Source organism: Melanostigma gelatinosum (genome assembly GCF_949748355.1).
Source record: "Melanostigma gelatinosum genome assembly, chromosome: 14".
NCBI classification, from domain to species: Eukaryota; Metazoa; Chordata; class Actinopteri; order Perciformes; family Zoarcidae; genus Melanostigma; species Melanostigma gelatinosum.
In genome coordinates, this window is record NC_136647.1 from 20,558,829 (window position 1) to 20,677,784 (window position 118,956).

Genomic DNA, 118,956 nt, shown 5'->3' on the forward strand with positions numbered 1-118,956 from the left:
CGTAACTCTTGAGGTTTGCAGAAACAGTGTGGTATGACTGATAGAAAGACTGTTAGAGACTAAATTCATCCTTCTCAGATACTTTAAAAACAACACCAGACACAAATAGCACACACTTGTCGTCATGGTGTGATCAAGGAGATATTTTAGCGCCCTTAAGAACTCTGCAAATATTTCATAGTTTAAAAGAAGTCGAACTCTTTGAAATGAAATAAGCTCCACATCTGTTGGTGCCTACCGGCCGCCATGGTCCATATGCTCATACTGTGAGAAGGCTATGAAGCTAAAGGCTAAAGCAGGAGAAACAAAACAAATCACAAAAAGTTGCAGCTGGTTACTGATCTCAGCTTATATCGCATTTGTCTTCATTTCTCAATATTGCGCCGCATCTTTCGACTGCGCCGAGACAATCACTCAAACGCGACTGCCGCTCGTGTCCTGGTGGGCGGAGGTAAGATGTATGGTGCGTGGCACTGAATACCAGAGCACAATCAAGCGGATGAGAGTCTGTGTGGCGCTGGGAATCCCGACGGCATTGACTCACTTTGAGTTCCGCGCGTAAAGAGAAAAACAGATGGCCACGCTGTCCAACTAGTTTCTCTTCCACCGGCTCTCGTGATGGCACACGGGGACAAACAGGAGGAAGATGTCGGGTTTCTCATGCCAGTTTTACTTTTTGCTTTGTTCCCGCTTGAGTCGCACGCATCGAAACTGCTTTGGCATTTGAAGTTCATTGGATTAATAATTCAGGTGGAGCACGGTGAGATGGAGAGATGGTCTTTGCTGGATGAATTAATGAAATACAATGTTCTCTAAATTAAATCACACAACACGTATCTGCTCTTGCATTGATAATAAAATGAATGTGGAAAAACACCGGATGTTAAGTGAATAATTGGAAAATGTAAAGATCTGAATTGTGAAACTGCAGCAAACCTTCTCACACACACTGTCGTGTCTCTGCATTTGGAAGCTGAGTGTATCTTGTAACGTTGCAGAGCAGCAGCGGCCTGTCAGGGAGCATCCGGGAGCAGCACCAGAGTGAGCTGCCCCTACAGCAGAAACATGGATTATAGATCAGCATATCTCGTCCCAGCTCCCCTCAGAGCAGAGGCCGACCTGCAATAGGTTCACTGTGACTGGGTTTAGTGAGAGGATGACTTCCTGTGATGTTCTCTCTGTGGGGAACAAAAGAAGTGTCTTCGAATCTAAATGTTTAACTTACTGCAAATGAGCACTTTGTGGAAATGAACAATATATAATAGAATGAAAGTTATTACAGTATTCTACTGTTGACACAGGGTTTGTTTTGTGTTTTCTTTGCAGAGACAAGCATCTGGAGCAATGACTGGAAACAGCAAACCATCTGCTGGCCAAGGTATTGTATAACCATCATCAAGTATGCAGAAATACAGAATATTACGCATGTTTCATTTTTACCAATTTATTGTCAGGTGCATAAGCAGCTTCTCGATTACATATAGTGAGAGAACAAAGCTTTGGCTAGTTTTGCCCTTTTGTTATGAAGGAAAATATGATTTTGATTATCATGCAATAAAATACAAAACCCCACAAACTCAAATGAAAACTCAAATTCTACAGTTCATCTGATTGTTATTTGATTTGAATTACAAAGTATATTGAGGAAATGGATAAGAATGTATGGATAGAATAGATGGAATATAATATATACAGTGTATGTATATATATATATATTTCATACAAGTAGAATTATATCTAGGAATATGAATCTTACAGAAGTTGCATGCATTAGTTGCTATAGAGACAGTATTCAAAGGTAAGGGACAATCCTTGAATCACTTGATTTTTTTATAATCATAAATCGTCTTCCATCAGTCCTCGATGATGGTAGAACTCATCTGTTCGCAGATGACACAATTATGAAAACATTAAAATCTCCAACCCAGTCGCCACAAATGTTCATCGGCATTGTAAGTGTATGCAAACCACAGGACACGTTGAATGTCAACAACCTCTATCTTCTGCTGCAACCATGTGCAAAGCATATTCTACGGCTAACTTCGAACCAAACTACAGCAGTTAATCGCTCCAAACCACTTGATGGAAACGCACCGAATTCACTATTTATTTTGTGTTCATTTCAGAAACACTTGACAATTAAACCGAAACTCGACTACTGCAATGACGTGTCACTCTTGAAGAGGTGATGCATCGTGAACGGCTTATTTTGTGAACAATATATTTCTTCAGTTAGTTCAAATAATATCACACATATTTTTTCTAAAATGTCTCAATATTCCAAAATGTGCTGTATTTCTTAGTGTGACCAGAGATAATTTGCCAGATAAATAGATTTGAATATCTCTGTTGTGTTTCTTTATATAAGAAGCAACAAACCGCAGGTTATGATAAAGGAAGGCTTTCCTCTACCACTCACAGGACAGAGAAACACTCGGCCACGGCCACAGTATCATTGGCATAACAATGTAATTCCAACCCTGTGAGTTATAAAGAATAAAATACTTGAATCTTTGAATTTCATAAATGGTGTTAAGTGCAGAACTGTCATGCTGGCAAAGTTGGAGTCCTGTTTCTATAATGAGATGAATCTGAATCAGCCGGACATTTCCTGTCTGGCTTGAGTTACCGGTAGTTAACTTAGCTTTATAAAAAACAACTAATATTATGATGAATATATATTTACCAGGTTGTGTCCTGTTACTTGGTCTCCTAGTTTCAGCCATGCTAGAGGATACTGTATATCCTTTAAGTGCTTTCTGCAGCCTGCACATCCACACAATTAGGTTTCAGGCCAGCATATGATACAATACACGAAGGAATCACTGAATGTAATCTCCTTCACTCCTTGAAGTGAACCTTCTCCGAACACAATGGATGCGGCAGGTTAATAGCAGCCCATTGCCTGCTAAATGGCTCCGTGGCCCCATTCGGCACATAAAGCAGCCCTGTGTACCCGGAGACGTGTCTCCTCTCTCCTCTCTCTCGGGCCGCTGATAACACTGTTAGGACCCCGTGTAGAAATGGATTTCTGTCCCAACTTCTGGGATGATGAAGTGTCTTGCAGCTCAGGCTCAGTCCGCAGGGAAACATCTCAACAGTGATCAGGAGGGATTCAGGCAGATTAATTGAATTTCATAGCGGCATGAACTGCATTCATTTGACATTTGCCCATTTCCACACTTTCTCACTCTTCATATTGCTCTTTGGTTTAGGAAGGTTACTGAACTCTAATTCACTCCAGTAAATGAACAGTGTTGTAAAGCTTTGTATACGTTTCTTCCATCATTTATATCATATTTATTCAACACATTATCACGATATTAAACATCGGAGACCTAAATGATGAAAGAGAGATGGAAAGAAATGAAGAGATGATGATCCATTGTGAAGCCGTTGAACACATACATATACATACACCCTCAGTTACTTGTGTTTACCGGCAAATTCACAGAATATAATATTTTATCGCTTTGAATTTGAATTTATTCAGAGAAAGAGAACAGGACGAACAGAAACGTTTCCCCCAAACATCTTCATCATGAATTTGAGAATATTTTCTTCACATCGGTTTCACAAGTTTTTCAATGGAAAGTTGCTTTTTTCTTAATGTCAACTGGAATGCTGTGATGACCTGTTGGGATTGACTGAACGGCCATCATGTGTGTATAAAAACCAATAACTTTTTCATCCTTTTCCTTTGGACACAATTGCTTAGTTTGAGGGAATAAATCTGTTATTTTTCCGTTGTTTGTTAATATATCGTAGTCGAACCCGTGGTTGACTTCTTATTGCTTGACTTCACCGTTTAGCTGCTCAGTGCTCTTTAGACTGGGTCATCAATCACAGTCCATACAATCTCAGGAGGCTTTAAGTCCCACAGGAACCAATTTGACGGTGACCTTTCACAAACCTCTTATGGAAATACTTCCATCATTCATTGGGGAGATATGATTCATTCATGCAGCAGCAGCACGACACATCACTGACACTGTGATGTGCCCTCTGTGGTGTAAAGGTCATCGACGCTGAGGAGCAGGTGTCATTCTAGAGAAGGAATGTGTGTGTGTGTGTGTGTGTGTGTGTGTGTGTGACAGAGAGAGTTTGTGTGGCTTCTGCAATCATGAAATATGAATTTGTTTTCATTGCCACATGTGTCATCCAAGGGCCTCAAGGTCAACAAAAGGTTCCATCCAAACGTAAGTAGACCATTACGTCACACAGGAGGTCAGCACAGTCATGCACGGAGCGCTGTGCTGCATGACAACTGAGTTGCTGGAATAAATACCTCACTGGGTCACATCGCATAAACCAAAACCTCTTCACTTGTTTCAATCTGCTTCTGTGTTTGCACTGACTTGGCTTCAGTCTTCACTGTACACGTATTATTTGGGCACTTAAGGATGTGGTGTTTCTTTTGCTGTATATGATAATGTTTTTTTGTCATATTGAACCTTTAAATCTGCAGTTATTTCTCCTCTCCTTTCAACGAGGCTTGTCTCGCCATCTTCACACAGGATGGTGTTGTACAGTATCAATATGTACAAGTTTGACTACAAGTCTGCTGCTATTTATAAATGGATGATGAGTCTGTCTCCTGTCATAAAAGACCAATGTGTTCTCTCTCAGACTGTGGAGAGCAGGTAACCTTCTTCCTTGATATGTGGGCTTCTGGACTGTCCCTTTATTGAATGTCAGACATCTGTAATGACATTTACATCTGATATGATGAGGTCACCCAACGAATGAACAGAACAAATGCCCATAAAACCTGTTTTCTCTGCATGTTTTATGTGTGTTCCCTCTCTTTGAATCAACAATAATATAAGCTTTTTAAGGAAGAAATAAAGAACAGACTAATTCTCAGCGCAAGGTACCCACTTGGGACACAGTCCCGGATGGTTCCCATAGAAAATTGCAGGGAAGCTGCTCCGTGCTGCTCTTTAGCGGAGGCGGGGATGCGCATTTGCCAAACCAAGCAGTTTCTCTTCATCCGTGAAGTCTTGTAAATGCAAAAACATTTTTTTAAATATGGAAGTATATTGACGACAAAACATTTGAGAGAGCGCAGACCAAATTCTGTACTTCTGTACTGCTTTGAGCTAAATGCTAATGTCAGAATGCTAATATGCTGATGTTTCGCCGGAAATTGAATGACAATGTATCATGTTCACCTTCTCAATGTGTTAGCATGCTAATATTTGCCGGTTAGCACAAAACACAAAGTACAGTACTGGGAAATATTTGACCATCAGCCATAGAGTAGTAGTGCCTGATAGGCAATGTGAGGGACATCTGCAGTCTGCTGAGAATGTTGTCATCATAAATAACATGAAAGAAGTTTGAGTTGGAAGATATGCAAGTTGGGTTAATTGGAGACTCTACATTGCCAATGGGAATCCCCCCCCGCTCCTTTCTCCACAGATGAGAAGAACAAGAACAACCTCCCCCAGGACTTCGACATCGACATGGACAACCCGGAGACAGAGAAGGCCGCCGTGGCCATCCAGTCGCAGTTCAGGAGATTCCAGAAAAAGAAGCAGGATGTGAAGTCGTAGAGCGGAGTGCCGTCCGCTGAGTCGTCACTCGATGTGGGCCTGGTCTTGCATGTCATTCAAACTGCACCGTCATGAACTGAAAAGGAAGGGTGGGGGTGGGGTCCCTGAAGGTGGAGGGTCGGGTGGTGGGGTAGTCTGGGGCTAAATAGTAACTTTGTGAAAGTCTGTGTAATTACAAAGTTATAATGACTATGATATACAAAAATGGTACATTATCAAATTCTGGGTGTGTGTATTTAAATCTTTGGTATAATTTAGCTGTTTTGGTTTTTTACTTCAATGACACAGTGGAGCTTAAAGTTGAATCGTTTTTCTTATGTCACAATCAGTCTAATATACCCATGTGAACAACAAGGTAAAATAAGTCTTCTCATAAATGATCAAACACTGATTAAATCAGGGGGGAATATAAAGCCACATGCATTGCTGCGATTGACACTTTAACTTGGGTCACGATTCCATCGACTCTCAGCAAAGAGTCTGAATCAAAAGATGTTTCAGCTCCACTGGAGGTCTGTTAATGGCATGTCCCTCCGGCTGGGTAAAATGATCCCATACAGTGCTTTCACATGAAGCTTTTAAAATCAAATCAAGGTCTAATTTCTATTGGGACGTGGGAGGTCTCCCCTCCATCACTTCTTTTCATCTGATGACATGAACCTCTGAGCTGTGTGTCTTTGTTGAGACGCTAGATGTTGTGCTTGTGAATTGATTCCACTTGTGTTTGGTTTCCATTGTTCTTGTTCCAACGTGATTTAAACCACGTCATTGTTCAATTGCCTCACACATGTGAAACTGTACACACACACACACACGTATGCATGCAACCCTGCACAGATACACACACACACAGACAACACACACATGCAGAGAAAGAAATAAAGATATTGTAACGGAGTGCAAGTTGATTTACTTTCAACCAAATTGTTCCAGTTAGTGGATGTGACTTGTTGCCGGGGGAATGGTGGTCTAGACCTGCTCTATATGAAAAGTAAAAATATATCAAATAAATAAATAAAATTGCTATTGTCCATTATACTGGAATATATCAACAACTACTTTCAAAAGAGAACTGTTCAGCGGTGTTGGGATTCCATTACAGAAATATATCCCAGCAGCCTGAATGAGTCCCAGTGTCCGAGTCACCTCATCCTGATAGTGCAGGTTGGAGATAGAAGAAGGTGACAAACACTGCAGCAAGCTTTGTCATAAAGGTTGGCTGGAGCCCCTGACATATGAAACATTAACCTCTATTAAACATGGCATCCAACATAAGAAAGGGAGCGTGAAAGTAATGATCATAGGGAAACGTTTTAAAATCTACTGCTGCATTTAACTTGACTTACACCCAGAACAGCTGTTAACGAGCTGAAAATAATCTCAAATACTGCAGCAGAATACACTGTTAGTGTTCGGCACTTTACTGAATCTATTCAATGAGAGCAGTCACACATTTTTATTTTTAAAATATATAAACTTCTGAAGACAGACAGACTTTCCTGAAAATGCCAACGTTAAAGAAAATGAGTGACAAAAGTACATTAAGAATCCAGCATCAGAGGCTGGAGAGACAGTATCTGTACCAGGAAGAGGCTGTGTGGGTAAAAGCTTTGCAATAGACACGGTGCAATTGGACGATCTGCAACAAAAGAGCAAAAAGGGGGTGCTAATTGAAAACCTTGATGTAATTAAGGAAACGGATAATTAAGACTTAACCCGTGATGCAGAGCAGACTATGAATGAGTTAGAAATAAACGGAACTAGAAACACAGCAACGAAGAAGATTCACATATAGAACAGAGAATGGGTTTAGAAAATGAAGATCTATGTTTGCTGTTGTCCGAGGAAGTAATGAAATAGAGAAATCCTTTAATAAGCCAATGACTCTGCTCATTCAAATGAATGAGATGGGCATAGGTGGAGGTTAAAGCTATGTGATTTGCTGTTCTAAAGGTAGAACAATGATAATAGAATAGAAGATTTAAACTAAAAGAGATGAGGTTGATGAGCAAAAGCTCCATTCATGAGGGCAACCGATGGAAAAAGTACTACTTGGGAATTTGGCTTGACAAAAAGTTGTACATATAAAGTACATGCTGAACTAAAACCAGAAACAAAATGTTTAAAAAGTAATCGAAGTAGCAGCTAAATCTCTCTCAAAAGATTCGGACAGAGTTGAAAGTGTTTAGACCAGCATTGTGGCAGTGAGATCACCTCTAAGTCGCGCTGTGTTGGTAGATTTGGGAGAAATCCCACCAGAGCTCAGAAGGGACAAACTAGCATTGGCTTTCTGGATTGCTCTTAAAGGATGTGGGCATGAAAACAGCACTAAAATCAGAAGAACATGATGTTACTCACGTTCTCCTCAGGATAGGGTTGATGTTATTATCATGGAGCTGAAGACAGATTGGGTGGAAAGTGAAATAGGACACTGTGCAAACCAGTATATAAGGAATTGTTTTTATAATTACTTATAGCTATTTACTGACTGCTCAAAAGACCACAATGATGGCGCAGGGACAGAGTTACAGATACACTATCGGTCTGTATGGTGAGACGATGGCAGCGATTGTTGAAGAAGTGAGACCATAGGATGGTGCTTTGTATTGAATCTGCAGCAGTTCTTCTAAGTTTACGGACTATGAAGCTGATGAGGTAAGATGTACTGTTAGACACATGTCAGTGTTTGATTAGAGCTCAGAGATGATTGCATTTGGTGAAGGGGAAGGTAAAGCACGGATCAAATAGAAAATAACTTTGGCTAAAAATGTATGATGAGGACACTAAAGGCAGAACATACCATGAAGTTAGAACACAGAGTATTAAAGGAAGAAGAGGTAGAGAGGAGGTGGTTCTATCAGGTTAAGGTTTGATCACACGGGTTTGAATAAGACACGATTTCTATGGAGAAAAGCAAATACACATGTACGTGCACATTGTCATAGTTAAAAATACTGAACACATATTCATGCACCGTGTCAAATGTATTGATGAAAGGGTAAGTTTACATCAAAGGGTGAGAGAGGCCAGACTGAATGGGATTTGTAAGGTACAAGGAACACATGGAGATACGGTGTGGGGAAAAAAGAGAGGGGTAAAGGCTTTCTTCATTAATTAACACAGAATTAATAGAATATAGATTTAGTTTTTAATTTTTTTTATATCATGTTACTTTTACAAGAAAACTAGATCCCGTTCTACATACACGGCAGGTGGCAGTATGCAGCTAAACATTGGTAGAAGAAGAAGAGGAGGAGGAAGAGGAAATGGCGCACAGATTGAATGGAGTGAGCAGTGAATGCTGTGTTATTTCATGGTGCGTGTCCTCTGAGATCAGCACCGTGTCCGCAATGCTCCGTGTTTTGTAAACGCCATCATCCGCCCGTGTCCGCGTGCAACACAACCTGCACAAATGCGCACGTGCCCAGTGAGCAACACAGCCTCTGATTGTGGACAGACTCGAGCGAATGCATCACGCATCATAACAACAACTCCTTTCAAAGCAGGTAAGTGCTCTGCTCCAAAAAAGAAGGGAACACTTCACTCACACATCTGCATGAACGAAATATTCAAGTTGAAAATCTCTATTGATATATAGGGATATCTTCCCTTTCTTCAAGAAAACATAACATGACCAATTTGTATAAAACTGCTACATGAGCAAAGTTAAACATATAAATAAATCAAATATGAGCATATATAAGAATATAAATATACATATGCTATTAAATATTAATATATATATAATAATAGCGTACGTATGCAATTAATCCTCTGTTCTAAGAAATACTGTATTTATAGTAATATGTGAGTCTTCGTTGCTGTGTTTCTAACTCATTCATAACATTCTTAATTTGTTATTGTGGTGCCATATTGACCCAGTTCTTGATAATTATGCTCAAAGTTTGGTTTGTCTTCTTGTGAATGTGGAAGTTTCCTAAAAATATAATTAACTGTACATAGAACATAACATCTTTGTCCTTTCTTTCCTTCTACAGAGATAAAACAATATTAAAAAGAAGTCATAAAAGATGGCATACAGTATATCGAAAAGGTAAAGAAAGTCATAGTACAGCAGGTTAAAAATAATGCTAAAAAAGTCACAGTACAGTTTGTCGAAAAAAAGTATCAAAAAAAGTCATAGTACTTCAGAAAATGATGATGAAATGCGTAGTATAGTATTTCCAGAAAAGTCAAAGTACAGCACAGCAAATAGTAAAAAAAAACACTCACAGTATAGCAAGTCGAAAAAAGTAATTCATGGTCAAGAATAAGTTACTGTCATTATGCACAACGGAATTCAGTTGTAGCCCAAACAATTCTCTGGACAGATAATATGGCCGACATCTTCACATTAAAAATTCAACATGAGGAAAACATTGTCCATGAAGAAGCATCATGACGGAAACAGAGTCCACCTCCTCTCGTCCCACAGGAGTCCTCAGCTCTGTCCTGCTGTCCGCCCGTCAAGTGCCGCTTGATCCGGGATGAGTGATGGAGGCAGGTCTCTGTGAAGACGTGGGCTCAGCAGTCACCGACCTCCCGCTCATTTCATCCATCTTTGTAAAGTATGTCAGAAAAAGTTGTAGTTTAGTAGGTTAAAAATAATGCTAAAAAAGTCATAGTATAGTAGGTTAACAAAAGGTCAGAACAGATGACACAGTATAGTATCTCGAAATAAATCATAATAAAGTGACACAAAACTCTTTGGATAGTGTGTTGAAAATTCATAGAAAAAGCAAAGTATATTCTGTAATAGACATGAACATTCAGACCTTCATGTTCATGAACATGAAGATTCAGAAACAAGTAAGGCAAGGCCTTGCCTTACCATGAAAACAGCTTGCTTCAGACTCGTTCATGAAAGCTGGGCGCACCACTAGAGTCTGCAAGCAGCCAGCAGAGGGCGCTGTTACACACAACCCACTTGTCTCCATGGGGAACTAATGATACGTTGTAAATGATATTTAAACAAGGAAATAATATGAAAATGATAAGGATTAGCAATAACTTAAATAATATAGTAATACTAGCAACCAATGGCCAGTGATGGCAAGTGGAATCATTAACTCTGTTACACTTACATATTACATAATTACCCTGGTTCCATTCTACACAACGTACTATCAATACAATTGGTTAACAGGCCAGATAAATAAATTATTATAAAATAATAATAAAATTCTGAAACAATTATTAAAGTATGGAGAGAATATTTTCCTTCAGTAGTGTTTCCTTACTCAATGACCTTTTCCGCATGGATCTTGTCTTTGAGTCAGCTGAGCTGCTTCTGATAAGCCTCCTAGTTGTTCTCTCGCTGCTCCTCCAGCGTTTTCTGGAAGACAGAGACACAAAAGAAAGACATTACAGTCACACAATCATTTAAATATAAGAATCGTATTATTTGACCATTGCAGTTTCCAGTTGCGTACACACAGTAGTGTTTTTCCAGTTCACCTCTCCTCACCTCGATACCCTGGTCTCCATGCATCCCATTGCTCCTCTTCCAACACCTTGTATCTTTTCTCTGACAACCAAAAAAGAAGACAAGTAAGCTACCTCAATGGTGCATTCTGAAGCTCTGGTCATGAGACAATCACATTGTGAGGAAGTGTAAACCACACTGAATGAGGTCTGAATGTTCATGTCTATTACAGAACATATCCTTCATTTACAAGAAGTTTATAACGAAGCTAAAGAGGCTTGAATTTAAAATATGTTGTCAGCTTTTCAATATTCAAACACAGCAATCACAACACAGCTGGTAATTATATATTTTTTAAATCCTACCTCAGAGCTTCAGCACAGAGAAGATGTTGTCTCAGTTGGTCTGCATAACCTTCCTCTTCTTCCCAGATGTCATCCATTGAGGCTGCATATCTATAAGTGTATGACAAATAAAATCACCTGTCATAACCAGCAACATGGCAGACAGTTAAAGTAAAAACCATAACAGCACAATAGTACTATTTCATAGAATTTATAGTTATAGCATTGACACTGGAAAGTGTATTGCAGACTGATATTCTAGATCCTGTTCTACACGCTGTGGTCCAGTAGGTGGCGATATGCACATAACGTTTGGCATTGCAATCGGTCAAAAAACTTGAGGAAGAAGACGAGTACGTTAGTTTACATTATCACAGTTTAGGAAACAAGTGATGACCATTAGCACCACACACATTAGCTATTTAACAATAGCGATAAAAAAAAAAACCGCCATGTTTATTCTCACAACAATCTTTTATTGTCGTCGGGCCTCATTCGGTAGAGGTTGACTGCTGGGTCGTTTGTTTAGAATATATCATTGTCCTTCTGTCAATAATCCAATAAGCTAATTGACAAGGAGAACATTTACTCCAACAAATGAAACACAAACGTCTGCTGTCAACTGCAAACTGTTCAGGAAAGTAACAGTCATCGTTGCAATGAGGACTGTTTATTACATCCATGTGAAATGCTTCACATTTTCACTTATCATTTACTCAGCGCTGCCAGCTTCATATTTCTCAGGCTGATCAGCGGGAAGGATTTATTTCACCCGACCCTCATTTCTGACAGCAGTTAGCAACCGCAATGTAAATCTGTTGCCATGCTTAATTTGTTGTGGACTTAAGCAGTGGATGGCAGACATGATGCTGAGTAATGCATCCCCCCTGTCTTCTAATTTAAGACCATGTGATGCTCAGGCAGAAGCTTCAGGGTTGCAGGTTGGAAATCCATCAATTAATAAACCAGTTTAAGAAGGAAATTCTTTATAATGCTCAAAATGATATGACTGCACTCTTTGGTAAGATTTAGAGTCATTTCCATAAGATATTGGTGTCATTTGTGTGACATTTAAATGAGACACTGATGGGTTTGAATGCTCAGCACAGTTTATAATAACTTAATCCTGGGATTGCCTACATTTCTTAGAATGCCTCTTGACAGCTCTACATCATAAATGTTGGTGACCAACTGCTTGAAGGGGTCATGGCTTTAACAAGTCTAGCTGCATTACATTCTTGTCCTCTGAGGCTTAGTTGGAGGGGAAACTGATTTCTCAGGTTGTCCACACTTACTTGCCATTCCTTCATTTCCCTCACCTGCTTCTTCTGGGTTAAGAAGGCTGGAGCTTATCCCAACATGCACAAGAAATGCAAACTGCATCATCATTTAAAAAAAAAAGTGTTTACTTTGAATTTGTCCACTTTAGACTGCCCGTGTCCTTTAAAGATGTCAGGCTGCTGTAACATCACAAAGTGATGTTTTCAGATTGCACACATCACACAGGCTTATGTTGGCTGCAAAGATTTGGGATGAAAATGGATGGAAGGAGATGGATTAGTGAGCACCGTAACTCTTTACAACACCGCTACAGAATCCCAGAGGATGATGTGACTGACCAACATTATTAAGATCTCATTGCTGACTACGTTTGGGACGTCTCACTGCTGTTGTGATGAAACTACGGGCGAGGATTCAGGATCTCTCGATGAGATCTCGAACCAAACAGCCAGAGAGCAGCGCCGGCTTCTCCTCCACACCAACATCAGTCACTCATGTCAAACCCATGGAGGACACTTTGGGGAACAGCCATTTTATTAATCAAATTTGAACTTTTGTGTTAGTTTCTCTTTATTCCAGTGCCACCATGGTGAACACTCATGTTAAAAATAAAAAGTGACATCTTTTTTTTTTTTTTTTCTCGTTAAAATGTATCATCATAATGAAGACAGTTAATCATAGAAACTAATCATATAAACTGACATAATGACCTCACAGCATTTTGGATCAAACTCTTCTCCCTTCAGGCTAACTCAAAGAAACAGAAAGAACAGAAATGGGCCAGGGTAGACAGGAACAAAAAAAAAAACAGCTTCTTACGTATATCCACATTTTTTTTTTTTTTAGATATTTCCCATAGACATTATAGGTTTGGTTTGAAGGGGGGATTCTGCTGGATTGTCTCACGATTTTTTTTTCCCTGTAGAGGAGCATCACTGCAATGCAGCGACAGTAAATCTACTGAGGAGAGTGAGAGCCCTGAAGACTCTACCTAGTGCACTGAGAGTAAGGGGATCTATCTGGACACACTTGAGTCAGGCTGTTGTGAAGTGCAAACCGTTAGTTCTCTAAACCCTCCCTATTCTAGCTAACATCATTTACCACCCTGGCAAACAAGCAGTGGCAAACTACACCTGAATACATAGCTGGAGTGTGACCGGCCCTGTAAGTATACTCACAACATAGTTATTTTTCATCATTACAGTACAGTATAGAGCAATAGTTTTCATATACTTTTCATATCTTTTTTCATATTGCACCATCAGAGAATGGGACACAGAGAAAGATCAACAGAGACTCCATTTCCTAATTAAAACGAGATATGTGCAAACATGACTAAGGACTTTATTAACCAAATCAATTCTTCCCTGTAATATCCACAAATAAAAGTGATTTCTCTTTTTATATATATATTTATAGTAATAAGAATAATAAATCTTCACATTGGATCATTTCATAGTGTGACAAAATGCTCGACTGGGCTGTCCAGCCTCGATCGTAATCCTCATAGTCTTTTAATTGGTCAGTCCCCATGCATCCATAGGAAATAGATATTTATTTTCTTCAAAAAAAGTAACAATTTGAGAGCAGCTGAAAAGTTTGGACTGGTGTCAATTGCTTTCATTCCAAGATTTCTCCCGAGTTTCATTCAATGTTTCAGAAGGATATTCCATAGGAAAAAACTCCAGAAAAGAAAGGATGTCCGGGTTCTGATGAAAACATTGTAGTAATGGTGATAATAGATAATTTGGTAATCAATAATTAATGATCATTAATAGCTGACAACTAACAATTAATAATCACTGATTAATTATAAAGAATTAACAATAATCAAGGATAAATAACGCTCCCTCGTTACTCAATTATTTTGGCAAAACTCTGGCTAGAGTCGTTTCCGATGAGTGAATTTTTTCTCAAGTGAAACAAAAAATAAGAAATACAAAGAAGAGATAAAAGAAAGCTCTAAAATAAATAAAAGGAGATTAGTAAACGTGACCCCGCCCTTGGAGAGAGGGGGAGGGGGGGCGTATATACAGAAGTGCGTGGTGAAAGTCAGTTTACTGCACTTGAGTGTTAAGTCCAGTGTTAGAGTGAGTTCTAGTCCTAGTTCCGAGGTGCCCCTGCTGTTATACCAGCGTGTAGGACTTTGCGTAGGGGTTGCTGGTCGGTTTGAGATGTCCTCGCGAGTCCAGCAGGGACTCCTGGGAGGTGCTGAGCTTGGCGGCCTGGGCCAGCTCCGAGCCCTCTCTGTGGGGCAGTGTGGCTGCGGAGCCAGGCTGCCACTGGGCCACTTGGTCCCTGTTGGCCTGAGGGGCCTCTGTGGGCGTCGGCGGCGCCATGCGCGAGGGCCGCTTCAGCGAGCGACTCTTCTGGGGCTCCAGGCAGGCCTGACCCATGGCCGCTCTCTCCCCGCTAGCTGTCCCCCTGGATGACCCAGAGCAGGTCATGCCTCGGTTTAACAGGAAGTCCATGCGCAGGTAGGGAGGAAGGTGAACCAACTCGCCACCTGCAGGACAACACACACAGATCAGATCTAGGTATAAGAGAAAACATTCCTGTATGATATTTAGTAACTTCAATCTTAAATGTAAGAATCCAAATAGCATCAAAAAGCTGTTCAAAAATATCAAGTAGCTGTAGCAAGCTAACATTCCACTTGGAGCTGACTCCATGCGTTTGTTTTGGAAGACTTTGTTCATAATTTGGTCCTCAGAAGAGTCCATCTTTTTACTCACCTTCATCGGTGATGGAAATACAGCTTTGTCATCATCGTATTAAGCAATAAATCAAGTGTTTATTCAGTATGACCACACACACATTAAAGCTGTCCTCTTGTGTCCTTGCTCTGAGACCGACCTCATCTAATCTAATTGTAAGATCTTACCCTCAACCTTCATCCCCTGTCACTGTTGCCTTACTATTACAATATTACTATTATATGACTATGGGCAGGATACAAATTTAAATCTCAAAAGATTGTCTGGGTGCAGCGTCTCATTAGCATCTCTGTTTAGGTGTTAAAACCTCAATCAATCAATGTTGGTAAAAGAAACTAGAAAATGCATTTCCTGCTGAAAATGCGTTGGAATGCTGAAAGCTGAAATTAATTGTGAAAAAATTGCTGAAAATTAAGAAATGGGAGACTATCTGTCTGAAGAATGTTGAAGCCCGAAAGCATTTAAACTGCACTGCTGAAAAACCTTCTCATTGAAATGTCTAACTATGGTGTCTGTAGCTGAAAGTATGAGGAAGAAGAAGGCTTTGAAAGTTGAAGAAGTATAACAGGATTTGAAGATTTTCTCCATAGAGATCCCATTCAAAAGAAAATTGCAAAAAGCTTAATTCAAAAAGTTTAAAGATTACAAATATGAAAAGTCAAAGCACCCCTCTCCTGAAAGAGCTGAACATTTTGATATTTGAACAATTTCTGTACCTTAAAAAGAAGTAGTGATATTTGTAGTAATAGTAGTAGAAGTTGTAGTTGAAGTATAAGTATTATTAGTAGTAGAAGTATTAGTAGCATTAGAATAAGTAGTAGTAGTAGCAGTAGTGATATTTGTAATAGTAGTAGTAGAAGTCGTAGTTGTAGTAGAAGTATCATTAGTAGTGGAAGTATTAGTATTTAGAAGAAATAGTAGCCGCGTATCAGTAGTAGTAGTAATAGCAGAGGAGACATAATCATGTTGTTTGACACACATAAACAGAGGTTATTAAATGACATTGAAAATAAAAAGCTTAATAATTCAAAAAGTTTAAAGGTTAGAAATATGAAAAGTCATAGCACCCCTCTGGTGAAAGAGCTGAACATTGTAATAGTTGAATGGTTTCTGTAGCTTAAAAAATGAAGGCGAAGAAGAGGTGCGACGGAAGAAATAGAAGTTGAATAAAGATTCGAAGAACAATAGTTGGAATGCTTAACAGCATTCCAACAATTAAATTGACTTTCAAATTGAGTTTTAACAAAGCATCCACAGTTTCCAACCTTAGATTTGCAACATTTGAATTGAGCTCTCATGAATATTTTAGTCAGCGGTGTGAAATATTCATCTACTTATAATCTGGGATGTTTATTTAACTCGGTTTGAATTTTCGATTTCATGGCTCCCCAGGTTCTCTCTTAAAGACTTTGAGCCCAGTGTAACTGAGACAATCAGTATACTTCATCTGGATTCACTGTCGGTATCAGTTAAGGGTTGGATATTAATATTAGACAGGAAGTTGAAGTTGAGGGATTAGTGTCATAATGAGGCCAGTTGCAATTAAAGGTTAGCATGCCGCGGGGGGTTCGGGCAGACAGATCTGTGGCCTCACCCGGTCTGTGGGCCTTGGGCACGGCCATGTTCATGACCCGGCTGACGTCCTGAGGCTTTGGCGGGGAAGCAGTGAAGCGGCAGATGCCCGATTCGGAGGGCGTGCTGGAGGTCAGGCTGTCCGTGTAGTCGTTGGTGCCCGCCGTCATCTGCTCTGAGGAAGTGTCAGAGATGAAGCATTCGGTGATGGTGAACTTGGCGTGGCGCAGCTGCTCCTCCATCTTGGCATGCTCGTAGGCTCTGGCGAGCTCCTCGTAGGTGGAGGACGCGCTCTCTGTCGACACCATGCTGCTCCGCGCTCGGTCTGGACATGGGACCGGGGTTAGTGGGGGATTAGTGTCGAGAGTTCGTGGCAGAATTGTTGGGATGTCACTTTGTTAAAGTTGTCAGACAACGGATACTGATTTGCTGTTAGAGATGACGAGTAGTGTGATACTGGTAAGCTACGTTTCAAAGGACTCTGTCCTGATGTGTTGCTTACCCGTGTCCTGAGATGGGCTGACGCTGTAGCTGTCGCTTTCCTTGTCGACGGAGCCTGCAACTCTGGGGGTGGGCAGCCTCCAGTCGGTGCTGAGAGTGTGGGAGGAGACAGGGGGGTGCGGGCGGTTCAGGGTCCACTGGCTGGCGTAGCGGTTGCGAGCGGCTGGTCCGGCTTTGGCTGTGCGGCGGGCGGTGGGGTCTGAGAGTGAGGAGGAGAAGGAGGAGTGTTTATGCGGGTAATGGGAAAGACTAAACTCAATGAACTGGTCATGGAAGCAATGGTAATGGTGATTAATTCCCCGCATCGGATATCAGCAGCCACGACAATCTGGACACACATGGAGCTATTGATTGACGTTATCAACCAACAGTCACCTTGCAGTCATGTCATCATGCGAGAAATACAGGAACAATAGAAACTGACAAACCGAAAACAACAAAATAAAAATCTAAAGCACTAGTGACTCAGACTTCCTTCATATCGTACCTGGCAGAATGTTAACCATCATGACCATGAGTCCAATCTTTCGATTAGAAATGATAAATTCAATGTAGTTAGAGAAAGTTGAAGGCTAATGTGCAACAGCTCAGTCAGTCAACTTGTGTCATTATTATTAGTATGTGAACGCAACTAGGCCATGACTTCATCACTCCCCACAGTGAAGATAATATCTTATATGCAGGTGGTATCAATGCCCCACAATATGCAACCAGCAAAGGCAGTGAAAAAAAAGATGGCTGAACACCAGTGAACGGTGCAGGATGTAAAATTAAAGTCTGCCTTGCAAATGTCCTTCAAAGAAGGAAATGATCCCAGGCGTGTATGAAAGATATATGATGGTAAACAAAAGGCACATCAACGGAGGAAAAATAGAAAGGTAAAGAAAACACTGCTTGGAAGCATATCTGGGAAAACAACAGACACAAACAAAACTCATGTACATTTTTGTGTTTAAAAAACAAACAAAAAAAACGTCCGTACTGGACTTACTGGTTCCTGGTCTGGCATCGGACACATCCACCAGTGGACCGGTGGCCTGGGACAGGGACTGGTAGTGGACTGTGTGGGTGACTGTGGACGACTTCTGTTTCTGGGTCTCCCCGAAGTCGTTATCAGTCAGTAACACAGTGGACCTGTCGTCTGTGGGACAGCGAAAAAAAGCAAGCTCAGCACTACGATAACCCGGTTTATTTTCTGCATGAATCACTCTGCAGCTTCTTATGTGGCAGCGGTGCACACTAGCGGTGAGCTCACCAACAGTTTCCATGGTGTCTCTCTCCTCGATCAGGAGCTGAGCTCTGGGGATGTCAATGTGCATGCGGAGCGTCTGTTGCTGTTTGTTAATTGGCTCTGCTGGACGTGTGTTTTTACTGGGGAGCACAAACAAAAAAAACCACGTAATTACAGAATCTCCTGTCGTTATTTATTAATGTCAGATAGTTGTTGACCATTCTTACCTCATAAGCATCTCAGCCAAACTTTTTGCATCTGGGAAAACAAACGGAGAAAAACATCATTTTATTTGTTGAACCTGAGAAAAAAGAGGCAAAGATCCGTCCTGTTAGATGTACTCTCGTCTCACCACGGAGCCTCTTGAGCCTCTGCTCCCTCCTCCTCCTCCTGAGCACCAGCAGCCCGATGAAGATGGCGACGATGCCCACCAACACGCAGGAAATGGTCACCATCATCTTCAAACCCTCGCCGCCCCCGGAGTGGTCCTCGCTCACATTGGGCGCCTTCACCAACGGTGCGATGGTACCTGGAGGGACGTCATACGGTGTGTGAGTTATGACAGATACCGGCGCTCCGCCCACAAGGGCTTTATGACTTTATTCCCATGAAAGAGAACAGCGTTGTTGTAGAAATTCCCAAAAACAAAACCATTTAATTTGTGTGATCTAATGATCGCTGCTGAATGACAGCTATCATGTTGAGGTTTATCCATTGCAATCCTTTCACAAACTATTTCACTCATGGTGGCATTCAGTAGGCTTGTGATGGAGGTATCATAATCAGCAACACACAAACAGCCAATGGAGTCAGCATGAAATGGCTTTTATATTGTCCAATTTATCAATCACGTTGAGTTTTGCCATCAACAGAAAAAGGGATTTATTCCTCTTTGCCTTAAACTTCTATTGTTCGTCAGACTCACTGTGCTACAGTTCCTGGAAACATAGGTGTTTTGTCACAGATTCTCTGCTTGCTCAACCGTCAGAGTGCCAGTGTTACTATTATACTACCTCTGGAGCAGACAGTGAATCATACACTTCCCTGCCACTTTCAGCAGGCCGTGGCAGATATTTCCTTGGCTCCGTTCCCTGTGAATAAATGAGTTGGAAACAGTATCGGTGTGTTAACTCACTTCCGTCATAGCTGAGTGTCGCGAACTTGACTCTCTTCTCGGCGTAGCCGGCGCTGTTGTAGACTTTCATCTGCAGCTCGTACCAGGTGGCCTCCTGCAGGTCGTACAGGATGTAGCTCTTGCTGAGGGAGGCGCGCTGTGTCGTGGTCCACGTGGGCGCCTCGACGGCCCGATACTCCAAGGTGAAGGAGGTGATGGGGCATCCGCCGTTATTCCAGCCGTTCAGGTTGAGCTTGACCCGGGTGACGTTGATGCTGGTGAACAGCTCCTGTTCTTTAGAGTACTGAGGTTCTGCAGAGAGCGGAGAAGGAAAGCCTCAGTGTGTTAAGATAGTAAGGATGAACCCTGGAGAAAGTAAGAACCTGCTAACCAGGCAGTGCTTAGTGCAGACAGAAACTTAACAAGAATAAATGTTGGGCTCCAACTAACGCATATTTTCATGATCAATTAATGTGCCAATTATTTACTCAATTAATCATTTGGTCCAAAAGAGTTTTTTTTTTTGTCAGAACAAAAATGTTATACACGATCCATTATTGTAGAAGACTAAGAAAACTATTAAACTTTTTAATAAAAAATGCAGATAGCAATAAATCGATAATCTAAATAGCTGCCTATTGATTCTAAGTTGCCTATTATTTCCAATCATGCAGTTCTTATAAAACGTACCATGTGATTTTAACAAGTTACATTATATTTTGCAGTATCCTGGTTCATCTAATAATCAATTACATAATTGGGAAAGAAAAAAGCAACATGTGTGGAAAGACATTCTTTGATGATATCATAATGAATTCTCATAACAGGTGTTTTTCTTCTCATTTAGAAGGACATTATATAATATGTTTTAAATAATTGGAAAACTATGCTGTGTTTATCACATGACTACAAGGTTACTGAGAAAAAAAATCTAAATGGCACTAAATAAAGCCTCTGGAAAGTGTTAATGAATAAATAAACACAACTTTGTCAACTTTTGAAGTTTGCTTCCACTACATATGTGAATAATAACTTGTAAAAATAACAACAAAATACTTTGATAGTGTAATGTCTCAACATTTATAGAATCAACTCTAATATTATATGTCTGTTTATACCTTTCCCATGGGTCTTTGCCTCAATGATCTCACTGATGCGTCCCGGCCCCACTGCATTCTGGGCTGTGAGTGTGAACTTGTACCAGGTGCCACACTTGAGGTTCTCCAGCCGATAGGAGCGCTCACTGGGACTGATGGCGAAGTTGCCCCACTGCTCGCTGTTATCCTCCGAGTACTGCAGAATGTAGCCTGGAAAAGAACACGTGGGGAAATAAATGTTAAAGTTACAATCTTGAAGATCTCCGTTGGCTGCACCTATGGCGATAAGGGGTAGCTGCAGTTTAATACTTAAGTTGCATACTTTGAAACCAAACAATTCAAAAAGACAAGTAGGGTTGTGTCTGCCTGACCTCTTATGGAGCTGCCTCCGTTGTCTCCAGGGATCCAGGAGAGGGTTATTGAGGTGGCGGTCGTCTTGGTCACTGTGAGGCGAGGCTGGTCAGGTGGAACTGAAGCAAACGGAACAGACAAATGACTGATTGTTAGGACTAGTTTACTGAAAGCATTAACACCAATCCAAGGATCTAAACGTCCCCTGTGTGCAGCCGTTATAAGCTCTGATGGGCTCTAGTTGTTAAGGGTTGATACAGAAATGCAGATTTTTTTGAACATGTTGTATGTCTTACCTTGAACCTGCAGGTTGAGGACGATCTTGTCCGACCCAAAGCTGTTGCTGGCCACACAAGTGTAGTTCCCAGAATCCTCTGCTTTCACCGTGCGAATAACAAGGCTGCCGTTGCCATGGACGCTGCGCCGGCTGTCAATCGCAACAGGTGATGGTGTTCCATTGCTGAAACAGACACGTTTCGAATCAGCGTTATGTTTCCTGTGTCGCACAGTCACTTTGAGACAGGGTTCAACTACTGTTTGAGAGCGTATTTATCTCTTACAACACCTCCCAGTGTACTCACATCTCCTTCAGCCACTTAATGGTTGGGGATGGATCACCCACTGCTTTACAAGGCAGCACAATGTCCCTCATCCAGGGGGTCGTTACAGTCCTGTTGAAGGTCAGGATCCGAGCTGGAGCTGCAGAAACCCACACGTTTCATCAGCCCACAGACGACACGCAGTAACAAACACACGTGTTGTTGTTTTCTAAATGACTTCAGAAAGAGGTTTCCCTTCACTCGAACCCTTTAGCCCTTTAGGGATACAGGTCCAATGCTGTTTTCCTTCTACATCTGAGCAGTGGAGCGGAGGGGAGGGGGGGGGGGGGGGCATCCATCACCTAGACCTCAGACAGGATGTGAAAGTCCTGATAGGAGCTCTAGAACTCCAGACACCACGGGGGTCTATCAGCATATGCAATCAGCTTATTGGCTTCCACGAAGCACGTTAAGTGTTGAAATGGTCAACTTCCGCCATGACAAATTCCTTGCAGGTGAAAACTTGCTTGGCAATAAACGGTTCTGATTCTGATTGTTTTATTTACATTCAGCCGATGCTCCCTCCCTGTCTTCTTATAAGAATAAGGGGGAAGCAGAGTAGTATCCAACAAGGGATCCTGATGAATTTGAACTTACTTGCTGCACGAAGCTTGAAAAATCTCATGGCAGAAAAAGTGACTAATTGGTCCTACTGCAGTAACATGGTATGCTTTAGATTATATGCTGACAAATGCTGTGATTTCCCTCCACACTTGTGTTTCAACCTGAAGTCCCAAAATGATGCATCCAATCTTGCATAGTATAATCCCATCAGGCACGTAGACGAAGACACCATTTGCCTTTAACAGGCAGACACAGGCAATCTGCCTTTAGATCAAATGTGGAACAGAGTTTTGGTTTTATTCAGCGCTGACTATCAAGCTGCACCAACGATGGGCTCCACCTACCCTCGGCCATGGGTTTGACGGTAATGATTTCACTGGCGTTTCCACGGCCTGCAGCGGTGACGGCCACCACCCAGATGCTGTACTGACGGTTCCTGCTCAGGTTGGGGATGCGGTAGAAGAACACGTCTGGGGCCGCCTCAAACTCACTGCTCACCTGGACGAGGCAAGACATTCAGGATGGTCATAACTTGCTGCTGCAGATCAAACATATTCTACAAAGTCATTAAATGCTGACTTAATATCAAAGTGACAGACGGATGTGGCAACGGCTGGAGTAAAGTGGCTCAAGACAGACTGGGATGGCACCTTGTTAATCAATGGACCAATGTTCCGCCAGGAATACAAAGGCCTAAGTAAGTAAAGTTAGAGGATAAGTCTGGTGATGTTGTATATGTTTCTTATTTTCAACAAATCCCAATAAAAAAATAAAAAACAACAATAAATGTATCCTATTGTGTGTGTATCCAACCCACCCCAAATACTATTAAAAACACATCAATGAGCTATAGTTCTGTTTGTGGATCCCGCAGACACCGACCAGACCTTTCAGCCCGATTCCTCTCTGGTTGAAGGTTCCAGCTGTGATGCACCTGTACCCATACCCAGATGTGATGTCACATTATACTCACACACCTTTCAATACGCGTCTACATTACTGAAGCAAGGTAGATGTTAAACCACTGGGGGTCAGCAAAGACAAGGTTTTCAGCTGGTGTCTCAACAACTGAAAATGTCGTTTCCGATTAATATCAGCGTGCTCCACTATGATCACTGGCTAGTCACTAACGCAGCCTGTCTGCTGTTTGGTGCTGGGAAGGTAGGAGGGGCCAGAATACCAAAACAATGACTCGTGAGACACTATGAAGCTCAGTAGAGCGGAGGGGAATTGCCGACTCGGAGATGATTCTGACAATAAATGATCCTTGAATCTACAAAGCCAATCAATCCACGATGGAAATATTAGTTATAGCTGCTTTGAGTTTTTAGCATTTGAACCAAAGTGTGTTAAAAACTACACTGTCCACCTGTTTGAGGAAAATACTTGACTTTAGGAACAAACAGACAGAATAGCACATGGTTGGTTTTGGTCTTTTCATGGGATTTGTCGACAATAAAAAGTAACGAATAAGGCCAGCCTTAGCCTTTCAGTTATGCTCGTTAAGTTAAATGGCTCAATGATCAATGGCCTGACTGATCGGTTCATTTGAAATTCAGCCGACTCAAGATGCTGAATTGCTCACAGCTGTTCGTACCGTGGGGTGTGGGTTGGAGCAGAACACGGTGTATTTCCTGATGATGCCGTTCACTTTGAGAGGAGGCAGCCAGGACACAAACACCACTGAGTTTGATGCAGCTGCAGCCTTCACGCCCGCCGGAGGCCCGGGAACTGAAAGGAAAAGATGATCTGGTTGGTATATTTCCCACATTAAGCTCATATTCTTACTCAGGAGTAACAATACACTGATTATAAAGCAAGATAACCAGATGGCCAAATATGATATTCATAACTTCTTAATACGTGTAAGTCACACTTACAGCTCTCCTCTTATTGAGCATGTTGCTGTCTTTTTGGCCAAGTCATCATTGTTAATGAGAACTGGTTCTCAATTGACTGGATAAATAAAGGTAAAATGAATTGACGGGCCCGTCGCTTGCTTGCCTCATTTAAAAAAAATATTCTCAATTTGGCAAAGCTGACATTTCTCCATTTAATGTCAGGATCAGACATACCGGTACTGTAATTCCTTGAGGCCCCGCAGCAGCGAGACTAACTCACCCTTCGGCACAAGTCTGAGCACAAGCTTGCTTTAACAAGTGCAATGTGGCTGCTGCCCTTGTGACTGTATTCTGAGAGGTGACTTAATCTTCCTACCGTCCTCCTTGGTGCGGGTGTAAATCTGTTCACTGCGAACGCCGTCTCCAGCTCTGGTGAAGGTCAACACCTGGATGCTGTAGTTGGTGTACTTCTCCAGTCCGTCCAGATCCAGAGAGGGCTTAGTGGTTGTCACATTCCTGATCTCTCCGAGCTCTGGTGGACAGAAAACAGAGGACAGAAGAGAGATGGGGGGAGTAAAAGTTAAAATGTAGTGAGGACACCTCAGGTCAAAGGCCTTTTTAACAATGCAGGTGTCTTATTGTAAATAAACCCAGCGATATGACAAGCTGGTCCAGCCATGTGACTCATCTATATTATACAGCAGATCACATACATAAATACAGATGTCAGGCCCAAGGGTGTCATAGCACAGCCTTGGACATAATGCCATATTCAATCACAAAGTTTAAACAACCATGTGCCCAAGGCCTGCTGCAGTGGCCGGCCTTGACTGGCAACCTGCTGCCCTCAGCTGTTAGGGTTTGAATTATTGTGTCAATCTCTGTCCATATCACTTCTTAACAATGTTTCCTCTCCCTCCTTTCCCTCTTTTCACTTCCCACAGGAGATCTATGAGGCCAGCTGCACCTCTTCTTCTTTGGCTTTTAATGAGCAATTAAATGCCTGGAATACCTCTCGCACAGTAAATGCTTTCATGCATGACTGTGTCTTTGCCTACAGTGTCTTGATATCCACTTATTCTGGCCAGATACAAAAATGAAAACAACACTTAAATTGCTCCTGTGTTGTTTCTTTACCTGACTTTGTTATCTTTATTTCCTGCTTCAGAGACTTAGTTTTAAGCCCGTTTGTGTCTGTTTGGTAACGGAGAATAACGTATTCAAACAGGGAACACTGCTCCACTTGGGCGTCTCATTGGACGTGTGACGGACAGTCACACGTCCAATTAGAGTTGGCGGTCGGTGACTGCTCCACTGCTGGACAGTGTAGGACTATTACAGGTGAAACATGTACATTTTGATAAAACTTCACATATCTTATTCCAAGTGACAAGAAAGATTTGTGTGCAGCGCAAATTTCAACCAGAAGTGGATACAAAACAGACCTGTAAACTGTTGTCATGGCTGTTGTTGGAGTTTTGTGGAGCTCATTAGTATTATATTGAATCGAGACTAAAAGAATGAAGTATTTTATGGTGTTTTTTAAATTCACGTCATTTTAATGAATGCAAGTAGCACACCTGTATGTGTAGCAGTTCATTCACAGGAAATTATTCCGTTATTAACATTACCATAAACCCTGAACTGTTACTGTCTAAAAAAGTTCCATCAACCACTGTGACACCGAGCTAATTCTAGAGCACTGGTGCAACTGGTACAACCTGCAGTACTGTTTGTTAGAAAGGGCTTGTGTCTCCCTCTGCTGGTCAATGGCAGTACCTTCTCTCACACTGATGAACAGCTCTTGAGTGGCTTCCATAGAATAGTGAAAAGTTTGACCACAAAAGATACATGTTAAGTGTAAAGAGGTCGTAATTACATATGTCATATTAACATGCAATATAATCCAAATCATTTATAAATAATAACACTGAATCTAACTTTCAGCGCTCGCCCACGGAGCTACGGACTGTTACCATGCAAACTAGTCCTGGCTGTCAAGTCTGGAGAGTTCATGCTCTACAGGCAGGCCAACATGATGTGACAGTGCAGAGGTCAAAGGTAATCGTGCTGTCACAACCAATCCCACGGACACAAAGCTGGCATGTGACAATGGCATGACATGCTGTCTGACTTCAACACGACCATGCAGACTTCAAGCCAGTCGTGGAGGTTACCCAGTTACAACAAGATACATCCTGGTAACTATCAGCTATCGCTTACTTGGAAGCATCGATGGCGGTCCTTATTCATTTATTCGTTGCATAAACACAGCACTCACAGTTTTTAGCTCTTAAGCTTTGGATTTAGCAGAGATAAATAAATACTGACTCACATCAAGACTGGACCTCAGCCAGTCAGCAAACACACACATCTGATGTATTTATGTTTCAGTGTCAGTTTGAGGTGCTCTCTTTTTTTTTGTATTTTACAGAATTTCTGTGAGATATTTTTAAATCAATATGTTCTTGTAAAATAGTTTTTTTCTTCTATTTTATTCCTCTCCATATGTGGTGTGTATCCTGTAAAGGAGTATCAGACAGTGTTAATGGAGCTCTGCTCTGATTGGTCCAGTCTGAGAGCTGACTCTTAAAGGGGCCCTGTGGAGTTTTCCTGTAAACAAAGAAAAGTTATGTTTACATTCAGTGTTATTTACCAAAATGCATTGTGTATGTCTAAAAAATGTGTCGCGGGCATTTCCTTTCTCAGAGAACATTTGCAAAGCAGTTTTTTTTTTTCTTAAAGTATTTTAAGTCCAGCATTGTTTATGACAAGACGAGAATGAAGGCTCTGGGATATGGCACATGTGCAGTGTAACTGGAGTTGCGATGTTGGAGGTTTTACTGCAGAAGGCAGTAGAAATGAAGGGATTGTGTTTGCTCAGATGCTCTTGAACTTGGTGAACTCGGCCTGACAGAACTTTTTGCGTACGCTCGAATGGACGGCTGCCGATAGACAATAGAACGTTTTCAAACTGAAAGAATTTGTTTATGGTCTTTTATTCAATATGTTTTTTCAATAATTGCAGAATTTTCATTCTCACCCATTAAGTATGCAACTATGACACCCTCTCTGCTGACGCCTCAGTTAAACAAATCAATCATCCTCATGTTCTACGATCATGTGCCAGTGAGTAAGCCTCTCCGCAAGTGCAGACCGGATTTTACTGCGCATGTGTTGAACCCCAATGGTTTGACGCCATATGAAGCCGTGGCATTTCCTCTTTTAACATTTAATGTATTGCTTGTTTGTTGTTGTTTGGCTGTTGCATTTCAAGAACACTTCCAGTTCCTTATTAAAATTACAATAAAGCAGCTCTTTACTTTATTCTAAATATGTTGATGACAACATATATACAGTATATATATGCAGATGCCCAATGACAATTTACACAACAGTTAATGTTTTTAATAAGTGAACAGATGTAAATGTGTACCTCCATCGGGCAGGTTGGCCCAGTAGATGACTCTGAAGCCCAGCAGGTTGCCGTTGAGAGCGTCTTTGGGAGGGGTGAGCCAGGACAGAGAGATGACCTCCGGAGACGTTGCAGTGGCCTGGACGTTCTCTGGAGGACGACTGGGCACTGAGGGAGAACCAGAACACAGACCGTTAAAAACAGTGGACTCTCAGTGGAAAACCTATGGACTGACAACATGTGATAGCTCCCTCTGATCTCCACTAGGCTCCACTCCAATAGATCCTCACTAATCTCTTCCAAAATAAACCATGCTGCCCGCCTCTTTGAGAACAGTGAATTCACAGCTGTGTTGTGCTGGCCTCATGAAAATAAATCCAAATATATTGAACACATCTAAAATCTAGAATACTTGTGTTCACTTTTAGCATATATATATGTTGTTTCTGACTTGCTTTACCTTGAAGTTATCTTGTTTGTTTAGAATATTCTGCATATCACATCTTCTCTGGGTGTGATATCGTATTCCTGTCTTACCGTCTTCCAGCGTGGTGGCAGCCACCTCTGTGGAGGAGGGCCCGGTCCCGGCGCTGTTGCTGGCTTGCACCACGACTCCGTACTGGGTGAACTTCTTGAGGTTGTCCAGCACCAGGCTCTCTGCATTGTCCCCTGTGGTCTCCAAGCTGATCACACTGAACTGGTAGTTTCCACCAGAGCTGTACTCCCTGTAGCCCACCTGGTAGCCTTTGATGGCTCCGTTCTGGAGGTGCCTGTTAGGGGCCTGATGAGGGAATGACACAGGTTTTTTGAGACAATGGGGTTGAACGTTCCTTGCTTAATTTTTTTTACTTGAGTGCAAAAGTATCAGAAGACAAATTAAAACATTTGACGAAGAGAAAGATGAATAAAGTAGCAGGACAGTCTCTATTTTCATGAATAAAGAAAGCGTAGTACTTTTATGAATGCATTTTATTACGTTCTGGTATCATAAAGTCACACCTAACGCACAAATACGGTATGGTGTAGCTTGTGATCACTCCCCCCACTACATAGATATACCCCCAGAGACTGTTAGAGGAACAAGACCCTCTTCTTAGCTCTCTTGTCAACAAAATCAGACAAGGCCAGTTTCCCATAAGAAATGAGACACCCCAAGGCATTATAATCTGGAACCACTCTCTGGAAAGGTCTCAATAGCCCCTTTAAGTAATTAAAGAGATGATTCAGTTTCATACAAACATTAGTCATTTTATACGACAGAGACTAAAGAGGGAATGCTTTAAATGATACCAATTTGTAAATCACTCTTTTACTGTAACATTATTTATGTTGTGTGTCTTCCCCCGTGTCCTTGTCTACCCGAGACCTTCGAGGTCCAGGTTAGGCGCCCTCTTTTGTTTGTCACTCAAGTCACTGACACCATCTGGCATTAAAATGCCTCTTGGTTAATGGGATGACATAAAGAAAGCTTTATATACCCCCCAAAAAATTGTAATAATCCAAAAGGCAACCAACACAATCCTATTCTCTGGCTGCATGGTTGAGGACTTTTTTTCTATTAAGAAACAGTGACGTTGTTTTCCACGTACAAACAGAGTGAGAGGGAGGAAGTAAAATGTGATTACAAGTCATTATTTGAGGCAAACTGTATATTTAGATGCATTCTGATGCCACGTGTGGAATGAGTATGTCTCCCTTGGATCTACAGACGAGGCGTCACCTCACCTAAACCACCAGACATGAGAATAAGGAGTGATAAGGGCAACGAATACCCCCGATCGTACCTTTCTGGACACAGCTACGTACTCGCCTCATGGAAATGTACACACATTTTGAACCCACGTAGTTTTGATTAACTTACCCGCCAAGAGACTCGGATGCTCTGAGAGGAGAGAGCTTCCAGCTGCACCTCCTGAGGTGGTCCATCAGGAGCTAAGATCAGATTCGCCAACATGTACACATTATGAAACTGTACACATTCCATCATTTCAATGTTGTTCTGAAATAAACAAATGTCCAGAAGTCAGTCTGAGTCTGGCTATTTTACCAAAAATGATGGTTGTATTTATAGGTGGGTGCTGAGAAGTGCTCTGTGGGTGGATTTGCAGATGGGGGTCCAGCCTCAGTCTATTGACCGTGGTGTGACATTTACTACTGAGGCCGCTAATTGAAAATTTCTGCTTTTAATGTCTGGTCAGCGTGTGTTCAATAATGCAACAGAGCCAACGGGACTGATGTCACCAGGCTGGTAATGAATTGACTCAGATGGCCCTTTACCTCCTCTTGCCGTTCACTCAGGTGCTTTGGTTGCTCTGATTTGTTGTGTCATAGTGCCAAATTAGACTTACTCTCATTACTGTAACTCTTTATGATTTATGTCCTTCAAAATAAGAGTGAAAAGCGAGTGTCTGAAACGTGTGTGCGTGATCGTTATACTGCAGAATACCACACGTCAGTTATTGCTCACCTGCTTCGTCCGTGGTGATAGTGAGCTCGTTGCTGGCCTCGCTCTTGCCGATTAGGTTCTTGGCGAACATGCGGATGTTGTAGGTGGAGGAGGGGTGCAGGTCGATGATGGTGGCCTGGTTGAGCTGAGGTGAGACATCTTTGGTCTTTTGAGCGGTATCCCAGGAGGCTGTTCAGGGGAGAGGACGAGGTTCATTGGGGTCGCTGAAGTCAGGGAAGCTGTTGGAGCTAAGTGCATTAGACTGGGCGACATTAAGTCACATCACCGAGACAAAGTGAATGCAGGGATAATCAACCAAAACACACTTGAACCTAATGCATTGTATAATCATACCATCTAATTGTTTTTATAAATGTATTTTCTAGTACCTGATTTGTTCTTGCTCTCAATGTCGAAGCCTGTGATTGGGCTGTTGCCATCAAAACCCATGGTCCAACGCAGAGCAATGGTTCTGTCCTTCACTTCTCTGATCTCCACCTCTGGGGGGTCCGGGGGCTCTACAGGGCACAACGGTGACCAACACTTTGTTATTTCAGTGGTAAGGAACTTCAACATGGCAGGTAGGTGCAGGCAGAATGGCAAAACAGCATTGTCTGCAATTGTTGTGTCGGCTGAAAAGTTCCGTCAGAGCATTTTCTGTTTTTCAGCTGAGGAAGGTGAAGTCATACCTTGCACTGTGAGCTGTATGATGCCTCTGTCTTCACCAAATGAGTTGATGGCATGGCAGGAGAAGAAGCCGGAGTCCTCCCTCACTGTGGGCATTATCTGATGGATGCAGACGAATGAGAGGAGTTTAAATAAAAGAAACACTCAGCAGGTCGTGTGCACTGGTCACTGGCAGTTAAGACTGATATATTTTATTTTTAATCATGGAACAAATAATAAGGAAAACAATAAAATGAGCAGTAAACACATCATACAAATTCTAATAAAGTAAATCTATAATATAATATAATATAAATATATATATATATTATGTGTAAAAATGAGCATGCTGTAGTAAAGTTATCTTTATTTAGATATCTTTATTTTAACGGAGATGTTTTCTGTCCAACTTTTGATTTGTGACCCATCATAACATGTCATGGTAGACACGAGGAGTGAACAGTTTAACCGAAGAGTCGATCAAACTACGTTTTAAGAAGGATTTCACAGTCATGAATGGTAAAAGTTTCAGCATTTAACAAGAAAAAAGAAGAGAAAAGTCAAAATAAATTGAGATAAAATCTTTGAGCATGCTGTGGCTTCATATATATATATATATATATATATACACATATACATATATATATATATATATATATATACACATATACATATATATATATATATATATATATATATATATATACACATATACATATATATATATATATATATATATATATATATATATATATATATATATATATAAAAAATAGCAACAAAACAATATATCGTCCTAAATTGACATTTTACACTTCCAAGTGTCACAGCCTCCTCCTACCTGCAGGGTGGAGATGACTTCGTCGCCCACCTCCTTGACAGAAACCACGTAACGGCTGGTCTCGGGGTTGATGATGCGTTCCTCCTTCTCCCAGCGTACCATGATGGGTTTCTCACCGTGGGCCGTGCAGCTCATCTTCTTCTCTTCACCCTGCGTGGCCAGCGTGGTGTTGGGATAGGACGTGATCATGGCAGGGACTGGTGAGACAAGTAAGGTGGAGAGGAAGAGAAGAAGACATCTCGTTAGATTTCTTATCTGGATGAACCACATTGGTACATGTGTTATAAGCACTAGCAGAGGACCCATTTCTCTAGTTCAAGTATTTTTTGATGATGCCAAAGTGGTCCATATTAAATAAATAAATTAGACATTACAAAATAAATATTCATATAAATATATAGTCAATGTGATTGGCTGAAAGGTGAAGGGGTAAGTGACTGGTGAGAACACAATAGTCACGAACAGTGACATTGTGAAATAAAAGTGTCATTGGGACATTGAATGTGCAAATTGATTAAACTGACAACGAACCAGATGAACCTGAAGGAAAAACTACATTTTTTAAGTCTTGGGAGGCGAAGTATCGCGGCATCGTTGAGGTGAACATACTACAACTATACCATAATATAAGGTTAATAAAAATGACGACCATATTTTCAGTGCCTGGTTGCCAACCTGGCAATCACTTTTAAAAGTTGGTGTTGAGTCTTGTAATGCAAAAAGAAGAAGCTTACTTATTGTCCTTTGTGACATTAAAAGTAAACATTTTGACATGTTTTATAGCAGCTGCGTGAAACAAACCCATCGAGTATTCCCAGCATTGTGAATGTACCGTCACTGAACGTACAGCTGTCCTTTAAAGGTGCGTTGAAGACTAGCCTGCCTCGGCGTGCATCTTGTATCTGAGGGCCCTAAATGGTACAGTGATGCTCTAACAACACTCTGAAGACATCACACTAAACGCACACTAACGACATACATGCCTCATTACACCCACAGCAGAGTGTATAACAACCCCATGCTCCCAGATGATCACACACACACTCACACCCACGTACACACACACACACAAGCTTGTGCAAGCACACAAATGTGTGCGTGAGCTCTCGCATATACACACACACACACACACACACACACACACACACACACACAAACACAAACACAAACACACAAAGCGTGACTTCAGTGATGTGATGGGAAGTGTCAGGCAAGAGGTTGCAAACATTTAAGCCTCATCTCTTATTCACTCGGCAGCCATTTGGGGCTCGGCTATGGAAAAGAACGCTGATTTATTTTGCATGACAAGTATGAATTTTTTGTGAGACACATTTGGAAAAGTGAGCGGGGAGGGAAAAAAAAGCTCAGGCTTTATTTAAACGTTATCGTTTTAGTGCACGGCTGCTTTCATTTCTGCAGCGTGAGCGGCTCAGAGGGCGATGTTGTTGACACTCCTCGCAGAGTGGGACACTGTGCTAGGTGACAAAAAGCAAAGACGGAGAAGATCAAGACGGCTACGCCTCGTGTAGAGGATGTCTGTACAGCATCCCGGCTCTGGAGGGGAAAGCTACAATACAAGTGTGGTTGCTTCTACAGTTTCCACTCTTTTCTTATATTACACCCCAACAACAAATACTGTTATTGCATATACAACGCGTTAATAGAACGGATTATTAACATGGAAAAAAATACTGCACTTATTGAAACGTTTTCAAAGGAACATATCTAGAAATATAGTGTGATATTTAATGTATTCTTTGCTCAAAATACTAAAAACAAATGTGATTTGAACCAACTGGTGTCGACCAATCAGCTTAGGTTTTATGTGTGTTGAGGGGGGATTCAGGGGGGTTGGCTTTTGATTTCACAGCCAATCAAAGCGGTGGGTCTTCCTAGCTGCTAGTCATGCCTGAATAGAGCTCTTTCGTTTGGACAGGGACAATAGAGAAAAATAGATCTCATTGATTGAAATGTGACCCAAGCATTGCAGGCAGCTATATGATATATATATATGATGTGATGACTATAGATGAACACACAGCAGCGATACTGGGTTTTTTCATGTTTTCGAGGCGATGAATTGATATTGAATTGATAATCAGATAAATTATAGTTGAAAAATAAAATGTAAAAAACTAAATTGTTTGAAATTGTTATACTGACAAGGTCACTTTCTAAAGCGCTGTCCATCCTTCATTCAACCAATGAAGAAAATGTTAATTTAATGTTGATCTGAATCATTGATCATCACCACTGTTCATTTATTTCTCTGACATCAGCATACAGAAAATCAATTTACAGATTTGAATATCATCTGACTTCTGAAGTCACATTTATGTTAATATGTGAGCCGCTCTGCAGTTAATGTGCCGCAAACGTCGAAATAAATCTATTTTATCATTCAACATCTTGATTTGAGATTAATGTGGAGGAAGACAGAGGCACAAATGCAAACAACAGGAGTGTCTATGCAACATGAAGAGGGCTCAGAGGTGAGGCGCATGCAGTTTGTACGTCAGAGTCTCCGTGTGTTTAACTGTGTTTAGCTCGTGTCTACGTATATGCATGTGTGTACAAACGTGTACGTGTGTGTCTGTGTTTGTGTGTGCAAGCAGCCCAGCTGAGCCAGCCCTGAGGCACACTTTGTGGCCCTGTAATTGTTGTGTTGATGTATTTCTTTAATATCCAGTGGAATTATGGGAACGGGACGACGGGGAGGAGTGACGAGAGAAGGAGAAAGAAAAGAAATAAAGAGCCAGAGAGGAGGTGAAGGAGGAAAGAGGGAGTCCCCTGTCTCATTAGGCATCAGCTCCCCTGACATCTAATTCAGCCTTGAACACAACACATGGGGCAAAGGGTGGAGCTGCCGGACAGAAAAGGGTGATTTCATCATTAATCTCATCACTGTGAGCCACTTTGAATCATCCTGCCTTCATCTTACCATTGAAATCTTTGTTTATATGTCTCGCACTGTATTATTAATAACTTGCTGTATGCATACGTCTGGAAAAATACCACTCCATAAGACATATTGACGCGCTCAAATGAAGCAGAAATGGCGAGCGCTGTAATAGACGAATGGAGTGCTGTCACAGACACAGGGAAAGCACTGCTCCAAACAGGATCATTCCTGTAAAACGTGGTGCTGTATCTGTAGCTTGTGTTGGCAAAGAGAAAAGAAAACATCCGCAATACAGCGTTTGGAAAACCGAAGAATAATAAGCAGAGTGAGCAGTGTGTGTTTACTGCACGGCACAATGTGTCTTTGATGTGGAGGTGAGGAGAGCCCTGTTCCTCCGCAGCAACCCAGAGGGCAGTGATGATACGCTTAAGCCTGCAGGGGATTGTGGGGGATAGGCTGGCTGCTGATAGGCTACTCCCGTGAGACAAAAGCACCCCTCCTCCCTCCCTTCTCCCAGGCTCCCTTTCACCTGGCCAGGTTACCATGCCAACCAGCATCGGACAGTCTCTCCTCTCCTCTCTCTACCTCGCCTCCCTCCTCCCTCTCCTCCTGCCTCTCTCCCTCTCTCTCTCCCCCCAGTTTCCACTCTTTGGAAAAAGGGCCATTTCTAGTAGCCAGGAATAGAACATGGACCTGCCATTGATTTTCACAGGAGTATGATGATGATTACACAATCACGCCCTGAATGTCGCAATGCAGGGCCAAAAAAAAAAAAGATACAAAAAGAAAATGTTTGTAGTGTCTCTAACTGGTGTTAGTGATGTGGGAAACAGAATTAGTCAAATGGAGGAGTCAGGGGAATAATAATAACACATAATTACAGCAGAACGGCTACACGAGTGTGGGGCTATTCATCTGTGATCAAAGGAAGAGAGAACTGAGACGATCTCAGGTTCAATGAGATGGGATGAAAAGGGATTACGTTGTTTTTTTAGAAGCATCATTTGAGGCAGCTTGATAGTTATTGAAGACCAAAAGGAAAGGACTTCATCAAGCTCCATTTTGGAAGTCCACTCGGGCTACAGATGAGGTTATGAGGTGTCTGATGTTAGTAATGCACTAAACTGTATGAGTTGGGGTCTTTCTCCTGATGAAGTATGAATTTCTCTAGGAGGGCACTATTTTCCTGATCATCTGTATCTGATTGTCAAAGTTGAACCCTATAAATGATTATTTTTCTCACATTCTTTAAGTGCTGAAAATATTTCATTAGAACAAAAAAAAACCTCTGGCGTGCCATCTTCTCTCCTGATGAGCCGGAGTCATGACAGCATCGCCCACGTTGAGAGCACTGGGATGCAAGCCTACATTTCATCCCACACTGTGTCACTGACTGCCTGGCCGGCCAGTGTTAGCCGCAGGGCACCCCGGCTCGATGGGGCCACGAGGGGCCGGACGAGAGACGACGAGCTGAGATGCGTATAGCTCCATGCCCTGGAGGCCCACTGTAAGTGGGCTGGGGAGGAGACGGTGTGGATGGGATGCGGGTGGGGAAGGGGGTGGGGGTGGGGGTGGGGGGGAGCAGCTCTGTGGCGATAGCACAAAGATGACTGGTTCACTGGCCGCCTGCAATGTACTGAAATAATTCTCTTAGCTGCACAATTGGCTTGGACGTGGACCATGAACCAATGTATGCTCGCAGACTGGACGGGCTTCTGTGGAGAGATGGAAGGGAGGGGGGGGAGGGAGGGGGGCTTGGATGCAGATGAGAAAATAGGATGAAAGAAACGGAGAGCACAAGAAGAGCGGACTTCCTTATGCTCGTCTGAAGGACGTCGATCTCCGGAGGCCGCTCGGCGACCACAAGGCCCTTTAACCCTTCTCTTCAGTGAATCCTCATTAGATGCTCTGCCCTCATCACCTGTGCCTGCCAACATTATGATGTCTAATAGGCTTGATTGGTCTTAATTGGCCCTGATAAACATTGAGTGGCTGTTGACTGACTCTGATAGTATCCGTTGTGGATTGGTAATGAATTGACTGAAGTGCGTCTGTTTTGGCGGTGGGCTGCTGGACTGGAAATTGCACCAAAAAAATCATTTGTTTAAGCCTCTACCTGCAACCAGTGTCACGACAGTAAAAATAAAACTGCTTACTACTCCTATAAAGAAGCGTAGGAAAGATAATATAAGCACAAGTGCATCTGCGCACACTGACAGACGTGCAACTTAATCCTGGTGCGGTTAGTGTAAGCAATTTCTACTGGCGGAATGATGCATGTTGTATTATGACGAAGCATTAGCCTATGCACAGACGCTCATAACAATGAAAGTGCCAAGCTAGGACATCACAATAGCAGCAGTTCATTTCCCAGGGAGTCCGCCACAATAGCCTGGCGGAGAGGGATCTATCTAAACCGCTGCATTAGCCGCGCGGCCCATTACTCTTTTGTAATGGGCCGCACTGAAGCCTTTACATTACGTCTCTTGCATCGACGCGTGCGGTGCTTTGTCTGTGTGTGCGTACGGGCTCGCCTGCTCACCTGTGTCACACATATGACCTAACAGCCTCTTCTCCATGCATGCGTCTACACCAGACATCTCAGAGCTCCTGATTGAATCTATTGATTTTTTTCACCCCCACTGTTTGTTGACTGATACATCAAGCCACACTTGGACAGCCAATAATACACAGTGAAGATCATGCTATCCATCACGTGAGGAATTCAGCGTGCGTCAGCTCCTGTGCCTCCCTAATTGGCTCCTAAGCCTCTTACGTAGCTGCTGCTGCTCAAGTGGTGTAGGCTGGCCTGGATAAACAACGGAAAAACCAGCACAGAGTGTACAGAACATCACAGTGTCCAACATTACCGAGCATTACGGCCTCGGACGTACTAGTGGACCGCACAGGCTCAGCGCTGTGCCTGTTAAGTACATGGAGAGGCTTTAAGGGATCCTGAGCTTGTTGTCGACACACGCACTACACCTACTCCCTCCCTCCCTCCCACACACACACACACACACACACACACACACACACACACACAGACCCACGGGAGGTAGGATGAGGTGTGGCTCCTCTGGGTCCCGGGGAGATTCGGGTTACCACAGAGAGCAAAGAGACACAAATCAGGACAGCACAACTATCACAACAACAGCCTGACACTTCAGGAGCAGAGCACGTAGCTTAGGGACTGCTGACACGCACAAACACAAAGCCCCTAAGACATGAAAAGACAAAGATCAATAATGCGTGCATAACAATAAACAAACTAAAAAAAACTTGCAGTGTATTTGTTTTTCCAGGATCATATATCACACAAGGATCTGGTTAATGTAGAAGTCTGCCACAACAGTGAAACTAGTTCCAAAACTAACTAGTCACACTGTGAAAAACGTTTGCCAAATACTGTATGCCCTGATTAAGTAAAAATGTAATGTGTGGCTTGTTTTGTCTGACCAGAGGGTAATCAGATTACAATGACATAAAATACAGGAAAGCAGTGAATCCTCACACTGAAGAATAAACAAAGAAATTAAAATGTCACCACAAGATTTTGACTTTGCTGGCTGCAGCCTGCTCTGTAAACCAATTCATGCTAATTATTCTAAGCAGCGTTTTTGCCATGAAGTGCCTCTCCACCTGCTCTGTGGTTCTATCAACCATGAAATACTACATGTGACTGTTGGCCTGCAGTAGTCTATACCAGGTGTTCTCAACCTTCTGATTGTTTTCCAAGGAACACCTTTCCAAATAAAGGAGAGAAAAACACAGCATGAAGACAAAAGGAGAAAAGAATAAACTGGGCTGTAAACATTTAAAGCTGTAATGACCAAATCAAATATTCTGCTTAGCCTCCCCCATCACTGCCTGCCATTAATCCGCATTTAATAAACTCAGGGTCATATTTCATCACCAAATGCTTTGGAGATTTTACTGGTGCAGGGTAGTCTCCAGCATTACTTTTTCCTTTCAAAAAACAATCTACAATCAGCTATATTGTGTTTTTAATGGAAGTGAAAGGAAGAAATACAATTTAGTAGCTTGCTAGTCAGCTGGAAATCCAAGGACTTAAGAGTAAAAACCTCTTTCTTCCATTAAAGGTAAGGATTTACAAAAACTCCAGACCAGACTATGGAGGACGAATCACCGGTAGCATCCTACACTGGGAACCTTCAAAGATATTTCATTGTAAATCCCACTTGATTGGCTGAAGAGACTGTACTGAGAGTCTCTGTGCACGTGTTTGTCTGTGAGGGAGCATGATAGCCAGACAGGAGGGGTCATGGAGGAGTGGTAGCCTATTTTGGCTGAGGCTGGCAGACACTGAGACACTCAGCAGGGGAGCAGAACTCTGCTCTGGCTTGATAAGAGCCACGGGGGCCTAAGCCTCATCTAGCAGCGACTGATCAAAATGAGCGCCGAGCCACGGCGGACTGGCTCGAGATCACACTTGCACATGCAAATCCACAATCATGTGCACAAGCTCAGACTCAGAAATACTTGCGACACAGTCGTTCGTCACAGAAGACGTATGTAGACTGTCAAATCTATGCTTTTAGCGTCTCTCTCTTTGGGAACATATGGAGAATTATGTATTAGACTCCCATGGTTTATTAAGTGCTCTTTCAACCTGAGGAGGGCAGTATTCATGCTGACTTATCTTTTGACAAAGACACTTTCAAGTAAGCAAACATTGAAATGTGTGAGAATTGCATGACTTTAAAAGCTGCTCGTCAAAAGAATGCACATGTTTCATGATTGTGATGACAGTACAGAGTTCAATAATATTACCTTAAAAGTAATTTGTTGTTCCTGGTCATGATCTGTTATTGGTTAAAACTTGAAAAGAGTAAATCCATAGCTGTGCTGTATGTATGTGTGAGCGTGATGGGTGTTAGTTCAAATCCTTTGATAATGTGGGTGATAATAAGAACATGACAAATACAACATTGCTCAGGCACAAAATAAATATACATACTGTCAGCGTTTTTAAAGGAACTAAAGAAAAGAGGAGAGACGTGGGGAGCGAGATGTACATGGATAACCCATTCCTCCTCTAGCCCTTTTTTCCCTCCATCCCTCAGCCCGCTTTTCCACATGGCAGCTCCTGCCTCCATGCAGAATTCAAGGCTTAATGGAGGGGAGCTAAGTCCTTGGCCACACAGCGGGTAAATACTGTACTTTCTCCGAGAGATGCGCTGGCGCTGGCTATGCGCGTTGCTTTCGTGGGATTCATTCAGGCAGAAAGCACAGAGCGGGCACCATGACGGCATCTTGCTGGTGGCCTGACTGTCGCGGACAAAGCCGACTCCAGTTCAACTCACTTAACCTTTGTGCTTTAGTGTTTACTTTTCACTTTAATGTCACTGGCAGCATTGAGCATAAACAGCCAGAGCATGGAAAAAGAGAAACGTATTGGTGGAAAGCTAGCTTTAAGAATACACGACATACAAAGACAATGCAGGCCTCACCGCCTGCAGCATTCTTAGATGCAAGTTTTACATTCTTAGGTTTTAGGTGGTGTTTTCCCATGAGACTTACTTTTGACATTGAGATACATGGACTTGCTGACATCAGCTCCAACGTCGTTGCTGACTCTACACAGGTAGAAGCCACTGTCTTCTTCCAGCACATGCTTGATGAACAGAGAGCCGTTGACCCGCACCTCGATCCGAAAGCCTGAGTTGAGGGCGATGGGTCTGAACTGAGGGACCCCGGCGCCTGTCAGAGGGGACAGAGTGAGTGTTAGCGTGAGGATTAGGCCGAAATACAGGAAAACTAGTTACTATTGTACCCCTTTATCTCAGACATGTCTAAGGATTTAGAGCTAGCCCAAACACAATCACTGAAATTCATTCGAACCCTACAACAACATTTCTGCTATAAAAATGATGGTGGATCAATTTTCTATGACTATCAGATATGCTAACACACCCAAAACAGCTAAATCAGCATGGGGAGGAATACACTGTGAGGAGTTATTGAAGAGCAACAATTGAATAAGGCCATATCATGTTGACATACCTCTGATATTCTAATGCGATTTATTATAATTGTACCGAATTCTATTAAGGTTTTTGAATGAAGCTTTTCTGTCGTCATATTTTACGATATCATTACCCCCCAAAAAATGTAAAAACCTCGGACAAAATTCTTAATATAAAGGATTCATAAAGAGATTAATCGGATTAAATGAGTTTGTCTTTTTGAAATAAACTTTCTTTCAATGCAACTCGTCAGTGCACGCCTCTCTTTGTGTGCGGTAAGAGGGAGAGCAAACAGTTCTTTGACCGCGGTTTAGAAGTTGTTTTCGGCTAAACACCAACATATATGGACTGAAGCACAATATTTAATTTAAATCCATCTTTTTTTCAATACATTTTGTCCTTTGGACTTCATAATGCTCTGGAGTTATGGAAAAATGTAGTCTGAAACAGTCCTACGCGGTCACCACTGGAATCTAATTCTACAAATAGAAAAATACTAATCAGTGTTTCCCCCATATTCATTCTGCCACTGCTGAAATTTCACATGATCATAAATATCCTCGTGTTTCACCAAGGGAACTTCTTTAGTATCATCCTCAGCATGTGTACTCACTGTACCTCACTGATAAAACACACAGCTGCTTTGTATATCCATAGTTGTTTATGGTTAAAGCTACTGTAGATATTCACCAAATACCAACATCTTCTAATTGCTGACAACCTTGTAAACTGTATTCAGCAGTGTATATTATTACAATGTATTCATTAGTGGAGATATAGGGGTCTGTGGATGAGATGAGGGGGTGATGGATGTCTAATCCACGCCTGTGGCTTTGTGAGGCTGTAGTTAAGACACAGTGCTGCTTAGAACCAAATGCTATTGTCAGCAAGCTGACACGCACAAAGCAGAATGTTTACATGCTGATGTTTACCAGGTATAATGTTGGTCACCATCTTCGTTGAGCATTTTTAGCATTCAAACATTTGAGGCTGGTGAGATTTTTAATAGTTTATAAAGTATTTGGTCATAAACCAAAGTATTGACCCGATGATGGTGCTCCATGAAATGTCAGAGGATCACCAAAGTTATTACAATTCAGGATTACTGAATGTGTGTATCAAACGCAGTGGCAGGCCGTGCATTTCATACCTGGGCCTTCACTGCTGTCCTTGCAGCTGAAATACCACCTTATAATCACATTGTGGCGCCACAGCTATTATTCATTTTTAATGCTCTAACTATGTACGTCTTCGTATTAAATCGTTCAGTACGAGTCTTTTGAATAACGCTCGAGCATTTAGAAAATGCAAAAGCCTAAATTCAGGAAAATATAATGTTCTCAGCTGGTCTGGCTGTGGGATCCACTGTCATTCCTTAATGACAAGCCGCAACCCAAAGAGATTATCATAGGATTTTACTTTCACAACTTGAATGTTGAACGTACTGCTCTGCAGTGTCTTTCCTCCTCTCAGCACCTTGTGTCATGGTGCAGCTCAACTCAGTCAGAATGCATTTTGATTGGCTGAGCTGCATCACGTGATGTGATTCACTACCCATCAGCCTCTGCTTGTTAAGTTTCGCTTCACGATAGTCACGTGCTCGCCCACTGACCAATCACAGCACACTGCACCTAGCGGGAAAGCTACAGATGAACACTGAGCGGCACGTAATGCTGACGTCATTATAGGCGGCTAGCGGCCGCTGACACGTCAAAGAATACGCCCAACATGTCAAACTAAAGATCTGATTGGTTGAACACTATGACAATCAACAATATCGTCCCCATGTACTTTAACCTGCACTGGCTGCAGGTGAGAGTCTGCAGGACTCTGGCTCTGTTCTTACCTAGAGACACAGAGGTGAGATCTGATTGGATAAAAGCTCTACTTAAAACAAGCTGCACTGGAAGCAGAGCAACTGAGGAAGATGGGAGCTGTGCAATGAGAAAATAAGATGATGGGAAAATGTTTTTATAAATTATAATACATGTAGTGCATTTAAGAAAATATATATATATATATATTTTTTTTTAAATATATACCGGTATAGCTTTGTGATTCTGTTTAGGCCAGCAAAGAAGGCCTTGCAGGCCCTGACGGCCCGCCAGTTCAGTCTTAGTGTTACTAGATCTTAGTGCTGCATTCGACACGGTCGACCATGCCATACTCCTAGAAAGACTAAAAATCTGGGTGGGACTCTCTGGCACAGCACTTAACTGGTTTGAATCCTACTTGAAGGGCCGAGAATACTTTGTGTCTGTAGCTAATTACACATCAGAGCTGACTAAAATGACATGTGGTGTTCCCCAAGGTTCAATACTGGGGCCTCTTCTGTTCAACATCTACATGCTTCCACTAGCTCAGATTATGGAAAACAACAAAGTGTGTTATCATAATTATGTAGACGACACACAAATCTACATAACTATGTCACCAGGGGACTATAATCCCATACAAGGGCTGGGTAACTGCATTGAACAAATCAACAACTGGATGTGCCAGAATTTTCTTCAATTAAACAAAGATAAAACAGAAGTAATTGTTTTTGGTACCAAGGACGAACAATTGAAAATCACCGCTCAGCTTCAGTCACTGATGTTAAAACCCACAAACCAAGCCAGAAATCTAGGTGTAGTTATGGATTCAGACCTCAACCTGAACAGCCATATCAAGAAAATTACAAAATCAGCCTCCTATCACCTGAAGACTATATCAAGGATTAGAGGATTTATATCTCAACAGGATTTGGAAAAACTTGTCCATGCATTTATCTTCAGCAGACTGGACTACTGTAACGGTGTGTTTACAGGTCTCTGTAAAAAGTCTGTCAGAACGCTGCAGCTCGAGTCCTCACTAAGACCAGGAGGGTGGATCACATCACTCCAGTTCTGAGGACTTTGCACTGGCTTCCTGTCCAACAAAGCACTGAATGGTTTGGGACCAAAATACATCTCCGATCTGCTACTACCTTATGAACCATCCCGACCCCTTAGGTCGTCTGGGACCGGTCTACTTTCTGTTCCCAGACTCAGAACTAAACATGGAGAAGCAGCGTTCAGTTTTTCTGCTCCACATATCTGGAACAAAGTCCCAGAAAGCTGCAGGTCTGCTGAGACCCTCAGCTCATTTAAATCAAGATTGAAGACCTTTCTGTTTGCTGCTGCCTTTAATTGAACCACGTTCAATTAATATATTAATCAATTTCTGCATTTTACTACTGCATTTTATTTCTTACACTGTTTTTTAATTGTTTTTGAAATCTCCTTTTCTTTTGCCTTGTGTTTTGATGCTTTTAATGGTTTTATGTGAAGCACTTTGAATTACCTTGTTGTTGAAATGTGCTATACAAATAAACTTGCCTTGCCTTGCCACTGATCAAACGTCATGTCAGTTCTTCCAACAGTGCGAGTTGAGATACTTCATTCAAAACCAATAATGTGAGCCTGATGGTGGCGCTAGAGGGAAAGCCAAAAGGTTCAGCAAAGTCATCAAGTTTAGCTTCAGATAAGCTTTGCCTTACAGTAACAGTGAATGAGCCTCGGTCATGAATCATAGTAAGTAAGCAATGTCATAAAGATCCTTTTTGTTTTCAAGAGTCACTGTTGTTGTGTCCAGCCAGCACGGGATCATGTTTGTTTACTATTTACATCATCTCTCTCCCGGTGAAAGGAAAAGCTCTTGCTTCTTATCTCACAGTGCTTGTGTGGACTTGAGGTGGGTGTTATTATGCATTCAACCTCAAGGCTGTGGACATTATATTTGTTGAGTTGGCTTTCAAAAAAAGATCATCTACCACAGAGAATACGATTGCCGTAGAACAGAAAAAAAGTCTCAACATACAACTCAGCGCGATTGTTAAAAAAGAAGACAGGCAAGTTATCCAGTTAAAAGTCGTTGAAAACACGTCCAACACTTTCAACGAATCTGGAAGGGACAGCTGTGTGTTACCACATGTAATATATGTGCGAGTGTGTAGCCAAAAGGCACATGTATGTTGCGTGTTGTGCTGTACCTTTAGAGTACTCCCACTGGATGGTAGGAACAGGATAGCCTTCAGCTGAGCAGTTGAGTATCACTGCCTTCCCATAGATGCCGTCCTGGTCCTTCGGTTGCACCACAAATTTGGGAGGAACTGCAAGACAAGTAGACATTACATTATACTTATTCATCCCAACATGCAATATATATGTCTACTGATCAATAACAGCTCACTTTGAAAGAAATCTCTCGAGGTCTTTTACTAACCAATCCTCAGTCTTAAGAGTGTTTTTCATTGAATTCGGGGAGAAAGATCAAGGACCAATATAAACCTTACAGATAACAGTTGGGTGAAAAACTGGTCATTTGGATCTGATACTGACACCCACCACTATGTTTTCTGTCGCCAGCATTCACTCTGTTTTGTCCCGAAAACTCTTTAAGAGTAAAAGACACAAGGCTCCTTGCTTGTATCTCGTAACCAACCCGCTTCTCTTACCCGCCTTCCCCTTACGCACCTCGGACGATGAGCTGGCTCTGGTGCTCCACGGCGGCGGCCTGGTTGCGCGCGACGCAGGTGTAGTTGCCGTTGTGCATCAGCGTGAGGTTGGAGACACGCAGGGAGCTGGTAAAGTCTATGTTGTCGATGGTGACACCCAGGCTGACCGGGATGGGCCGACCGTCCTTCTGCCAGGTGATGACGACAGGTTGGTCGCCGGACATGACCACGCAGGGGATGAAGACTCGCTGGCCGATGGAAAACTGAGGGAACTCAAATGGGTGGATGGTAGGTGGAACTGGGGATGAGACATTCAAATTCAATTGCGTGGCAGGAGTTTGACCTCAGGCATACCTACATACCTACAATTTACGTTTAACAACAGAATTTCTTGTGTCATTTTTTTTGTGTTTTTTTTTTATCTTTTAGTTTTTAAAAACGTGACCGATGTGGTCACTGCATCTTCAATGATTTCTTTCTTGTATGGGATAGTGCCATTGTTCAGCACTTTGTTACTTATGTCATACGTACATAAAAAAAGACGATGTCTAAATATGCACACGGCATGGCTAAACTATCTAATAAAGCATTGTCATAGCAACTCATTAGTCACAATTCTCTCTTTATCACAGAGTTAGTTCCCAATATTAAAACACCATGCTGTGATTTTGCAGGAACGAGAAAAAATATTTTATTACCTCTACAAACGTGAAGCGGCTGAATTCTCATTCAAACAACATGCATGCAACATTCTCTCTCACTGTCTCTCGCTCTCTGGGGACACCGTAGCCATCGTGAGAACCAGATGCGTTGGAAAATTAATGATTTAAAATAACATTGGAATAAGCTGCACTTCAGCGCTTATTTAATTCACAACAAAATAGGCATAATAGGCTCCTGGGGATTCCCTCTCGGCAGCGCTGGAATGCTAATCAGCCAAGAGGAAAATTAGTCGAGGCGGAATGGAGGTGTAGCTTTGTCTACGCTGTGTGTGCCCACCCCCCTCGCACACTTGTTTGCACGTCAAGACCCGCCAGAGAGAGAGGGTGTTGCCCATCCCGACATTTCAAATCATGCAGCGTCATTGAAGAAAGAAAGCCATCTGAGGTTATCATCGCCCAGGCTCAGCTCAGCGCCGCTGCATATTCAGATGAGTCCCAGATAAGCTGGCCGGGATGATGGAGATGGTGCTTCGCTATCAGTGATGCGAGTGTGTTTTCATTACAGGTCGTGGTATACAAATATCCCTCTGCATATCTGTGTTGTCTGCGACAAGGAACTGTTTAGATACTAAGGTGATGCTGTAATGTATCTTTTCAATGCGATGAGCTGCATGTACACCAGATGGAAAGACACAGGGTCAGTGTGCAGACTGATGAAGAGATTCCGTCTTAGCATCCAAGAGATTAATGATGGAGTAAACATGAACGTACTGCCGTATGATTCCGTATTCACATCTCAAATAAATGGCCTAAGCTGCTTACTTGACACTTCAGGTTGATAATAATCCTGATGGAGTACCGATGATTACACACAGCTACGGCGGCTAAATCTTGTGCTATTTTCCTTAAAATAAAGTCCCGGCTTAATATCCAGTGTTGAGTCATGAACTGTAGCTGAAGACAGATCAGACTGAGGTTCATACCTTTCACAGTAACATAGACGCTCTGGTGTGTGGAGAGCTGTGGCTGCACCAGCACGTTGCATGTGTATTCGCCTTCATCCACATCCTTCTGCACGTCAAACAGCTTCAGGGTGCCGTTGTTCTCAAAGGCCCGCTGGCGGTGGTTGTATGGCAGCAAATTGGAGTCCTTGTACCACTTGATGGAGTAGTATGGGTAGCCAATGACGCGGCAGTGTATGTACATGTCCCATCCAGCGATGGCAGTGAGGTTTTTCATTGGTCTGATGCTGGCAGGCCCTTGAAGGACACATTGGAGAGACAACTCTCTTAAAATGATTTTGAGGCAGGGGGGGTGCTCAAAAAGACAGCTGTGCTGTGTTGTGTGTGTTTTCAGGACACCACAAACATGCCGCCAACATGCCTTGATTCATTCCGACAGCAAGAAATCAAAACATTGCCTGGATTTATTTAGGAGATCCAGACCGCCTGACTAAAAAATTCCTCATGGTAAGTCAAAGAAAAAGGAAATCATCCCCAGTTTTTCTTCATATCACTTGTGCTTTTTGCCTTGTGAGAACCAGGGGCTCATGTACCGTTCTGTTTGAGCCGATAGTGAATATCACCTTGCGCTGCCACCTCTTCGGTGCCGGCTGTGATTGCCTCTGACAAGCATTAGAGTGGAATGGTCCCTCTCCCCACTCATGAAGCTATTATCAAAACCATTACTCATGTTGCCAGTTTTCGCACATACTTGTGAAAAACCAACAGAATAACCAATGGGCTTCCATAGCTCAGTGTCTATCAGGGAAATGTACTATTAGGCTTCTCTTTAAAGCACTATAGAAGACAGTTTAACTAGGCTCTGTAGTGTACTTTGAGCACAAGCAAATCCTGGGTTGCTACTCTCTTTAGCACGATTAAGGAGCCAACGATGTGAGAAACAGTCATTACACTTTCTCTACAATGGCACCTGTGGAGATTTATTTTCATTGCTTGGCTGCATTCGGCATCCACGGACCCTCGCTTAAGGGCTGGAGGATCGCCCTATTTAGCCTTACAACATGCAAGAGTGAACACAATCAAATTAAACCAATCAGTGCACAGAAAGTGTCATTCCCTCTCTGCAATATAGAAATACTAATAGCCTTGAAGCAAGTACAGAAAGCTTGAGCGTCCCGGTATTACCGCTACATGACAACAAGCAGCCCAGCCAACCACGTCCCTGTAGAGAGCAGATAGCACTACAGTCATACACTGGAGCTAACACTAAATCACCCTAATGGCGTCCCAATATAAAGCTATCAGCAGGTGTTGGGTAGGATGCGGGGCATTAGAAAAGTTAATGCTGACAGCAGTGACTGATGATAAGAGGAGCCAGTGCAGGAGGCTAGCAGCACATCCGATGACTAAAAATAAAAACGAATTGACAGATTTAGTCAGGCCTTCTTGCAAGATCTGCACATCCCAGGCACTTTAAACATAGCCAATTCAAAAGGAAATGAATCAAGACACGTTGATGTGTATATGTGATGGTGTGTTGGAAGAGTTGATCTGACAAGCACCTCTTACGTTTATTCGCGCCTGGTAGGAAACTGTCCCGGCCGAGTTGTTGCAGATGCAGCGATACACCCCTCCGTCGGGCACCTGGGACTGGCTGATGTTGAGGTGGCTGACCACGTGGCCCTCGGCGTTGGTGTAGTGGGAGATGCGGTGGCGGCTGTCCCGCACCACGGGTTCGTCGTCCAGGGTCCACGTTACCCGGGGCTCCGGCGTGCCCTTCACAGTGCACGGCAGCGACACAAACTCATTGATGTTGCCGACCTTCTCGCTGAATGAAACCAGAATCTTGGGGGTGCCATCTGGGTAGTGGAAGGAGACACACGTGGTAATGTGAAATGTATAGGACTCATTTAATAGATAGGGCTGTACTGAATACTTCAAAGCATAATTCATAATGTTGACATTCAACTTCTAAATAAAAATTTAAATGCTGCAGAACTGTCCATTCATTCTGTTTAAATCCAGTATTTCTGCACAGTTTCATGTAAATATCAGGCTAAACTAAGATTATTAGTATTGTACTATTTGTAGAATTAGATTGACTTGAGTGATCCAAACGTTTCTAATAACTCCAGAGCGTTTTAAAGTCCAAAAGTAAATTATTTCTTTCACTGCAGTCAAAAATGTGTTTGTTGCCCCTGCTTGCTGCACACAAAGGAAGCCAGCACATGTATTAACAGTGTGGTCTAGCAGCAATCTAACAGCACCATTAATTCGATTTATTTTCTTTCCCCCCATTTCTTTAGGCTGATGACGTCATAACTCACGACGGCAGACATTCAAAGCTTCATCAGAAAACCTCAATAGAAGATTCAAATTTCGAAAGGAAAGAAATTGGGCACAGCCCTAACAATAGATCCTTTTATAAATGAGAATCTATTCAGAATTTCTTTTTCATTGCAATACATTCATGTCCGCTGCATAAAAAGCTAAATCAGAGTGTAAAGCAGATTAATAGAGCTCCTTTCTCTGGCTCCACAGCTTCATTGATTATCAATATTCTCCTTACATTGGTGCGGTCATGGGAGGCAGACACTGCAGCAACAAGATTGTGTAACAATATGCAGGCCTCTTTCAGAAAATCGAATAAAGCTGAGCTGTACTGCAGCACCACGTACACTGTCTGGATTTGAACATGAACACACAGTTTGGATTCACACGTTCATACACAAATACAAGTACACGCAACAAAAAGACATTATACATATAAAGTACTGTATGATTACTGCCCCCACCCTCACATCTCCAGTAAGATCACTGTGAATTCTGACCTTCCAGTATGACTTGGACAAAGTCCTGGGCGGATATCTTGCCGTGTCTGGCGAAACACTGATAGGCTCCTCCATCGCTTTTGGCCATACCAGCCATGACCAGGTTCTCCCTATTTTGGCCTGTCATGCGAACTCTGTTACTGGGGTAGATGAGCTCTCCGTTGCGGTACCAGGATAACTGGTACTCCTCGGAGCCGGTTACACTGCACGACAGTGAAACCTGGCTTCCCACGCTGCCCTTCACCTTCCGCGGGTTCACCACGACCTTCAGGGGCTCTGTAGGTTAGGAACTTTTGGTGTTATTTGTTTTCTGTAGTTTAATAAACAAGATGTCATTAGTTTGCCAGTGAAAGATTCAAAATGCTACGTGTAGAACCATACAAATCTGAAGCAGCATCTTTAGCTGCCTAGCTTGTCAGTGTTGAGGCATTATACCACTGATACAAATCAACCCAAATGACGTATCACCGGCCCATGATACTGACCTTTTACCAGCAGCCTGCCGACCACCTCAGCATTGCCGTAGCCATTCCACACCTCACACACATACGTCCCTGTGTCGCTGGACTGCGCTCTCTCTATCAACAGGCCTGTCACACTCTGTCTGAAGCGAGTGTCGGGCTCCAGCGGCCGGTTGTCCTTCAGCCAGCGGTATTTGGGTGCGGGGTGACCGGAGGCCTTGCAGGGCAACTCCACTCGATGAGACGCCATCACCTCGCGCCGCTCAAAGCTGTCCAGGATGTGTGGTGCTGAGTTGATGGGGTCTGCAAGGGGAAAATAGGGTGTAGTAGAGGTTTGAGTTATTTTTGTTGTCACTTCTGACCAATTTCCAAACCCTAGTTCTGATGCCTATCAAGTTATATGTGGAGTTGAGAATGGGATCATTGCCAGAGTGACACACTCGTATTTTTTTCCACTTGTCCTGTTGGGCAAGTGGGTCTGAAATCTACTTCCCCAAAGTACATTTTTTCTTGCCCCTATAAAAATTGCTTTATTTATCAGCGGTTAACAAATAACAAAGACTAAAGTTACAGCAATTGGCATGTTAAATCTTTGTTGAATTAAATTCTCTCAAGCTTGCGGCAAACTGCGCAAAACATTGTTGGAGTTTTGCCCACATCCTCTCTAACACGACCCAACTAAACTCCTGTTTCTAGGTTAATTGATGTGCTTGCTTGCGCATCGCCGCCATTTTCTCGCGAGGGCCCGATCGGTACTGTGCATGTTCAACGCTCAACAGAGATGAGAAGGAACAAGAGTGGCTCACTCCTTGGCTACCTTCATCACCAGCTGCAAAAAAAAACAATCAATGTCATAATGTTTTCCCACTTGACCGATCTGGTGAGGAGCTAGATTTACTAGGCTGATGTGGCCTTCTACTTGCCCTGTTTCTGTGTTTTTATTTACCCATATAACACAGCTTTATGGCTAAAAGCTAATATGTCGAAAGTATCTATTGTGTGTGTCGTGTGTGTCTCATGTTTCATGGTTATCATGGTGGCGGAGTGGGTAAAGGGGAACGAACTCTTGTCATATTGTGAGTTTCAATGTGTTCAGGTATGGTATCCCCAGAATTTACGAATTTACGAATTTAAAATCGTTGTTTCAATAGTTATTTTGATAAAAATCTTTCATTTCACTTGGTGGGCTGTCCTACAGAGATGTATGGTCAAAATTGAAGATTATTATGTTAACTTTTAGTTCTGATTAAAAGCTCCAAAAACACAATTCACATAATGCAACTGAATAGTCGAGATGACATCACATTTTCACAGGTTGAAAAGTACCCCTCGCGACAAGTGAACTGATCTTCATGTGTAAAATCTGTCCCTTTAAATGTTCGGGGCAAGGAGGGCGATCTTCTGTCCTCAAGCCGTCCCCACAAACTGTGTTGGCAGGGTTCTGATGACCTTTACACATGTCATCTCCTCTTTAATCCATGTGCTTTTCCTGTCACTCTCCATCCTATTCACTATATCTACATTGGTTTTTCAGAAGCACAGATTTATTTCCATATGGTCCTCGTCACTTTGAAGCCAAACAAAATCAACAGTTGAACTAAAAGCCAAATGAAACCAAAGAAAAGAGAATAAAATAAAGAACTTGATAAGCAGATAGATTTAACTACATGTCAGGACGTGATATTGTTGCTGATGTACAACTTGAACGTTTGCACAGACTGCTGTTCTTCTTACCTGAGACAATGAGGCGGGCACTATTGCTCTGTCGGGTCTCTCCTGTGTACCGGTGGCGTGTCATACACCTGTAGTTATACAGCCCGTCCTCCATTTGCACATCGAGGATATACAGGGCTCCCGTGGATGTGATGAGAAACCGTGACACTGCAAATAAGTAAATAAATAAAACATATCAAGTCGCTGCACATTATCGATGCAATTTTAAACGGGTCTTAAAGTAACAATGAAACCAAAGCAACATTTGAAAATGACAGCTCCCCTGAACGTTGTTACTGCCTGTGGGCCAATCGGCACCAAATATGTCTCCTTTATGTGACCTGTATATTGCCTCTGGTCAATCAGTGTAGTGTTGAACATTTTGGAAAAGCTATCTGTAGCTTGCAGATTCTCTACCAGACAGATGTCTTTGCGAGCATCTACTGCCTGCAGACAGAACCTTCTTGAACAGAGTGCAGGATCCATCATTTGTTCTCATTTAATTAGTCCCCACAGGCTACCCGCTCATCTTAATTGTCTGGTGCAACAAGACATTAGTGTAGTGTGCATATTTACTTTCATATAAAAGAATTTCCACTAAAAAACATACCTCTTCCCACTGATGAAGGCAGACCACTCTGGACCGACCAGTAACTCAAACGTCACCATGTCCTGACCTGTAACCTAACCCCCACTATCAGTAAATGTAGTCCTGAACATGTCCGCTTGTGTCTCCATGTTTTTACCAAAAGTAGCGTCTGAAACCCTGCGCGTGTGACTCATGAAAGGAACAAACAAAAGGATCAGTTGCCTCCGGATTTCATCCCAGGAGACGTTTTTACAACAAATAATCTTCCACAATCACACTGTGTGTATTCATTCTAACAGGAATCACTACCTTACGCATTCCAAAAGATGATACAGAAAAATCCAATTTTGAAGTCTCTTAGCAAATATTTGCAAGTCAAGTGCGGTACGTAGCTCTGTCTGGTTGTAGTCACCAAACATCTGCTGCAACCCATTTAGCGGCTTTGAGGCTCAGTGACGGCTGTGTGTTGTGTAGCAGTGTAACACAGCTCGTTATCATGTAGCTCATCGCTCTCTCCTCTCTCCTCTCTCTGTCTCGGGGGAAACTGTCTGTCTCTCTCTCTTCCCCCTTCCCCTGCTCCATCAAAAAGTGCAGGGAGCCAGGGATCACAGAGCGCTTTGATAAGGCACGGCAGCGCAGGTTGGATGTGCTAATATCATGCTAATGTTATGCTAATTTGTGTGAACACATGGAGGTAGAGAGAGGTAGTCGGTGTTTATGAGGAGTGATGTGCGCTGTAGCCGGTGGCTGCCAGGGGTATTTTCGTGTCACAGATGATGGAGAAGCCAATCTGAGCCGGGGATCAAACGGGGCAGCCGTACGGTGGGGGATTCTGGTAGAGATATCATCATGCACACTTTATGGGTTGTTGAATTACACTCATTTAGTCCCGTCATGACAGTTTAACAGTGCTGGTACAGGCCCTTGCACAGTGCATGCTAGAAACGGAATTACCACCTCATGGTTGTAATCCTCCACCAAACCAGCCATGCTGCAGTTTACATCCATCTCTGTCGCTAATGTCATCACTTTATCATTTTAACCTATTGGGCATTTGTCTGAAATTGTCATAATTAGCATAAGAATGTTTACGTTATGGTCAAAAACGTGTTTTGAGAAGTCACTGTGACCTTTGACCACCAAATTCGAGTCCAGGTGGACGTTTTATGCCAAATTTGAAGGAGACAGGACGGACAGGCGGATAACCCAAAAACATATCGCCTCCAGCCGGAACATAATGAAAGAAGGTGTTCATTGCAATCTATGATCTTTGTGTTTATCTGCAACATCTCAACAATAAACAAATGAAGAAGAAAGAAGAAGAAGAAGACAAATCATCTATTATCTACTATTCGCCTCGACATTTATGCTTTGACTATCACAAGAAATCTGTTCTGTACATCGATGCGAAACCATCTATAGTTGTGGTAGGCAACTTGCACAAAAAAAGAAAAAAGGATCTTTGAGCTACAAACGACAGAAAACGACTTTACAGATCCCAGTAATGGTGCAATAAGAAAGGATGAATGAGAGCGCAGGGAGAAAACAGAGAAGGAGCGGGAGGAATACACAGAGGAGGGTGGTGAGGATGCTATTGTGAGCAAGTGATGACCTAGTTAGAAATGAGAGACCATGGATTTGATATCCTGAAGGGTTTTTTCTCAGCTTGAGGTCGAGGTACTCCAGTGTGTGACCTACCACCATATAACCACAGACAAGCAAGAACATTACCACATTTCAGAGAAATTCAGAGAAAGCAGATCTCAAAGGGAAAAGCAAAGCAGGCTGTCCTCCCCCCCCCCTTCTTCTCCCTCTGAAAGTTGTCCGGCATCAGACGTTGACAAGGCGAGCTTATGAACGAGAGCAGCTTTCATTAGAACAGACTGGCTGTCACTGTGACAAAAGACCAGCGCTGGGAGAGGGCAGTACGCCTGTGCTTTAAATGCACGTTAAAACAGACACACAAGCTCACGCGTTTACATGCATACCGGATGTGTTTGTCTCTTGTCTGCCGAGCAAATCAAACTGGATCTGGTCAGAGGATGACAGGTAGGCACATATTGATATTAAAATAGTAATTTTCACTATAATAACTGTGTAACATGCTTTAAAGGAATAGTAGACAATAGGTTGTATTTGCTTTCTTCTGAAGAATAAAATGAGAAGTATTTACGCTACTGTTAGAGTTGGGACTGGGAGACAGTTAGCTTCGTATCAATACTGGACAGGGAGGCTCAGTCCAAAGGAAAAATAATCTCCAAGCACCTCTACAGCGCAAACTACAAATTGTTGTTTTTACACTTTGTTTTCTGGGATGTCATTTAAGAATTTGTGAGCTTTAGCGGTGGACTATTTACTTTTGGTGATGCTAGCTGTTTCCTCTGCTTTGCAGTCTTTATGCTAAGCTAATCGATCTGTCTCCTGGTGTCAGCTTCATATTTAGTGTGAAAACATGAGAGAGGTATCAATCTTATCTTCTAACTCAGCAAGAAAGACAACGTGCATGTTTACGCAAAATCGCAACAGTGTCACATCAGTCTGTTTGTTCAGAGTAACTACTCAGCTCCTTAGAATAGAGTTTGACCCCTTACACTTGTTCTAAGCCCAAGTAAAGTAGCATCTTGGTACTGTTTGTTGTTCTTCCTTCACTGTGAAAATACAGTACATCATCCTCAAGCGAGTGAACCTTGATGATTGCCACAACCTGATCTCAAGAAATCTTGTACAGCTTCTGGGTGCTGTCTGCTGTCCACTGGTAGCAGCGGACACATCTAGAAAGTAAGCAGAGACTCTTGTGTTTGGAATGCTAAAAATCTGAAATGTTAAACGACCTCGTTTCAAAAACGCTTCGCAGATTTTGCACCTTACAGTTTGAAATCACCGCTGTGCATCTTTTCAGCAGGAGGTGAATTGACATGTGAGTAAAACATGTTTCTGTATTAAGACCATTGCAATGAGAACAGAAGGTGCTGGTGGTTGTTCATTTAAAATCAAAAAAATACCCACAACTCTTGTAATTCATTATTGATTCTGGATGAGATCTCTTTCTTCCCAGAGCCAGCTCTCGCTCCCTCCCAAACAAATACAATTGTTTGCTTTGCACAGAGATACAGGCCTACAGAGCTGTATTGTATTTGCATGTCCTTGTACAGTAAGCTGACGGCATTTTCTGCGTATGCTCGGACCACTGCAGTTATCTCGAATCCCACTGGCTTGTGTATCTGTATATTAAAGTCTTTGTGTGAGCGAACATGTGTGTCTCTGAGCGTGCATGCGAGTGAGTGCGAGTGTGTCCATGCAGCACGCTGCTGCATGGAGGAATGGTCAATAATAACGATCCAAGGCTTTTCCCTGCTCCTCTCTGCTCCACCTACTGCATACTAACACCGCCTGAGACACAGCCGCCGCTGTTCTTGCAAAGCGTTGGTGGGTATGTGTGTTAACGTGCCAGATACATGAGCAGGCATTTGTGTCCACACCTGGATGCAGGAAGCCCCTTTCCCACAGGACAAAGAGCCCACTAACACATCTGCTTTTTGTCATCAGTAGGAAAGGTGACAATCGGCATTCATTCCCACGACAAATGACTATATAAATGAATAAAATCAACAGGGATTTGGACAATTATTATACTCTATTAACGTAGAAAGCCTACATTTGATATGCTCTCCTTAAAGCCAGCAGACTCCAGTCAGAACAGTCCTTTCACCCATTGAACATGCTTCATTCAAACCGCGTGTGTTGAGGAATTTTATGTATAAATTTAAATGTCGATTGACTGAATCAAAAATCCTAAAGACCTTAACTGAGCCAACACAAAGTGATACAAGGTATCGTCTCCATGGTTTTTAACCACGAGTAACCTTTGAACTGCAATGATTATGCCTGTGTCTTGGTGTCCTTGTATTGTATTGTATTTATTTGTTGTTGTATGCGTTTGTTTTTTATTTCTCTTTTATATGGACTGATGTGTCTGAAATAAAGTTGAATATAAACCGGACAGACACAAAACAAAATGATCAAAACCGTCTTTGTCTGTTCGTCCACTGTTCAAACAATCCCCAGCTCTGGTTTGAGAGTTTGAAAGAGAGACTAAATCAGGAACAGAAGAAGAAGAAATAACTGCCGTTACATGTTCATTGTTTACTAACCCTGCGTCAGTGACTTCAAATGAGACACAGCAGGAAAAAACCCCCAGAAAAACCAGTGCAACAGCTCGGTATACTCGCAATGGAAAAGGAGTCTTTCGCCAATTTAGAGCGAGTGTTCCCGTGTTTAAAACACGGCATACGCCAGCACATTTGGGTGGGATAAGGGTATTAGTGTATATTTCTGAAACTATGGCTTCACTTCATCCCAGGTGGCCTCACTGGACTGTGGGTCGTCTCCTCTTCCCTTCCTCGGGCCCGCCCAGCTGCTTTGGCATCGACTGTGCCACAAACACAAGTCCCTTTCTGTGGCTGCGCCACACTCAATAGCTACAATTAATCCCCACATAAGCCACACTGAGCCTGCTAGTGGTCTCTTTGTATATTCAAATGGGGATCGGCTCAGAAGTTTTTTTTACTGAAACCTCTGAGACATAATGGAAACACGGAGAAAAGGCAGAATCATATCCGTATTACAATACTATTGTATTACTCTAGTTTGCACTGGTGTGGACCAGTTGCCACTGGACACTCAGGTTATCCCGTGACAAGGACTTAAGAGAGAAGGATTCCCGATAAGGTCGAACACGACACGCGGTGACATTGAGCACTTTGACCGGCGCTCGCCGGGCGACCATCTGCCCCAAAACGGGCTGAGAGAGTTAACTCGGTTGGTCTGAGTCATTTCAATATTCTTATAATTGAGACATGAGTGGTGGAAAGATGAGATGGGAGGAGGTAGAGATGAGAGAGAAAGCAGGCAGCAGAGAGAGAGAGAGAGAACAAAAATAAAGATCAAGAGGGAAAGAGCACCTCTGGGATACAACCACTCTCTGTCATCTGAAATGACTTACAAATTAGCTTACAGCTATGCGCTCCCAGTGAAGGCAAAAAAAAAAGAAGACAACTTTCATATGCTAATTCAGATCATGGCTAGGCAGAGTAATTATCAAAGGAAAACCTGTCAGCCCTGTCTGTCTGACAGATCTCAACAGGAACCCTTTAGCTCTGTCTGCTGTCTTCTTTAAATCAAACATACGATGACGAACGAGAGCGTACACAAACCAAACCTGTATATCTTCGCATCTCTGCATGTGGCACAATCCTCGAAGTATAATATTCTCACATTATGCTGTTAAAAACAGGCAAACGTTGGGACACATCATCCAGATGAGACAAATTATTTTCCCCTGGGACCTTGAACACCTCAACCTGAGGAGCTCTGAGTCAACGCCGACGGTCTGGACGCCACTTACAGGAAACCCACGGAGTCAGCTAAACAATGCTGATAAAAAAAATAAAAAATGTGCTTCCTCATCACTCTGCTGGCAGTGTCCCCGCTGTGCGACTGTCTTGGAGTGTATTAGTGAGAGGAGAGTGGTCCCCTGGAGACAGCGTAACCTTGGAACGGTCAAAGGCAAACAGCTTGACAAAAAATTAATAAATAAAGGTAATGCATGCTGCTCATACAGTGCAGTAGCACATTAACAAAGGAACACCTATCTGTATGTAGAAAACGTTATTGACTTGAGGTGATACAGCATCAGTTCAATAGAGAGAGGAGCATCTGCATTCTGATCTATTAATATGATCACAAAGGGAACAAATATAGAAAAATAACAAACTGGCTGATGATGACTGTTGTTTGTTTCGTAACAGTTACAAATGTAGCACATGAATTTGTGAAATGCGCCATCAAATTGAATTCACCGGCAGTGAGTAATAATCAGTGTATGATGAGCCCGGGAGGATCCCGTGTGGTAATTAGGCCCGCTCAGAGTTATTGGCAGAGTGACTCCGCTCGGATCGGGCTGGGATAAGCATCTCCATGGAGAGGGGGGATCCCACCAATTTAGAGCCCCTCTAATAAAAACCATTTGTCATTCTTACAGGAGGCACACTGACAGCTGCTGAGGGTTGGCATGGCAACGCACGGGCCACCATTCGCTTACCAAGCAATATTCCCAGTATACTGTAAATGGTGGAGAGGTAGAACAACACACACACACTCACAGGTATACGGTCCAGTCAAATGTGTCAATGCTTACACATGCAATAAATACTGTACATGTATAAAGACATTTTTGATTATTATATTATTATAATGTTGATCCTCATAACTCTATGTCTCACCTTAAAAATGTTACCTTGTTTGCAAAAATGCGTTCTGTAGGAATTCTATCAATTATCCTACTTCATTTATATTTGCAATTTACTTCCATAATATTGTCTGTTCCATGATAGATGTCAAATGTTATTTGACATCTATTGCAGGTCTGTTCTTTCTGGAGAGGGAATCCTCTTCTGTTGTTATTCCTGATTGCTCTTGTTTTTTCCTGGAGTTTTTTTAAATGCCATAAATCTTGCTCTCCCTTCCAAAAATAATAAGTCTGCAGTACATTTTGCAGTACACCCCTACAAGCAAATTCAGGAACACACACACAAACCAAGCGCCTGCCCTAATTTCTCATCACACCTGGACTAGAAACTGGAAGCAGCCTATCTGGGGTCCGGACCCTATCTGCTCGCTACGGAGTTGAGTCAGAGAAGAAGGTTGAGAATTTGTTCTAATCAGCGGCAGCATCCCTCTGCTCATTAACTAGACACACGCTAGCCTGAGGCTAACGGCCTCATATGTCAACCACAGATAAAGATGTCATCTTCTGCTTGACTGAATAAACCGCGATTAAAACTAGATGCAAATGGGCGCTGAACGATATTTAAATCGGGAGGCAACAGGGAAGCTTAGACCCTGAGGTGCTTGGCCTCGACATTGCCCCACATTCCTCTGTCGTGTTAAAAGGAAGAGAGATTTGAGATACTGTCGGTCTCCGGAGTGATGTTCTACGAGACATCCCAGATCACTGCGAAACGATACCAGAAGGAGATGAATAACAATTCAGTAATGATTCATGGTAGCTCTTATGGAACATCGCTACATGTTCTCTATATTAGACCATTTTACACAAACTGCTTCCTCATCTGTGCTCTTTACGAACGCCAAAAGCTGCAACCAAACAACATACTACGTCCGTCACTCTTTGGTGAAAGTGCTTTTAAAGATTGTTGGACCCTCATCTTGCTACAGAGACATTTTAAACTGGATTATTTTATAGAGATGCAAGTGTTTTAAATCATTTAAGAACTGAATGAACGCGTCTTGACAACACATTCTCCCGCTTGGTCAGTGGTCTTAAACCTTAAACGGATCAACAGTTGTCATCAAACACTATAACACAAACAGGACTTTGGTGCAAAACTAAATGTTAACATTTTGTCACGTCAGTCAAGTTAATGCCAAACGCGTTCTTTTCCTAAACCTGAGTGGTTTTGTTGCCGAAACCTGACTTTCTGTGGAGACGGAAGTTCATTTTGAAAAGACACTATGTAACGAGTGCAAACTGACACACCGTCCCTGACACGTCCAAAACTGAGGGGGACATAGAACGTCATAGTTTGAAGCTTAACATTTAAAGGGCAGAAGTATCAGAGTCCTTTTCAGGGCAGGTCTTGCTTGAGACTAGGTATCGGACGTACCAGGGACACCTGCAATGTCAATCCAATATGAGAGCCACAGTAGACTGTTCTTAAACCAAGGATCAAAATCGGTGCAGCAGAACCAGAGATATCATCCTTTTTATTCCACGCTTGGCGGCTGACAGACCGGGTGTGTTATGTTAGTCGCTGCTAATCATCAGCTAGCTTTAGGCAGAGATGAGGAGCTACTGGCAAGCTCACTGCTCCACACTCCTACACACACATTTTCAAATTTGTAGTTTTTTGCACCTCAAGTTTCCACTATGCAGAAGTCCTCCCCGACACCCGTAAACGTGGATGTGTAATATCGGTTCCGCTTTAAAGTCATTGTCAGCAGCTTCATGTGTGACGGCTCCTGACTGGAAATCTATCTCATCAAACAGACTCAAACAATGGACGCTGGAAGAATGGGGTTTATTTGTACAGGATTATTTGACATACTATGACAGGATGTCTCTATTCTCCACCAGATGGTTTCGAGGCAGCTGTGTGAGCACTTTTGTTTTATTTTTACCAGACAAATGTTTGTCTGCTGAAGTCAAAAATTAGAGAAATCTCCACCTGCAATAGCTTTCAAACCTGCACCTGTGTGTGTTTCTGTCAGAAGTGTGTGTGTGTGTGTGTGCGTGTGTGTGTGTGTGTGTGTGCGTGTGTGTGTGTGTGTGTGTGCGTGGGTGTGTGTGTGTGTGTGTGTGGCTGCATGTGTGCTGTAATTAGCCAGTACTGGAGTCGAGCTATTAAACCCCCGATGGTTGTGTGTTTACAATGCTATCATTGGCCTCTCTCTGGCCAACACTAAATGAAGCAGTGTTGAGCCTCAGCTGTATAATCATGAATATTCATCTCTCTGTCTGTGAGAACCTCTGTGTGTGTGTGTGTGTGCTGCACTGGCAGGCATTAAGGAAGCTATTACTATCTACTCAATCACAATCCATCACTTTGTCTGGATGATAAGTCAAGCTGACAACAATTCTTCTTATCGCCAAAACCCAAACAAAACAGCCTTTGATTTGGGAGCGAAGCCTGTATCCAGTCATGCAGCTTTTCACTTCAAAAGAGCACCGTGGCAGGTCAGGGTTATCTGAGTGGATCCCCTACAGTCTGTTCTCAATATTTAGTTTGATAACACAGACACACACACACACACACACACACACACACACACACACACACACACACACACACACACACACACACACACACACACACACACACACACACACACACACACACACTTACTGCTTCCCCCTTTCACTCATGCTTGATGAAAGCTCATGATTAAATGAAAAAAACAAAAAGAAAACTTGAATACCACCTGGGAAAGACAAGCGTCGACCGCATCCAACAGCAGCACAAGCTCAGAAACAACGAGGGCTATTTTCAACGCAAAGACATGCGTTTTTTCAAGCAAACGTGGAAACCGCACAGTCTCACTGTGGTTGTTAATTACGTTCCCTGCGCGAGAACGCGGCGAGCCTTCGAGCCCCTCGCTAAACTGTGATAACCTGAGTGTGAAGGAGTTTCCTCCCATAGCGCCATTCCCATGGGAACTTCATGGCACCACATTCCCGCATTATGGAAAGGGACTTAAATACAGTGCTCATTGGTGTTTCATGGTAATTTGTGCTGGCAAGTGGAGCGGGCGATGGCGCTCTGTGAGTAAAGCAGAGGGGGCAAGAGGAGGATTAGATAATCAAACAGTGTGCCACTTTAAATAATCTCTGGCTCCTCTGGGGGAGGTGAGACTTAAAGCCGGAGCCCTTCTGATTTAATTGTCTGATTTCCCCGTCATTATGGTTGAGGGCCTCGGTAATTCAGGCTTATTAAATATTCAGCAGCCACGCTGAGGAAGGGGAGGGATCGGAGGGAGAAGGATGAAGACGGAGAGGAGCGAGAGAAAGAGAGTGGGAGGAAGTTGCGGCGAGACGAGGCCTGTATGCACTGCTTGACGAAGATTCAGACAGAGATGTACTTTGATCCACACTGTGAAGAAAGACCCCTGTTTTATTTATTAAGGAAGCCTGAACAGGGGATGTTTTTTTGCAGATAATGACTGGATGTCTTCACAGATTTGGGCAGATTTTGGGGCAATGTCAAGGCGCTACTGAACCGTAGGATGGCGGCATTTTAACTGTTGCCAGGTTTGTCCCTTTCCTGTAAAGGCTACTTTAATAAAGAGCAAACGAGCGAGGAATACCACACCAATGACCTGGTAACCCTCAGACCGGACGGGCTGTTAGCTAGCTGCAACACAGGGAGCATGAGATGAACAATGGTAAACTTTACAGTTAAAATGTATCAATATCACAGAACTTTAAATAATCACTCTGTTGGATATAATCATGCATTAGCAAATCCTTGTTCATTTCAACATCAACCCACTTTATCAGTGATTAAATGTTCCACAAGAAGCAAAAGATGGAGGACAGTAGGTCCTTGTTTTAAGAAGAGCTAAAGTGGAAGAAACAGCGTGGGTTAATTTGACATCAACATGTGTAGCCATCATGTTTAGTAAACACCATCTCCCTCTCCTCCCCTTGTTCAAGTGTGGATCAGGATTTATGAATTATTTCGACATGGACATTATCGATATGCAACGTCTGCCCAGTAGACACATTTGTTTGTGAATGTCATTTTATCAGCTTAATGCTGGTAGCAGCAGCTTGACCAGCAGCACAGAGACACAGCAACACACATGGTCGACATGCAGTCAATGCTTTGGGTTTTGCTGTGGATCTGTCAGTATGTTCAGTATTTCATCAGCTTCAGGGATCTCTTGAGTTGTGCATCACTGCGCTGAACAGAGCTGCAGAATCTCAGCTGAGGTTATGAAAGGCCTCACAGTAAAACTCAATAACGTAGAACATCGCATGTAAGTACATTTTAAATAATAATGCAAGTATCCACTTAACAATTACAAAATAAAATGTGAATATCTTTGAATCTTTATAAGCCAGAATCAAACTTATGTCTACAGTTTTGTTTTTTTGTTTTGTTTAACTTTTAGTTTAACTTTTTGTCACTTTCAAGACCTCAATAAACAAATCAAAACCTAAAAAGCAACAAAAAACATGTTGTTTAAAACTATTTTAGTTGAATTGCACCAAAAAAAAGAAAAGAAGACGACACTCGTGGTTCAATTAAAATGTTTTTGTGTCAAACCTAAAGGTGAAACCAGACTCCACTTACAGACATGATGAGTGGAGCTCTCCGTGGTGCTGAACTATGCTGCGGAGCAACAGACCAACTAAAACAGGAAGCTGGAACCACCTCAGAAACAAATTCACCAGTGACAATCAGGACTCTGCATGGACAGGATACAGACAGTTCAATTAAACATGAAGTCTCTTTTAAAGACAATTTCATTCACAATTTGAGAAAAAACCTCTTCTCTGCACTGTATTAAACTGACAGTGCTGATCTATTAATGGATCAAACTGTTGTTTTACGTACTAATGGAACTCGTCTAAGAAAATCCAGACAGGTTAAAACCACTCTGACATGCTGTGGGTATGAAAGTTGACAAATGAAAAGACTGTAAAACCACATTATAGTGATTATGTAGAAGGAAGTGACGGGACGGAGTGCAGCTCTCTAATGAGTCAACCTGTATGATCGTGGCCCCGGAGTCGCAGCCTCCATCCACAACATTACAGAAACTACATCTTGATGTGACATTTTCTCTTGTATTCAGTCCGTTAAACCCTTTTTATGTCATACAATTAGAATCATAGTCTGCGAGCAAAATAATTTCACTAACCTCATATGCAAATCAGCTTGTTTAAAGAGTTTAGTTTGAATCGAGTGACATTAGTATTTTGTGCATTATTTAAAACTATCGTCGAATTTATTGAAACACATACAACTATATATATTCTCAAAAATACTTATGATGGAGCTGGTTGAGGTGGAGCTAAGTCGCACAATTGGATAAAGTGCTGGGGAGCCTCACAGTATTGTCACTTATTTCGCCTGATGAGACCTTTTCTTAAGACGGTGTGGGCGTGCAGACACCTCTCTCTCACTGTCCTCGTATTTTGGTGCAGGAGAAGTTGCAACTTGAGCATTCTTATACAAGGAGTTTCATATCCCTGATTTAAATCCCAACATACTGCAGCTTTGCACAACTCCTGCCAGTCCATTCAGCCACTATAAAAAAAAGACACCTGTGTGGGTGTATGCAGGGGCTTACATCTGTAATAGTGTATCATATCTTAGAAGTTGACTGTATATTTTGCATTAAAAATATTATTTAATACTAATATAAATCAAGAAATTAATAATTATTGTATTGTCAGATCATTTTATTTATTTGTGTGTAATATTTTTTTTTAAATGAGCGAACACAAAACATCACCAATACCACCATTCCCCCTATCCATCCCATATAAACCCAATTTGAAAAAAAGTCATTCAGTTCATAGAGTGACACAGAGAGACGGTGTTACATCCTTTCAAGAGGCCTTCTGGCTGAATGGTCACACCCCTATGGTGATGTCAGCGATGTACCGATATACTTTAAGGCTGACACATTTTCAGCAAGCTTTTCTAACACTATAGAATCAGATGTCCATGTCACTGCTAAGCATGTGCTGTCCACACAGTTCCCCAGTAAGCAGTGGTCAGGAATGGGGAGGTAACGCTCGTGATCTGGGTCAAAAAGACAAGTCCTGCATTCAAAATGTTTACATATGTTAAAGCCGTGTAGGAAATTGGGGCATTTACAACATTTTGGGGTGCACTTAAAATAAATGAGTAATTAGTGCATAGAGTTGTTTTCATGTGAAATGAGCCCAGATTAAAAATCATACACTAATCAACACCTTGTGCCGACATCAGTAAATTAAAAGCATACAATTGCTGTTTGAAAGAGAAGTGTGCAATCATCTGTATGTGTATAGAACAGCATGTTTATGTGGGAGAAAGCAGAACACAGTTCTAACTGGTGTGGGTTGTATGTAGCTCTTAATAGCCTTCGTATATGTACAGTGCAATCATTTATAGAAAGTTCTGGAAATAACTGCAGTTCAAATATTTAGCATGCTTCAGTTCATCCCCAAATTGAACCCTGCTAACATTTTGAGCATGGCTCCAGCACCGCATCATTGGTTAGGACTGACAAATGTTGTTCTAGATTTGGGACTTATAAACTCAACTTGGTGCATTGAGCTTAGTTACGTTAGTCAACGTTGCCACATAAGAAGGCAACTTTCTTTACCATCTTATTTGCTTGGGGCGCCGTTGGTAACAGCCCAGAATTTGGGTTCGTTAGTGTGTTAGACACAGAAAATAAATGAATTGAATGGAAATAAAATGATGGCTTAATCAGCTGGAGGCCAAATAGTCTAACATATCAGCTGGAGGCCAAATAGTCTAACATATTATACTGTTATTATTACTGTTACATTAACAGGAAAGCAGCATATTAATGTAACTGTATGAGGTTTTATATACTGTTGGCTGGTTATATTTACTGTATTACAACGCATTGTGTTTTAAATGGTTATTTGCAAAGTAACTATAGCTGACGGATAAACGGAGTGGAGTAAAAGTATGAAGTAGCAGAACATTTAAATACTCAAGGAAAGTACAAGTACCTCCGAACTGGAGTTAATTACAACACTTGAGTAAATGTACTTCTTAAACATTCCACCAGTGGTAAATAATAATCAATGCAAGCCCTGTGACTGACTCACACTCTTAAAATACAATTTGTTTGCTTTCACCAAGCCCTTAAAATAATGATAATAATAATTTAACATTTCCCCTTTCTGGTGACTTCCGTCCAAAGCTTAAAAAATATAGCATATTTCAGACTTAAGCATTTTTCAATGCAAAGATGGAATATGGACTGAATAATTTATGTTGTGCTTCAAAGTGTAAATGTTTTTCTCCTGTAGTTGTCTGTGTCAGTTTATTTCACTATTACCGGTACTCAGAAAAAAGATGCAAAGCGAGAGAGCAAGACAGAGAGGAGAGAGAGGAGAGCATCTCAAAAACAACCGATTATCAAGCTCATTATGTTGTTTGTACAAACTGCTGCCTGGTTTACCTGCTTCAACACGTTTCTGGTTAATGAAGATGACAACCTGTAGTTGCAAAACAGCCATTATTTATGAGGATCCTCTGGAACATCAATTACAGATACATGTCGGAGTAATTATGGTTACAGATGTAAACTGATAAACAATTCTTGGCAGACAGCGCATAACGAATGTACTTGAAAATTTGCAAATAAAAATGTGTTCTCCGTGAGAGATTGAGGAAGGTTCCTGGCAGGCCTGTGAGCACACACTCCTCTCTCAGCAGGACTGGCCTTTTGACCAACTTCTGTGGCAACATTTAGATTACAAGGTTGTTTCTCTGAGGCCAACATTCATTTATTTAGTCCAGCCGGATATTTACGGCTATGCAGATTTAGAGGAATCTGCACTCTCACCTTCAGACACAAAGACCTGGTGAACGTCAGTGTTCTGGTGATTCAGACAGGTTTGTAGGTTTGAGCAAATATAAGATGAAGACAGAATTTTGTTTCTCAATTTGCCCATAATCTAATAATAATAATAATTAAATGAAAAAATGTCAAGTATTGTAATAAGTAAAAAGTCATAATCAGGGCTTGACAGTAAGGGTTGCCAGTTTCACACTTGACATTTATCCGCATAGTGTTGAGTCCTGTTAATAAGAGTAAATTGAGGCCAAAGGGCTTCAGGCAACCAGAGTGATATTGTACATGAGCACAACAAATAGGACGACTACATTATGTTAGCTACAGTCAAAGAGGACAGCCAAAGCTGAACGCGTATCAGCTGACTGACATCAGCGATATGAGACTCCACACCGTTTATCTGCTTTTACATCTCCAGAGGAGAGAATGGAGACACGCCCCTCGTTTACAAAACCACTGCACCGCCATGTAATCAAATTCTCACGGCGGCCTCCACCTTTCCTGTAATGGCTCAAAATCACAACACAAAAATATCTTTCCTTCCCTTCATGTCATGGCTTTTCAATTTCATCCCCTCCCCGTCTCTGTCTGTCACCGTCCCCTCTGTCTCCTTGCTTTTCATCTTTTCCCTTTTTTTCCCCTTGGTGTTTCCCTTCCCTCCTGCTCCCCCTCCCCCTCGCTCTCTCCCCGCAGAGCATTAGCTTGCAGTGGTCAGGCCGCTTGACAGCTGCTCCACCTGAAGAATATCAATCAATGTTGCTGTGGAGACAGAATCAGGCTCCCCCTCCTTTATTTTCCAGCCCTCTTTTTTCCTTCCGTCGTCTTAGTCTCGCATGTGGTTGATCGTGGACCGAGCATGAGCCCTCGTTTGTTTGTTTCTCCACAGTTGCGACTGGATAATGGAGCTCACGCAGGGTGCGAATATCTAGATACCATTTAAGATCTTGAGCTGATCTATTACATCAGAATACGTTGGCACCTCTCGCTGCTAATTTATTTGAGGTGTGACGAATTGAGCTGCGGATGCGAACCCCACGATGTCTCAGACTATCACTCCAGATGAGCCGGGCAGACAGGCGTGGGATGGAAGTGTCTATCACTGCTAACACATGACAGAGGACTGAGCACTGTACAAATCATGCTGCTCAATATAGGACCACAATCAAAGCGCTACTAATTACAATTAACTCCTTTGTTCAGCCATGAAGAAAAGAAAACTCTGTGCCGAAATACTTTTTTAAATTTCTGTTCTATTTTATAAAATATTTAGCATTTGGTTATTAGTAGGAATCCAGTAACAAAAAAAAAAAAAACCTACTATTTTCCAAATCGGTTGTGATTACATCACCTAGCAACAATTCCTCCTGGATGGCCAAACTGTCAGGAGACCAATCACACTCTTCCCTCTAATTGCTCCAATCTACTTCCCATACGGCACACACTCCCCACTCTGAGCCTGTCCCCAAACATGGCCCCAACCCTGCTGCTACACATAACACGAAGCAGCGAAATGACTCCCCACAGACCCATCGTCAGTGGCACCAGTGCCAGGCCCGCCAGCGGAGGGTTAAGTAAATATTGGGCAAAGCAGCTGCTCTCAGAGTGCCGTCGTCTGCCTGTGTTCCTGCCTGGTCCCAGCCTGGTATAAATCACACACAGCAATTAGTGCCACGCTGTCCCACTGCCCTCGTTAAACAAGCCTGCCCGCTGACGGAGCCCATACACATCAGACACATGCCTGCATGGGCGGAGGAAGGAGGGACAGACGGGTGGATGGATGGACACTCAGCAGAAGGATCGGTGTTTTAAAGAATTTTTAAGACCAGCATTTTAACATTAAGCAGTGGGACTCTCTGGTGCTACGATGCAATCACGCCAACAACAAAAGAGTCTCCAGCCAGGCTAGCAGCTCTGACAGCTGCGCTTTTGTCATTATTTCAGGGATTTGGTCATAAACCAAAGTAATAAATAAAGTAAAACATTCTGTGCCAATCAATCTTGTAGATGAAAAAAATACTCAACGTATCCACTTGCAAGTGTTTGTATGATATTTTATGAAAAGTTCCTCCTCATTTCTTCGTGTGTTTCCCTACAAAAGCCAGCAACACGTGTTGATTCCTGCTCGTGAAATGCATTCAGTCTTTTCAAAATAAACTTGATGTGAAACAACTCAGTTAGGTTTAGGCAACAAAAATACTAAGTTAGGTTTAGGAAAAGATTGTCGTTTGGGTTAAAATATCCTTGGAAGTGCCGTAAGTATGTTACGCAAGTAAATCAACATTGACGTCTCTTTCCACACGGGGAACAAACAGCAGTCTCCTGGCTGAAACATCACTGGTTGTTGGACCCAACCACCTCCACTCCCGCCCGCACTGTGCCGGCTTCAGCGGTCTCATTAAAGACTTCCTCTTTCATGATTACATGGATAACATACGAAGTAATTGAGTATATTCCGTAGGTACAGCTATGAATGCAGGATAAAGCCAGCCTGAAATACTTCAATGAGTACAGGTATGTACAAATTTGTGACGTGCTGGTGGTACTACTTGGAATATCAGGGGATCATAAAAGTCAATAAGATACGTAGTCTAAGTACCATGGACATTTTTACCAAATTACATGACAAATTATCACGTAGTTTTATTTAAAAAACAGTGCTGGGGGTGCTAGATTGAAAGTCAGAAAGGTAACTTAAGTCATTGGGATTCATCCTCTGAAGAACACAAACTACCAACAGCTGTTTAGCTCTTTCAGTCTGGACCACAGTGGTTGATTGGCACAACAATAGACTGGCCTTCCTTAGAATCATAGCGGCTAGAAATCTATTATGTATTTTCACCGTCTGAGATTCCAAACCTAATGTAGCACGTCTAAAGAACTGCAACCTTAAATAAGTGGCGTTATGACAAATCCCGATCACTGGAAACACTCAAAATGAAACTTGACCGAATCAGGAAGTGTCTTCTGAGACAACAGGAACACGCAGCGAGGGAGCCAAAGAGAGGGACAAAGACACGCTTGGGCAGGTGCAGCAGCTGTGACACTAAATGGATCAGGACTTTCAATGATACTGTCTGTTTTTACCTTAAATGTAACCGACTTGTGACAGTTTGAGAACACACTGACAGATGATGTCCTGCTGAGGTTCGTCAGATAGCAATGTGTCATTCTTGGGAGCAGATATTTTGTTAATTTGGAAGACTTGTTGGAAAGAGGGATGTGGAGACTAAATGGAGGCTGCACAGCTAAAGACTATTCCACACACACTAAATAAATATACGTGTATAAGAGTTGCTAGACTTCTATCTTTCAGTGAAACACAGACACACGTCCTGCCTTGCAGGAAAGTAAAGCAGTCCAGGCTGGTGGATTCTTTACTCTGATGGGCATCAGCTGGGCAAAGTGTGATCCCAAACAAGCAACGCAATTGACTTGTTTCAAGGTACGAAAAGCCACATCATTAAGGTATACGTTTCCTCTGAGCTGTGTTAACATTCAATAAATAAATTGTCTCATGTAAGTAATCAACTGGGGAATGTCCATAGTGATATATTTTCGTTATATTTCTTACCCTATCCACTTAGGGGGTGGTGTGTCTGCCCTTAAGAGCAAGTCCTCCCTGCTAGTCTTATTTAGCGTATATGAATAAAACAGCATGAACCAATGATGGTCTAATTTATGATGCATGCTCTGAAAAGTGATAATCAGTGATCACTGAGCTGATTTTTTAGAATCCATCAACTGTGATCTAAAATAGCCAATTAAACCTTCAATATAATTTAGCCGACAACAGCTCGTGAAAGGACTAAAATAGCGTCTGGTGAGAGGAGAAATAGCCATCAGCACCCCTATTACCATATTGCTCTAAATTACCACCATCACCAGGGGAACATTTAACATGCCACCACCCAGTGGAGGGGGGGGGGGAGAGTCCCACAAATAATGTCAGAATGAATGTAGCTGATTTACATTCTGCTCTCTTTGTGATTGTGCTACCAGTTGCTGTTGTGTCCAGGGTAATTAGGAGGTAATGACAGTGTAATTGGGCATTGGGCACATTTGGTGACAGACAGACAGACAGACAGACAGAGAGGGAGGTGTGCTGAATGACTTGTCTAAAAAGGGATGACACTGTATGGGCAGACTCTCCACCACCACCACCTGAGTGCCACTCACAGACGACAAGGCAGAGGAGAGGGGGGATGAAGGAGGTGGGGGGTGGGCCTGATATGGAGGAGGGGGATGGGGAAATATGGCTGGAGCAGGTGGAGGATGCTGGTTAGCGGGCATGCTCCTGGTGCTGTAACTGTGACAGAGAGAAAAAAAAGGTTGTCATTCTAGGACCGTTTGGTTTACACACGTGTTGGTCTCGTGGATATTCTTATTCATAATTCTCTCTTTTATTTCACGTCTTTTCTTCCCTATGGTTGGTTTCCCCCCGTTTTTTTCCTGTTTTCTGTCTCTGCAATGTGTGCATAGATAAGGATTGTAGAAAGGAAGACAATTGTACAATCCCCCCCCCCCCCAATTTCCCTTCGCTCTGCCTCTGAAGGACTAAGACAGATTCTCCTGTATAGGTGGATTGTGAGAGGGAGAAAGATGGAGAGAGAGCGAGAGAGAGAGGTGAGCTGGTTACTGTGGCAACCAGGAGAGTGACTCTTGCAATGGCATATGCATGGGAGGGGGGGGGGGGGTAGAGAGGTGGAGGGAGAGAGGAGAGTGCTGATGAAGGGATGTAGTAGAGGGAGGGGTGGGCTTGTGGTGGAGGAGGTGGAGTGCAGGAGGCAGATCAGAGGGAGGTGTCAGTGGGTTACTGCGCACAGAGAGATTCACCCTCTTTTTTTTCTAACCCTGGCAGAAGAAAGGAGGCAGAAACAAAAGGGAGCTGTCTTTTGAATGGTCGCTGCGCTGGATTGGACTGTCAGCGCTTCCTCCTAACAACCTCACTTAGCTTGCTACTCCCAGACACTTTCTTACTCTGTGTCTCTCTCTCTGTGCTTCCCTTTCAGAACACTATACACGCTTCAGTCTGTTGCATGTGCCTCTCAGATTGAAATCTACCACTGATAAATTACAGCCGTTAATTGTTGGGAATTAACTGCTGGATTTGAGCTTTAAAATGAGTAAAGTCAACTTCACACTTGTGTACATTTTGACTCAATCGTCAATTATTTCAATTAAGGTTGCAACTAACATTTATTTTCATTTTCAATTAATTTGCTTTTATTCGATAAAACATCAGACAACCCAAGGTGGAGTCACTAATTGTCTTGGTTTGTCTGACCAACAGTCCAAAATCCAAAGACATTCAGTTAGCTTTAATGTGCAGACGAGGAAAAGCAGGAAATGATCCCAGAGGCTGGAACCATCAAACCTTTGGTATTTTTCCTTGATGAATAAGCTAAAATGATGAAACTTAGATGTTTTAACCACTGTCTACTTGTGCTATTGTTAAACTATGCTAGCAGTTACTATTATTCAACGTATGTCACTTGTGACCACAGTCACTGCTGTTTAACAAAAGTTACGTCGTCTCTCTCTGCAGCAAGAGTTTGTGACTTTAGTTGAACACCAACCACTGTGGCCTTCAAGTGACAATTGTGGAATAAATGGTTTGTGGGCAGATTTTGTCAGCGCGATAACGTCGCAACCGTGCAAGATACAGTCACGAAACTTTACAGATGTGCAGTTGAAGTGAAGGTTGAGTTGACGATGGGTGTGGTCTCAGCACGGGCACCGGGAGTAAGGGTTGTAGGAAGTGGGAAAAGAGACGCTTCAATACACCCCTAGAATATAGCCATTTTCGCACTATTCATTTTTGCACGTTTAAATAAACATTCTGTGTCGCTGTGGCAGCGACTTATGTCGACTACTATGTGTAAAAGAGCTGCGTCATAAGTCATCGGCTAACCTTCACCATGAGCCAGAGAGAGAGCTTCATACATGTAAGTTAGACTTGCTCAGGTGGGATGGAGATACTACAACAGAGCAGTTTGTCATACAACCCTGTGTTATTCAATGACAAATAAAAGGACCTTGTACCTTGAAGATCAATGCATTCCAATAGCGGTTTTTAGGTATACACCAACCCCTGGCTGTGTTAAATTAGTATTCAACTGTCAAAAAAGTAGCTGATCCATTTTCTATCAATCTAGGAGAAAGTGTATTATCCTTGGTTATAATTTTAGCCCAAATCTTGCTACATCCGCATGCAGGACAACTGGATTATTACAGATTTTGCCCCATCTGTCGTGTAAACTTTCCATTTTTGCTTAGATAAGGGCAATTAACCTGTCTTTTAAAAACTCCTTCCAAATGACTTTGCTGGCCCGTTGTGAAGACAAGAGGAGGATGAAAGTAAGTACCCTCTGACCTTATGACAGGAGCCCACAGAGAAACAGACTGCCAGAGACAAACAGAGCCATGGGGTGGGTGTAATGAATATGCTGCCCCCTATGGTGGGGATGACCTTATAAACAACAACAAACTGTCACTGTGGCCAGGCCTGCTGGGAGCTGCCCTCTGTGCAAGGGCAAATGGCCTGGAATTCACTGGACAGGACTGCCAGAGCTCCGAGAGGAGACAGTAATTAGATGTTGTAACACAAGCTTCTGGGCATGCATCGTTTTTTTTTTTACTGTGCACTCGTTTCAACAATCAGTCAAACGTTTAAATTCCTCCTTCAACCAGCTGATGAGACCACACGAGTACTGCGTTAGATGCCGCACACAGTAGTTTCTCCCTTTTACGACACACAGCGTCGTACAAACGGAGGATGGCACATCATAAGTTATTTGTTGTGTAACCCAGGTAGATCATCAAAAGTCCCGTTGATGCCGCAGCGGCGAATGTGCTCCACTGTGTTGCGTGGCGCTAAGTGACTGCTTTTATTATACGAGACAAGCGACACGCCTGCAATCGCTGTGATCTCAGCCAGGCGTTTCAGAATAAAACGGCAGAGGAGAGACGTCCTCGTGTTTCAAGGAGGGACTTTCATGTCACCATGAAGGAGACGGGGGGGTTAGAAGTCAGAGCGAGGCATATGGCATCTTGAATTTGGGCGATGAGAACTGACAGGTTAACTGAACATTTGGCGGGGGGGTTGGCGAGTGGTAGGGGTGCACGGGGAGAAAAATGGGTAGAGGAGAGGTGGAGGAAGAGAGGTGTGGGTTCTGGTACGTGTGTGTGTGTGTGTGTGTGTGTGTGTGTGTGTGTGTGTGTGTGTGTGTGTGTGTGTGTGTGTGTGTGTGTGTGTGTGTGTGTGTGTGTGTGTGTGTGTGTGTGTGTGTGTGTGTGTGTGTGTGTGTGTGTGTGTGTGGGAGGGGTAGGTGGGTAAGGTTGCTAAACACTTCCATCTGTTCGTATCCCGAGGCGCTACTGGGGCAGTTAGCTACTGTCTTATGCAGATGAGGTGTTGCTGGGCCACCTCCTTCCGCTAACAGCAGATAAATAATGATATAAATATATTTGAATAATAGAAATGGCAGGACGGGGGGAAACAAGGAGCAGCGGGGTCAAGCTGTTTCCGAGGGAGAGCTTGTTGTTCTTTTCTTTCCATCCGATGATCACAGCTCTCTCAGGACGTGCGAGCGCCGTAACTACGTCCTCATTAGGGTCGGCCTTCCTCACCGTCCCATGAGAGAGATCTGCTTAACAGGGGTCCTCCACGCACACCGACAGGCATAATAGGAGCAATGAAGATATAGTGGAATTCTAAGCAATACTGATAATGTCACTGTGTACTTTGGTACTGTTAATATACAGTATGTAAAACCTGTTTTGTTTCTGACCAGTGACCAGGTTTTCACCGTCTTAAACCATTATAACAAACCTGTAGCTCTTTACATTATTATTCTAAACACTGGCTAACTGGTAGGTCTTCCTCAGGGGGGGGGATAGCTTGTGTTTAGATAGTCAGCGCATACAGTGACAACCACCAAGTTCAAAAGACTTTTTAAGAAAAGAATGTCACAAATACAAAAGGGGCGGTTTAAAAAATGGAATTTGCTTTGTAGACCCTCTGTTTTTTAGACAAGTAAAAGTAATATATTTGTGTGAACATAAGGCATACTATTGGTTTGGTGATCTTATTGGGTTGCCATTAGCATCTGCCATAATAGTTGCTAATCTTCCTGAGGTCCACGCTGTCCTTGGATTTCTGTCTGCAGTCCCGTAAACACTGATTCCGACCTACGCTACAGGCTTTTCGGATTGAAAGAGGTTTTAAGGGGTAATTGAGTGAGATTCTTGAATCCCACACGCCCCTGTTCTTAGATACAGTTGTGTCATGTGTGTGCTCCCACTAAATGATCGCATATTCAAATGAGGATAAGGGTATTTGTTAGAATGAGGGGGATAGGAGGGAGAGAGAGAAAAGAAAAGGTCGAAGAAGTGGAGGAAGGAAAGCAAAGTCCAGACTGATTTGAATCTGGTAAACTGTCAGAGAGAGGGATTACCCCACCAAATCCCTGGCGAAAATAGAGGTCCGAGTTATTTACTAGCCTTACAATCAGCTGCAAACCATCTGTACTTAATTGTAAGACACAAACTTTATGAAGATCAACTGGGGATTTGGCTACAAAGCCTCTTACGCCGCTGAATTGGTGTCCCTGCCTCGAGGGGGAGAGTATGGGAGGGTGCTAGAGACACGTCACATGTACTTTGGAGGACGTGGACTCTGCTGCTCTCTCTAGTATCTATCTGTGCCCCGTCCTGCTAAATACATAGACAAACCCTGTGCATTATTAGAGTAAGGGGGGAGGGGGTGTGAGGGCAGGGAATTAAGATGAGCTAAGTAAGCGTGTGACACCTCTGCTTGCTTAGAAGAGAACCTGGACAACACAGACACACACAGAGATATATACATGACTGGACATGGCCGGCACCAAAACATTTGATTGGCTTGAGTCTGAATTGCTTTTAGCAGAGGCCAGTCATGAGATCCCAATTAGCCACGTAATTGACCCGGTAACCTCTACACTTAGCGATGGAAATCAGCATGAGGAAGACAATAGCTCAGATACAGGCCCGGTGCAGAAACCCTGCATGCGGTGGCATTGTTTAATGTAGGTCGCTGTGCATTCTGTTGTTCCTGGCAGCCATCTGAAGACGGGAGATAAGAAGTCCTGTCCAAGCCACTGAATGGCAGAAAGCCAGCTTAATCCTATTTAACGAGAGATCTGGGCTGAATCTGGGGTGGGGCGTGTTGGTTGGGGTCACGCGAGGAGCGCGTCGGGGTCAGGCTCTGGCTTTGTTGGAGGTGTGGTCCCCGGACATTGAGAATCTTCAAAAACAATGTACACCACACCTCTCTGCAGGCACTCATCCATAATCACTGACATGAATGCTTATCAAGTGCTTGGGAACAAAAATGTGAGTGTGTGATTTTTGTTGCCGAACAACAAGAGCTAAATAAAGAAGGAAACGACTGTCCTCCACGAGCGCACCACTTCTAAGAGACTCACAGAAGCGTAACCCAGGAACAAATATTGTGGGATAAGCTGCTGGCTGCTTAAACTCATTTATTTCCTTCCGCCGTGCTAATTCCCATCTCCATATGTTGAAGGGGGGGGGGGGGGGGGGGGGGGGGGTTGCGTGTATGGACATAGGGGGTGGCGGGTGTCAGGGATTAGGCCATCATGTCTGGACATACGCTGTGTGTAATCATGCTGGAAAGCTGGTCATTGTGCATCTCTGTGTCCAGTATAAGTCCGTGGGCCCCGGGACACCACGGCACTATATACTTTATAACTCCTTTATAGTAGAATATAAAGTAGATGTAAATGTAAAATTAACAAAATAAAATGTTATAATAGACACATAAGCGCTGAAACTCTGTCTCACGTAGAATAAATTCAACATTATTTTTGTGTTTTTATGTTGTGTTAGTTGGAAATTTGTTGGGATTTGCTAATGCTGCCATGCGCAAGCTAATGAGACTGTAATCATTTCTCTGCAACTCCCTTCAGAGCTTCACAACAAAGCATCTGCATCACAGAAGCTATACAGAAACTATAAAGCAAACCGCCTGTAAATTACAGAATAAACTGTTAAGATAGAAACTGTCAACTTTCAACACACGCGGTTTCACAAAGTTCAGAGAAGCAGTTTTGTCCTCTGCTCGGTCACATCATGACTCTTAATGAAGCTTCCCCCACCCCCCCACCCCTCTTCATTAGAAGGTATAATCCCCGATGGCCCATCTGCCAGACGCCAAAGCCACAAAACACAGAGCAAACAAGGCTGGGAACAAGCCGGCCATTATGGGGCCTCTTTGAATGGGTCGAGCGATCGCGTACACACTCGCCGTGTTTGCTCAGGCCCTGCACATGCTCACCACAGCGCTGCTATTTTCACACAGAGGAGGAACTATTTGAGCTTCAGGAGAATGATCGCTGCTGATGAGCGGTGCACCTGCCACTAAAGAGGATAGGTGTGTGTGTGTAGAGTGGAGGACTCTCCCTCTCGAGCTCAAAGCACAGACTTAATACTGTAACATGAAATAAATTGCAGCTAATGTTTGTAGGACACAGTGGATGCTATATTTTCAATTTCATGATTTGCTCATTTTAAGCAGCAGAATTGGCTCACAACTGCTTCAATGTATCTGATGCTTTCCCTTAACAAACAGCTTATATAATGAGACCGATACAAGCCAAGCATTCAGCTGCACTTTGTCCTTTCACGATACAGTAGGCTTTCTAAAGGGCCTCCACCACATTAACAATACGGTCTTCTAAATGTCCTCTTTCCAACCAAAAAAAAAAGACATTTTAGGAAAAAAAAGAGAGAAAAAAACAATTGTGCTTTATGTTCATCAGCTCGTCTTTTTCAGTGTTAACTGAGGAGAGCCAGCACTGTTCTAGCAACACAAACTGACGGACACAAAATGGCTGCCTCGGACTGAAAGAGGCAGTGAGCCAGAGCAGCAGCAGCAGCAGCAGCAGCAGCAAACCTTTTACTGGTCTCCCTCTTTCCTCACTCTTATTGAGGGAAGATTGACAAATTGCCAGCACAACACCACTTGATTGCCCCCCACACACACACACCCTCCAATAGTCCCACAGCATCGACATATCGGGGGGGTTGCAGCAGTGTGACCCCCTTGCCGCCCAGCCGGGATTACACTGTGGAAATGTAATCCTGGTTTTGGGGGGGGGGGGGGGCTAAAGGGATCAAGGCGCGAGAGGACACAATGTAATCAGGGACGTCTACACCCCAAGAATCAGACGGCAAGATAAAACCAAGCAGAGGTTTATCCACGTCAATTACAACATATGTTGGGACACATTAATTGAGGCACGACACACTTACTGAAAGTCGGCCCGCTCATGCATGAGGGCAACGCACTTTTAAATTTGTATCGTGTTAGACACTTAAATGATTTTTAGATTTTTTATTTCTTGATTAAAAATACTTTCTGAAAATATATATATATATATATTTGATTGCATGAATATATGAATGTGTGAAAGGCAATTTCACCTCCCAGGATATATGATGGTGAGAGACAGTATACATGCTTATAATCATTTGTGCTCCTAAGTGTAGGAGGGTGCCGAAATTAGTAAGTTTGCGCGGCTGATGAATTGAAGAACTGTGTCTGCCCCCCCCCCCCCCCCCCGTGTCTAAATGGATGCACAAGGTCACGTGATCTGGTCTCCATTTTGGAGTGCTGGTCATGTGTGCAGGTACAGCAGCCTGTCCAGACATGCCTGGAACACACAAAGATAAAACACACACACACACACACACGCTCTTTAACTACACGTACAAGTGACCTCGCAAGTGAAAAAAATGAATAAATAGAAGAAGCTGGCTAACATACAGTGAGCTTAATAGCTGCTGAGAGACAGGAGGCATATCTTCCACCACAGCTAATATGAGCTTCTCAATTAGATGAAAGGCTCTCTGCCTTTCTCTAATTTTTTTGTACAATTTCTCCAGGCAATTTATTTAGGGTGGGGGTAAAAAAAAAGGGGGGGAGAGGAGAGGAGAGGAGCGGAATCCGAGCAAACCGTATTGGCCAAACGCATGACGAGTCATAGCAAGCTCCAACCAATCAGGCTGAGCTCACAGCACCAACTCAGGCCCTCAGCAACAACATGACTATTTACTGTATGCAAGAGAAAAATCTATTTCAGGTTCATCACTGCTCGTCCAACGAGCCACATGCACACAAAGGTTGTATTCGATTGTCTTTACAAATGAACATAATATTTGTATGTGATTCGTGAGGTTGCATTTAAAATCTGCACTCTTCTTGTCAGTAAGTTAGAGGGAAAGCTGTGTGAAAACTAACCCTGTGATATTATATTTGACGGCTGCAGAAAAAAGCAGAGGCACCAAACATGCAAATGAAACATGTCTCTTAGCTTTCGGAAGGCTCGCTCTGTATTCTGCATTGTGAACTAACTCGGATTATGCAAAGGACCCTTTATTCGCTCACTTATCAGTTTCATTTCTTTCTCCTCAGAAGTATTTTTACACAGACGCCCTCCGTATTGTACCTCTCTCTATAGTCGCTGAGTGGAACTAAAGGATTATGCAAGCATTTCCCAAGAATTAGCTTTCCTCAGTTTAGACAAAATAATGTAAAGAGTAGGTTTTCTTCCAATGTTTTAAATACCAGTTTGCATAGAGAGTGAAAATATTTCAAGCCGTTCAGCTCAAACGTATAAATACATCTTGAACGAAATATTGCATAATTATTTCAAATCTTGCATTTAAATAACAGGAAAGTCTTGGTTCTTATCACACTAATTAGTACACAACAATACACACAAATGTCACTGTACACCGTTTTAATTTTATTAAGAGAAAAATAAAGATTTAGTAATTCAGTACATTCCTAAAATATATATATTTTTGGTTAAATAAACCAGATGAATCCTACATTTTATGAAACTGAAAATACGCAGCTCTGCAATTTCTTTTTTGGCCTTGAATATGTAACAAATTTGCTTTTGGTATTTTTTGGGTTAAACATTTAAATACTGTCAGAAATATTAAAATATAAAATATGAAAACTTTTAATTTTAATTAAAAAATCTGTATTGCCTGTCCGATTATAATTGATCTTTTAATTCGTGGTAACTCAAAAATGAAGTTCAATCAGTTTTAGTTGATAGATTATGTAAAGAAGATGTTAGACAACAAAAAATAAAGAAAGAAAATCTTCCCATGAATCCTGTAAAATAAACCCATGGACGGTCTGTCTCGTCTCAAGGCCTCCCAGATCTGCTGGTCCAAAGTGATTCTTAATCATCCTTTCTCACCATCTGCCCCTCCACTCTGTATTTCAGAGTCAAGGTTACACATCACAGCTCGAGAAATACTGCAGCAGGAGTGTGGCGATACATGACAGGGCACCAGGGCAAAGACGAAGCAACGCGTGCAGCACGTCCATCTATCAAGGTGAATTCCCACAGCGACTCGTCTTGGTTATACTATTCCTCAGGTCACCTTTATACTGGCACCGCAGAATTAATTCACTTCATTATTTGTATTTGTTTTGATTCGCATTGCGGAGCAGGGGGAGGAATCTTCATCCCTATTATCTTCTGACTGACTTGTGGGACGGCTAAGGTTGGAACCTCAGGCTTTACCTTGGTGCAAGTTTTGCTTTTATTTGCTTGTATCTTAATTGTCATGCGACAAATTATTCTCATCATACTTGCGACAAAGGTGATTCTGTGGAGAGAAAACAATCTGCTTTAACTGAAAAAAAGAAATCTCTGTCATAGCAGCACAAGCTACGTTTGAGGCCTGCTGACGTAAACAGCCGTGATTTATTGAAATGTTAAAAATGTGTGTCAACAAAGGGAGGCGCCGGGCCGGCGTTGCCCTTGCACAAACAAACGCACGTCAGTTGTGGCGACGTCAACCAACATTTCATTTCTTGCTTGTCCCTTGTTGTGAAGATGTTGTGAGGGCTCGCATGTCATGAGTCTGCATTAAAGCTTGAGTCGTGATGTTTTCCCCCCACTTTCTTTCGCTCACTTCCTCGGCGTCAAATGCAGCACAGACGGGGACAGAAAAGGGAAAGAGAGAGGGAGATAGAGGGGAACATAGAGAGGGAGGGAGGCTGTGAATAGGCAGAGTGAGTGGCATGCATGGACAGCCCCTCGGTCTCTCAAAGACACTGCAGCAGCTGCATGCACGCGATAAGAGCAACCATTCACAGCCCGCCCCCCCTCTTTTTCCTCCTCCTACACACCAATACCATATCTGTCTCTCTACAACACACACGTATCTACACCGGCCTCTCTGCAGGTCCCTACAATGATGCTGGGATTTCAAGCCGTCTTCTGTCGCCAGTCAAAGGTCTTCCCCGCAAACTGTTTCTGTGACGTCAAAGTACAGCAGGGTTGAACATGGATGAGATGGAGAACTGTGCGGTGGGGGATCGCCTTTCTCTTTTATTAATTTTTTCAAATCGCTGACAGAGAGCAATCACATAGCGCTCAGCGACACGGGTGCTTCTGCAGCGACGTGACTGATGCTCATCTAGCTGTCCACCACACTTAGTCTGTTTTGTTTGTTTTATATGTGGCATCCTCAGGTGATCTCACATCAGAGAGGATTGGTTAAATGACTGAAAAATCCCTGTCCCATAATGTCAGAGGGATGTTTGACTGACTATCTCTGATCAGCATCTATGCACCAAAACCTCAACTTGCATTATGTCACCTTGACATTTACGCCTTAATGCATCATCCATGTCATGTTGCTTCTCCCCCCCCCCCCACCCGGACAGGAAGTGATCCAACATCCCTCCCTGTGAACACACACACACACACAACCTGGCCCAACTCAGCACTCTCAACAGCTTTCAGGCTTGTGCTTTACATACAGCTGCAGCCTTATCACACATGCAACAACAAAAAAATGTTCCTCAAATATATGACATGTGAACATATCTAACTGCCAGTGACATCCATGCCAATCACTCCAGATCCACTGATAACATCCTGCCCCCAAATCCATACAGTCCACGGAATGTTTATGTGCCAATTAATTGGCGGCTCCGTCCGCGATTAGCTCGTGTTGCGCTTATAGCTAATCTGTATCTTGGCAGGGAGCCACGCATGACCTGGCTTCCATCCAGGTCTGGGAGCCTACGGAGGAGCTGTAGCCCGGCGCAGCGCTGAGCGGCCCGGAGAAGATGTGCCAAACTGCACCGGCACAAAGGAGACCTCACTGTTTATCAAAGATTAAGCAGTGTTTAGTATCTCTCCCCCGGCCCTCCTCCTCCTCCTGCCTGTGCTCAGATATATATGCGTGCACACACACACACACACACACACGCACACACACCACCTCCAGCTCGCACCCTAATTGTTTCCCAGCCCCGAGAGTTTAATAAAGAACAAATTGTGGTTATTGGTGAGCAAACAGCACAGTACGGAGGTGGGAGTGTGATCATTGCAGCGCCAGTGCGGTACAGAGACGGAAAGGGCATCAGCCAATTTAACTAATATCTGTGTCAGTCTGGGGCTGGAGCGGCAGGCTGTGTGGAGGGAGTGAGAGTATTTAATGCTGATGTCTTACAGTGCTGCCGGGCACTTAGTGACTTTTGTGACATTGGATAAGCATGTAATCAAAACTGCAGAATCATACATGCAGTCGTGTTTTCTACCTGTAATGGTGTAATATAGCATTCCTAATATTGCTTCATTGCAATGTGAAGTCTGACACAATCATGATACGCATGACTTATTAGACATTCATTTGTGCAGGGAGGCATTGAAGCAAATTAACTATTACTTGTGTTTTACTTCCAAAAAGCCACTCATATAATATTTGTGGAGAGGTGGACGGTTATAGTTATTACAAAATGTACCCACTGAAGTTCACACATGTAAACCATTCTATTTGATCAGATTTTTTTTGTATTCTCATCTATACATTTTTCTTTTTTGGTCCGAGACATTAATAAATAAAATGATTATTATATTTCATATTTCTTATGTCAAGCCTTATGAAGACAATATTCAAATCTATAAACCATTATTGTAGCTGCCCAGGTTAGGTTTAAAAGAATTACTGTTAAACGTTTGTGACAGTGGTGGTCACCCTTACAATATGAATATTTATAACTAATAAATACTTACATCTATCTATGCACTGCTCGCTGCATATCAAGTCTTTTTTAGTTTTTCACCAGCTAGCTTATCATGCTGCCTGCAACCTGCCCCTCCCAAGTGTATCTACCCGTCATGTTCCCATAATGCTTTGTGGCAGCTGCAGCCAGATTCATGCACACAGGTATTGATTTTCTTCCCAGTTTTCTTCTTTTTTTCCCTTCAGTGCAACCCTTTATTTATCTCACTAAGTCCCTGCCACTGGGTGTGAGGAGAGAACCAACTCGCAGCCTGTGAGAGGACACTCTGAATTCAACGCGAGAGGCGCCTACCACGTAACGTGGATTTATTTTCATTAATCTGTCATTTATCTGCCACCGCCACTCTGCTGCAGAGCATAATCCTAGCTCTGTGTGGGATGCATGTGTAGGTATGCCAGTGCGCGTATTTGTGCTGTCCGTCCACACAAACACTCCGTTCTCCACAGGCCACCTGACCCATTTTTCTGTGTGAATAACAATACTCCAGCCAATCATGGAAGGAAGGAATGGCAAGAGCTGGAAAAAAGACTCAACATTCAGCCTGTCACACGTCAGAGTCCCAACCCTGCCTGTCGACAGAGATAGGGATAGAGAGGGAGGAAGGAAGGCAGAGACAGAGAGAGAGAGAGAGAGAGAGAGTTAGTAATCTTCTCTCTTCTCTCCCCCTCCTTACCTCCTCTCCCTCTACATCTCCACCACAGAGGGACCAGTAAAACCATTACCCACCCAGCCCAGCCCCCAGCTCAAGGTTGTGCAGCGCCGATGGCTGCGCTTCCTACGTAGCATGCTAAGAAAAGGGCAAAACTGACAGCAAGGGAGCTTCAAGGCTGCTCCCAACAAAAGACATTCATTACACCACGCTACCTCTGGCTACAACACACAGTATATATACATAGCGAATGATTACCTCCCATTCTACCCACGAGACAAATATTTACAGTAGGGTAACAGTGGTACTGGAAAGTCACTATTCCTCTAAAACACACTTGAGCTGTGATGCAGGAAGGAAAAGAATATGAATGTAACATACCTCCCTTTTATATTCGTTAAGCTGCATGTTAATGAAGCATTTATGTTAGCTGATAATATTTTTAACTGTCAACACAGCGTGGCCCAACACGCCTGCCTCAAGCCATCTCAGAGTTGACTGTATCCTTAGCATGGACTCTAAGAAATAGACATAGTTGCTGCGACGCCACCCATTGGTTTGTGGAATACCATTTTGAAGCCTCAAGTACGGCAATTTGGTCATCGCCATCTTGTTTTTTTGCAACCAGAAGTGACACGAGGGTGGAGCTAAGTACAACCAAACACTTGATAAGACAGTTTTACGGGACCAAAACAGAAACAAAGACGAAAAAAACACGGACACCTCCCGGACCGGACAACGTCATGGTAGCGACCTGCCAATCACAAGGTAGCCCCGCCCTAAACATACCCTGCTTTATGGTCTATTTGACTCTAAATGGACCATCATTTACTAAATAAACATCATGCTGTGTTGAAGACTTGAAAAAAGAGATTGAGACCATAAACTCATGTTTACAATGTTTACTGAGGGAATAAATCAAGAGAGAAGTAGAGTCATTTTCTCAGAGACTTCTATACAACCAGAGGAGTCGCCCCCTGCTGGTCAGTAGAGAGAATGCAAGTTTAAGGCACTTCTGCATTGGATGCACTTTGCAAAACCGGAGATTGCCGCCTGATCCATACTGGCAATTAGAAAACACACAGATCAGCTTAGTTTTTGCTTACATCAACGGCCATCAACTGTGCGACCCTCAACCCACAGGCATTAATGGCTATATACCAGCTGGCTTCATAGCTGCCTTTAAAATGAAGGAGAAGGAACATTGGGAACTGTGGAAACACATGATAACAGCCAGCAGCCTTTTGATGGCAACTCTTGATATTTACTTCAATTATGCACAGCCAATTAAACCTATATAGTGTGGCTGGCTCTTCTCCCTCTGGCCGATGGCTGCGGGGAATCGAGGCTGGCTGCAGAAATAACTCCCAACACACATCCCCAAATATCAACACACATGAAAGAAACTGTGAAATGCACAAGATGGCTCAGCAAATGGCTGGGCTGAAAGCGTTGGAGCAATCTGCAATATCCTGAAACAAACTGTCTCTACATGCAACCAAACCCAGCAGTTCTGGTGATGGTTAATATATTAAGTGGGTAACCTGTAATCATTGTTCTTGACGAAGAAATAGAAGGGCGTCTAAGGCATGTTTAACAATGTAACAGTTCATATATGTGTGTGTATGAGATAGTGAAAGAAACAAAAAGACGGCTCAGAGATGAGGGAGGACTGAGCAGAGCAAAGAGAATCTGTGTGATGGCCGACGGCCCTTGTGCTTAGCTCGTGTGCTGCATGAAAAGAAGCCCCAGTGTGGGTGTGTTTGTATGTGTGTGTGCGTGTGTGTGTGTGTGTGTGTGTGTGTGTGTGTGTGTGTGTGTGTGTGTGTGTGTGTGTGTGCGCGAGTCTCTGCAGTAGTTCTGGGGGGTCGGCCGCCGCTAAGCCCTGCTGGTGCTGAATGCAGAGCAGCCAGCATCAGGCCAAGGCAAACGACTACAAGGCCTCCTCAGTGACTGCAGCGCAGGCTGCACCTGGGGAATGGCCCTGCACAGCAACATGGCCACAGCCAGCCACGGTCCATCACGACGCATCCCAAAGAGCAACGCGGCAGGAAGTAAGCGCGTTTCCACCAGACATGGTCCGTAACTAAAGCACAAGGCTTTTTAATAAAAATGATAATCACAGTGGGCCTTCACATCTGGGCCTTCTTATCTGTTTAAATAGCAGACAGTGCTATAAGATGCAGAACATTTGAAAGGCAAGTCAGCAAACTGTAGTTTAGGACACGGGTCATCCACCAGACAGGTCCCCACACCCGTCCTCCGCTTGGTTCCACCATTACCAACACCGGCCATTTCAAAACAGCTCTGGCGTACTATACACATACTGTGTAGGTCACAGTTTGTCAGAATCATCTCAACATACCATAACCAGTGTTATGAATCAACACAATGATGTGCTTACATGTTCTTACACATCCTCTACCCGATGTGATCAAGAAGTACAAAATGTAGAAAACCTAAATTACCACAAAACACATTACCTCTCATCTCAAATTCACGGCTGCTCCAACAAAATTACATTACCATTCAACTAAACTGCATTCTCAATTAGGTTTCACAGGGAGCGTATTTCCTCCCTGATTATGGGAGCAGTTTTAAACACTTGTAAATAAAACAACAAACATGATCAGAAGTCTACTGTGTTCATCTACCCCAGCGACCTCTCTACACTAACTTCCGTGGACTACGACTAGAAACGTACTTGTGATACGTCAAAAACAAACGTAATCTGGGATAAAAATACGTTTATTTGACAATGCACTTTGGTCTTATGGGGACTCAATTCTTAGAGACAGGCTGTTTCTTCAGGACCTAAAACGAGAGAAAAAAACTTGTTTTTTTTAAAGCAAGCAGCTTTTAAATGTACATTGTGTGTTTCCATACAGCCACGTTCACTCATTGTTTATCTGAAAGGTTTGATTTTCCAGCAACAAAGCTGAAGTCTTGCCACAACCACATGAGCCCACCATGATGGTAAAATCAATCTGCGCTTTTAACTGCACTACAAAGTGATAAAGAGTTAAAACAAGATGTCTACTAATATAAGCTAAAGATAGCCATCTCACATTTAAAAATACTACATCAACTTTCATTCCGTTGTGAAATAAATGGAAACCATCCCATCCGACTGCCTGCTTCCTTTCATTTCCCCCACTAACCCATTCAATCCTCTACTTCTGATTACTGCTTCTGCTCAACTGTGCAGGTCCAACAGGAGGCCGCAGTCAGATCCAGAGTTTGGTTACTGACAAACTGGTCACTGCTTGAATCCAGACATGTTTCCGGTTTTAAAGTGAGTCCAAGACTGGGTTTAGCTGTACAGGCAGAGATACTGAAATCTAATCCTTGTTTCCACATATTCTGGTTAAGTTGTTGCATAGAATAGAATACAAAACAATAGCCATCGTCATTAACAAGTGACAGAGTTCAGTATTGTATTAGTGGAAATGAGAAAAATGTGTCCAGTTCGGTGAAATAATTAAACTTGTAAAAAGTTTCTTTACACGAACACAAGAGAAAATACATTATAAAAATGAAACTGTGTTGCCTCGTTGGAAGAAATTATCTTTTTTCCAAGTTCAAGAGCCAAGAGCATCAAACCCCAGTCCAGTATAATAACACTGTATCAGACAGCTACACTGCACTGTTAGCTTTATTGGACGTCCTGACTGAATGCATTTTTCATCATAATTTCATATTCTTTTCTAATGGACACCAGGGTTCTTTGAGTGGTGCTTTGTTAGTCTACCCTGCAACAGCTCAAAAAGGTCCAGTGAGACTTACTGCCTGTCTGACGGCCGCTGCACACCATGCTACACCTTCCCAACTGAAAAGCCAATTCAATTATTCATAGATAACACAGAAAAGCTATCTTTCACTGTTTTGTTGTTGTTTAAAGCCCAAGTGTTGATATTGTTTTTGTTCATTAAAAATTCAAATATTGAAGCCCGGTCATCGAGATGAAGGGGTCAGGCCATCTTGCATTGAGCTGTCAGTCACTGTAGTGTGCATATAGGCTCACATGGACACACACACATAGTGCACTTAAAATGTGTGTAGAAGAGGATGAGGGGAATGGACGGTGCGTCAGTAGGATGCGTGCACTGAGACGTGAATAAAGACCATTTGCTCATGGATTCATAGGCTTCCGTCATCAATTATTTAGCACGGAGAAGAGCAGTGGATCGGTGGCTGGCTGATTTTTGTGACAGCGTTTACATGGCTGATGGCTGCAGATGTGATGATTTTTACGGCTCTATAAACACTTTGTTTTGACAGTGCAGACCTCTTTTCTTTTTTCTGTAAAATCCAGCATTCCAGAAATATTCAAACTTCTTAGCCATACTGTAACACTATTTGACAAGTCAGTGATAAGTTCATAACATCCAAACACACAAATGTATTCGAAGTGAGAAAAACCTACAGTGTGAATTCCATCCCTGTAAATAGCCATATCTGAAAACACGCTCGCGGCAAATCCATTTAAGGACAATTAAGAGATTGCTATAGATTTCAACATGGCCGATTTCGCCTCATCGGACAAATGTGAAACGTCAAAAAAACAACAAAAAAAAGCGGTCGCTAGCCAGCATTTGCCCTCCATCCAAAAGCAAAATGACATTGGCCCCCATCTATTGAGTTTGCTAAATGCCCCACATAAAGTGAATTTGCCCCCCAGGGCTGGGAAACAATCACGCAGGCGAGCGTTCCATTTAAGTGATTTGAATGATCGGAGTGCTGCGGTGCTTCCTATCAACCGGAGAAATGGGTCAATAAACTGAGACTAAGTGACATGGCTGGCAGCCTGCGCTCCCGTGGAAGACCAGGCAGAGGAAGAGGAGCGGGACCTCACCGTCATTGGGTCAGACCGACGTGGACGCGCTCACACACACACAGAATGGGCCCGGCTGGCTGGTACAAGCAAGGCCTTTGTGCGGGTTCATGTCAGAAGATTCATACTTGGACCAAACACACCTCTGCTGTCACAGTGCTCAACACAACTCCGCAAACAAGATCCTCATCGGCGACTAAACACTGTGGAACAAAAAACACAGACTTACTTTCAGCGTTGATTGACAATGTGTCTTTCTCCCAGGACACAACGGTGATGTAGGCCTCCACTGAGGCAGGGATAATGCACTTGAAGACCGCCACATTGCCTCTCATGGCTTTCTGGTCCTCCACCCGGACTGTGTAGGGCTCTCGTAGGACTGCGGAGGAGAGGACAAAGAGGTGTTGTGCATAAGACTAATACTGAGCTACAGTAAGACGTGCTACTCCTCATAATACAACCACGATTGCTTGGATTGCAACAAAGCAGTAGTGCAGACATTCACGAGCAGAGGAACTGACCCGCCTTAATGTGGACATCTTGGCTCCTGATTCTCCCTGAGGGGTTCTCCGCTGTGCAATAGTAGGTGTTGTCGTGGATGAGTTTGCTGAAGCTGGAAGGGGGGATGTGGAAGATCTGAAGGGTGCCATTGGGGTGCACATGGCGGATCCCTGGCACATCATAGATCTCCTCGCTGGTGGCCAGGTACCAGCGCAGTGAGACAGGGGACACGCCTGCGGCGGGACAGGCCACCGATGTCCCTGTGGTGCTGGCAAACACTACCTCTTGCACAGATGCATTGACAAAATATAAGCTGGAACGTAGATCTTCACAGAAAACTGCAGGGAGAGAAATGAGATTGAAAACAGAAATGTTAGATACGTTGGTTGTTTTTTTTAGCTTCCTATCAAAATTGAACATTGTATGTCAGAGGTCTTTAAATAATTAAACTGACAAACTGTACCCGCTATTGTTAAACCCCACCACATAACAGAATAACTATCATATAATCTGACAGATTTGTGCTATCCTGCATCTCTGGCCGAGTATGTTTTTCCCTGGTTGACCATTGTGTTTGTGCTCACTGCAGTGGAGCGAGGCTGCAGGAGTGCGTCTCTTGTTGTCTATGGAGAGACATTGCAGCAAAGCTCTGGGAGAGCAGCGATGGATGTGAAATAACAGAGCTGGCAGAGCGCCAGACCCGCCTTCACAACATGCATGTCTGTAGTCACACTCTCCCTCTGAAACATGCACATGTGTGAAAACACACAGAACACTAGAGACAAGGAATCAATGTATCGATAAGATTTTAAAATAATAATAATAATAATAATAATAATAATGGGCACATATTTTGATAATCTATTAATGGTTTCAGAAATTTTTCAAGAAAACATTGCAAAAATAAAAGCCATTCTCTCACATGAAAGGATTTATAGCTTTACTTTTTTTTATATCATCGTAAAGTGAATATTTTGGGGTTGTGGACTGTTGGTCAAACAAAACACGACATGTAACGATGTCAACTATTATTCAATTAAAGGGGACATATCATGCTCATTCTTAGGTTCATACTTGCATTTGGTGTCTCTACTAGAACATGTTAGTCTTTATTTCTCTCATGACGTCTGTCTGAATATACCTGGATTCACCCTCTGTCTGAAACGCTGCGTTTTAGCGTCTGTCTCTTTAAGACCCTCTCCTAAAAAAGCTTTGTCTGCTCTGATTGGCTCAGGAGAAAACAATGGCACACCTTTGCAAAGGTAGTTCTCAAGCCGTGTGTGGAGATACTCAGATGATGGGGGGGGGGGTATATTCTAAAGAGTCTTCATGTGACTTATGAAGTGGACCCAAATCTGATTGGCTTGTTGAATCACGTTTTCTGATCGAGGCAGCCCATAAAAAAAACTGACTGGGTCGTCATATTTCACAGTTTGTGGGTTGGTGATATATCCCCATTTATTGTCAAAAATCTGCAGATTTATCAGCCCGACATACCACACACACAAATATTCATATCCACAATCCTTTTCTGCACAGAGCGAAAAGCTCATAGGGCAAACAACCCAACAGAGGTCTTGTTGTCAGTGGCTTCAGGGGTCATTTCTTGATAAACACATTACTATTCAAGTTTAAGCCAGCATCCTGAACACATGTGCAATAGAAGTGGCCATGTCACATAGCATAAGCAGCAATGCTCACGAGATATTTTGGTGTTTTAGAGGTGTTATTTATCTTCTTTTCCGCTGCTTTTGTGTTTGCCCTCGCACGGCCGAACAACCATACATTCTCTCTTGACAAACTCATTTGCATCTCTGCTTTCATCCGAATTAAAAGCTGTCATGCAGCTTCTGTGGCATCCAAAAAGGTTTCATCTTGGATCTAAACAGGTAATCTATCACTGTAACAATGATATTGTTGCCGTGGTGTCAAACAACTCTGTAATTACAATTTGGTTATTGGCAAAAATAAAAAAATAATAATAATGAAAAAAAGGTCCTAAAAGCTGATATGCAGTCAATTTGTCATGTTCACCTACACACAGTGTGCAGCAGAGGATTCCAAGTCATCTTAACTAATGAAGTGAGTCAATGTAATGCGATGCACTTCCCCTGTAGTACGTTACTGTGCTGGATGAAAACTAACAATGCAACTCTTTGCTGTAATGGAAAACCCACAGAGTTGGCACGGAGCCAGGATATGTATACTGGCTGGATCCCAAGGAAGGATGGAGGACTTGTTTAATACATCCAGTATTTTCTCTGTTGTGTTTGGTGGAGAAAAATAAAAAAATAAACAATGCGAGATAACTGCAGCCCCCCGTTTGTGGCACATTTCTAAAAATCTGGAAGATTCTTTGTGTACCGTTGTAGTAGCTAATGTCTACACTTAACCTTCAAACTGCATCCCTCCTCACTGCACAAACAAGTGATCTCATAGCTGCTTCTTTTCTGAGGGACAGGTATCTAACGCAATCAATCATTTTTTATCGACTGACTACATTGAAAAGTAATATACGTGTGTGGCTGTTTGAGTTGCACGAATGAGACCTCGCAAATGAAAAGTTTGTGCTTGTTATTGACATTGATTTGCCCTCATATCGAGATCTGTTTTTACATTCACTGCATGTTGTCAAATCAGTGGATGTTTTTGTCAATTTGCTAATTAAAAATTAGTATGCAGCATTTTTTTTCTTAATGCTCGTTATGTTTTCTTCATTTCTTTGTGTTATTTCTATTTGCGTGGGCTTCCTTTAGATCAGTGGTTCTCAACTGGTCTGGCTGCCGGACCCACCATCACCCCTTAATGACAAGCCGGGACCCACCACCCAAATTATATATATATATATTTACATATAATTTGGGTATATCTATATTCAAGAAGTCTAGTAGTAGTAATGTCTCTGTGTAGTAAACAACTGTCAAATCAAATAAAGAAAGTACACATCAATTATATTTTAACAAATATTATTCTCATTTTTCAAATTTAACTGGATGGATTATAATTAATACATAGAAATACATGAATAAATGTTCTTCTCATTTCAAGTAAAATAACGGCTGGATTAAAAAATAAATTACGTAACGAAATTCATTTTAGCAAAATCATTTTCACTGAATTGCCCTGCAGCTTTAAACTAAGTTCATTCAGGATGAAGTGAAAAAGCCACAATATTATATTTTTCTCATCTTCTAAAAAGAGAAATTAGTGTTTGACTGGACAGAGTCTAATGACTCTGGTCTCTCTGGCCATTTATCTCTTTCGGAGATCGTCCTATGATTTGACTTTCACGACTCACACCTCAATAAATAGTCCTGCTCTGCTCTCTGTATCCTCGTCTCTCCCCGTGTGTCACGGTGTGTGTACATCTCACTGAGTCAGGAAACTTGACAGAATACTCATATTTGATTGGCTGAGCTTCACGTGATGTGATTCACAACGCATTGGGGTGTTTTTCCTGCACCGCTGAACAAGTGCCGTAAATGCTGGAATAATTCCGCTGCATAAAAATGCCCTTCAAAATAAAATATATATTTTTTTATTTTATTTGTTTTTGTCAGGCAAAGGCCCGCGACCCACTGAAAACGGGTCCGCGACCCACTTTTGGGTCGCGACCCACCAGTTGAGAATCACTGCTTTAGACGTCTCTCAGGGCGATCACACTGACGGACCCCAATGTAGAGTGTTGTCTACTGCAGCACTGTCATCGCAAAAGCTACTTTAGCTATGAAGTTGGTGATTAAAATCTTATGCTTGAAAAGATTAGATCTGATTAAATTCTGTCTCCATAAGGCAATGGCACATTGGTACTGCAATGAAAATATGAAATGGATAAACAAATGATTGAGATGAGTTACATCTGCAGGGCAAACCAAAGGGAAAAACACTTATTTTAAAATGATGATTCTACAGTGAACAAACAATGATAATTTGATAATATTTATAATATAAACATATGTACAGGGTGGACCTTTAAAGTTTAAACCGACTGTAATATGTCAGGCATCTCTACTGTATCTCTTCAGCCGCTGCTCTCTGTGTTGTGGGCCCGCTCTCTTTCCTGTCGCCAGCCTGCCTGTGCGACAGCTGCCAATCCCCCCTCCCCGGAGACCCAACATTTTAGCGCTTCATAAATTCCTAATGAGCGCGCTCAAATCACCGGCCACTTCCACCCACGGGTCGTTCAACCTGTTAAGACAAACAAACACTGCAGAGTACACATGTTTCCGCGCATTTGTAGCGGCACTCACTTCACACATGCGGTGCTCTGAGGGCCAGGCCTGGAGGTGTTGAGAGGCAGACAGTTGTAGCTGTCGACGGCTATAAGACCGTAGCTCCGTATCCAAGAGGAGGTGAGATAAGGCAGAGGAGCCACACGTCAGTTCTGGAGGATTGTTCTATTATTGATTGCCGGTTTGGCCTCGCTAGAACCTGAACCTTAAACATTCAGGTGTCATTTTACCAATACATGAGTAACCTGACGACAGTGTGTTTGCGTCCAAGTGTGCATGTGAGGTTGTATTTTGTGTGTACATTGTGTCAGTCGATCCTGTGTTGTAGTTGACACGCAGATAAATAACTGTAGTATTACATGACATCACATCACTAACTGAGCTACTCTTCAACGATCAATCATCAGTTTGAAGGGTTCCTTCAGAATGTGTTGCAAAGACCAAGCGTGGGTCCATTCTGAGCATCAACCTTCAAATCACTTTGATCATTATTTCTTATTTCCTCAAAATGATGCATTTGCTAAACTAACGTGTTTAACGTAGCTGCACTAATGCAGCACATATACAAAAAAGCAGGTGAAAACGCCATCAATCGTGAATTACAGGCAAAAAAAAGGGACATTCTAAATGGCTCACTACCCATAATGATACATAAAGAGCTTATCCAGAGTTAATTTACTTGTAAACACAGAGTAACAGCTTGTCAGTGGTTTCCTCAAGTAGGAAAATCTGCCATCAAGATGATCATAAAGTCTCAGCATCTGTTAGGAAGAGCAGGGAGCCACCGTGTGACTGTTGCTCCATAACAGACATGGTGGCTAGCAAGCGGCTGTTATTGTGACACCGTTTGAATCCTTGTAGTTACAGGCAATTAGTAATACACTACATCATCCATACTATACTATGCAGGAGATGGTTTTTATTGATTTTGAAAGCCACTGTCACAAATTGTATAATCTAAAGACTTATCTTAGTTCATTAAATATGCATGCTAAGAAAAACAATGTCTTTATATTTCTTTCTTGATGAAGTATGATTGTGTCACAGTGAAACTATGGGTTGGCAGTAGTCAGTTGTGTGTCTGTGTATTATAATTTCACATTACAGTAATGTTAAATATGTTTTTTCTGAACATCCATTGTTCATCTCTTTAAGTCATTGTCTGTTTTGTTCCACAAACAGGTCTTCTCCTTTTAGTTTATAGTTTAAAAAAATACAGTGAAAAGGGTAGCGGTGAAATTCAAAGCTCCTATTTGTGCCTAAAAGGATCAAATAATAAAGCATGATTTGTATTTGAACCCCACCATTAACAGCTGTTGATGGTAGAAGTAGAACAGGAGGTTTTAACAGTGTCTAGCAGTGCGATGGTGGCTGTGAACCAAAACAAACAACCATCACGCAGCCTCCGGTCTGAGTGTGTTTGAAAGGTGACTGCTTTTCTCTCCATTCGCTTTGCACCAACTCATAAAAAATATAGACCCCCCCCCCCACTACCACCTCCACCTCCACCTCCACCACCCACTTCTGGGAGGCTAATTCCTTCAGATTAGAAAGCCTGATGGACGTAAAACCATGCCAGATCCCAACGGTTCAAATAGATACAGTGGGAGTGCTTGTATTTTTCAGCACAGTGCCAAGGAAAACAGCGAGGGCGGGGTTTGAGTGGGGAGGCGTGGGGAAAAGCTGGAAAGCACTCAGACGGTGACGAGTGGGCTGCTATTAACAGAGATAGACTGGAAGAGAATGTAAAGAAAAGGGAGGATAGGAGAGATGCCATGACAAGAGGTCAAAGACATGCTCCGACTCAGTTGTGTCCCACAGCCTCCTTCAAATGAATACCTTTGATCCTTATTCCTTTTCTCTTCACTGTCTTCCTCTCCAAGCTCTGCTTTGTCTGTCTGCGTTCTTTAGTCACCTTCATCTCTCTTTCACGCTCCTCCGGTCCGTCTCTCACATTCTGACCCGCTCCACCTTTACACCGGGATGCAGGTGCAAAACAAACAACGCATGCCAGAGAGGAAGTCACACTGCACGCAGCTGCCGGCTGACCCGACTCTGCTGCTCATCTGTTTTTACCGGCCACTGGACCTTCACGAGTCCCTGCGACTGAAAAAGCAGTGCAGCCCTAAAATGTTTGGGAAGCAGAGAATACACTCTGCTGTGTGCTGGTTTAAGAGCAAAGGGCGCTGTCTAGTAAAGTGATTTGATTTAAAAAGGTGCTACATTTATTATTCAGAGCGTTAATATAGAAGCAAACAACTATTAGTTATGTAAAGCTATAGTGGAGTAATGTCTGTGCTTTGAGTGCATGTTTGCACTGTTACCGCTGTTATCACAGTTAGCTGCGAGCAGCCGGCTCAACCGTCACAAGGTTGTGGAGGCAATAGAAATGCTCCCACTCTCAATATTTACGTTCCCCGACTTGGACCACTTATCCAATAGTGCATTCAAATCAGTTTAATGGTAGACACTGACTCCTCGCACTTCATTTCCTTTCACAATTATTTAATAAAGCAGAAATTACAGAAACAGAATTTGTATTTTGTCAGGATATGATATGAATATTCAGTTGAAAATAAATAGCCCAAGACAAACCGGCCCAATATATCATCCTGCTTGCTTGCAAGCAAAGGAGACAGTATGTGGGAGGCTGTTAGCTGTCATCAAGTGTGTTTGTGTACGGCACCGTTAAATAATAATAATCTCATTAACGGCTGTCATAGAATAGTGAAATGTAACACATACAAATGCGCATCTCGGAGATGTGCAATGCATTGTTTTTGCAGACTGAAGAGGCCGCACTTTTGAGGATCTGTTGATAACGCTGGGTGAGATCAAAACAAGAACAGGCTGAGTCTTGAGATGAAAGATTGATGTGGACCTTATCGATAGTCTGTGAGCCGTCAGCCCGGTTGGCAGATTAAGGCAGCAGTCTGCAACTTTGGTCCACATTTCAAAGGGTTTCTGTCTCTGTTGATAGTGCTGGTTTTCTGAATCTTACTTTAAAAATGAAGTATTCTCTTAAGATGTCTGCTTATTGAGCGCATTGAAGAACTATGATTGGGCTGTTTCTAGACCTCCTTTTTCTTTAAAGTTGGTTCCTGAGATTTTTGGGTGACGTTGCTGCTTTCTTATCTCTATATTTAATTCCACAAATGTACAAACTGTACAAATCCTTCGAGTCATTCTATCTCAGTCTTCTCATACGGCTTTAGCATCGCACACAATTACAATATTATATGCTGAAAACGAGCACACTCCCATGCCTATCATGCCCACACACACACACACACACACCCACACGCTCTCACTAGCAGTCACCATATGCCTGCCTGTGCCAGAGCCTGTCTTAATCGACATCAGCTTTCCATGAGCCAAAACCACAAAGAGGAAAAAGTGATATTGTTCAATTATGAATCCTATACATATATAATAGATGCACTCTCTTTTTTCCTGTCTTTTTTGGTCTGAGCAAAGCTCAGAGGCAGGGGCAGGAAGAGGGGAGGGGGGTCATGTTGGGATAGTGAAGGTCCCTTCTTCTTGCAGTGCGAAATAATGCTTGGCACAGTCCCCACATGTCAGCACCTATTGGTGGCTGGGCGTGCTGAAGCCTCGAACCGTGGATTTTGCAGGTGACTCCTAATGCGATCCTCCGCGGTTGTGGAGTCTGCTGATGCGTTTGGAGCTCAAGGGCACCAGACGCACTTTGGTCAAGGAGAGTGCACGCGGGCGTGTCAGAGGGATGTGGAGGGGGGGGCGGCGTTAATGTCTGGAAGCCCCCGCATACATAGAGAGCTGACATGGCTGACAGGGGAGACGGTGAGGAGTTGCTCCAGAGAGTGTTGTGAGAGTGGGAACGGGCTGCAAAGATACTCAATAATATCCCTATTCCAAAAGAATGAACAGACAAGCCTTTTATTTTCCCCGGTATTGTGTGTTCAGTAAGACCCGTGATGCTCCACTCCGACGGTGCCCATCAGCGGTCGCTTCCAAATCACCCAGGCAATGTATTTAAGTAAATGTCTGATCAATACAGGTTCCACTAACACACAACATAAATAGGCCTATGCATTAGCCCGCTGATGTGAGGGGCTTTTTGCTCGGCCTGTGTTTACCTCAACCAAACACCATTAATCAACCTTGGATGAATGGGCTCGGGCGCCTCTTGTTGAAAATGACAAAAAGTCATTGGTGCTTCGCCATTATTTCATGGTGCGCTGGCTCACTGTTTTGTTCTCGGCGATGGCATTCTGACATTCACCTTTTCTCCTATGATTTCATCACATTGAATCAGCTATTAGCCACTGCCCCGCCCAATGCCACTGATGTGTTTGAACGTTAGAGTCCAGTTGGCTCTCAGCCACGGTGTGGCCTCCGCCGGGTGAGAGATCTCTGCGGTGCTACGGTGGGTACCAGGGCATCAGGACATTAGGGCAACTCCACAGGGGCAAACAAGCACTGAGCCACACTGACAGCTCATGGCAGCCGATGCAGGTAATTAAGGCAGAGCTCTGCAGAGACTGCCTAGGGAGGGTGGAGAGTGGGGGCCAGGGGGGTGGGGGGTGGTCGCAAAAGGAGGAGGGATAGTGGGGACCGGGGTGGAGGACGGGAGGGCCTCGTGATGACAGCGAGTAAGCATCCGAGCCCCCTCCTCTCCTGCCCTAGGGGCTTACACAATAATCGGTAGAGAGGAGTGCAGCGCCGATCCTAGATGCGCAGATCTTAGAGCCGGGTCCCCCTCGCTCTCCCAAATCACCGGCTCCCATTTTGCTCTCATGAATAATGTTGAGCGGCGCGCTCAGTGCCACGCAGCCGCTATGTAAAACCAATGATACCCTCCTCTGATGTCAACTCTCCGGAGGGCGAGATGAGAGTCGCCGTGGAGTGGGTTAGTTGATGCATATGAACGCTCATTTACATGAGCGCCAAACGGTAGAGGTGGGAGTTCCCACAGACGGGGCGCTTTGAAGACCTTAATCAGTTACATCACGAGGTGGAAATGGACTAAAACTGCAAATCAACTGAGACAGAGAGACAGAGAGAGAGAAATCAGAGAGATGGCTGAGGAGGGAAAGTCCTGCGAGCGAGTAAACAAACTCTAGCTGCTGCCGCTGAAGCTAATATGCAAAGGCACATCAAGAGAAAGAAGCAAAAGAGGTAAAAACAACCATATGAGACATTCATAATGCTCCATTAGCTTTCCTAAGAGACATGGCGTTGAAATGACAGGATGTTCCCAAACGTAGCAACTTCTAATATATATTCCACATGAATATCAAAGTGTGAATCAGAGCTTGATGTAGACGTCGGTTTCGTTCCAGGAGTCACAGAAGTCAGCTCACATATTGTATTACAGAGCCAGTTAATACCCATAACACACCTGCTCATGTATGTGCAGTATATGTGATTTTGTCTTAGGGATTGAAATCTTCTGAACAAACGAATCATAAATAATCACTGTTTTCTTCCCAAGCAGGCTGAAAGCCATGCTGGCGACGTGGCTCTACAAACAGTTACATTGGTCTGTTGGTCCTCCACTTTGATCCGGACTGAAACATCTCACGTATTGGACAGTTGTGATGCTGAACATTGTGAGCATGTTAGTATTCTTATGTCAACATGCAGTTCAAAGCATTGTTGTGCCTTTGTATGGGCAAAGTAAGCCCGACTAACTGCAATGTGTTGTTTTTACGTTTTGGTTTTAAACTAGCAAGGTTTAACATATAAACTTCGGACCTATTCAAAATGAATAAATAGGGATTTGGACAATGAAGCTTTGTTTTAACTCCACAGATGGCACGCGATCAACGAGGTGCGCTGTTCGTTGCATTATTCTGCGAAACGCCAGAGGGCGTACGAACAAAATGTTCTGTGAAAAAGCTAAAAGACAACGAGTGTAACGGGGAAAACACAGTAAACCAACTTCCACAATGCAGGGGGGGAATTGTTATTCACTGTAAACTAATATCACATATTCATGGCTGCTTTATTGCCTTTGTACAAGCTCTGTAAAGAAAGAAGTCAAGTATTTCATGCATTATAAAGAAACTAAGGTTGTAGATCCTCGAAACAATATTAATTTGGCTGGAAAAATATTTACTCAACTGAATATTTTTAAGACCTCCTGTTTCTAAAACATCTAAAAACAAATTGGCCATGTGCGTACAAAAATTCAAAGCTGCATATGGTATCTGCTGATCAATCCGGGTATGCCTCATGATAAAGATCACATTTATTTTTCACTAGCCTGATCAGACAACTGCATGAGACATTCCACTTGCAGACTTGCAAACGTTAAAGTCGAATACTCAGTGAGCCTCAGAACTGCTGATTTCAGATTTTTTTTGTTTTTTACCTTTGGACAAAGCCAGTGCAAAGCTGAGCTAAAGAGCTCCTAGCGGTAGCTTCATATTTACCATACAGACAGTATGTCATATAAATCCTCTCATAAAGTAGGGCTAGCTCTCTGCAAGAAATGGAATAAGCATATTTCCAGTAAATGTTCACTTTCTGCTTTACATAACTAGAGAATATAGCTACCTTTAACGAGACAATGACACATTTTCAGTCCTGGTCTTGTCAAAAGACATAGTGCTGGAGTATATTTTTAGTGAGGGGATTTTTAGTTGGAGCTGTTAGTTATTGACTTTTTTTGCCTGAACAGTTGTGCAGTACTTGACTCAGATTTATATGTAGCACAATATCCACTGTGTGCATGCTTTTAGAGAGTGCAGGAGAGGCATTATTTCCGTTTCGCTAAAATTCCTTCCCACCTGGGCTTGCTATACAGTCAAGTGCAACTGTGCCGGAGGGAGGGAGAGAGGCGCTGGATCTCAGGTGAGCTGAGAGAGAGGACATTAAACTCAGGGGGGGGGTGAACGAGGAGATTAGCTGAAGGAGGACGGCTGACAGCTTGAGGATCGTCGACATATTATCCTGTAACACGGCACAGGAGCCTATAGCCGATACATACGCTTCACGATTAGAATAATTACAAGATTAAAATGTAAATCTGAGCAGAGTTTTACGTCATTTCTGCTGTGAGGGTTCCAACACTGCAGCAGAGCAACAGCTTCAACGTAACGTAATGAATTCTACATTTAAGGGTGGTCTTTGCCGTTAAAAACACTTGCAATGCTTTTTCTTCTAACTCTGTTATGCTCTTCATGACTAATCAGTTTTTCCTTGAATTACTTTTTCATAAATAAATTTGACTCGATTTGACGTATGACTGAAGGCGAGTGGTGACGAAACATGGTGACATAAATGACTGAGAGCTAAAAATGCAACATGGCTCGTGAGCAAACCACCGGCCAAATAAATGCGACCGGAAAATGTTTGCTGGAGTTCGGGCAGCACTGATATGTTCAGGCTGTCTGCCGTTGTTTAGTTTGACTTCTTGTTCAATAAAAAGCATCCATCTCTGCCAGATGTGGGTCCATTTAGACATATTTCTGTCCGATCATTGCAGCTGCACCATCAGGCCGGCCAAAAGCTCCGTAGAAAGGCCCCTCCCCACCATCACAAGTGGGTGGGATTTGAAAAAAACTCCCGTTGGATGAGAATTAGCTTTTCGCAAAACATGCAAAAGACATTATTCTTCCACAGAAAATACATTTAGTACTTCTATTTTGCAGTTGGGTGCATCTAGCACCACTACCAGAAACATCTAATGTCCATGCAAAGACACTTTTCTGTATGCAAAAGTGTGAGTGCTGCCTTATATTTATTTACAGGATTTATAGAGAAGAATGTAGAATACATGTGCTTACATCTTTATCACTGCAGTGTTTTCTATGCTTTGTTCGTAATTACAAGAAAACCTATGGTTTAATTGCATCAAAATGGTTAAAAAGAATGTAGGACTATAAAATATTAAGATCGTTTTTAATTTTCCGTGGCTCTGGAATAGGCTGCAGTAGGAATTGCCGTGTTGTTTTGCATCATCTCGAGGTGGTGAAAATAAAAAGCCATTTGCAGGAGAGAAACAAAGAGGCAAAATAAGCAGTTGACAGTGGAGGGCAAATCAAAGTCCTGGGGTTAAATGGGATTGTGGGTCAGATGACTCGACACGGTTGTCTTTCCGCCCACAGCCATCCTCTTGTGTGCCCCCCCACCCCCCAACATCACTCTCCCCCATCCCTGCCTCCACTCCCCTCAACAGCCCTCCATTTGCCTCACAGGCGAGAGTATTTCATCTTCAGTAACCTCACTGCAGGAGAGAGCCCTCCCTTATTGCTACAATGCAAACACATAGTGAGCCAATCTATTCAGATGTGTACTTTCCTTTCTTTTTGTTAATTAGAATATGTTCACTTTAACCCTTCAATTTATCTTCAAATATAAAAATAATAACAAGACTGGAATAGCAGAATCGTCCAAACTAAAACTACACCTTGAGATGCCTGAGGGGCATTGAGTCCTATAGTGGGCATACAGCATAGGACCCTCATCATTTAGTCCCACAGGAGCCCGTCTCTGCAGCACTACTATAAATCACCCTGATGGATACACAGCCAATTGAGAGTAGCAGGGACAGGCAATGGGGAGAGAATGGCAGCGATCTGCATTAGAGCTGCACTCAATCTACACACAGACGAGAGTAAGCCTTTATTAGTCATCATGTTTTCATCAAAAAAACTGTTTTGTTTCTGTTCATAACTACGTCCCCGTGTAGCCTTACAGATACCTCTCCCTGTCCCATAGCTGGGTTGTGTGTATCAGACAGCTTGGCTGGTGATGGGGGGGGGGCTCTGCAAACACTGCCAGGCAGCAAAATACACATCAATGTATTCAGAGCGTTTAGTGCCCGGGATTAATCAAATTATAATTTAATCATCTGATCAAACAGCAATTAGCATAATCACTTCTGGGGAAGGCCTGATAGAGTGGAGACTGGAGCGGAATGGAGCTGGGAGCGAGCAACACTTTAATGAAACATTCGCCATAATGTTTGAAAATGTTACACATTCGGGGCTACAGGAACAGAGCTGGATTCTGAATGCTAATCAGCATGGTTTGGTTACGCCTAATGAATCTGTCCAGCAGTCAGCCACAGGGGGAAGGAATTGCAAAGTGAGATCCAGATTCTAGATTTATTTATTTTTTCCAGGAAAGGCTTTTACAGTTTAATATTCATTTTTTTTCTTCATAAAAAAGAAAACAACATGTATCATCACTGTGTTTATTGTTCAATTTTACATATTGTTTTATTCTTGTTCTCTGTATTCCACCCAATGAAGCCACACCCAGCTCCCACAGAGCATCACTACTTCAACCAACGATTGTAGCAGTTCCAGGTCACCGCTACCTTTTCTTGTTACAAAGGGACCTCACGTTCAGAATGCACTGTGCTTTTACTAATTACATTTTAAGTATCTTGATTGAAGCTTTTTGTCCTTGTTTTTTCTCAACCAAAGTTTTGTTGATGAATTCATTTTGTGAAGTCTCATTTATCAGTTTACAGGCCTCGTTGCCCACGTACACAGAAAACAAAAGGGACAGTGCCCTCATATCTTAGGCTAATTGTATATCTACATTGAAAAAATGATCTTTCATATGTGTGTCTTATTAAAGCAATGTCAGGGTATTATGAACAGGGAATACAGACAAGAAATAGCTGGGTTATTGGTCTTTATTGGCCTTGTTAACTTGTTCATAAATCAGTCTTAAGTTTGTAATTGAGGAACAAAAATGCTAAAGTATATAAATCATGTATTACAGTAGCAATTTAAAAATCATCACTGCCATGAATTACATGTTGTTTGAGCCGTTAAAAGACAGCAGTACTTTTTTAAATAGTCTTTATACATTCGATCTCTGAAGAATTGAAGAAAATAAGGTGAGTATTGATCTTTGCAATGCAAGAGAGCCTGCATCGTACAGGAACAAAATGACAGCAGAGCCTCTGTTAAAGGCTACAACCTTTGGACCTCAGTGAGACTCTGACTCAAAGTCGTACCTCAAAGCTTCTCGTTACAGTTGACACTGATATATAGTGTCTTGTTAGTGATACAGTCGGAACAGGGTTGTCACAAACTACTTTTGTTGGACAATGAGTGATATAACTGACCATTTTATGCCACTGATATAAATATAATGAGACATAATAACATAAAATACAACAAGTCAACAATATAAAAAGTGACAAAGGTCATGTCCATCCATATATTGTAAAATAAGTTAATAATGTAAAAATGATCGTGGTGCTGTCCATATATCATACTATAGGTCGATAATGTAAAATGTATGCAGGTAATGTCGATATATTGTACGATAAGTTGATGATTAAAACTAATATTTATCATAGGAAGTATAACCAGAAGAAGATGACAAACAATGCTATGTGAGATATGCAAATGCTTCTGTTATATGTATATATGGAGTTATTGTTATGGTAGTTCGTCTCAGAGATATACAGACAAAGTAATAAGTAAGGATGACGTCTCTGTGCATGCAATGCTTGTACATCTTCATCGTTCATGTCAGACATACAAGTGTAAAGTAGGCAATGAGCAGAGCATTGGCCTTTACTTCTATAGAAGAACCTGAGCTGAACCTCGCTTACGTCCTGCTGTACCTGTGAGTCCACAGCGTTAACCTACTGCCCCATTTAATGGTGAAAGCCTACGGACACGAACAACACAACTAATCCTCATCTTGTTAAGTCATCGGCCCAGTAAACGGATGCCAAAAAACTCACCTGTTTTTACAGAGTTTACTCAACAATACTGCTTCAGCCATTGTACTATTACACAAGAACACTGGGAATACATTGTGGTCCCATGCTTTGCTAGCTCACTGAATGGTAGTTAGCGTTGGTTAATCACTGCCTCCCTCGAATAGAAAAGGTAAAACAAACCACGAGCAATTTTCTATCCAAGTGTGCTTTCTGGCTTTGGATGCAAATTCAGCCACAGTTAATGCGTATCTCACAAGTTAAAGACCACATCCATGTGAAGTGGCAGATGTACAGTATGTGAATGCCAGATTCTGGTGCGCCTATTACAATGTTCATTTTATCTATAAAACATTCACAAGCTTGGAAGTCTCTTAATAGCTGTTCGTATCTGGCTTTCTAATGATGGCAGAGCGTTTTTCTACCCCATTTGCTTTGACCTTATTAAATTCAACTTCATATTTTTCCTGACATTTAATAAATCACACTGTTCTCTTGTCCGTTGCATCACGGATTGTCATCAGCAAAACCAGTATAACGCTTTGTTTTGACATTATTTAACCACACATACGTACAAGTGCAAAGACTTGTACCAATTAAAGTAGATTGTGTTGCACTCAGTATGCACCATGAGCTTTAACTGGACGAAATGATAAAGTAAAAGCCTTGTCTTTCTCCGATTGGATGTACAATAGAGATTGTTGAGTCTTAATCGGCGCACAACAATATGACTGTGGGATACATATGGAAGTGTCTAAAATAGCCTGGTTTCTGCATGGAATGATGGCTCAGGCAGATTTGATATGATTCTTTGAGCTTTAGATACTGCATAACACAAACTGACTCGCTGCCCCTCTTCCCCCCTCTCTTCCTCCTCTTTTTCTGCCTCACTACACACGATCATCTCCTTAAGCATTCTGGTCTGGGTTAAATGAAACCTTTAACAGTTCAATGTGCAAACATTAACATATGCTTGAGTCTACTCTCGTCGGCCAAGGCCTAAGCACACACAGTGGAGCGGCACAAAGAAATCTCGACCCGATGGCACTGACAAGTCCTGGTGTGATTAGTGATTCCGTAAAAACAGCATGTTACTAATACTAATCCTGATGCATAACATTCATTGATAATCGAGACAAGACACAAACTTGAACACCTTTAAGTGGCTGAAATATAAAGTCAACAAGGAATCAAAGCTCTGACCTAAATACAAACAATCAGATTACATGTTAATAAATGTGTTACTAACTCTTTGTGAAATCTGTATAACATCATTTAAAATCTTCAGGACATTTGAAGTTTTTCTGTATTAAAGTGAAGAAATACTTGGTGATTGAAAATGATCATAACATGGAATGCTAAAAATGTGGGTTGAACACATATGGATATTCTTCCCCTGTAAACAATCACCACGTGATGAACACACTGCAGCATCAATAAATACAGTCGCCGGGTCAGGCCTAAAGCAGGACATCTCTTCCATAAAAAGAACCATCAAAGCATTTCCGGTGGCCTACATTGTGTTGACTGGTGTGCTGATATCAATGTGCGGCCGAGGATGAGCTCAGTAGTTGTTTTCTGATGCATGTTGCTGTGGCTCTGTCAACCCCGCGCTGGCTCTATGTGAAGTGACAGATGTATACCAAAGGACACCAGTCTGCACAGACCTAGTTTCCCACTGGCCTTAATGTGACCTCTAAGCAACGCTGTTGTGACTAATAGGCCAAAACAATGAAATAGCAGCAAACTTTGTTAAGCATCGACAAACGGTCAAACTCCTCTTGAAGACTGGACAAATGTTCAAACGATATTCTGGTTTGTGGGAGGAAATGCAGTGCTGAAACCCAAATGACATTTCAATGAACGTTTGAGAAAGTAAACTGCAAACTAGCCAAATACAAACATTCAAAGCCTGAATTATGTTCACTGGTTGAGTGAAAAATGTGGAAAGAAACTAAATTCTGCTCCCACATTCATCATGTTTAAGGTCTGGATCAAGTCTTACTGAAAATGCTTATGTTTTAATAAGCGGGGGTACCATTTCTCCGGCAGCCCCTCGTCATCCTAAACCGCAAGCTAAAAATACACATGCACAGAATGATACTAAGAGCCAATTGAGGAGCTTCGCTGTATATTTACACAGCTTATTAGCGTCCAATTGAGCATGTGTCAGATGGCCCCCCCCCAGCCCCGCCGTAGCTGAGCAAAAACAACATGCCATTCCCCCAATTTCATCTCTTCATAACTGGAATACGTTGTTCCCATTCCATTTAGGTTTTAATAGACACTTCTGCCAGAGCACTTTAAAAGCTCAAGCACCACTGAAGTGAACTCTACAGCAGATTTTACTCTCTACAGCGGTGAATTGTTTATATCTACTGTAGATGAGCTTGCAAATGTGTCCTCAAATTGGAAAACGCCAATTCAGAGCAAAGTGGAGTTTGCACAGTTGATACTATACATAAATGACCGCAAAGCCAGAGCAGTGGTTGTAATCTTCTATTCTATATATTCTACGGATGGGCAGCGCAAATATCAATATCTACATAAACAGTCATAAAATACTAAACTGACAAAAATCTATTTAAGCATTTGAGCAATTGAGTCTTTTCAATCAGATGCCAAGTGAATAGAAATGCGACTCCCAGAACTATTAACAGAGAGAGAGAGAGAGACGGAGAGAGAGAGAGAGAGAGAGAGAGGAGGGCTGAAATCTATCAGGAAGCATTGCCAGGGTCACCTGAACAGAGTGCAGTGTTGCTGAAGCCCAGAGCCCACACTGCAGCAGCACTCATTACCCAGGTCTCCATAGAGACAACCTCAGCAGCCCGCACTGGACCAGAGCCCTAAAAGCCTTCCTTGCTACGTGTCCAGAAGAGGTGCAAAATGAAGCTGCTCATTAAGGCTAATCTTTGCAGGTCTGTTCGGGGTGTGGGGGGGGGCAAATGTGGAGTAGAGAGAATACCGTCGAAGATCAGCAATCGCGGCCCTTTTATTCTGCCTGCAGTCGATTCAGCGTGGTGCAGAAAGGAGCAAAATACAAAGAGAGGATTGTCATAATGTACTCTGGGTAATTCTAATTGCTGCCACAAAAAACATTTGAATCGCTGAATCAATAGAAAAGGTCAGTGTCAAATGAGCCTCGAGTCTGTCGATATATGAATGGCACTACATCGGCCGTGGCTACAAATGTGGCGTTCATCACAATCACAAGTGCCGCTGCTGCCATTTAAAGTTTCCATGTAGATGTCTCTAGCAGCAGCCATTTTGCAACGCTGTTGTCTGGACCAAAGAGACTGAAAAAAGCCATTCAACAAGCAAAGCAATGGATCGTTCTCAGCCAACAGAGATTTCAGCACAGCACTGTGCGGACATCAGTGTCCTCTGTTTCTTGAAATTGTCTCGCCTCAATTACAGAAAAGGGGTCTTTGCCATACCACCGTCACTGCTTTGACTCCATTCTCTCCTATAAATAACCACTGCCTTCATTTAAGCCTCCAGCATGGCCACAAAATGGTTTTCCTGTCATCTTAGCTTGACGCATCGCCCTCTACTCTCAGTTTACATTGTGTCCACATTAGATTTTTTAACCTCTTTCGTTTTCGTCTACCTTTAAAAAGGTCTTCTAAATACCCCCAATTTTCTTTCGAGCTCATTTCTGCCCCCCAACACGCGCACATCCCACCCCCTACCCCACAGCCCCTTGTCCTCCTCATTGCCCCCCCCCCCCCTTCCTCACACACCCTTCTTGTATCCGCTGTAAAAATCTGTCACCCTTAGTCCAAAAACAGACACAATTGCCACCAATCAAACCTATCTTTTGAGGAATTCACTGTGCACAAAAGAGGATTTGATGCGTTTTGCGAGATGTGGACTTGGGCAAGGGTGATAAGGGCTCGTCTATTTTTTTTTTCTCCAATCCAAAATGACTCCATGTCTGTGCTTCTAATATGGCGGGTGCAATGCCAGAAAAGAAAAGCACAGCCAACCTAAGTAATCCTTTTCGAAGAATACTCTCAACAGATCTAACAGAAAGCATGCAAACGTGCAATCAGATGTGCAAGTTATTTGTTAAGTTATACCTGAAATTATATATATTTTTTAAAACATGTACACATATTAAAGCATGCAAATATACTACATTTTTTCATTCACACGGTTGGTTTCGGAGCGGACTTCTGGACTGAAAAATATTTTTTACGTCCACAAAGAAATTATTTCAATTTCATCGAGTGAATTTGAATGTAATTCACAGCCAGGTTTGAAGATGTATAACAAACACATGGGGAACACACCAGGTGTGGGTGCAAATGTGTTACAACTCAATTATTCACGTAAGGATAATTATTAATAAGCTACATGTGTGAAACTGTGAAAGTCAAACTGTTAATATGCACATTAAGCATCTAAAAACGTTGTAGGAAAACGCACCCAGGCTGAGGCCCAATGCAGCTTAATGAGGAACAATAAATAATCCTTCATGGTACGAACTGAGAAGGAAACATAATTAAGAGGTTTCATTTTTTGGCCTAGGATTTCCAAAAAAAAAAGAAAAAAAGAATTGCATGAAAACTAAAAATAACAAACACATTCAAATGCCCTGATCCTCGTGCAGTACAGGCTAGACCGAACACTCAACCTACATTTCTCCTCTCTCCCTCTGTGTGTGTTGTGTGTGTCTACATTTGATAAAAGGCTATAATCTGAAATGTTAAACAATGCACGATTGTTCATACATGTGGATGTATCTAACCCCACAAAAAGCCCCACTGCCTGTCAGGACATGGCAACAGCCTGTTCCTGCATCAAATTCCCACGACAAGCAAAAAATAAATCTATATCTTCAATATGGAAATGCTTACAGGCTATTTGGGACAATATTTGTTCACTGGGATAATTAAGAAACACATGAAGTTTAATTTGCACAAATGCATCACCTACCATTCAAGATGCACTGGGAAAAGATAAGAGCCAATATCCACATGCCCCGCTCCGTTCAATATCCAAGCTTATGCTTTTTCTTCTCTCTCTCCCTGCACTCTTTCGTCTTGTTATTTCTTCCTTTTATTTCTTCAACAAGTCAATTGCAATGAAAGAAAGGGGAGCTTGCAAATATCTCTCTCTCTCTCCCTTCCTCTCTCCCTCTCTTTCGCTCAATCCTTCACGTTGGGAAGAAGCTGAAGAGCTTCTTTCCTGCAGCTGATTGTCTTCTGCTACGGCGGGAGATGGTGTATGATCCACAAACTGCGCGTCTCCCCTTGTTTTTTGGACTGACCGCACCGCACCGCGCCGGGCCTCAGTGCAGCCGTCTCCCCGTGTCGGAGCGCTGCTCTGCGTGGAACATGGGGGAGCTCGGCTCGGTGCGCTCCGGTCCAGGTGAGCTGTGCCGCTGCTGCTGCTGCTGAGTCAGAGGCTGGAGACGCATAGGACAAACTGCCTTTGCGCGCACGTAACTCCACGGTTAAACAATTAAAAGAACAAAACAAAAAGAACAAAAACAAAAAATGCTCCAAAATCGGAAACCAATCAATAAATAATTAATAAATAAATTAGAAATCTATGCACGGGAAACGGCCGAACATATCATCTCATGTGGGGGGGAAAAATGCGTAAAAGTTGGATTTTTTTTCGAGGATTAAAAAGCACGTGGAGTTGATGGTTAGCTGCGCTGAAAACTCATTCTCTCTTCGCCGCCTCTCTCCGTCCGGCGAGCAACAAGCACACGCATCTTCCCCCCGCAGCCGCACACACAAACTGCGCACACTGGTCCCTGCGCTTAAAACCTGCCCTGCCTCAGAGCACTGTGGAATAAACCCTCGCCTCCTTCTCCGCAGCCGATTGTCTCCCTCTCCATTGCCTTAAAGGTGCAGGGGGGGGGGGGGGGGGGGGCGCGGTGAGGGGGCGCACAGCTGAGCCTCTGAAGGTGCGTTTAGAGACAAAAAAACAAAACAAAAAAAATCTCTCTTGTTTTAACACAGAGGTGGAGGATCAAGGTGTCCCACTCAAGAGAGGGGGAAACTGCATTAACATAAGCAGGAGAGAATTAGCCAATGCAGGACATCCGTCTGTGGTTTGCTGGTGCTGCTGTGGTGTAGCAAGGTGGAGGACGGATGCTGAGGGAGGCAGGGAGAGGGAGGGATGGAGAGGGAGGGGTGTAGGCTACACCTGACTGGATACGGTGTAAGCATTTGGTGAGGGGAAAATAAATGCTAAATTATCTTAATTGGAGGAGATCAGATCCTGTCTTTTAATGTGTTTTCTGGATAATTTATGAGCCCTGGGGGCATTTTGGGAGACTCCTGACAGCCTATCGCCTGCATTCATTAATTGACCTTGACAACTATAAGCAGCGACCCACCCAATGCACCAGGGGGCATCAAGCAGCGGCCATGTCAGACATCCATAGCCCCCTTGCATGAGTTCGCCCCCCCCCCCCCCCCCAATTCTAGCCACACAGGAGGAGGCGTCAGATTAATATGTGAAAATTTAACAGTGTCAATATATCTCATTTAAATGAGGTGTGACCTCCATAATAAAAATGTATCATTGAACAACAAAGCTGAATCTGCAGATTTCCTTCATGATTATTTCAGCAAACGTGAGTGGAACTTGGACACAATACATTTTGAATCGAGCTAAAAATGCATGTTGTGTCTCTCAGGCACAGTGTTGTGATAACAAAGTCACATTGGCATTTTATGCTGAATTTGAAATGATTTTGTTCAAGGCACTGACACGAGGGTTACTGCGGCGACATCCGCTGCCATGTGACTGTTTGAATCTAGCGTGGCCCTTTTATGTTCAGATACAGTAGCAGACGAGCCGGGCTCCAGCCCCCCATGCCCAGATACAGTGTCTGTCTCTTAGACTTAGCGTCCACATCATAGACCCCCGCACACGAGCGTGCACCAGGAATACAGGAACCTGTCACCGTCTGTCTGGGCCCTGCGTGGCGCTTCCAGCCAGGCATCGCCCAAAATAAAACAGATCATTATCGCCGACGCCAACCATCCAGAACCAAAACAGCGGGATTTTTTTTTCACAAAATAAAACAAAATTTCAGTTTTTCTTGTTTGTGTTGAATTTGCCTAATCCCCCCCCCCTCCTCTGTCATTCTCCCTGGCTCCAAGCAGTGAGGGGGTTTGTTGGTCTTCCAGCTCTGGTGCTTATTGTAAAGTGCACGCCTCCTCTACTCCATGCTGTACATTGCTGGTCAGCAGCCTGGCACTCAGCACCCCTCTACCCTTAAAGTATTATTAGAAACCAAACACATTTTGCTCCAGTTGCAGGCGGTGATAGTATCTACTTAGACTGTCTGCAAAAAAATATGAGGAAAGTCTTTAGATAAACTGTCTTCCACGTTGAAACCTATTGATATCCACACTTTGGTGTTTCATTCCTTTTTTTTTGTGATATACTCGTGGATTGCAACATTTTTCTTCTATATCATCTATTTTTCGGTCAAAAATGCAAGTGAAGAAAAGTTGTTTAAATACTTGGATTACATGCAAAACAGTAAAAATAACTCAGACAATCATATTTAATTGCTCGTACATGAGCAAATGCATGAGACTGAATGAAATCCAAACAAGTAAATGTAAGGTATTTACAACAGACACACAGTCGCTGGTTTGTGCTGTTGACCAAACACACACACACACACACACGCACAAAGCAGAGTACCAATTAACTTGGCACTGACCCATTTCTTCACCAGTCTTGTTGATTCATTGCCTCTTTTTTTTGACTTGTTGTGTCCAATCACTCGGCCATATGGTAAATGATTCTCTTCAATGTTCATCCCGGTGAACCGTTTGGGCACAGGGATTGGATTAAAATCACTGATCTGCATGGTCATGAAGAGCTCAATCCCTATTTATCTAATCCCTGCTTTAACTCCATGATGTGAGGTTATGATCAAATCAAAAAGGTATTATCCTCTTTAAACCCTTCTGTTCTTTAAACGTTAAAACCTTCCCAGAGATTTCTGGGACTTCTGTTTTCGCACCGATAAAGAGGTGTGCTTGAATGTACTAAAAGTAAGAAATTACAAAGAGAAATGGCAAATTTGTGAATGTTTTCAAGTTTTGAACAACTTCAACATCTGGAACAAACATTATATTGTTTCATAAGGAATGAATACTTCTCCAAAGTATTACAACATACAGTATGATGGTGAATTGAATGTGCTTTCACACTGACTTACGGTGTTTATGCAGTTATGATGCTCCACACTGCGGTTTACTGAGAATACATGTCATGTTACCTGCTGTTGTGACAAGAACTTTCTCGGTCAAGTCGGAAAATACATTTCTGGTGTTGGGGTTTCATGTTTTGTGTAAGAATTGTACTGAGGCTAAGAGACCGTCATGCTAGCAGTTCTGTACACAAGCCTGCTTTGCAGTAACTACATGCTAATGTTGCTCACAGTGACAATGATGTTTAGCAAGTGAAATGTCACTTGTCAAGTTTATTTTCCACTGGGGACTACAGGTGTATATTCTTTAATAAAGATGTATATTGTTCACCATCATAGTTTAGTGTCTTAGCATTCTAAGAGTTTCCTATTAGCACTATGTGCAGCCGGGGCTGATGGGCATGCCAATAGTTTTGCAGGTATTTGGTCATAATCTAAACAAAAGCATCGGACAAATTATTTTGGTCCTGATGGTTATGGTCAAAAGTCAGACTTGAGACAGTTGGTCTTGAGGTTTGATGAATGTACCACATGTCAACCTCACAGAGGTGCTGCAGGAGAAGTAACGGGATCACATGGATACATTGTCAGGGATTGATGAATGTCACACCAATCCACCTGATTGTTGTTATAGGGATGTTTCCGTCTGGAGCAATGTAGTGAACCTAACCACAGACACTGCCATCCAGATAGAGAATTGTAGAATAAAAGTGGTCAGCGCATGATCTTGCCGGAAAAGGATAAACAAAGGAAAAACTAAAATAATAACATAATAGCAGAGCAAGAGTCTGTTCAATGTATCCTCATACAACGATTTGTATGACATCTTACAGAGAGTTACTCCTCGTTCTTCATGCGTTTTCCTACGAAAGACAGCAGCAAGTGTCAATTTCTACTCAATACATGCATACGGTCTTTCCAAAATAAAACTCCGTCTTCACAGGAAACTCAGGTAGGGTTAGGCAACAAAGCCACTTTGTTAAGTTCAGGAAAAGATCGTCGTTTGGGTTACAATGACCACAGAAGTGCCCGAACTAATTACAAAAGTTAAGTAACAAAAACCTCCACATTGACTTTTTCGTTTCACATGGGGAACGAACAGCTGTCTCCTTGCCGAAACAGGACTGTTAGTTGGACCCATCCGCCTTACTTCAGCAGGTCTTTATACTTCCTCGTTCATGATTACATGGATAACATACAGAATAATTTCGTGGGATATCTAGGAATTACGGCGCATTACATTTCGTTAGTAGAGCTACGAATGCTGAAAGACACCAGCCGGGCGTTTGTGCTGTGAGATGGTGAGCTGAATATGGTTGAGTTCATGGGTGCGTGTGAGGAGATCAACAGAAAGACAGAGAACAAGTAGCGGTTTCTTAGCCTGCTTGCTTTTTATGGTTGTAAGCTAGAACTTTTAGCCCAAATGCCATTTTCCACCAATTGTAGCAAACCACACAACACCAGTTGTGTGGACAGTTTTGTTTAGTTTTAACAGCCAACACTTGTCCAATGTGCTCCAGGCACTGAGGACTTTTGATGATGTAGAAATTAAACCCGTTGGTGGTGGTGGTGGTGAAAAGCAAAGGGTGGAGGTTTACAAGAGGCTCGGTACTACTGTCAGCAAAATGTGATTACAACAGGAAGTCTGTACTCCTTAACAAACACAGAGACCAGAGCAAGGCCGATAAAAACCCCACACAGCACATATTGTGGCAAACAGTTGTCAGGTTTGGTAACTACCGTACATTACAACTGCAATGAAAAGAGAAGAGAGTTGTGAAGCTGCTAGTCATGCAGGCAATCTCTAGACAGGTTTATATTCTTAATACAACACTTTATATTCAGCAGTTTCAAAATAATGTTCAGTAAAGCTATTTGTATATGAATGTTATCCTGTTTACTTCAATTACTCTGTGAGATTCAGGTTTGTAGCAGCTCATTTACAACATAATGTATGTACATTATAATCATATCCATTCATCTTAACTAAGAGCTGAATGCCCCATGGGGATCTTTTATGGCTCTTATTAACAAAATACTCTCAAACACTTTGATGATATTCAAACAACTCAATAAAATATATATATACGATAACGTCTTAAAAATGACCAATTATGGCAGGTTCATCTCAATGTGCGACTCTTAAGGAATAAGGGAGCTTTGTTGCCCGGGTTAGATGCTGAATAATTTAAAGCACGTTACGAGGTAGAAATGGAGGACCAGTAGTCTACCGTACACCCTGACACCCTCATTTCATGAGATCATCTTTGAATCCTGCTCTCTGCCCGTAAATTCTGAACGGAACGTGAGACAAAGTCACAATTCAAGTTAAATGAGTCGACATGTCTCTAGAATAAAGAAATGTAGAAAAAGAGTTCTCCTTTCAGAGTAAGACCTTGCCATCAGAGGGTGGAAAGTGCTGTGTCTGCTTGAAAATAAGCTATGTGCGATACGCTTTCCACTGAAGGTTACACAAAAACGGATTGAGCCTTGGATACTCCAACAGTTGATATCATCAATCTGTTGATGTTCCTCCAATCAACAAAAAGACACATCTGCAGCATTTGTGCTGTGGTGCTGATGGAGAATTTAAGTTATTTCCATGATCTATGATGGATTTGTTGCAGAGTAATTGATGGAAAAAGCATGACATGATGGGACCATGAATGTATAAAATTTCATGGAAATCCATCTAGTGCAGACCAAGCGTTGGACGGACTGACACCTGCATTTATAGATATCCTATGTTATATCTCATATACTGCAATTACAGTCAGGATTGAGTTATTTAAAAAATGTAATCCGATACAATTACTAATTACCTGTTAGGAAATGTAATCATTAGCCTATTCCAAGTATCACTATATAATAATAATGCAATCGGATACTTCCAGTTACTTTTGGAATACCTAAATACCAAGACTCTGAAAAGATGGCAAAATATGATTTCTCAACATTGTGATTTTATACATGTACTGGAATTTATGGTGCTGCTAGACGACCCCATTAATACAAGTGCATGCCTCCCTTTGTGTTTCTGACTTGCAGTAAAAATGTTTTTGAAAAACTAAACGCCACCAAATGTGGATTGAAGCAGAGTACTTCATGAGATAAAAACAAGTTAGAACTTTGGAAATGATCTTTGTTCAATACATTTTGGCTTTTGGACTGAGACAATCACAAAGACAACTGAGCGTGAGAGAGAGAGGGAAAGAGAAGGTGGTCCACACATGCCATGTTTCTGTTGAAAGATTCATCTTTAAAATGTTAACGGTATGAAGGGCGTTTTAAAGTTTTCAGTACAGCTCTACAAATGTCCTGGTTTGTCCTTTGTTATGTTGGCTCCAGTTACAATTGTCACTGTCTTTTGATGCTGGGATGTCTTTTGGCAAAAATAATAAACGTGAGAACTGAAAAGTGCACAAACCATCCTGCTTTGTGATAACTTGCACTGTACTGTGATGTTGTTCCGCTTTCCTGCTTTACATAGAAAATAATGGTGAAATTTCACCAACTATTGTTTTCACTAAGAGGGGCCACATTGCCTCCCTCTACCTGACAGCTCCCTCCCTAATCTGCCTGTCAATCACAATGTACCCTGAAGGATACCCTGCTTTATGGTCTATTTGACTCCAAGTGGGACCATAATTGCAAAATGAACATCATGCTGTATTGAAGAAGACTTGAAATTAGCGATTGAGACCATAAACTCATGTTCACGATGTTTACTGAGGTAATGAATCCAGAGAGAAGTCGAGTCATTTTCTCATAGACTTCTATACAACCAGACTTCCTCGTACCCTAATGCGTAACGTCGTTCTATGTTAATCCCCAAGCCTGTAAATAGTGTTCAATAACGTTCATTTCGAAATCCATCAGAAAAAAACTGTGTTGGACATGTCTCAATGTGGCATCATGCTCTATGTCTGTCCACTTATCCATGGCATTAGACTGTAAGACAAACCCAGAATTATGCTGTGCTTTCAGTTTTAACATATTTGTCTTCCTTTTGTTTGTTGATTGATGACTGGAGCGCCAGTTTACTCCACAAAGGCCTTTACAAATGATTCCACACTGCCACAGACGCAAGGACTTACCGTATATCAATTTGTCCTTATATGTTAGCTGCAGTAGTCCAAATATGCATCGTTGTTCTTTTTAGGAATAGAGAACTAACGTAATGTCTGGTAAAACCCTAATGTTCCCTCTTTGGTTTCCATCATCACCTCGCCTTGTAAGGCAGTGTCTAATTGAATGGACAGAGCAGAGCTCCTTGATGGCCAACCTCAGCGGATCTATACATTGATCGCACTCATTGACTACTTTGCATCTCTCGGCTCAATGCACTCCTGTCCAGTCCTGATTGAGTGGACAGCAGGGTCATCCAGAGGTAATTCTAGGATTCAAAAGATTTTCAGGAGCAAAATTCACAACTGGCAACTGGTATGATTATTGAGGCGCTGATTCATAAAATCATATTTTGTACGTACAGGACATTCCTCTCCGGTTTATATCTTTGGAGTGTTAATCCACAAAAACTGGCACTATGGAACTGAACTTTATTAGGTAGAAATGAATGCACAGTTTTCACATGCTACATAAAGCAATGACTTTAAGATGTTTACAGGTGCATTTACAAATTGAATATGATTCTAATAAAATAGTTTGGAACAACAAGTTGCGATTGACTTTGCTTGTACATTTTATGACCACTAGCCTCAAAACAATTGAAGCATGAAAGAGAAACGTGCCTGTCTGTTTCTATCAGTCCCGCCCCCACATGCCACATTGCATATAAGTGCCCTAAGCTGAGAGGTTGTATTTGACAAATCTTAGCAAAGTAATTGAAGACAAAAAACACATTAGGAAATGCATTAATTGGCTAGAGATAGTAACAAGTATCAAAACAACACTGTTTTTTGAAATTTATTATAGTTTGGCACAATATTTTAGGTACAATATACCAACAGAAAATAACACTTTAACACTGGTTTGTGCTGTTGACCAAACACACACACACACACGCACAAAGCAGAGTACCAATTAACTTGAGACTGACACTCATTAAACATTACACATCGTTTGCTAGCTAATCAAAGAGTCAGTTAGTTAGCCAAACGTTACTCGTGATGGCTCAGCAGAGGAACTCGCATGTCTTCTCCTTGGTGAAAAAACTCTTTGGCCAAATTAATAGAGCAATATGGTCAATGAATGGAAGATAAAACAGACAAACAGCACAATAAATAGAAGAAAAATTTTGTATTTTTATGTACAACTATGTATGTAATTGAATCATTTCCATCATAGATTTTATATAATTACCAAAAGGAAAATCGAGATGTGTTCCCACCTAATATTATACGATATTTGCTCTAAGTTGGACCATGACTTGCACTGATTTTACAACAATTTTGATGCCTTGTTAGTAAAATACTGAATGTTGAGCTTGATGAACTTTTACATCCATCTATGAATTCACTGATCATCTGGAGACGTTTAGTATATATTCCACAATATCGGATCGGGATGAGTTTATGTTTGTGCTCATCTGAATGAGACTTTGATACTACATTGACTAGATGTCTCTGGGAAGCAAGAGGCTGGTTGACTATCATTTACAAAGCAATAGTAAACATTTGAGTTTGGCTCTTCTGGTCCGTAACTGTCCAACATGGGGTGGCAGTGTTGCTTAGTAACCACAGCACATGACTGACCTTATCAGTGTGGTCATAAAAATGTATGAAGTCCTTTTATTCATTTTGCCTTCTGCTCTCTCTCTCTCTCTCTCTCTCTCTCTCACACACACACGCACACATTATTGTGTGCATGTGTGTGTGTGTGTGTGTGTGTGTGTGTGTGTGTGTGTGTGTGTGTGTGCGTGTGTGTGTGTGTGTGTGTGTGAGTGAGAGACAGAGAGAAAGCAGCAGGGTCGTAATGAAGGGAATACCTGACACATGCCACAGACTGCATCAAGCAGCATGCAGGGAGTGAGGTGGGGTGACAGGAAAATCAGCAGCCATCAGCAGCCACAAGCCACACAGGAAAACAGCAGAGGAGTCAAGTGTGAGAGCAGCTTCGCATTCACTGAAATATCTTCATCATGCCAGGAAAGATTAACAAATAAAATAAAATACAAGGGATGCAGATTTAAGAAACACAATGATATTTGGATTATGCGTTGTGTAACCTATGATCTTGTTGTTTTCGGTATCACATCACTGTGATCTACTTAGTTGATGTAAATCTGTTTAGTTTACAGTGTCTTAATCTGGGTTTAATCCCCAGAACATATTTATGGGACTGACGAGGTATTATGCCGTGGTGGCACTGTGTGTGACTGTGCAGGGTTGTTCAGAGGCCTTTACAAGCTGATGATTCCACACGGGACCCTGAGAACCACGTCTGTCAGCTCATTGACACAGTATCACAGCGACTGGCTTCCTCGCAAAGTGCTGCTCGGTTGTTCCCACAGGGAGCGCAGATGTTAGGCCTCGCTGTTGCCATCTTGTTTGCCCCGACAACATCTGCACAGCTGTGTTGTCGGCTGCCACGCACAGACGGGAAACGCCACAACCCGCTCTTGAACTGTTGACAGCTAGGGGCAGGTCGGCACAGATGGCAGAAGGGGGTGTCAGGGGACTGGCACCGGGTGGAGGAGACAGGGGGGGGGGGGGGGGGTTAGGCAGGTAGAGACTGTGGCTCCCATCTGGCCTCGGTGCTGGCACTCTGCCCCGGGCATCTTCAACGTTTACTCGACAGAAAGCCTGTCAGGAGTTGGAAGTCACCTTGCGCAAAACATTGTACTCTCTGGCCGGTTTCACTGGAGTTGAAAAGGGGGTGTGGGACGGCGGGGAGGGGGGGGGGGGGGGCAGTGAAATCGTGCTCCGCCTCTCGGAAAATGGCCTGATTGGATATTGCAAAACAAACACCATTTTCCTTGACTTACATGAAAATATTACCATATTATTAAATATGTTTCTCTTGGAAGGTGTGTTCATCCTTTGACTAATCTTCCATAAACTTGATTCATATTATTGTGATATTTATTTGGAATAGAAAATGAGGTGAAAAAATATGCATGTAGCATTGTGCCTGAACGTTTTTCAAACGTTTTTCATGACTTAAAATCATGTTCTTGAATAGCTGGTCTGCTTTGAGTGACCTGACCAGCTTTCATGTCAAAGTCATTTTCTCTCGACATTTTCCATGCTGGAGGTGGATATTCTTGGAGGAGGTGCAAGAGTTACCTGGTGGAAAGGTTTGTGTGCCCCTGTGACCCTGGGCGCTCTGTTGCCTCGAGCAATAGCTCCTGGTAGGGTCTTCCAAGGCAAATTGGTCCAAGGGGAGGGGCCACACTAACAGCAATTAACAGACCCCAGGGGAGGGGGGTGATGACCTCAACCTGAGTGGACTTTTGTGCTAGTCGTGGATGGGCCATAACTAACACCACTTTAGA

General features: G+C 42.6%; 2 protein-coding genes across 3 annotated transcripts in view; one reads left to right on the forward strand and one right to left on the reverse strand.

Annotated features, from left to right (window-relative positions):
• Positions 1 to 5,618, forward strand: part of pcp4a (Purkinje cell protein 4a) — a 14,620-nt gene extending 9,002 nt beyond the window's left edge. The window contains exons 2-3 of the mRNA XM_079284038.1: positions 1,327 to 1,378; positions 5,425 to 5,618. Coding sequence (XP_079140164.1) covers positions 1,327 to 1,378; positions 5,425 to 5,558 — 186 coding nt within the window. The 3' untranslated portion in view covers positions 5,559 to 5,618. The remainder of the gene's footprint in view (positions 1 to 1,326; positions 1,379 to 5,424) is intronic.
• A 9,116-nt stretch (positions 5,619 to 14,734) lies between these two features.
• Positions 14,735 to 108,287, reverse strand: dscama (Down syndrome cell adhesion molecule a; the record flags this gene model as incomplete). 2 transcript variants are annotated; one of them, XM_079284192.1, is made up of 33 exons in its annotated part: positions 14,735 to 15,114; positions 16,920 to 17,222; positions 17,400 to 17,597; positions 18,390 to 18,539; positions 18,654 to 18,769; positions 18,857 to 18,887; positions 18,982 to 19,158; positions 19,765 to 20,055; positions 20,862 to 21,050; positions 21,212 to 21,310; positions 21,488 to 21,651; positions 21,773 to 21,890; positions 22,699 to 22,852; positions 23,952 to 24,085; positions 24,572 to 24,727; positions 27,632 to 27,778; positions 28,148 to 28,391; positions 29,472 to 29,542; positions 30,078 to 30,245; positions 30,446 to 30,574; positions 30,746 to 30,842; positions 31,564 to 31,760; positions 40,010 to 40,189; positions 44,468 to 44,587; positions 44,952 to 45,230; positions 46,578 to 46,853; positions 48,119 to 48,415; positions 49,388 to 49,663; positions 49,873 to 50,151; positions 51,583 to 51,729; positions 88,122 to 88,271; positions 88,414 to 88,731; positions 108,245 to 108,287. In XM_079284192.1, 33 exons carry the CDS (start codon positions 108,285 to 108,287, stop codon positions 14,735 to 14,737), a joined length of 6,078 nt encoding a protein of 2,025 aa, XP_079140318.1. The 2 variants fall into 2 exon arrangements, with proteins under 2 accessions (XP_079140318.1, XP_079140319.1); XM_079284193.1 differs by having other exon boundaries at positions 18,381 to 18,539.
• Positions 108,288 to 118,956: the final 10,669 nt, after the last annotated feature.